Here is a 144179-nt window from a genome sequence, read left to right on the forward strand (position 1 = left end):
ATATTAAGGCATGTGATATTAACTTGCCACAAACTGGAATAAGTTGCAGTTGGTTTTTAAATTCTAAGCAAATAAAAAGTAAATGAAAAATTGGGAAAAGTATTTGCAAAACACATTACATGTTAACCTGTGACATACATATATAGTTACTATCGATGTCTACTGCCATACCACCCTGAACACTCCCAATCTTGTCTGATCTCAGAAGCTAAGCAGAGTAACATACAGGAAATTCTTACACTTTGAAAAGAAAAAGACCCATAACTCAAACAGTAAAATGAACTAAGTATATGAATAAACAATTCATAGAACAATATCCAAAAGGGGAAATGGAAAAGGAGCAGCTTCACTAGTAGACAGAGAAATAAAAATTTAAGGAACAAGAAATTATCACTATCCACTTAGCAGAATGGCTAAAAAGAAGCAAAGTAAATTGTTACAGCCTTTTAGAAGGCAATCTATTAACATTTTGAATAGACCAATCTCATACCTGGAAATCAGTCCCTAAGAAATTAAATTACCAGGGCATTTGGATATACATAAAGGATGTTTATTGAAACCCTGGTGCTAGTGGCAATTTTTTTTTTTAAAGAATTTGAATGTGATAAATAGGGAAACGAGTTAATTTTGGTACATCCATACTGTGGAACATTATGCAGCCTCTAAAATAAAATGAATCAGTGCTATACCAGTTAAACTGGAAGATTTTTATGACATTGTTTAATGAGGAAAGCAAGAAGCAGAGAAAGGTTTACACTATGATTCCTCACTTTGTAAAATACACATATATATGGTTATATTAGCATGCTTAACTTTTTTAAATAGTTGAGAGAGGGTATAGCGAGGGAAGAGTCAGGTAAGAAAAGAGAAGACTAAAAAAGGGGGTATCCTAAACATAACATACATGAGATGATTCCATTTGTAGATAAATGATGGATGAACATGTGCATAAATATATACATGAAAATATGATCATCAAAACATTAACAGTGGTTATTTCAGTGTGTTGGGGGTTTATTTCCTTCCTTATACTTTTATGTATTTGAATTTTTACAATAAGCAAAGTTTATATACAACCAAAGAATGGTTATTTTAAAACGCATGTTGCCAATTGCCATGGGATTGAAGTTGAGTCAGAAACATCTTCTGCCTTGCAGGCTATGACAGTGGGGAGCCAAGAGGACACAGCCAGCTGTAACATACAGACCAACTTAGTAAGTGTTGTAACAGAAGCACAGAGTGTTGGGAAAGAAGTTAATTGATCTCTCAGATCTGACTGGGAATTTCTGGAAGAACACTGTTAAAGGAGACGGCATCTCAATTGGCTCTTGAAGGTTTGGGAACAATTCAATAGGTAAAGATGGGGATGAAGAGAAATCCAGAATAAGAGAACAGAGTGAACAAATCACACAGGGGCATTGAACACCCGGGATATATTCAAAGAACGGCCATTAGCCCAACACAGTATAACTGGAACACAGGTGTTGAGCAGACAGAAGGTTAGAATGGTAAGCTGGTTTCCAACTGTGAAAGTAGTTTAGACTGTATTCCACTTGCAGAGGGGGCTTACTGTTGGGCGGGGGGTGAGGCGGGCCGCGGAGGTTTGTTTATTTTTTCAAGAAAGCAACATTCTCAGTTCTGTTTTGGGAGTGGGGAGAGGCAGGAGACAAGAACACCAGTTAGGAACTTAAAATGATTCGGGCCAAGGTAATCAAGTTTAACAAGAGCAGCAATATGGGAATGAAGAGAAAGGAGAAAGATTCCACAAACATTTTTGAGGTAAATAGGGCAGGCCTTGGTAGAAGATGTTAAACCTTCTGTGCCTGGCAGCTGAGGGCTTGGGGATACACCAATTTGAGAAAGAGAACACTGGAACTGAAAGTGGGAACCACGCTGGGAGAAAAATTCCACTATTTTGCAGAATATACAGGGGCTGTATATAAAAGAAAGGAGAAATTCTGAGGTAAAATAAAATTATCAAATTGATCCCTCTCACTTTCTGTATGTTCCACAGGAAAGGGTCTGGTTGTAGAGAATGAGAGATCCGGGGAAAGTCCCGGGTAAAATCTCGGACGTAATTCCCGCTCTTGGGAACTGGAGCCCGAGCGTCTCTCTTCCCGCTCCGCCGCCGAGACCCCAGGGGCAGCCCGGTTCGGGAGAAGGAGGCGCGGGGTTCCGGTCCGCACGGCCAGGAGCCTTTCACACCCTACCCGCCCTCCGGGCCGAGCGCGGGGTCCGGCGCAGCGCGCGGGGCGGTGCCAGGGGAGGGGCGGGAGGCGCGGCCCCGCCAGAGCCAGGCCGGGTGGCCCCTGAGGCACCCGACGTCCCGCGCCCACAGCAGAGCCGGGCGCCGCCGTACCGCCGCCTCCGCGCCCGCCTCCCGGCTCCCAGCGCGGTGATGGGCGCGGCGCCCTGCGGTACTGCTCCCGCCCCTCCCCGTCCCTTCCGGCCCCGCGAACCCGCGAGAGGCCGGGGCACTGCCTTTCTGCCGCCAGCCGCGGGCCTGGCGCTCCTCGGCGGTCCGGGACCTGGTGAGGTGAGCAGCGCGCCCTGGAGGATCCCATAGTCGGGAGTTTGTAGGAGCGCTCTGTGGGCAAGATATGTCCACAGAACGTCAAACACTTAAATTCTGAAGTAAAAAGTGGAAAGGGGGGAAGGGCGTTCTCTCCTTTGCAGAATCTGGGTCGCTTCTTTGGAAACGGTGAAGAAACTATCTTAGAAACTGGAGGCGAGCCCGGGGTCACTGACCAGGGATGCCGGTGGCAGTTTCCTGAGGAGAGAAGCGTACTGGTATTTGTCGGGAAGAGGGGCTGCGGCTGTTCTGTTTTGTTAAACAGGCGATAGCCTCCTGAAACGGAGGGATCCGGGAACAGCATTGTAGACCCCCCAGAGGCTCCTTACGGAGCTTGTCCCCAAACCTGCCCGTGGAGGGGGGGGGGGCACATGCACCCTAAGGGTGCCAGGTGGCGGGTAGGGTGGACTCCCTTACGAGGGTTGTGAAGTCCCGAATACAGAACGTTTTATTGCTCTGCTTTCTGTCGAACTGCCTTGTTCTGGGCAGAGTCGCCCGGGAGCTGCAGCATCCTTGTAACTCTATCTGAAACTAGAGGCCACTTGTTTGGTATTTGAATGGTGAATATCTTGGTGTACTTGCGGCGCTGCGGAATATGAACTTTGAAGTTTTTCTTTAAAATTGAGTTTTGTTGTTTTCATTTTAGAATAGGAATCTGTGGGGAGAGACGTCATGACATGCTCTAACTCTTCCCTTTGTTGGTTTCCTAGGTACGTGCGTGCATGAATAATAGACAAATTAGGTCCTAGCCTATAATGAAACATCTTTCCTAGTGTAGTCCTTTAACCAGGATATGGAGGGTAATATCAAATTATTCCATCCCTACATGAAGTGTGGATTAAAAGCTGGAAAATTTGTGATGTAATTGTATGAGGCAGCGAGGCCTGCAAAGGAAAACTTATTTTTCTCTACCAATGGCTAAATGCAGCATAGAAGGCCTCCCTGCAGGCTGGGTAGCAGCCAGGCTTGCAGAACAGTAAGTAGCTTCTTCCTTTGCTGCAGCTGGAGCGAATGGATATGGAGATAAATGGCTGAGGATGTGGTAGTATACAGTGCAAGGCAGTTTGTGTCTGGAGAATAAAATGCCTTGGCAGGCTTTGCTTGAGTTAGAGATCTCTTAGGAAGCAAGTGGTTCTCTGGTCCCAAATTTGCCAACCTAATTCCTCTTCAGGGCCATCACTGTCTCTAGAGTGCTCCCTGTATTTCCTCTTCTCTCACTCCAGCTTTTAGCTTCTCCCTGTTCCCCAGTAAAGTCTAGGGTTGAGCCTGGCAGACATAGAGTTATGGTGGCCTCGGGATAGAGAATTTCCAAGTCTAGTGAAAGCAGAATTGTGGCCCAGGGGAGACTTGGGATGGGTAGGGTGAAGCAACTTCCAGCCTAGACGTCCAGCCTTAAAGACTCTCAAAAGAGTGGCAGAGTGATAAAGATGGAAGGGAAGAGATTTTCTCAGGTGGACAGTAGGTACTTAACAGTTTGTTTCCTGCTCAGAGTTTTAATATTTCCTTTTTTGTTGTTTGACCAAAAAGGTATTTCCAGATGGGGTTGGGGGAGTATAGAACTTCTCTGAAAAGTCCCTCCTTCTTCCAAATTTGCATTTCTTTCTACTCCCTTGTAGGTTTTTAGAGAGTAAGTGGGGGCAGGGGGATATAGAAGAAAGAAGCAGTGAGGCTCTGCCTTCCCACAGAGACAATGGACCATGGACTGACTTGGGCCCAGAAGTTGGATTTGAAAGTTGAAAAGAATGTTCCACGTTTCGTTAAAAATCAGAGCCTTTATTTTGCAGAAAGCCATTGAGAACCATAACATTCTCATTTACTGATGAGTTCTGCTTGATAAGGGATTCAAGTCTCTACTTCTCTTTTTTTTTTTCCCCTTCCAACATTTTATTGTGAAAAACTTCAGACATACAGAACTTAAATTAAAAAGTGGTCAAGAAACAGATGTGTGAAGGATATTAACATTTTGAGTGAGGGAGGAAAGGATCTTATTCTTCTGACTTTTCCCTAAGAATTCTAGGCATATCTCTTCATTGCTTCCTTTTTCCCATTCTTAAAACATGTGTGTGCTTAGATGCTCAGTTGTGCCTGACTCTTTGCAACCCCATGGATTGTAGCCTGCCGGGCTCCTCTGTCCATGGGATTCTCCAGGCAAGAATACTGGAGTGGGTTGCCATGCCCTCCTCCAGGGGATCTTCCCGACCCAGGGATTGAACCCAGGTCTCGCTTATTGCAGGCAGATTTTTTACCATCTGAGCCACCAGGGAAGCATAAGTTGGATGATATCACTCCCCTGCTTAACACTCTCCAGTGAAATAAGATCCCTCACGCTTGGAATAAAATCCAGCTCTCTACCGGTACTTATCAAAGCTCTATGTGATCTGGCCTCTTTGACCTCATATCTTTCCCCTCAATTTACTGTCTTCCTTGCTCTTTTCTGCTTGAACACTCTTCCCTTAAATACTTAAACTGCTTCTTTCCTCACTTCATTCAGGGCTCTTTTCAAATGTGACCTCCTCCATCAGGTCTTCCTTGACCACCTAATCCAAAAGCATGCTTTGTCCCTCCCTGTCCTCTGGCCCTACTTTAGTTTTCTTCACTGCATTTACCACTACCTGGCATTGAATACTATATCTCTTTCTTTATTAATCATCTCTATATTCCACCCCTCAAATGTAAGCTTCATAAGGACAAGAAATTTTTTGTCTTATTCACAGCGTATTGTAAGCAATTAATAAATAATTGCTGAATTAATTAGATAGTTAAATGACACAGATAAGACATTGCCTCCCATAAGGGTGGCATAGCCCTTGGTAAAATACTAGAAGTCCTTGTAAGTAATTCAGGTTAATCAATATTTTATAGGTAAATGATGATCCTGGAGATCAGTAGCCACTCTTATCCCCACAGTACTTTGAAGTTGAATCCTATGTTAGAAGCTGGGCTAGTTTTAAAAAACCCTCATCCCAAACAAGATATAAAAAATTTCAATCCTAGAAATTTCCCTCATGCCCCTTTCTTGTTACCCGCCGCCCACCCCCAGAAGCAACCTTTGTTATGATTTCTTTTATCATAGTTTTGCTGGTTCCTGGACATCATATAAATGCATTCACACAGTATGTACTTTTATGTCTGCCTTTTTTCTCAGCACAGTGTCTTGAGATTCATCCTTGTGGTTGTATATTAATTGTTCATTTCTTTTTAATTCCAAGATGGTATTCAACTGTATGAATATCTACTTTTTATTTACCCATTCTCTTATTCATGGATACTTGGGTTGTTTCCAGGTTGGGGCTATTTTGAACAAAGCTGCCACGAACATTTTATAGAGTCTACCTCATTTTAAGTCCTGTGTACTTTATGTGAAAATCTTCATGCCACCAGTGCTGAGAGAAATATGGCAAGATTATGGTGGCTATGACCAACATGGCAGCCTGCCTATACCCCAGCAAGTGCCTTCTCCAGACAGCCCCACTGGGTGCTGATCTCTTTCTCACTGCAGAGGGAGAACACTTGAAAAATGAGTGTCCAGGGGAGCCCTCAAGCATACTTTCAGTGTTTCTCAGTCCCTAAAAGAGACTGTAGAATGCTGCCGCCCATTGCTGTTGTATTCCTCTCCTCCTCTCAGCTCCCCATCCCAGTACAAATTGACTCTAATCAGCCACCGAGCATTCTGCTCTCAAGAGGTTTAAATATTTAAGAGTAATAAGAGTCTTGTTCAGAGCCTGATAAAATATTTATGTGTTTCCATAGGGCATTGGTTTTCATCTAGGCTTCTCAAGGTGTTTTTCGGAGACACTTGTCATAATCATGAGCTACTCAGACAGAGATAGATGATACAGCCAGAGAAATAATACTGAACCCACCTTGCAGAGTTCCTTGCTTTCTAGGGATGGGGGAGAATGAGCATACAGAAGAATGGGCATTAATAGTATCTGGATCAGGAGAAAGGCTGACAACTGTGACTTGGAAAAAGCAGAGTCTGTTAATGGAGTACCCCTGAGGGTGTGAGTCCAGAGGGGATGGTGGAAAAGAGCTTGTCAGCATGAGGAGGGATTATTTAAGATGGAATGCATTCATCCCAATAGAAGAATAAAGGAAAAAGCCTTTAAAGGACACAGTTCCTTTGACACTGATGTAGAAAGGCCTGTATAAGATAGCTATGCCGAGTGCTATAATTAAGTTATCACTGCTATGAAAATATGGGAGGAATGGAGGCTAGCCAGTGTTTCCAGATTGGGGGAGAGAACTAGCTATCTCAGGAAAATTGTTATTTTCTTCTCCAAGGAAAAAGTGCTTTTTGAATCGAGTTCTGAAGGAGTTATGGCTCTCTGACTGGCAGTTGTGGTGTGGAAGGGCATTTCCAGACAGAGTAACTTGAGCAGACATTCGAGTCAGGGCTATAGTGCTGGTGTGGCCTGAGTAAGGTGAAGAGGGGGTGTCAGGGAGGATTAGGGCAGGTTTGCAGTAAGAGATAAAGCAGGAGAGCTAAAGGCCAACTTGTAAAGGACACAGGAGCATGGACTTTAATCTGTTTGTTGTAGGGAATCATGTAACTTTTGATTAGGTCAGATTTTGAGCAATTCTTGGGTGGTGCCTCTAGCCCAAGCAAGGCCTTGAGGTCTGCTTATGTCCAAGACACTTCCAGAATATTCTGCTGTGGCCAATCCAGTCTAGAGCCTTTGTACAATCTACTCTAAAGGATGTAAACAGGAGGAGGTCAGATTCATTCAGTATACTCCTGGGACTAACTAGAAACAGGTCTCATCCATCATACAAATTCTCTAAGTCAAACTGAATTCATAGGCTGTATGCTGCATCTTCTGATGGCAGCATACATCCTCTTTCGTGGCCACTTTGCCTCAGTGGGTGGTAGTTGGGAGGGTCTAAGTACCCCTTTATCACCTGAACCTAAATCTGAGTCAGTATACTTCAGGCTGGGTTGCCAGGCAACCAAGTGATGAGACAGGCAGACCATCGCTACAGAATTCAGACTTGCTTTGACCCAGCTACCGGGCAGTGACTGGAGAGGCAACTGGCAATAGAGGATTGACGCCATACAGATTGACAACCCATAGATAGGACTGCTCGGCCACCTTCCACATGTGTTTTCCCTTCAGATTCCTATTCAAAAGTGCCTCAGGATGTTTATTTTAATGCATAATAAAAATAGGGAGGGAGGAAGGGGTGTGAAATCTCTCCATCATCTCCACTTTATGATGTTTGTGATAAGGAAGAGATAAGTAGAAGTGATGGTCCTGGGGAAGTCAGTCCTCAGTGCAGCAGTGAGGAACTTTGCATATGTGTAGATTAGCTGGAGAGCTCTGGAATTCTGATGGGGCAAAGTGGTTTCTTGGTGTGAGGACAGAAAAAGGCATGGAGGACCCCATAGAGAAACTTTGTGATTCTGCCCAGGGCCTTGCTATTTGGAACTTTTCTCTTGTAGTGGTGGGTACATGTTCCAGAGTGACATTGGAAACACCCAGAAGAGAATGCACTGGGCCTTCCCATTGCCATCTGCCTAGGCTGGAATGTCAGCCTCTCAATCAGCACTGTCAGCTCCCATCCTGATTTTCCAGGGGTAACTGGGAAGACCCTGAGAGAGGAGGCAGAAGTGAAAGTCTTAACTAGGGACTAACAGTGTCCTTCAGTATTTAAGACAGTCTTAGTTTTCTGCATGAAGTGAAATCTCCCAAGGGCCATGCTTGCTGTATATTTCCTCCTAACAGGTGAAGAGGGTTCATGCTTAATTGAGTGCCTTTTCATAATGGACATTTCGGTGACTGTATGTTGTTCCCTGGCCTGCTTTTGGATGTTGTTTGGTGACTGGAGTAAAGAGGGAACAGGAAAGATGATGGCAGGAGACAGGAAAGGGAGGAGAGTAGTGACTGGCTGGGGTCCTAGGTACCCAATTGTCTGCAAGTGAAAGACTGGGATGAAAGAAGATCAAATAACCACCCACGGGAATCTTTATGTGCAAATGTTGCCGACAGCCAAAGTCAGTTGTGAAGAAAATAGAAGGGCTGAGACATGAGGCTGCTGTCAGCCAGTCAGAGGAATATTAATACAGGGTTGACACGCCGGAACACATAGCCATACCACAACCATGCAGATCCCAGCAGTAATATACTGTCCAAAACCCCTTCACACTTCCATCATATTCTCTCATATTCATTTATAATATTAGTTATGTATGTGAGATATTTGTAAAGATATACAAATGCAGACCTACTTTAAAAAGTAAGTATAAAGAAGAAAGCATTCTAAAATATTACGAGCAGTGGGATTATGAGTGATTATTTTTCTCTTTTTCTAACTTATCCGTATTTCCCATGATTGCTGTTATAAGCATGGATTTCTATGATACTCAGCAAAACATTAAGTAAAATAATCTTTCAAGGGGCTCAGTAGGGAGAAAGAAGAAGAGGCATACGTGGAGGACAGTGGGATTTTACCAGAATAGAAAAAAAGATGTTGGAAGATGAATGAAAATCACAGAAGTGATTTTGTCAGGAAGACGGAAGGGAGAGTAGGTGGAGATTAGTAATGTTTTCTCTATTTACTGTTATTTACTTGACTTGTTATAATGTGTATTACTTTTATAATTTAAAAATGCAGTAAATTTAAAATATAAAAAGAATTTATTTAGACTATTATTTACAAGTAATGCCAGTGGAGTGTATAGTCACTTTCAGGCTGCTAACTTCTGCATATTTTTTGTTCATTGTTGAATATCAACAGTTGCTGCCCCACCCCCACCCCCGCCAAGCATCTGGAAGCTTTTATCATCATGAAGCCAAATTGCCAACACTAAGCCAACTGTCACACCTCCAAGACCTTAATGCCATTTTCTGGGCAACAACTGGAAGTCCCATAATTGGCTTCCAGTGGTCCACCAAGGTGCTAACACAGAGCACTTCGAAACTGGACAGCAGCTTCTTTCCCAGAGTTTAATATTTATTCCTGAAGCTGCCAGGCCATCCTTATACATCACATCTCTGAAATATGGAACTGGGGCCAACAAAAGCTGTCAGTAGCTGGAGTAGTGGGATTTTTCCAGACAAAACACTGTTCTACTCTCATTGAGCTAACTGACTCGACCAGCCTCTTGGGAACCTCTGTGGCTGAGCTTCTGGAGAGGTAGATGTAGTTTTCATTTCACAACCACTGGCCTTTTCCAGAGGCACTGTCGAGTCTGTGCTTTAGTTGGCTCCTTCTGAGGAACACGTGGTGAGGCCTCTCTCCTGGAACAGAAGTTACTGTCTACCTCTGTGTACCAGGATCAATTTAAAGCAAATGCTGGAGAACTATACAATCCACTAGCATTGCTTGTAAATGATAGTCTCAATAAATTATTTTTATATTTTAAATTTACTGTATTTTTAAATTATAAAAGTAATACTCATTATAACAAGTCTAGTAAATAGAGAAAACGTTACTAATCTCCACCTACTCTCCCCTCCGTCTTCCTGACAAAATCATTTCTTCTGTCCTTTTCTGCATTCAAACTTAAGTAGAGTTATTTTCTATTTCATATGTAAATGGAGTCATATAATACCAGTTACTCTATGTTTCATTTTATTTATTATATTAAGTACATTACTATAGGTACATGCATATAATTGATCCAGTTTTTAATAACTACATATATTCCTTTGCAGACATAATTTTCCCATTATTTTTGTATTGATAGATATTCTAGGTTATCCTCCAGTGTTGTTTCTTTTAAACAAAACAAATTATGCTACAATAAATATTCTACATTTATCCTTACACTGGTTTTTATTTCCATAGGAAAATTCCCCAGATTGGCATTTCTGGGTCAAAGGGAACACACACAATTTTCCTGCTCACTGTGGGTCTCCCCTCCAGCAGCCGTTTCCCTCCCTCCTTTTGTCTTGCTCTCCACCCTCCCACCGCCTTTCTTCAGGGGAGCCTGTGTATGTAGGCAGGAGAGCCCTGCAGTGAGAACTCATCCTTGCCAAGTGTGGATTATATCAGCTCGGTGGGGAGCAGGGTCTGCTGTGTCTTGGTTGCATTGTGTGTCTATTGCTTTTGGTTGGCCAGACTGTTTACAGTTCCCCTTGTTCATTTATTCCATGCTGAGGAATTATCCATGGTCTTCATCTGTGGCAGGAGCAGCCCAATCAGTGGGGAGGGAGGCGCTTTCAGAGAGGAAAGGCCGTTACAATGCTTTCTCACAATGCCAAATCTGCTATGTTTTTATGTCCTTTCCTTAATAGTTGGATTGAGAAAAGTTCTTTGATTCCATTCCGGTCTTCTCCCTCTATTTTCAGGGATTTGGGGATTTTTATGAGTATATAGTCAATCAACTACAGCTGATTACTTGACATGAGGATAATTAGTTGAGAAGGTAGGGGTCTTAGAGCTTAAGGATCAGTGCCACTCAACAGATGTAAACATTTTTAAACAAGTGATTTTACTTAGCCTGGTATGAGTAGTGAGCTTCCCAGGACTACGTGGTTTTCATTTGTAGTCTTGCTCTTGTTTGCATGTAAAAATTCAGTCTGTCTCTCAAGACTGGAGAGGAGCAGGATTCCTCAGCACACCAGGGCTAGAGAAAATATCAGAGAAGCATTAAGGGAAGCCGGTGACTATGAACAAGAGAAATGTAAGCAATGAACTGCCAAAGTAGCAAGAAGTATATGGGGTTTTTTAATCCTCAGCTGCAGGCTGCTGTGTGGGCCTGTGAGCTCTTGGACATGCTATGGAGATCTGTGATCCTCTAATTTGTATTAGAAACCCAACTGTGATTCTGTGTTCAGAATGCAAACATTAGCGAAGTCATCCTAGATGACTTCAAAATTATGAAGTCCTGTGACAGATATTTTGCTGTTGGCTTCTATAATACATGCTGCAATTTTTGCTTGGTAGCTTTGAAATGGATTTTTATGTCCTAGATTGAAAACTAAAGAAAGAAAACCAGAATAGAAGTTATTGTGATTAATTTCTAAGAAGAAATTTTAACTTTCATTTGGACATGTATAAACCTGAAGAATAAGCATTATTCTTTGTATTAATACATATTTTTTCAGCAACTTTTAATTTTCAGATATGTACTGATGGAGTAAAAATGATAGTTAATAATTGACTAGTTATAGTCAGTCACTATAATAGGTTTGTCTCATAACTTAGGAATTCTATAATGTATCTTAATTGGTCTCATAGTTAATAGTAGGATAGTTATATTTTATACTGTTTTCACTGTGATTTGAGTCTATAAAGATTATCTTTAAACAGTTTTGTCTCCTCAGTAAAAAACCAACAAACAAAAAAACTTAAGGTGAAACATATTATAAGATGTTAAACACCTGCTTCTAGCCATAATGAACCATCTGGTAGTAGACTGTTGCTCCCAGAGGGGACACCTAGAAAATCTGGATTTCCATAATCTGTTTAAAGGCATAAAAGACCTACTAATGCCACTGCTTGAGATCTAAAACCTCAGAAAGAAGAGAAATTCATTGAGTGCCCCACATTCTGGGTTGCATTTTTCCTTGAGACATTTGCCATTTGTTAAGTATCATGTGAGGAAAAGCTAAGAACCCAAGCAAAAAGAAGCTACTGAGGGTTAAAGAAGCTGAGCAGAATATTCTGCAGCCTGATAGAGCTGGGGAGGGAAAAAAGGGGGAATTCAAGGATACTAAATGAGCTGGGACATAGAGGTCATGATCATAGAAAGAAAAGAGACTCAGAGGAATTAATGCAATAAATTTGAGCCATTTTCCTTACAAGTCGTTCACCAATGTATAAGTAGCACAGTTGTTATTGTTTAGTCTCTAAGTCATGACCGACTTTTTTTTTTTAATCCCGTGGACTGTAGCTTGCCAGTCTCCTCTGTCCGCGGGATTGTCCAGGCAAGAATACTGAAGTGGGTCGCCATTTCCTTCTCCAGGGGGCCTTCCCAACCCAGGGATTGAACCCACATTTCCTGCATTGGCAGGCCAATTCTTTACCTCTGAGCCACCAGAGGAGCCCAAGTAACACAGACCAAGGATTAAAAAAAGCCAAACAGAAAGCAGTGCTAAAAAGCTAAACTCATCAGAGCTAGTGCAGTCTTACTGTGCTGGGGAGATTAAAATGGGAGTGTTGGGTCCACCAAAGTGGAAGGGGCTGAAAAACACTGATGGTTAATTTTATGTGTCTACTTGTATCACCCATTATTTTGGAGGTATATCTGTGAGAGTGTTTCTGGAAGAGATTAGCAGTTGAATTAGTGAACTGAATAAAGCAGTTGGCCCACATCAATGTGTGACAAAACCTTATTGAGAGAAATTTAAGAAGACCTAAATAGACGGAGAGATATATCTTGTTCACAGGTGCTATGGATTGAATGTTTGTGTCCTCCCCAAAATTTATAGTTGAAATCTGGTCCCCAGTGTGATGTATTTGGAGACAGGGCCTTTGGGAGATGATTAGGTCAGAAGGGTGGGGAAACCTTCATGAATATGATTAGTGCCCTTATAAGAAGAGGCCCGAGAGCTGAATAGCTCTCTTTCCATCATGTTAGGATATAACAAGAAGTCAGCTATCTGCAGACTGGAAGGGGGTTCCTACCAGAACACAGTCATGCTGGCACCATGATCTTGAACTTCCAGTTTCCAGAACTGTGAGAAATAAATTTCTGTTGTTTATAAACCACTTAATCTATGGCATTTTTTAAATAACAAGTGAACTGAAAGATAATGGATTAGAACATTCATTATTATTAAGATGTTAATTCTCTTCTAATTGATCTATAGATTCAATATAATCCCAATCAGAATCCCAGATGACCATCTTGAAGAAATGATAATCTCATTTTAAAATTCACTGGAAAATGTGCAGTGTCTAAAATAGCCAAAACAACTTTCAAAAAAGGAACAAAGTTGAAGGATTATCACTCCTTGTTTATTCTTTTGAATGTAAGAGTGTTTTCACAGGTGTATGGATGTGTAAAAATTTATCAAATTGACACTTTAAATATTTGCAGTTTAATGTAATTTATACCTCAGTAGTGGAGAAGGAAATGGCAGCCCACTCCAGTGTTCTTGCCTGGGAAATCTCATGGACAGAAGAGCCTGGCAGGCTACAGTCGATGGGGCTGCAAAAGAGTCAGACAAGACTTAGTGACTAAACAACAACAATAGTACCTCAAGAGAGCTGTTTAAAAGCTAACAGGAAAATGGTATAAAATACAATTGCAAAATATTTTAAAATACCAAAAAAAAGAACATAGGACAGATTGGGAAAATAAAACAAATAGTGACATAATAGATTTTAACTCATTTATGTCAGTAATTATCAAAGAGTAAATAGAATACTCCAACTAAAAGACAGATTATTGTACTAGATAAAGAGTAGACATATTAAAAAGGATTATTAAAATGTTTTAATTGGTGACAGAGTTTTTCATAGCCTTCATCCTTTTAATGCATCATGCTTTACTTGTGGGTAGCCACAAGTATTTGATTTATGAGAACAATATAAATAGAAACCTTAATTAAAAAAAGTTTTATCCCTAGCTTCACCTGAGTTGTGGTTTGAAATGAGCCTCCTTACTGGGCATGAATGGGGTTTGTAGGAGAGGTTGATATGGGCTATGATTTCCCCTTCTGATTTTATATGTAAAATATTATATATTTGTACATGTTTTTCAGAAGAGGGTCAATAGTTTTCTTCAGTATTTCATGTCCAAAGAACTACATAAGAATTATGGTTTGGGGAATGAATAAATTGAGTACTATTCTAGGTGTCTAATTTCTTAGTAGTATGTCTCTGAGATTAATTTTTAGTGAATAATTCAAATTCAAGTAGACTCAGGTTCTCATGGTATGAATGCCAAATCAACAGGTGCAGCATCACCTGGGAACTCACTAGAAATGCAGATTCTCAGGCCCTACTGAATCAGAAACTCTGGTGGTAAGGGCCTGCAATCAGTGTTTTTAAAGGCATTTTCTAGGTGATTCTGATGTGTGCTAAGGTTTGATAAACACTGGGTTAAACTGTCCTTAGAAAAGTCTATTCTGTACCCCATGCTTCTAAGCCAAATTTAGGACATTTTGATAAGGAAGTGGCTGCAGAATGAACAGTCTACTGTTAATAGCTTGTATTTTCCATCTTTTTATCCTCAAAGAGCCTGTATCACTCTCACATAGTGTCTTGGGTTGCACAGCAACACAACAACATTTCAGAGTAATCCAGTGTCCAGATGAAAGTGGAATTTGGAGACATAGCATGTAAAGTGAAAAGTGAAAGTGTTAGTTGCTTAGTCTTGTCAGACTCTTTGACCCCTTTGCCTGCCTGACTCCTCTGTCCATGGAATTCTCCAGATAAGAATACTGGAGTGGGTGGCCTTTCCCTTTTCTAGGGGATCTTCCCTACCCAGGGATTGAACCCACGTCTCCTACATTGCAGACAGACTTTTTTTACCAGCTAAGCCACCCGGGAAGCCCACAGCATGTAAGTTCACTCAGAAATTCTAACAAAAAGGCTTTTCAGGGATGAGTTCCATTAATTCCAAGAGCCTTGGATCTCTGCTTCTTTTGAGGAGTTGGACATTGCTTTCTCAATAGACTGAACCTCACTTTTTTCACAGCTGTGTGGCACCTTCACAAACTTCTTTTGAAGGAGTGCTCAGTATTATCATGGCTCTATTTGAAAGGTAGATTAATGAATTCACACAGCTTATGTTATGGATACCCAAAAGGGCTGAGGTTTCAGCTATAGCAGCATAAAACTTGAGCCATCCAAAACCAGCCTCTGAAAGCTTCAAATGATCATTCTGTCTGGTCCTTCTGTTGCCTGAAGCTTGATTTGTATGACACCTTACTGTTTCGCTGATGAGAAATAGCACAGAGCACTTCACAGCACTTCTCATTAAAGGAGGGCAGCCAAGTGGAATTCATTCTTGGCTCTTAGTAGTTTTCAAATGAGAATTTTATTGCATATTAATGAGCACTAATTGACATTTGTGACTGGTTTTTATGGAAATCATGCATGTATAATTTGCATAATAGTACCTAAGTGCTTCTAGGTAACAGTGCAACTCTGGGAAGTTGGTGAGGATTTTAGTATGTTGCTTTTTTTTTTTTTTTAATTCCCAACTCCAGTCCCTGGCAATAGTGTGGAATATTAACAGGTCTCTAAGATCCATCTGTAAAATAGTAATGACTCACAGCCCAGTTCATGTGGTTGTGCCAGTTTATACCCAAGAGTTCAAAAAGAGTCAGCAAACCACATCAGGGCAGGTCTCTGAAAGCAGGAGATGCTCCCACAGTAGTCAGGGGGATTTTCCAGCCCTTCTGTATGAATAGTTATAGTAGTATCTAGATGTCCTGAGGGTTGTTCCCAGGAGTATAGTACTCCTATAGAGTTTAGATTTTTCTAAACATCTCTGGGTTCACATCAATGCATATGTACTGATCACCTGCTAAGTATTAGGCACTGTGTTAGGTGCTAGAGCAAAACCTCGTTGTCTTGTTCCCTGTTGCATTCCTAGCTCTTAGCATAGTGACCAGGACACAACAGTTGATCAGTCAATATTTATTGAATTATTGAACATAATAATGTTCAGTACTGTTCAGTAATGTTCAGAATGTTCAGTAATGTTCAGTACATCATAATAATGTCTCTACTATCAGGGATCTATAATTTCATCTTACAAAATCTGATTTTACATAAAATACAAAGATCGTTAGTCTTCCCATTAGAAGAAACAATGATTAAGAACTCGAGATTCTGTTAGAAACTTTATAACAAGAAAGATCAATAACCTTGATTCTGTGACCCAAGTCTTCTGTATGGCCCTTTCTCTATTGTGGAAATGAAAGAAGCCAGTACTTATTGACAATCTAGTATATTAGTTACGTTTACAAACATCTTGGACATCATATGACTTAATCATCAACAAAACCTATGAGGTATAGATAGTATTACCTCATTTCACCGAGGAGGCAGCTGAAGAATTAAAGTTAAGTGACTAACTTAAGGCACCATAGATAGAAAATGATGGAGCTGAGATTTAAATTCAGCCTTGGCTGAATTTAATGAGTGATACTTCAGTATCACTCATTATACCAAGTAGTCCAAAGATGTGTGAAATGAAGCCAAACTCCATGTACTGAGATGGAGGCTCAGTTGGCCCAGGGACGCTGGGGTGTGCCCTGCATTCAGTTGACCTACTGTTTACAGCAAACCTGGTACTTACCGCAGTGTTTTTCAGATCCTATGGGGGACCTACTCCAATAGCCAGTCTGATTCATTTTAATTCTACCAAGAAGCCAGAAATGTTTAAACACTGTAAGCAAAGGGAAAAATCAGGTTTACTAGAAGAAAATTTACAAGTTAATATCAAATTTAAAAGTTGAGTATGTTCTTCTGTAATCTTGAGCAAAAATGTTCTCCAGATTGTGGAAAAATCACTGACTATGAGCTGGGAAGCCCTGGAGAGGAGAAGCTTTAGAACACAGGGATTAGGAAAGAGTGGTGGTGTAGTCCAAGAATTCATACAGAGCCCCATGATCCAAAAGCTTTGTTTCCTCTAAGTTTCACATTACAGTGGTGAATCAAGTCCACTCTTCTTCCTCCCATCCTGTCTACCTCCCACCTCTGCCAAGGACATCCAGTGATTCCCTTCTGCTTCTAAAGCCCCCTAAGAGGGATGTATTTGAAGCAGCCATCTCTTCTCCCTTTGTTCTTCCCTCTGGTGAATCAAGATTCCCTGCACGGCCCTGCTTCAGGGTCCTAGGGATGATTACTCAGAAACCATGCAAGTATGTGGAAAACTTAGTTGGAGGCACTTCAAAGGCTTCACAAGGGAACTTTTATCATTTCACCCTCTTTTATAAGGCAAATCTGTGAAGCAGATTAATTCAGTTGTTCTACATTTGGGGGGAGAAAATGTGCACGTTCCCAAACTTATACTGTCCCAGGAGAATAGTCTTTCCTCTTCCACATTGTTCCTTTTCTCTCTCAGACTTCCTCCACAAATGTCTACAGTCCTAGAGCTGTTATCCCTGTGGCCCAGCCTCTCCAATTGCCTACACTGGTCCTGCACACATTCTGTGTATTCAGATCAAACTTGCCTTCCTTCTGGTCACCATTCCCATCTGGCACTCCCCATATACACACACACTCTCCATCTTCCTTTCCCCAAGTCCAGGCCTTTGCTCAGATGTTCCATATACATGAAAGGCTAACCGTAGCTTCCTTTAAAGTCCTTTAGCTCAGTTGGTAAAGACTCCGCCTACAATGCAGGAGACCCTGGTTCGATTCCTAGGTCGGGAAGGTCCATTGGAAAAGGGATGGGTTACCCACCCCAGTATTCTTGGGCTTCTCTTGTGGCTCAGTTGGTAAAGAATCTGCCTGCGGTTGGGAAGATCCCCTGGAGAAGGGAAAGGCTACCCACTCCAGTATTCTGGTCTAGAGAATTCCATGGGCTGTATAGTCCATGGGGTCGCAGAGAGTCAGACATGACTGAGCAACTTTCACTTTCACTTTCACAGTAATATAGAAAAAGTGCTGAAGTTGGGTGACCAGAGCTCTGTTCCTACACTCACAAGGTGATCCTGAACCTCCCAACCTCTGTGAAGCACTTTTCTGGCCCATAAAATGAAGAGATTGGACTTTATTATGTCTAAGATTGCTTTCAGCTCCAGCCTTCTTTCCCTGACTGAACCATCTGTTCACATACATGGAATATTTTCCCACGCTGATCTCATGTTCATGCTCTCTTAGAATTTACAACTGTGAGCCATCTTCCATGTTGTAGATCTGTGTGGCGTGTGATCTTTAGGAGAGCTTTAATCACTTCTGCCCTGCTTGTACCTGCCTGTTGTCCTCATGAAGAGCAGTGTATGTTCAGGAAATAGAAATGAATTTTACTGTTTAATGTAAGTGACCTGTATTCAACATGTTTGTAAATCTGCTAGAAGAATGCAATACAGTGCAATAAAAAACAGTTAAAATGCATTTTGCATTTATAGTTATCCATGTATCTGCTGCCTACATTAACATAGTTAATGGGGAGGTACTTCAGACAATATTAGCGTCAGAAGGTTAGCATCAGAAGGAACGTTAGTAAATATCTAGTACAATACTACTGGGGCTTCTTTGGAGGCTCAGTGGTAAAGGATCCATCTGCCAGTGCATGTTCACGGGTGTGATTCCTGGTTCAGGAAGATCCCCTGGAGTAGGAAATGGCAACCCACCCCAGTATTCTTGCCTGGGAAATCCCATGGACAGAGGAGCCCGGCGGGGCTATATAGTCCATGGAGTTGCAAAAGAGTAGGTCACTACTTAGGGAGTAAACCACATATTGACTAAACAACAACAGTGCTCTTGGTGGTGATTTGAATAGATACATTTTTTATTAATTTGCATGTGGTTCTGACTTACTTCTTCTTAGTGGGTAATCTGAGGCTGAGATACTTCAAACAATATATCTATTGTTCACATTGGGTGGAAACATCATTACTTCAATTGTCCCTTCTCCTGTTTTTAATATAAAGCGTGTAATGGGTTGAAAATGAAGAGGTAATGAAATCTGGACAAAAGGAAATTAGTCATAGGATAATAAAAATGAGCCAGAAATGCCTAACATTGCACAGTTGCTGTAAGTGAACCACATATTTGATTCCAAGCATCCCGGCAGCCAAAAGAGAAAGGAACATACTATTCATGACATTAAAATGTTCCAGAAAAAGATAACTTTTCCTGGTATTTGAAAGAAAGAGAAATTTAAACCATCTGTCCTCATGGAGGAGCCACCAAGTCAATGTCATCGACCACACCTTTAATAATATTTTACTAATACCTATAATGCTAAATTTGTTTATGCAATAATCATTTATTGTGTGCCTTCTATATGCCATATATGTTTTACTGTATTACAGTTATTTTTTTGTTACTGTTGAGTCGCTGAGTCATGTCTGGCTCTTTGCAACCCCGTGGACTGCAGCATGCCAGGCTCCCCTGTCCTTCACCATCTCCAGGAGCTTGCTCAAATTCATGTCCATTGAGTCAGTGATACCATCCAACCATCTCGTCCTCTGTCATCACCTTCTCCTGCCTTCAATCTTTCCCGGCATCAGGGTCTTTTCAAATGAGTCGGCTCTTTGCATCAGGTGGCCAACGTATTAGAGCTGCAGCATCAGTCCTTCCAATGAATATTCAGGGATGATTTCCTTTAGGATTGACTGGTTGATCTCCTTGCAGACCAAGGGACTCTCAAGAGTCTTCTCCAACACAACAGTTTGAAAGCATCAATTCTTTGGCTCTCAGCCTTCTTTATGGTCCAACTCTGACACTGGACAAACCATAGCTTTGACTAGATGGACCTTTGTTAGCAAAGTAATGTCTGTGCTTTTTTATACACTGTCTAGGTTTGTCATAGCTTTTTTTCCCCAAAGAGCAAGGGTCTTTTAATTTCATGGCTGCTGTCACCATCTGCAGTGATTTTGGAGCCCAAGAAAATAGTCTGTCATGGTTTCCATTGTTTCCCCATCTATATGTCATGAAGTGATGGGACCAGATACCATGATCTTACTTTTTTGAATGTTGAGTTTTAAACCAGCTTTTTCTCTCTTCTCTTTCACCTTCATCAAGAGGCTCTTTAGTTCCTCTTTGCTTTCTGCCATAAGGGTGATGTCGTTTGCATATCTGAGGTTATTGGTGATTCTTCTGGCAATCTTGATTCCAGCTTGTGATTTATCCAGCCCTGCATTTCACATGATGTACTCTGCATATAAATTAAATAAACAGGGTGACAACATGCAGCCTTGACGTACTCCTTTCCCAATTTGGAACCAGTTTGTTGTTCCATGTTCGATTCTAACTTGCTTCTTGACCTGCAGACAGATTTCTCAGGAGGCAGGTAAGGTGATCTGGTATTCCCATCTCTTTAAGAATTTTCCACAGTTTGTTGTGATTCACACAGTCAAAGGCTTTAGTGTAGTCAACGAAGCAGAAGTAAATGTTTTTCTGGAATTCTTTTTTCCAAAGACACAATGGATTTTTCTTTTTGATACTTAAATTATCTTCTCATTAACAGGAAGCCTGTTGACTCCTGCATCCATTTGACATGATTCTGTAGTCTCTGTAGTCTGATAATTTTTTATTTTCTAGCATGACAAAATATCCCAGTTTCATCTTGGGTATTTCCAATTCTGTATTTTAAACTAGCAATTTCACTAAAGAAAACCGATTCCTTTTTACTGAAAGTGTTTTGAGAGACTGCAGTCTGGGCACTTGGAGGGCTTATTGTTACAGATTGTACTTATTTCTGAACTTTGGTTGACAAACTGGGAAATATGAATGTTTTAGGAAAAGAACAATTTGATTCCACAGTGATATTTCCCATTTAAATAATAGATGGAAAGATTTTACTTTTTTTATATGCTTATCTTTTTTCTCTTACTTTGAAAATCTTAGTTTCCAGTGACATGAACATAATTACTTATTTGCTTTATCTAGTAGATAGATGTGTCTGTATGTATATGTATGTATATCCATCTCTATAAAATAGGAACAATATCCAATACCCACTTCATGTTGCTTAAGATTTCTTTGTGGTTATTTTTTGTCCTTTGATATATAATCAAAATACTCTTCTTTAAGTTAATTCTGGGCTCCCCTGGTGGCTCAGATGGTAAAGAATCTGCCTACAGGAGACCTATGTTCAATAGCTGGGTTGGGAAGATCTCCTGCAGAAGGAAATGTCTACCCACTACAGTATTCTTGCCTGAAGAATTCCACGGACAGAGGAGCATGGCAGCTACAGTCCATGATGTCACAACGAGTTAAGACATGACTGAGCAACTTAACACTTCCAAATTAACTCTTCTTTATGTGGTTATATCATCAACTTGTTGATAGGTTAATTTGTTTCAGTTTGTTTCCTAAGTTTAGACATCGATTTTCTTTTTTTAATTTTGTTTTTAAATGAAGTAAACTATTTATATGGTTTCAGAGTCAAAGCTATAAATATTGGGAGATCTATTTTGCCTCTCTGTCTCCTCCTTCTTGTTCTTTTCCTTCTCTTATAGGTAATGCTGGTAATGCTTTTATTTTTTCCGTTGTTTCTTTTTGAAAATGAGCCAATGACCTAAATGAGTTTCATCTCCTTTCTTACATAAAAAGCAGTATCCTATAAACATTTTGTTGCATCTTCCTTTTTTAAAACAATGTGGTTTGGAAATCATAGTATATAGAAATTTACTCATTCTTTTTATAAAGAATTGAGCTATTATTGATTTTTATAAACCAAGTATTATTTGTAGAAAAGCAGTAGGATGATTTTCTCAGGCGAGGGGGTACTAGAATGAGACAGGTAGATTGGAATGAATATGCCAAGGTATTAATGCATAATTTTGGATGCTTGTTATTTTCTTCCATGTACTTTTCTGAATTTCAAAACTGTCAATTAAAGAATAATTTTAAATACAACTTCACACCAGAGCAACAAAGGAAAATACTCCGGAATCAATGAGCTATAAACATTTAACGGAATTAGATCAAAGAGGGAAGGTTTAGGTGAGCATGTACATGGGAAGCTTCTATAGGTGGTAGTTGTTTTTGTTGAGTCGCTAAGTCATGTCTGAGTCTTTGCTTCTCTGTCCTTTACTATTTCCCAGAGTTTGCTCAAAAACTCCTGTCCGCTGAGTTGGTGATGCCGTCCAACGATCTCATTCACTGTTGTCCCCTTTTCCTCCTGCCCTCAATCTTTCCCAGCATTAGGGTCTTTTCCAATGAGTCATCTCTTTGCAGCAGGTTGCCAAAGTACTGGAGTTTCAAGTCTGCATCAGTCCTTCCAATGAACATTTAGAGTTAAATTCTTTTAGAATTGACTGCTTTGATCTCCTTGTAGTCCAAGGGACTCTGAAGAGTCTTCTCCAACACCACAATTCAAAAGCATTGATTGTTTAGTGCTCAGCCTTCTATATGGTCCAACTCTCACATCTGTACACAACTACTTGAAAAGCCATAGTTTTGACTAGATGGACCTTTGTTAGCAAAGTGATGTCTCTGCTTTTTAATCCACTGTCTAGGTTTATCATAGCTTTCCTTTCAAGGAATCACAGGCTGGAATCAAGATTATGGAAAGAAATATCAACAACCCCCGTTATGTAGATGATACCACTCTAATGGCAGAAAGAGGAGAGCGAAAAAGCTGGCTTAAAATTCAACGTTCAAAAAAATAGATGATAGAAATGGGCCTAAACAGAGAACTCTCAGTACTCTATGACAGTTACCTAAAGTATGAGAAATTGCAGAAGAGAATGGAAGATGCATAGCCTCCCCAAATTTAGTTTGCCTAACTGATCATTATTGATGACTCTGCATAGAGCCATTCTTTTATCATCAAAACCACTCCTCCATGAGACAAGTGCTCGAGCCTGGTGCACTGGGAAGACCCAGAGGAATCAGGTGGAGAGGGAGGTGGGAGGGGGGATCGGGATGGGGAATACGTGTAAATCTATTGCTGATTCATGTCAATGTATGACAAAACCCACTGAAAAAAAAAAAAAAAAATTAAAAAAAAAAAAAAACCACTCCTCCCCTGCAATAACAAGAGGGAGGTTAACGTGGAAAACTCTCATAATTTTCACAATAGAATTAGACTTTAATTTTTTTAGGTTTATGTAGCCAAACCTGACATTCTCATTTAAAATTGCTTAACTCCTCCTCTGGCATTCCCAAACTCTTGCCCTGATCTGCCTTTTCCTCCATTGTCTTTAATATCTTCTAAATTCTATGTATATATGTATCATGTCCACTGATTACTGTTTGATTCCTCTGTTGTAGTATAAATTCTTTAAAGATAGGAATCCTTTTTTTTTTTTTTTTGTTCACCAGTGTATTCAGGAGCCTAGAATGGTACCAGTCATGTTCTTAGTACTCTTAAAAGATTTATTAAGTGAATGGATATTGGAAGCAGTGGAGTTTTGGAGAAAAAGGGAATGTGTAACCATGAAGTTCAGCATTTATGTATTCATCATCCCCTTATACATTAATATGGCACTGGACACCTTTATAGTTCAGCTTCATTGTTGGTAGTGCAGATATCAACTGAACTGTCAATGAGAATATGAACCAAGGTGGTTGTTTTTGAAAAATGAAAGGATATAGGTGATTGATATAAATGTAAAGAATTCAGTATGTGTGTGTTTTTCTAACAGGCACATTCTTATTAGCATAACTTAAAAAATTAAGAAACGCAATTCTTTTTCATTTGCCCACACACTCACCATTTCCAGCACCCTTTATTCCAGATTTGCATGTGGTATCATTTTCCTTCAGCCTTAAGGACTTCCTCTAACACTTCTTGTAGTGCATGTCACTCAGATTTTCTTTTTCTGAAATTATCTTTATTTTACCTTCTTTTCCTGAAGACATTTTCACTGAGTATTATATTCTGGATTGACTTTTAAGATGTCATTCCATTCTCTTCTGGTTTACATAATTTCAAATTAGAAATCTGTTGTAAGCATTACTATTGTTCCTCTATACAAAATCTGTCTGCATCAAAGATTTTTATCTTTATCATTGGTTTTCAGTAATTTCATTGTAATGTGTCTTGGTGTATGTGTGTTTGGGTGTTTCATTGTTTCTTCTGACTGAGGTTGGTTGAGCTTCTTGAATCTGTAGGTTTACTCTTTTCATTAAATGTTTAAAAAGTGTGGTAATTATTACTTTCAAATATTTCCCCTCTTTTTTTCCCAGAGCTCCAATTATATGTATGTTAGACCACTTGCTGTTGTTCACTATGTCACTGAGGCTATATCCATATTTATCAATTATATACTTCATTTTGGATAATTTCTTTTGTTTTTAAGCTAACCAGTATTTTATTTTTGCAGTGTTTAATCTACTGTATTTTCAATTTGACAACTGTGTTTTAATCTCTAGAATCCTATTTGGTTATTTTTAATATTCTCCATTTCTCTTTTCATTTTGTATATGTTTTGTGTCTTTGAGCATATTTATAATAGTTTCTTTAAGGTCCTTGTGTGCCAATTATATCATTTCTATTATTCCTGTATGTTTTTATTAAACTTTTTAAAATGTATTGTTATAGTGTCTTTTTTTTTTTTTTTTTTGCTTTTTGCATGCCTGGTAATTTTTTACTGATGCTGGACATTTTGAATTCTATGCTATTGAGTGCTGGATCTTGTTGTAGTCCTTTAATGAGCATTGGGTTTTGTTCTAGATTGCAGTTAAGTTTTTTGCAGATAAATTTGATTCTTTTTAATACTTTTAAACATTATGAGGGAAGGTCTAGAGTAGTTTCTAGTCTAGGGTTTATTCACTCCATTTTTTTCTGGGAATTGTATCTAATATCCTGTATATCATGAGATCTGTCCACTCTGGTTGGTGGGAACACAAAGTATTTTCAGCCATGTGTGAACTCCAGGAATTGTTCAGCTACTGTCTATCAGTGGTTCTTTCTTTCACTTCAAATAGTTTCCTCTCACTTTTGCCTAGATCAATACTCAGAAAAGACTGAGAGGGTCCCCAGCAGATTTCCAAAGCACTCTCTTTCTTGGTATCTCCCTCTTCTTTATTACTCTGCCTCATAAATTTGTTTGCCTTGATGTCCCTAACTCCAGTCTATTCTCCTTACCTTAGCAAGACTTCTAGGCGCTCTTTGAGTTTCCCTTCTTGTGCCATGGCCTGGAAACTTCCTCCAGACAGTAACTTGGGGTCAGTTATAATCATTGGGATAATGTTTATTTATATTTCATTTTCTGTCAGTCAGTTGTAGGTTCACCTCATTTGTTTTCCAAAGTCCTGTGAAATCTGTTATCTAATATCTGAAAAGAGCTTTTTGGATATTTTGTCTGGTTTTTGAGTTGGTTGTAGCAGGAAGGCAATTCCAATAGCAGTTACTTCTTCATGAACAGAAGCAGAAGTTCTACCAATTGCAAAACAACTTTTTAAAGGACAGTAATTGTAGGACTAGTTTTTTAATAGCCAGAAATAATGTGTAAAAGGATAGGGCAGATTTTTGTGGAAAGATATGGGGGCTGTTGTAGAGAAGGAAATGCCAACCCACTTCAGTATTCCTGCCTGGAGAATCCCATGGACAGAGGAACCTGGTGGGCTACACTCCATGGGGTCTCAAAGAGTTGGGCACAACTGAGTGACTAATATACACACACATGTGGGGGCTGTTGAGAGTTGTAAACCTATAAAGGTCTGTCTTGCTCTTGGGAGCAGCATAGCTGATGCAGTGCCTATTTTCCTAATGACTGGGCAGGATTCCACATTCTGTCAAATAAATTGAAAGTCCTGCCATGGTCTTATATCTGCTACCATCTGTGAACGAGACAGTTTACCTCTATAGACCTAGTGGGAGAGGCAGGAGAGGGGGTTGTTCTTGGAGGAGCCTGGCACACATTTCTCTTTGTGCCTTGGATTCTTTATCTGTTTTGTAGTCAGATGCCTTACTGTTATCACCTCTGACACACTACTTCCCACCCACTTTCCCAATCACTCAATACGTTTTTGAAATCATTCAACTCTCTTCTTTCAGTGACTAGGCCATTCACTGTTTCACCAGCTCCTCATGTGTGAATCTTTGTGAATATGTGCTAATGTTGAAATTGAAAGCCTGCCTGATGGTGGAGCCTAGTGTCATGGTTTATAAAGCTCCTACACTGGATAGCCATTGACTGTAGGGGGGCCTAGCACTCAAATTTCCATGCCATTGTGTTAGTCTGTCCGCTTTTAGAATGTACTCAGAAATCTGTTCATTTGAACAGACAGTTCCATCATGTTCACAAAGTCTCCCAAGGATGATTTGGGCTTAAGGTTGTTATTCCTCCTGAGATCCAGTGTTGACCATGGTTTCTCTATCTTAGCATTATTGACATTTGGGAGTAGATAAGTCTTTGTTATTTGGACCATTCTGTGAATTGTAGGATGTTTAGCAGCATCCTTGGCTTCTACCTACTAGATGTCACTAGCACCCTCCTGTTTTGACAACCACATCTGTCAGATGTCCTCTGGAGGTGCAAAATTGCCCTAGTTGAGAGTCACTGGTATACACATGCTATCGTGCGCCACACTCCAGAGAACCCATAGATATGAAACTCTAGGAACTAAACATGAAGAAACTTAATAGGACATTGGTGTCCTCTTGGGTGAGCTCAGTCCAGGGTGTCTGCCCCATCCAGGGTGTATACCAGGAGGACACTGACCTTGCAATGTAAACACCAGGATTTGAGTCCTATCTCTGCAGATTTGGAGCAAGTTTCTCTACTTTTCTGCTCTTAAGTTTCCTTTTGTGAAAATGAGGAAAGGTCTTGTTTACTTCACATGACACAGTTGTGAGAGCAAAATGAGGTTTTATGTATAAACACACATCTATATGATATAAGGATACACAAACAAGGACTTAATAATGGTTCAAATATAAGTGTACTTATTTGCAAGTATGATTAAAAGGGTGATATAGGAGAAATGTCTCTTTCAATCCATCATGCAGTATAGTCTTTCCTGTGGCTTCTAATATTGTTCTATGCTAGAAGACATAGTAGGGGATGTCTAGCTTTTTTTTTTTTTTAAAAAATATGGAACGCTTCACGAATTTGCGTGTCATCCTTGCGCAGGGGCCATGCTAATCTTCTCTGTATCGTTCCAATTTTAGTATATGTGCTGCCGAAGCGAGCACGGGATGTCTAGCTTTTAAGAAAAAGAAGAAAATTGTCTTTTCAGTGGTTAAAATTTCAATTAAAATATATTTTAATATATTTAAATTTAAAATAAATTGAAATAATATTTAAGTTTAAAATATAAATTAACATGCAAATAGTCATGTTTTTATATATACTTCTTAATTTTCCATTCAGTAATCTGACCAGTCTGCACAAGAATTTAAATGTCTTGACAGAAGGTAGTGGTTTTTAGTTCTCTTGGGATTTCATTGTAATGAGCCTGGTGAATAATTCAGGAATATATGAGAGGCCAATATATGGGCAGCACCTGGTGCTATATTGTTCATGTCTAAGTATGCAGAATCCAAAGATGGCATTCTACACCTGTCACTATTATTCTGTCTTAAACACAAGTCCTTTATTCAGTGGCTATTGAAATAATTGATTTTTTCCTCTTCCAATTTTCCTCCATAGTAAAAGAAAAATGTGCTAAGCTGTCCCAGAAACACAAACCAGAAGTGGCATCCTCTTTAAAATTTCCACTGGTAAAATTTCAAATCTGTTTTTCTTAAGAGATAGGTGCTTTAAAGAATTGGGGACATGTCTGCCTTTTCTGCTGGGATTAATTTGAGCCTCTCTGCATTTCTACTTTTGTTCTGCAAAGTAGAGCTTGTTTTTAGATCACAGTGTTCATATTGTAGTCATCTTCTGAGAAAAGATGGTTACTCGCTCACTCTGTGGGAATTTTTAGAACCCTCAGTTTCTCTGCCTACTACCCGAGTAGCCTTTCTAGTAGTCTGACAGTTTTAAAAACAAATGAGTAAAAAACTCTTAATAAAGTGTTTGCATATCCTTCTGAGATTTCATCTGACTAGACATAGAATGTTCCTCCATTTGCTGAGCGAATAGGAGATCACAGGACCAACCAACAGACAATGTGTGCAGACACTATGGGGCACCTGAGCCCACTGTCAGCCAGGACCAGACAGAGCTTAATCCCTGAGGTGCATAGAAAGATCTTGGAAGGCCAGGGGGCGTTCCTGGTAAGGAAAAAAAGGAAGATGTGCTCACATATGTAAACTAAAATTTTTGTAGTGCTGGGCCATGAAAAGATCTGAAGAGGGGCTGTAGAGCTTTATATCTATAAATTGTTAGATGTGCTTTATCTTTGTTTTTAAAGTATTGTTTATTAAAGAGGTTTTGAAATATATTCATTTAAATATATATTGTATTTTAAACTTTCATTATATATAAGAATGTATTGTGTATAATTATGTACAATAAAAATATGCTTCCCTGGTGGCTCAGATGGTAAAGAATCTGCCTGCAATGCAGGAGACCCAGGTTCAATCCCTGGATAAGGAAGATTCCCTGGAGAAGGGGATGGCCACCCACTCCAGTATTCTTGCCTGGGAAATTCCATGGACAGAGGAGCCTGGTAGGCTACAGTCCATGCAGTTGCAGAGTCGGACACAGCTGAGCGACTTTCACTCGCTCACTGGCCTAAACCTTTGTTATATATAAGAATGTATTATGTATAACTATATCTAATAAAAATATAGCTATTATAGTTAAATGTATAATATACTTTAAAACCTCTGTAATAATCCATTTACATATATGTGTGTTTTTGTGTTTGAGTAAATTATATGTATATAAATAAAACATTTATTTATTAACAGGTTTAATTGCTTTCCTTTCCTTCAGGACCTGTGTGAGAGTACTTGGAGCAGTGACTGCCATCTGGTGGCAAGCTAGAATCATCGCTTTGTGTGACCTAATGGTTACTAAGATGTCCACTCTTGACTCACGTGGTCTGCACTGGCAGCAGGGGACCAGGAGAGCCTGGAAGGTGTCTGATAGGAGCCTAGTGAAATAACTCTCCGCTTCCACCTGAATGGATTGTTCATCCCAGATTCTGAGCCAGGATCCAGCTCCAAAATGGCGCCTCTGAAGAAAAGATCTGAGTTGCTGTTGTGTTTTAGTCAAAGATCTGCTGGTTACCTACCAGTGGGTAACCGAGACTGTGAATAGGCACATACCAAGAGGGGTGTATGATGACATGGAGCCTGAAATAAACTGCTCTGAATTGTGTGATGGTTTTCCTGGTCAGGAGCTGGAACGTAGACCCCTTCATGATCTCTGCAGAACTATAATTGTAAGTGAGCAGCCATGGGGTGTCAGGGCTGCTGCTTAGATATACATGTTGTTGTTGTTATTGTTGTTAATGATAATGGTGGTGGAGGGGGGAGGGGTAAATGTTTATGCAGGACACCTGTGTCTCGACTCTGGCGGTGATGGGGGCAGTTCATGTTTGATCTATAGAAGAGCTTCATTTCTAACAGCTTCTCTTCATTCTGTTCTCAGACCTCTTCCCACCACAGCAGTAAGACCATTTCTTCATTATCTCCTGCCCTCTTGGGTATTGTTTGGACTTTCCTAAGCTGTGGACTTCTCCTCATAGCCTTCTTTCTTGGCTTCACAATTCGCTGCAGGAAGAACAGGTAAGCAGCCTATGCCTAGTTTCTCATCTCTCATCACCTGAAACATAAAACCCAGAGTGTTGGTGTCATTTTGGCACCATGAACTGCTGGCTGGTGTCAGAAAATCTTCTGTCCTACTGCGGCATTAAGCTATGTGAGACGCTCCCCCTGACGGAGGCCTGGCCTTGCAGTACAGATCCATCTTGAGAAGGTGAAAGATCTTCCCAGTATTGTGCTAACTACAACGACATCCAAAAAAGCTAATGAAGGGTTTCTCTTCATGAAGGAAGGTGAGATCCTTCTGAGAAGATGTATTTGTGTTAAAAACAGAGATCATGTAAAGAAATATTCCAAAGCAACATTAAAGTTTATGGCAGCAGAATTGGAACCAGTCTGGGTAAGCTAAGATTCTGCAAAAATAGTGAAGCCCTACTCCTGGCTATTCTGCTAGACAATTGTGACTAGTTGGGAAGTCACTGGTTCCTCCAGGTAAGTGTGTATGGCACCCAGGACTGACAAAAGGGACTTAAAGAGTCTTTCCTTCACTGCCATCCAGTCGTTCCCTCACGACCCACCCCATCTCTCCCTTTCTGTACTGTCATTCTGCTCCAGCTGTCCCAGGCTGCCTCCTGAGAAGCCTTGCTCCAGCCCTGTCTCCCTGGCCCACAGGCCATTTCTGGTTGGATCCTGTTGTCAGATTTCAGCAACTCCCTCAGAGATGCCAAACTCATCTGGCTCCATACCAGCCTGACATTTTGTGGTAATCAGTGTGTTTTGCTCCATTGCCTGAGCTTGGCACTCAGATGAGGGTCATTTAGTCGGATTTGTCTGTAGGCATTTGGGGTGCCTCTGGCTATCTGAGGCATGGAGGATGTGAAACTGTTAGGCAGCAGTGGCTTGATCTGCTGGGTCAACCTCAGCATGGCCATGAGTCATGGCACTCAGCCCTGGGGATACCCCTGAAGTTTCCCCAGCCACTTTTCACTCTATTCCTTAGATACACTAAGCCTGCTCTCATCTTAAGGCCTTTGACTTACTGTCCCTTTACTGTTCCCACTGCCCAAGAGTCTTCTCCAGATCTTCCCATGACTAGTTCCTTCTCATCTGATAGGTCTTGGCTCAAACATCATCTCTTCATAGAAGACTTCCCTGATCATCATATCTGAGATTACCTCTTTACAGAGGTAAAGAGAGCTGGCCACCCAGCCTCTACACCTCATGCCATATCCTATCACTAATTTATTTTCTTCACAGCGAGTCTCACTCTCTGACATTACCATGTTTGTCGATTTACCTGTTTATTGTCTGTATCACCCACCAGAATGTAAAATCCATGAAAACAGGAACCTTCTCTGTCATGTTCACCACTGTCTCCAGTACTTAGAACAGACACGAACATAAGAAATGCTCAGTATATATGCTTTTGCTTCCCTGATGGCTCAGTGGTTAAGAATCTGTCTGCCAGTAAAGGAGACATGGGTTCAATCCTTGGGTCAAGAAGATCACCTAAAGAAGGAAATGGCAACCCACTCCAGTTTTCTTGCCTGGGCTATTCCATGGACAGAGGAAACTAGCAGCATATAATTCATGGGGTTGCAAAAGAGTCAGACACAACTGAGAGATTAAACAACAACAAAATATGCTTTCAGTCATCCTGGAAGGAAGGAGATTTAAATCCCAGCAGTGTCTGCTGCCAAGAAAATGACTAGGAAAATCACACATTTCAAGGTTAGAAAACTATGGAGTATTTTGTTTTCAGCTGCAACATATTTCTGTAATGCAAATTAATGCCTAGTTGGCAAATAAGAAAATAACATCATTGGTTCATATGTAATTTTTCCCCCAGAAAATCAATAGTTTAAAGCATTGAGGGCCAATTTTTCTTAAGTTAAAGAAGGAAACCTTAAGTTAAGAATACTGTGGCAGTGCAAGAAGTAGATGGTTTAATGACTTCAAGAAGTGGTATTCTACCTTACAATGTGACCCTATCTGATGAAGTCGTGGGAGCAGATAAGACATGGAAAAGACATTTCTCTTGTTTTTAAAAACAATGTGCTGTTGAAGAGAATATAGATTAAAAATCAATTTTTATGACAATGTTATCTATTGGAGGTAAATGCCCTTAAAAACCTATCTCTTGCAGATTTAAGGCTATAAAAATCAACTGTGATCCTGGGTACAAGTGGTAGTGGACATCTACTGAGTACTAACATTTTAATTGAGATAATTATTATTTTTTTAGTATTCTGGTTACAAAGCTAAATGTGTTTCAGATGTTATGGTCCCATATTATTTTTCCCATAACCCATTATTTTTATACACAGTTTTGTGGAATGCAAGGTTTTTTTTAGAAGCATTTATATGTCCTGTTAAAATAGGAACACTTATAAACAGTGTTATGCTAGAAGCACCTATATTTCTTTCATTCTGTTGAAGGTTTTGTTGCCTGTCTTGCTTGCAGTGGGAGCATGACTTGGCATAAAGAATAAAATATTAAGAGACACTGTGAATAAAAACACATTTCGCAATTAAGTAGCTTACAAGGTCAGACAGGGAAAGATAAAATAACCCAGTTTCAAAAGCACTTTCTTAAATAGCAAAATTTGTTCAGAGGTGCAGCATCACAGTTAAATGTCTCATTTCATTCCATTTCTGTGGTCTCTAAATTTCTGCCTGTGATTCTGTGTGTGCCAGATTAAGAAAAACATTTTAATAAAATAAAAATAATTTAGTAATGTTCAAATTCTGTCACTGATATTGCATTTTTATAACATTTTAAAATGTAGTCTACAAGAGAAAATCAGTAAAGATATAGAAGACTTGAACAATCCCATTAACCAACTGGACCTAATTGACATTTGTATAATCCTACATCCAACAGCAGCAGAATACACATTCTTTTCAAGTACGCATGGAACATTTACCAAGATAAATCATCTTCTGGGCCATAGAAAAGGTCTTATTAAATTTAAAAAGATTCAAATCACAAAGAGTGTGTTCTCTGACCCACAATGGAATTAAACTAGAAATCCATAACAGAGAAACCTCTGGAATATTCTGAAATATTTGGAAACTAAATGTTGTTGTTTAAACGCCAAGTCATGTCCAGCTCTTTTGTTAGCACTTTAAAATAACCCATGATCAATAAATAAATAAATAAAATAAAATAACCCATGATCAAAGACAAAATCAGAAAGGAAACTAGAAAGTATTTTCAACTGAATGAAGGTGAAAACACAACATGTCAAAATTTGTCAGATGCCATTAAAGTAATACTTTAGGGGAAATTAGAGCAGTAAATTCCATGTTATAAGAAGAAAGATCCACCTTACAGAACAGAAAAAAAAGGGCAAATGAGTCCCAAAATAAGCAGAGGAAAGGAATAATAAAGATCAGAGTGGAAATTGATCAAAGAAAAAAACAGTGAAACCAAAAGCTCTTTATGAGGATCAATAAGATTGACCAACTTCTAGATCAGGAAGAAAAGATGAATTACCTAAGTAAGGAAGAGAGAGCTATCATCACTAAAGATTCTATACATATTAGAAGGATAATAAGTTACTGTCATGAACAACTATGGTAGGCAGACTCTAAAACGTTCTCTGATATGACCTACCTCCTAGTTGTCATACTCTTGTGAAATCCCTTCTCCTTGTGTGTGGACTGGACTTGTTGATTTGCTTATTAATCACTTGGAATAAGGTTACAAAAAGGGTATGGGATCCCTTTCAGTCTTTCTCTTACACACTCTGAGGAAATACACCTTCCATTTTGTAAGCTGTCCTGTGGAGAGGCCCACATGGCCAGGAACTAATGTTTCTAGTCTGTAGTCAGCAAGGACTTGAGGATTACTAACAGGCATGTCAGTGAGCTTGAAAATAGATCATCTGAGGTCTGCTAAGGACAATGTGAATAAGCTTGGAAGCAGATTTTCCCCTTGGAGGACTACAGCCATGGCTCACCAAGAGGTACTTGTGAGAGACTCTGAGCCAGAGGCACCCCGCTAAACTGTGCCTGTATTGCAAAAATATTACCAGTTCTACAAAATTCTTCTAAGAAACTGAAAATAAAGGAGCATTTCCTAATTCATTCTAATGAAGAAAGCATTACCCTGGTATCAAAATCTAACAGACATTAGAAGAGAAAATATCATAGGCTTATGAACACAGATCCAAAATTCTAAACACAATTTTAACAAACTGAGTACAGTTCAGTTCAATTCAGTCGCTCAGTCCTGTCCGACTCTTTGTGACCCCATGGACTGCAGCACGCCAGACTTCCCTGTCCATCACCAATTTGCAGAGCTTTCTCAGACTCATGTCCATTGAATCCATGATGCCATCCAACCATCTCATCCTCTGTCATCCTCTCTTCCTCCTGCCTTCACTCTTTCCCAGCATCAGGGTCTTTTCCATTGAGTCAGTTCTTCGCACCAGGTGGCCGAAGTATTGGAGCTTCAGCTTCAGCATCAGTCCTTCCAATGAATATTCAGGACTGATTTCCTTTAGGATTGACTGGTTGGATCTCCTTGCAGTCCAAGGGACTCTCAAGAGTCTTCTCCAACACCGCAGTCAAAAGCATCAATTCTTCAGCTCAGCCTTCTATACAGTCCAGTTGTCACATCCATACGTGACTACAGGAAAAACCATAGCTTTAACTAGGTGGACCTTTGTTGGTAATGTCATGTCTCTGCTTTTTAATATGCTCTCTAGATTTGTCATAGCTTTACTTCCAAGGAGCAAGGGTCTTTTAATTTCATGGCTGCAGTCACCATCTGCAGTGATTTTAGAGCCCAAAAAAGTAAAGTCTGTCACTGTTTCCACTGTTTCCTCATCTATTTGCCATGAAGTGATAGGACCAGATACCATGATCTTAGTTTTCTGAATGTTGAGTTTTCAGCCAATTTTTTCACTCTCCTCTTTCACTTTCATCAAGAGGCTCTTTAGTTCCTCTTTGCTTTCTGCCATAACGGTGGTGTCATCTGCATATATGAGGTTATTGATATTTCTCCTTGCAATCTTGATTCCAGCTTGTGCTTCATCCAGCCTGGCATTTTGCATGACGTACTCTGCATATAAGTTAAATAAACAGGGTGACAATATACAGCCTTGACGTACTCCTTCCCAATTTGGAAGCTATCTGTTGTTCCATGTCTAGTTCTAACTGTTGCTTCTTGACCTGCCTATAGATTTGTCAGGAGGCAGGTAAGGTGATCTGGTATTCCCATCTCCTGAAGAATTTTCCACAGTTTATTGTGATTCACACAGTCAGAGGCTTTGGTGTAATCAATAAAACAGAAGTGGATATTTTTCTGAAACTCTTGCTTTTTTGATGATCCAGTGGATGTTGGCAATTTGATCTCTGGTTCCTCTGCCTTTTCTAAATTCAGCTAGAGATCTCTTCAAGAAAATTAGAGATACCAAGGGAACATTTTATGCAAAGGTGGGCACAATAAAGGACAGAAATGGTATGGACCTAAGAGAAGAAGGTATTAAGAAGAGGTGACAAGAATACACAGAAGAACTGTACAAAAAAGATCTTCATGACCCAGATAACCACAATGGTGTGATCACTCACCTAGAGCCAGACCTCCTGGAATGTGAAGTCATGTGGGCCTTAGGAAGCATCACTACTAACAAAGCTAGTGGAGGTGATGGAATTCCAGTTGAAAGTGAAAGTTGCTCCATCATGTCTGACTCTTTACAACCCCATGGACTATACATATACAGTCCATGGAATTCTCCAGGCCAAAATACTGGAGTGGGTAGCTGTTCCCTTCTCCAGAGGCTCTACCCCACATTGCAGGCAGATTCTTTACCAGCTGAGCCACCAGGTAAGTCAATTCCAGGTGCACTATTTCAAATCCTAAAGGATGATGCTGTGAAAGTGCTGCACTCAATATGCCAGCAAATTTGGAAAACTCAGCAGTGGCCACAGGACTGGAAAAGGTCACATTTCATTCCAATCCCAAAGAAAGGAATGCCAAAGAATGTTCAGACTACCACACAGTTGCACTCATCTCACACGCTAGCAAAATAATGCTCAAAATTCTCCAAGCATGGCTTCAACAGTACCTGAACCGAGAACTTCAGATATTCAAGTTGGATTTAGAAAAGGCAATTTGATCTCTCTTTCCTCTGCCTAAATTGAGTACAACCAATATCAAAAGAATAATTCATGATGACAAAGTGAATGCAAAGTTGTTTTAATATCCAAAGAACAACTAATATAATACGCCATATTTACCCACTGAAAAAGAAAACCATATGATCATCTCAATAGACATAGAAAGATTATTTGACAAGATTCAACATACATTCCTGATAAAGTCTCAACAATCTAAAATAGAAAAGGATGCCCTCAACCTAATTAATGAATCTATGAAAAACCAATAGCTAAAACCATTTTTATTTTTTTTTTCATTTATTTTTATTAGTTGGAGGCTAATTACTTTACAATATTGTAGTGGTTTTTGCCATACATTGACTTGAATTAGCCATGGATTTACATGTATTCCCCAGCCCGATCCCCCCTCCCACCTCCCTCTCTACCCGATCCCTCTGGGTCTTCCCAGTGCACTAGGCCCGAGCACTTGTCTCATGCATCCAACCTGGGCTGGTGATCTGTTTAACCCTAGATAATATACATATTTCTATGCTGTTCTCTTGAAACATCCCACCCTCCCTCGCCTTCTCCCACAGAGTCCAAAAGTCTGTTCTGTACATCTGTGTCTCTTTTTCTGTTTTGCATATAGAGTTATTGTTACCATCTTTCTAAATTCCATATATATGTGTTAGTATGCTGTAATGTTCTTTATCTTTCTGGCTTACTTCACTCTGTATAATGGGCTCCAGTTTCATCCATCTCATTAGAACTGATTCAAATGAATTCTTTTTAATGGCTGAGTAATATTCCATGGTGTATATGTACCACAGCTTCCTTATCCATTCATCTGCTGATGGGCATCTAGGTTTCTTCCATGTCCTGGCCATTATAAACAGTGCTGCAATGAACATTGGGGTGCATGTGTCTCTTTCAGATCTGGTTTCCTCAGTGTGTATGCCCAGAAGTGGGATTGCTGGGTCATATGGCAGTTCTATTTCCAGTTTTTTAAGAAATCTCCACACTGTTTTCCATAGTGGCTGTACTAGTTTGCATTCCCACCAACAGTGTAAGAGGGTTCCCTTTTCTCCACACCCTCTCCAGCATTTATTGCTTGTAGACTTTTGGATAGCAGCCATCCTGACTGGCGTGTAATGGTACCTCATTGAGGTTTTGATTTGCATTTCTCTGATAATGAGTGATGTTGAGCATCTTTTCATGTGTTTGTTAGCCATCTGTATGTCTTCTTTGGAGAAATGTCTGTTTAGTTCTTTGGCCCATTTTTTGATTGGGTCATTTATTTTTCTGGAGTTGAGCTGCAGGAGTTGCTTGTATATTTTTGAGATGAATCCTTTGTCTGTTGCTTCATTTGCTGTTATTTTCTCCCAATTGAGGGCTGTCTTTTCACCTTGCTTATAGTTTCCTTTGTTGTGCAAAAGCTTTTAAGTTTCATTAGGTCCCATTTGTTTATTTTTGCTTTTGTTTCTAATATTCTGGGAGGTGGGTCATAGAGGATCCTGCTGTGATTTATGTCAGAGAGTGTTTTGCCTATGTTCTCCTCTAGGAGTTTTATAGTTTCTGGTCTTACATTTAGATCTTTAATCCATTTTGAGCTTATTTTTGTGTATGGTGTTAGAAAGTGTTATAGTTTCATTCTTTTACAAGTGGTTGACCAATTTTCCCAGCACCACTTGTTAAAGAGTGTATATCCTTGCCTCCTTTGTATATCCTTGCCTCCTTTGTCAAAGATAAGGTGTCCATAGGTTTGTGGATTCATCTCTGGGCTTTCTATTCTGTTCCATCGATCTATATTTCTGTCTTTGTGCCAGTACCATACTGTCTTGATGACTGTGGCTTTGTAGTATAGTCTGAAGTCAGGCAGGTTGATTCCTCCAGTTCCATTCTTCTTTCTCAAGATTACTTTGGCTATTCAAGGTTTTTTGTATTTCCATACAAATTGTGAAATTATTTGTTCTAGTTCTGTGAAAAATACTTTTGGTAGCTTGATAGGGATTGCATTGAATCTATAGATTGCTTTGGGTAGAATAGCCATTTTGACAGTATTGATTCTTCCAATCCATGAACACGGTATATTTCTCCATCTGTTTGGCTGACACCATTTTTAATGGTAAAAGACTGAATGCTTTTTCATTGTGACCAGAAACAAAATGTCTGCTCTCATCACTTCTCTTCTATGGTGGAGTGCAAAAAGAAATAAAAGCCACCTAATTTAAAAAGGAGGGCTTCTCTGGTGGTTCAGTGGTGAAGAATCCACCTGCCAATGAAGGAGACATGATTTGATCCCTGGGCTCAGAAGATCCCCTGGAGAAGGAAATGGCAACTCACTCCAGTATTCTGCCCTGGGAAATCCCATGACAGAGGAGCCTGGTGGGTCCAAGGGATTGCAAAGAGTCATACAACACTGACCATGCACGCATGCATTCAGTAAGTTACTGAATCACTGTTACAGAAAGATAGATATATACATCAATAGAGCAGATAGAATCCAGAAGTAAACCTATTCATATATGGGAAACTGCTTTTCAACAAAGGTGTAAAGACAATTCAGTGGAAAAGGGACAGTCAATCTTTTCAACAAATGGTGCTGGAACAATTGGATACCCATATGCAGAAATGAACTTTGATCTCCATCTTGCACCTATTCAGAAATTAACTCAAAATTGATCATAAACCTACCTATAAAATCTAAAACTGTAAAACTTCTCAAAGAAAGCATAAGAAAATAATTTTGTGACCTTGGAATAATCAAAGATTTATTAGATACAACAATAAAAGTAAAATCCATAAAAGAAAACATTGATGAATTGGACTTCACCAAAATTAGAAGCATCTTCTCTTCTAAAGAGAATCTTAAGAAAATTAAAAAGAATGCCACATACTGGAAGAAGATATCTGCAAGTCACGTATCTGATAAAGAACTTGTATCCATAATATATAAATAATGCCAGAAATTTATAATAAAAGAAATAATACAACAACAACAACAACAAATGAGTGAAAGATTTGAATAGACACTTCACTGAAGAAGATATATGGATGGCAAATAAACATGTGAAGAGAGAGTCATAAGGGAAATGCAAATTAAAACCAAATGAAATACTGTCACACACCTATTTGAATGGTTAAAATTTTAAAAGACTAATTAAATTAGGCAAGGATCTCATTCAGAATTGATGATGAAATAAAAAGCTTTTCAGACAAGCATAAGTTAAGAGAATTCAGTACCACCAAACCAGCTTTACAACAAATGTTAAAGGGACTTATATAGTCAAGAAATACAAGAGAAGAAAAAAGATCTACAAAATCAACCCCAAACACTTAAGAAAATGGCAATAGGAACATATATATCAATAATTACTTTAAATGTAAGTGGATTAAATGCCCCAACCAAAAGCCACAGACTGGCTGAATGGATGCAAAAACAAGATCCATATATATGTTGTATACAAGAAACCCACTTCAGACCTAAAGACACGTATAGACTGAAAGTGAAAGGATGGAAAGATATATTCCATGCAAATGGGAAGCAAAAGAAAGCTGGAGTAGCAATCCTCATATCAGACAAAATAGACCTTAAAATAAAGAAGATTACAAGAGATAAGGAAGGACACTACATAATGGTCAAGGGATCAATCCAAGAGGAAGACATAGCAATTGTAAATATCTATGCACCCAACACAGGAGCGCCTCAGTACATAAGACAAACACTAACAGACATAAAAGGAGAAATTGACAGTAGCACAATAATAGTAGAAGACTTTAACACCCCACTCACACCAATGGACAGATCATCCAATGGACAGAAAATTAATAGGGAAACACAAGTCTTAAATGATACATTAGATGAGATGGATCTCATTGATATCTTCAGGACATTCCATCTAAATGCAGAAGAATACACCTTCTTAAGTGCTCATGGAACATTCTCCAGGATAGACCACATCTTGGGTCACAAATCAAACATCAGTAAATTTAAGAAAATTGAAATTGTAAAAGCATCTTGTCCAACCACAACACTATGAGACTAGATGTAAATTACAAGAAAAAACTATAAGAAACACAACACATGGAGATTAGGCAACACATTTCTAAATAACCAGTGGGTTACTGAAGAAATCAAAAGGGAAATAAAAAAATTTCTAGAAACAAGTGACAATGAGAACATGACAACTCAAAACCTATGGGATGCAGCAAAAGCAGTTCTAAGAGGGAAGTTTGTACCAATACAATCATACTTCAAGAAACAAGAAAAGCATCGGATAGACAAGCTAACTTTACACCTAAAACAACTGGAAAAATATTAACAAAACCCCCCCAAAATTAGTAGAAGGAAAGAAATCATAAAGATCCAAGCAGAAATAAATGAAAAAGAAAACAAAGAAACAATAGTAAAGATTAATAAAACTAAAAGCTGTTTCTTTGAGAAGATAAACAAAATTGACAAGCCTTTAGCCAGACTCATCAAGAAAAAAAGAGAGAAAAATCAAATCAACAAAATTAGAAATGAAAAAGGAGAGGTTACAACAGACAGTGCAGAAATACAAAGGATTATAAGAAACTATTATGAACAACTATATGGCAATAAAATGGATTACCTGGAAGAAATGGACAGATTCTTAGAAAAGCTCAATCTTCCAAGACTGAACCAGGAAGAATTAGAAATTATGAACAACCCAATTACAAGCACTGAAATTGAAGCTGTGATCAAAAATCTCCCAAAAAACAAAACCCCAGGACCAGATGGCTTCACAGGAGAATTCTATCAAATATTTAGAGAAGAGCTAATGCCTGTCCTTCTAAAACTCTTTCAAAAAATTGCAGAGGAAGGAATACTTCTAAATTCACTCTATGAGGCCACCATCACCCTGATACCAAAACCAGACAAAGACAACACAAAAAAAGAAAACTACAGACCAATATCACTGATCAACATAGATGCAAAAAATCCTCAACAAAATTTTAGCAAAGAGAATTCAGCATCACATCAAAAAGCTCATACACCATGATCAAGTTGGGTTTATTCCAGGAATGTAAGGATTCTTCAATATATACAAATCAATCAATGTGATATACCATATTAACAAATTGAAAGATAAAAACCATATGATGATCTCAACAGATGCAGAAAAAGCCTTTGACAAAATTCAGCACCCATTTATGATTAAAACTTCAAAAAAATGGGCCTAGAAGGAACCTACCTCAACATAGTAAAGGCCATATATGATAAGCTTATAGCAAGCATTATTCTCAATGGTGAAAAACTGAAAGAATTTACCCTAAGATCAGGAACAAGACAAGGGTGTTCACTTTCACCACTATTATACAACATAGTTCTGGAAGTCCTAGCTACAGCAATTAGAGAAGAAAAAGAAATAAATCCAGATCAGAAAAGAAGAAGTGAAGCTCTCACTATTTGCAGATGACATGATACTGTACATAGAAAACCCTAAAGATAGTATCAGAAAATTACTAAAGCTTATCAGTGAATTTAGCAAAGTTGCAGGATACAAAATCAATACAGAGAAATCACTTGCATTTCTGTATACTAACAATGAAAAGTCAGAAAGAGAAATTAAGGAATCAGTCCCATTCACCATTGCAAAAAAAGAATTAAATATCTAGGAATAAACTTACCTAAGGAGACAAAAGAACTGTACACAGAAAATTATGACACTAATGAAAGAAATCAAATACAACATAAACAGATGGAGAGAGATTTCATGTTCCTGGGTAGGAAGAATCAATATTGTGAAAATGGCTATACTACCAAACACAATCTACAGATTGAACTGGATCCCTATCAAATTACCAATGGCATTTTTCACAGAACTAGAACAAAAACTTTCACAGTTCATATGGAAACACAAAAGGCCCCAAATAGCCAAAGCAGTCTTGACAAAGAAGAATGGAGCTGGAGGAATTCAGATTATACTACAAAGCTACAGTCGTCAAGACAGTATGGTACTGGCACAAAAACAGAAATATAGACCGATGGAACAAGATAGAAAGCCCAGAAATAAACCCATGCACTTATGGGTACCTTATTTTTGAAAAAGGAGCAAGAATATACAATGGGGCAAAGACAGCCTCTTCAATAAATGGTGCTGGGAGAACTGGACAGCTACATGTAAAAGAATGAAATTAGAACACTTCCTAACACCATACACAAAGATAAACTCAAAATGGATTAAAAATATAAATGTAAGACCAGAAACTATAAAACTCTTAGTGGAAACTATAGGCAGAACACTAGATGACATAAATCAAAACAAGATCTTCTGTGACCCACCTCCTAGAGTAATGGAAATAAAAACAAGAGTAAACAAGTGGGACCTGATTAAACTTAGAAGCTTTTGCACAGCAAAGGAAACTATAAGCAAGGTGAGAAGAAAAACTAGGAATAAAACCACTATATGACCCAGCAATTCCACTCCTAGGCATATACCCTGAGGAAACCAAAATTGAAAGAGACACATTATCCCATTGTTCACTGCAGCACTATTTACAATAGCTAGAACATGGAAACAACCTAGATGTCCATCGACAGATGAATGGATAGTGAAGTTGTGGTACATATACACAATGGAATATTAGCCATAAAAAGGAATGCATTTGAATCAGTTCTGATGAGGTGGATGAACTTAGAACCTATTTTACAGAGTGAAGTGAGTCAGAATGAGTAAGATAAATATTGTATTCTAACATATCTGGAATCTAGAAAAGTGGTACTGAAGAACTTATTTACAGGGCAGCAGTGGAGAAACAGACATAGAGAATAGACTTATGGACATGGGGAGAAGGGAAGAGAGGGTGAGATGTATGGAAAGAGTAACATGGAAACTTACATTACCATATGTAAAATAGATAGCCAATGGGAATTTGCTGTATGCTCAGGAAACTCAAACAGGTGCTCTGTATCAACCTAGAGGGGTGGGATGGGATGGGAGATGGGAGGGAGGTTCAAAAGGGAGGGATATATGTATACCTATGGCTGATTCTGCTTTATTGACTACGCCAAAGCCTTCGACTGTGTGAATCACAATAAACTGTGGAAAATTCTGAAGGAGATGGGAATACCAGATCACCTGACCTGCCTCTTGAGAAACCTATATGCAGGTCAGGAAGCAACAGCTAGAACTGGACATGGAACAACAGACTGGTTCCAAATAGGAAAAGGAGTACGTCAAGGCTGTATACTGTCACCCTGCTTATTTAACTGATATGCAGAGTACATCATGAGAAACACTGGGCTGGAAGAAGCACAAGTGGGAATCAAGATTGCCAGGAGAAATATCAATGACTTCAGATATGCAGATGACACCACCCTTATGGCAGAAAGTGAAGAGGAACTAAAAAGCCTCTTGATGAAAGTGAAAGAGGAGAGTGAAAAAGTTGGCTTAAAGCTTAACATTCAGAAAACTAAGATCATGGCATCTGGTCCCATCACTTCATGGGAAATAGATGGGGAGACCGTGGAAACAGTGTCAGACTTTATTTTTTGGGCTCAAAATCACTGCAGATGGTGATTGCAGCCATAAAATTAAAAGACGCTTACTCCTTGGAAGGAAAGTTATGACCAACCTAGATAGCATATTAAAAAGCAGAGACATTACTTTGCCAACAAAGGTCCGTCTGGTCAAGGCCATGGTTTTCCCAGTGGTCATGTATGGATGTGAGAGTTGGACTGTGAAGAAAGCTGAGCACCAAAGAATTGATGCTTTTGAACTGTGGTGTTGGAGAAGACTCTTGAGAGTCCCTTGGACTGCAAGGAGCTCCAGCCAGTCCATCCTGAAGGAGTTCAGTCCTGGGTGTTCACTGGAAGGACTGATGCTAAAGCTGAAACTCCAATACTTTGGCCACCTCATGTGAAGAGTTGACTCATTGGGAAAGACCCTGATGCTGGGAGGGATTGGGGGGCAGGAGGAGAAGGGGACGACAGAGGATGAGATGGCTGGATGGCGTCACCGACTCGATGGGTGGGAGTTTGTGATGGATAGGGAGGCCTGGCATGCTGTGATTCATGAGGTCTCAAAGAGTCGGTCACGACTGAGTGACTGAACTGAATTGCTGATTCATGTTGAAGTTTGACAAGAAACAACAAAATTCTATAAAGCAATTATCCTTCAATAAAAAAATAAAAAAAAGACTAGCTAAATTAAATATTGGAAATACTGCTGATGGGGTTGTAGTATGGTAAAATCACTCTGGAAAATAGTCTGGAAGTTTCTTTAAAAGTTCATCATGTGGCTACTGTATGATCCAGTCATTCTGCTCTTGGGTTTTTATCCAGAGAAATGAAACTATATGTCTGTATAATGACTTGTGTACCATGTTCACAACAACTTTATTTGTAATAGCCCCAAACTGGAAGTAATGCAAATTAATGCAAACATCCATCAACAAGTGAATGGATAAACGAAGTGTGTATATCCATACAGTGAAATAGTACTCAACCTTAAAATAATTATTAATACTTGGAACTGCATGGATGAGTATCAGAATAATTATGCTGGGTGAAAGAAGGCAAAAAAGTTTACATACTATGTAAAGTCAGTTATACAAAATTCTAGAAAGCTAATCTCTTGTTACCTAATCTGTAGTGATAGAAATCAGGTGAATGGTTGCCTTGCAGGTTGGGAGTAACACAGAAGAGTAGGAAGGATGACCAGTGGACATGTGGAAACTTTTGGGGTGATGTTTCATACTTTGATTGTGGTGAATGTTTCACAGGCATATATCAAAACTTAACAAGTCATGTACTTTAAAAAAAAATCATAGTTTATTGTATGTCAGTTACACTCAATAAAGCTATTTCAGTTCAGTTCAGTCGCTCAGTCGTATCCGACTCTTTGCGACCCCATGGACTACAGCATGCCAGGCCTCCCTGTCCATCACCAACTCCTGGAGTTTACTCAAACTCATGTCCATTAAGTCAGTGATACCATTCAGCCATCTCATCCTCTGTCATTCCCTTCTCCTCCCACCTTCAATCTTTCCCAGCATCAGGGTCTTTTCCATTGAGTCAGTTCTTTGCATCAGGTGGCCAAAGTATTGGAATTTCAGCTTCAACATCAGTCCTTCCAATGAATATTCAGGACTGATTTCCTTTAGGATTGACTGGTTGGATCTCCTTGCAGTCCAAGGGACTCTAAAGAGTCTTCTCCAACACTACAGTTCTAAATCAATTTTTCAGTGCTCAGCTTTCTTTATAGTCCAACTCTCACATTCATACATGACTACTGGAAAAACCATAGCTTTGACTAGACAGACCTTTGTTGGCAAAGTAATGTCTCTGCTTTTTAATAAGCTGTCTAGGCTGGTCATAACTTTGCTTCTAAGGAGCAACCATCTTTTAATTTCATGTCTGCATTCACCATCTGCAGTGATTTTGCAGCCCAAAAAAATAAAGTCTGTCACTATTTCCACTGTGTCCCCATCTATTTGCCATGAAGTGATGGGACCATACGCCATGATCTTAGTTTTCTGAATGTTGAGTTTTCAGCCAACTTTTTCACTCTCCTCTTTCACTTTCATCAAGAGACTCTTTAGTTCTTCTTTGCTTTCTGCCATAAGGGTGGTGTCATGTGCATATCTGAGGATATTGTTAATTCTCCCTGCAATCTTGATTTCAGCTTGTACTTTATCCAGCCCAGCATTTTGCATTATCTACTCGGCATATAAGTTAAATAAGCAGGATGACAATATAAAACCTTGACATACTCCTTTCTCAGTTTCGAACCAGTCCATTGTTCCATGTCTGGTTTTAACTGTTGCTTCTTGACCTGCCTACAGATTTCTCAGGAGGCAGGTAAGTGGTCTGGTATTCCCATCTCTTGAAGAATTTTCCACAATTTGTTTTGATCAATAAAGCTATTAAAAACTCTTATTTAGAAGCATTCTTATTTATCTGGGAAGGTTCTCATGAGTGAGAAAAGTATACCATATTTGGTGTCCTTTTCCAAAGGGCCCTGGCCCTGCTAGGTAACCTAAAACCCAGCTGATAACTGTGCTAGATATTAATGACTGATATGGAAGAATTCACTCTTTTTTTTCTAGATTCTTCATGTAGTTTAATAAGGGTCAAATTAACTCTTGGAGCAAAACAGATCTTTCAGTTCCAAAGGAAGGCTCTCCTGGTGCCTCTTCTGAAATGCACAATATAAGGGCAATGTCATAAATTCTGCATGAAGCTAAACTTGTTCAATTACAAGTCTATCTTTTATTCTAAAACATCACCTCACTGTCATTTGTGATAATGATTGTTGATGGTAGTTATTTATATATTATTACTCCTCTGAATCAAAAGTAACATTCCTATAATAATCCCTAGTGTCTGGAGTTTGACTTCCTGAGATATCAAGAAGTTTGAGAATTGAGTATGAGGTTTTGAGTATGAGTATGGGTGTGAGATTTTGCTGTACTTATAAATTAACAACTTAACCTGTTACTGTTTTATGTTAAAAGACACAAGACTCTTGGGTCAGAAACAAAGTAGTTCATTACTCAGGGTAAAAAGCAGTTGGGAGAGCCTCATGTTGACTTCGTGCTGGTTCCCATGCCCCTGGTCCCATGGGGATGATTCAGGGCCCATGATGGATGAGGCTTGCACACTCAGGGGGCTGCCATGAAAGGAAAGCAACCTAAGCCTGGGGAATTCATCACTTTTATAGTGAGTCATAACAAGCCTTTTCTTTGGAAGGGAGGGTATATTAACTCATCCCTCAAGGTTGCTCACTGCAGACACAGCCCTGCAAAATCGTCTGGGTAAAGAGCAGTCAGGGCCTTTCCTGTGGGCATACCCAGCAAGAATGTGTGGAGCTATTCATGCACATGGCAGATTGCCTGTCCCAACACTGGGAACCCTGCATGGAGGCATCTGCTACTTCTGCCTGTACCCCGGGCTGGAGTGGCAGCCAGAGACCCAGATGCTGGTAAATGACTGAAATATGTTCATCCTTGTGGCCTGCTTACTCTACCATATCTCCGTCCTGAGTACAGGTCCTCTGGCAGAATCTGGCAGAGTTAAATTACATTCAACATTCAATGAATTCAGGCAGTTCATTCATGAGTTACTTCATGTACCCTGCTCTATTTTTTCTCTTTGCCTTCAGAAAGTCTAGTATACCGTATGAATCATGGTTCTCAAGCATGTTATTGCTGAACCTTTCTATGAATCTCTCTGACTCCCCAGGTTTCACATTATTTTTCATTATCATGAAAAGGCCTCAGTATCCCCACACTTTGAGAAGGATTAGACTCATCCTCAACTTTTCTTTATCCTTTGCATCCCTGAGCTCTCTGTATTATCACCTTAGTGAGTTTTATCTATCAACATCAATAGTAAATGTTTACTGAACACCTACTCTGCTCAAGATACTGTGTAAAATGTGATTAAGGATTCCTGGGAACATCAAAGGGATCACCTGGGTGGCAAAACACAAGCAAGTCCAAAAAGTACATTCTGTTTTTTAAAAATAGCTTTTCAAAAAGTAATGCTTTGTGGCAGAGATGGGAGCTGTGCTCCTCTCATAGCAATTGTTTCAGGTCTGTTTTCTGAGTGGTTTGAATAATTAGAGATGAAGGGGAAGTGACTGGCAAGAAAAGAAGCCTGTACTGATCTTGTGGGCTTCAACAAAGTTTGCTTTCATACTATGCCATACAGGGATTTCTGGAGTTTTCTCTATAATACTCAATTTGATGGTTATTGGCCAAGAAGGAAGGAGAGCCAGGCAGGCCTAGAATAAATACCATCCATATAGCTTATTTGGGGGATAGTGTGGCAGGGCCATGAATGAATGAGGCAGAGTGACCAGGGACAGATCCTACGAAGCCTTACCAAAAAGAGAGTTAAAGTTTGTAGCTGGGAAATATTATGTCAGTCATCACATCCAAAGGATTGAGCATAGAATCAAAAGTAGGTGGTGTATCATGTCAGAAGCTGCTGGATTGCAGGAATAGTGCTGGAAAAGAGGTGCAAAGCTGAGATGAGGTGAAAAAATCTAGGGTTGTGATCAGAGATGATATCTTCTTTGGGTACCAGCTATGGGCGAGTCAGCAGAAGATAATGAGGAAAAATCCAGATTAATGCATAGGAGCAGTTTCTATAAAGTCCTTTCATGCTGTTTATCTTCCTTGCAGTCAGACCTAAAATATCATCTCCAGATGAAGTAGACACACCCTCCTTCGTGTACCCATAATTATAGATAGGTACACAGTTACCCCATCACAACTTACTGGTTTGGGATGAAGGAGGGGGCTTTGTCTCTCCTACCAGATAATGAACTCCTTGGCTTTAGGACCATATCTTATTGATCTTTGTATCTTCATTGTGCCTGGATTATACTCCATGTTTCTTAATGAACAAATTAAATGGCCTAGAATATAGACTATGGTGATAAAGCTAACTTCTTAGAAGACAGACATCGTCATTCTTTAACTTCAGTACAGTATCTATATTAAATTGTGCCATAGATAAGCAAGTGATTTCCATTGTTCTTTCTCTCTCCTGGTGGTTGATCCCTCCAGGAGCCCAGGGAGTAACATCCAAAATCTCAGATTTCCAGTTCTCCTGGTCATGGCCCTTCATTCTGAACTATTCTTTCTGTCTTGGCATACCACTAAAATCTGTCTGCTTTTGATGCCCTGTTGGCCACAGAGTTCTGAACTTTTAGAAGCCATCTCATAATTATTTTGTGGTTGAGTCGCCAAGTCATGTCTGACTCTTTAGAGACTCCATGGACTGTAGCCTGCCAGGCTCTTCTGTCCATGGAAATTTCCAGGCAAGAATTCTGGAGTGGGTTGCCATTTCCTCCTCCAGGGGATCTTCCTGACCCAGAGATTGAACCCATGTCTCTTGACTCTCCTGCAATGGCAGGCAGATTCTTTATCACTGTACCACCTGGGAAGCCCTTTAAATATGGACTGGAAGACATAGAAAACAAGTTATAAGGTAAAGACTTTTCCAAGAAAAAGGAACAGAATATGCAAGGGCCCTGAGATAGGAACATACCCAGTGTTCAAGGAAAGCAAGGAGGCCAGTGTGACTCTAGCAGAGTAAATGAGAAGTCAGAGAGGTTGTAGAGGCCAGATCCTGTAGGGTCTTGTAGGTCAAATGACTTTGGCATTTACTTCAAGTGTTATGGAGAGTCATTGTAGGGTTTGGAACTGAGGAGTGACATGACCTGACTTACATTTAACAAGAAAACTAGCAGCCCTATTGAGAATAGACCTTTAACATTTAAAAGTACCCATAGCATCCTCTTATCAACAACCTCAGATATGCAGATGATACCTCTCTAGTGGCAGAAAGCGAAGAGGAACTAAAGAACCTCTTGATGAGGGTCAAGGAGGAGAGTGAAGAAGCCAGCTTAAAACTAAATATTAAAGAACTAAGATCATGGCATCTGGCCGCATCACTTCATGGCAAATAGAAGGGAAAAAGGTGGAAGCAGTGACAGATTTCTTCTTCTTGGTTTCTAACATCACTGTGGATAGTGACTGCAGCCATGAAATTAGAAGACAATTGCTTCTCGACAGGAAAGCTTTGACAAACCTAGACAGTGTGTTAAAAATCAAAGACATCACTTTGCTGACAAAGATCTGTATAGTCAAGGTCATGGTCTTTCCAGTAGTCACATATGGTTGTGAGAGTTGGACCATAAAGAAGGCAAAGTGCCAATCCGGGTGCCCCCTCCAAAAAAAAAAAAAGAAGGCAAAGTGCCAAAGAATTGATACTTTTGAACTGTAGTGCTGGAGAAGACTCCTGAGAGTCCCTTGGACAGCAAGGCGATCAAACCAGTCAATCTTAAAGGAAATCGATCCTGAATACTCATTGGAAAGACTGATGCTGAAGCTGACGCTCCAGTACTTTGGCCATCTGATGGCAAACAACCGACTTATTGGAAAAGACCCTGATGCTGGGAAAGATTGAAGGCAGAAGGAGAAGAGGGCAACAGAGGATGAGATGGTTGGATGGCATCACTGATGCAGTAGAGTGAACTTGTGCAAACTCTGGGAGATGGTGAGGGACCAGGGAGGCCTGGTGTGCTGCAGTCCATGGGATCTCAAAGAGTCTGACATGACGGCGACTGAACAACAATAGCACTCCCATAAATAAAAGCATGCTCCTTGGGATACCTTGATTTAAGAACAGAAGTGGCTAAAAATGGAGTCTAAGCTGAATCAGCCCCCAAAATTGCATAAACCAACTGTCTGACAAATCCATATATCACTTACTAGTTTTGTTTCTCTGAACCCTGACTGATACACTAGGGAAAGATATGGAGTATCTCTACATGAAAAATCATAAAATATTTTGAGAGAACTTAAGTTCTAAATAAGTAAAGGATATATTATCTTTGATATAAAAAGGTCCAATACTGTCAAGATATAATTGCCTCCAGATTAGTTCATGGTTTCAATGTAATTGCAATAAAAATTCTGAACTTTTTTTCTTTTCTGGTGAAACTCAACATATCAACTCAAATTTATATGGAAATTCAAAAGGCCAAAAACAGCATGGAAATAATGAACAAGAAAAACTTGAGAAAACTTCTTTTGGATGTTAAGGGTTATTATAAAGCTAGCAATTAATAACAGGCTCAGTCTGCTTTGGGGGCAGGGGTAGACAGATAGACCAGTGGGACGGAACAGGGAGAACTCAGAAACAGAGCCAAGCATGTATGGACACTTTTTAATAAATGATGCTAAGTCAGTTGGCTATCCACATGGGGAAAATATGCAACTTGAATCCTACTTCAACAAAATCATCTTCAGGCGGGCTATAGATCTAAATATAAAACAAGCTTCAGGAAGATGATGTAGGAGAATATTTTCATGAACTTGGGTCAGGAAAACATGTCTTAAATAGAACACAAAATGTACTGCTCATAAAAGAAAGACTATTAAATTGGTTCATATAAGTATCAAAAATATTTTCTATTCACTAAGAGACACCCCTGAGAAGTAAACAAGGAAGCCATAGAATGAGAATATATTCATAATGTGTATATCATCAAAAGATTTTTATCCAGAATAAAAAACTATGATCAATAAGAAAGACACAGAGAAAACAACTTTTAAATGAGCAAAGATATAAATAGCCACTTCAAAATAGCTTATATCAAGGCAGCCAATGTACAAATGAAAAAGTGCTCTACCTCCTTAGTCATTAGGGAAATGCAAAGTAAAGGCACAATGAGATAACACTGTATACTCACTTGAATGTCTACAGTTTTAAAAAGACTGAAAACCCAAGTGTTGGGAAGGGTGGAGAGCAGCTGGAAGTCTCATGCATTGTTGTAAGAATTTACACATTGTTATAATGACTTTAGAAAGCTCTTCAGAATCTACCAAACATGAACATAATCATGTCCTATGTCACATCAATTCCAGCAAAAATTACATATGTTTTCACCAAAATGCTAAAAGATGTTGCTGTTAAAGTACTGCACTCAATATGCCAACAAATTTGGAGAACTCAGCAGTGGCCACAGGACTGGAAAAGGTCAGTTTTCATTCCAATCCCAAAGAAAGGCAATGCCAAAGAATATTCAAACTACTGCATAACTGCACTTATCTCACATGCTAGCAAAGTAATGCTCAAAATTCTCCAAACTAGGCTTCAACAGTATGTGAACCGAGAAGTTCCAGATGTTCAATCTGGATTTAGAAAAGGCAGAGGAACCAGAGATCAAATTGCCAACATCTGTTGGATCATAGATGAAGCAAGAATATTCCAGAAAAACATCTGCTTCATTGACTACACTAAAGCCTTTAACTGTGTGGAAAATTCTTCAAGAGATGGGAATACCAGACCACCTTATCTGCCTCCTGAGAAATCTGTATGCAGGTTGAGAAGCAACAGTTAGAACCCAGACATGCAACAATGGACTGGTTTCAAACGGGGAAAGGAGTACATCAAGGCTGTATATTGTCACCCTATTTATTTAACTTATATGCAGAGTACATCATGCAAAATGCTGGGCTGAATGAAGTATGAACTGGAATCAAGATTGCAGGGAGAAATATCAATATCCTCAGATATGCAGATGACACCACCCTTATGGCAGAAAGTGAAGAAGACTAAAGATCCTCTTGATGAAAGTGAAAGAGGAGAGTGAAAAAGCTGGCTTAAAATTCAACATTCAGAAAACTAAGATCATGGTATCTGGTCCCATCACTTCATGGCAGATAGATGGGGAAACAATGGAAACAATGACAGACTTTACTTTTTTGGGCTCCAAAATCACTTCAGATGGTGAATGCAGACATGAAATTAAAAGATGCTTGCTCCTTGGAAGCAAAGTTATGAACCTAGACAGCATATTAAAAAGCAGAGACATTACTTTGCCGACAAAGGTCCATCTAGTCAAAGCTATGGTTTTTCCAGTAGTCATGTATGGATGTGAGAGTTGGACCATAAAGAGAGCTGGGCACCAATGGATTGATGCTTTTGAAGTGTGGTGTAGGAGAAGACTCTTGAGAGTCCCTTGGACTGCAAGGAGATCCAACCAGTCCTTCCGAAAGGAGATCAGTCCTGAATATTCATTGGAAGGACTGATGTTGAAGCTGAAACTCCAATACTTTGGCCACCTGATACAAAGAACTGACTCATTTGAAAAGACCCTGATGCTGGGAAAGATTGAAGGCAGGAGGAGAAGTGGATGACAGAGGATGAGATGGTTAAATGGCATCACAGACTCGATGGACATGAGTTTGAGCAAGCTCCATGAGTTGGTGACGGACAGGGAAGCCTGGCGTGCTGCAATCTTTGCAGTCGCAAAGAGTCAGACACAAATGAGTGACTGAACTGAACTAAACTGACTCACCAAAATATGTATGCTAGAATGTTCTTATCAGCACTATTTCTAATAGGCCCAAACTGGAAACTACTGGGCTGTTCATCAACAGTTGTCTAAATGCATCATGGTATATTCACTGCTTGACTATAAGCAACCATGAGAATCAATAATCTATAGCTACATGCAACAATATGCATGACTCTTACAAAAATAATGTTGAGCAGAAGTAGCCAAGCACTCAGATTATACCCTATATGATTCCACTTAATGTGAAATATGAAACCAGGCAAAACCAATCTCTGGACCTATATGAGAAAAAAATCTCAAAAAGAGTAGATATATGTCTAAGTGATATACTTTGCTTTACAGCAGAAAGTAACACAACATTGTAAATGAAATATACTCCAATAAAATTTTTTTTGCCTTCTGCCTCCCTCCCCTCCAATAAAAAAAATTTTAAGGGTTAAACCATTTTGTAAATAGATAGTAGAAGTAGTTGCATAACATTGTGAATGTAATTAGCACAATTAAAAATGGCTAAATACAAAAAAAAATCTCTTAGTTATAGAATATAAATATTACTTTTTTATTTAAAAAAAAAACAACCTTATGATGTTAGAAATCAGGATAGTGATAGCTCTGGAGGTTGAAGGGAGAGTTAGGGGAGCATAGTCACAGGAAGGGAGCAAGAGGACTTCTAGCACACTAGTTGTGTTCATTTCTTGACTTGGATACTGTTCACACAAGTGTGTCAAGTTTCCACAAATTCTCTCAGTTGTATACTTACATGCACTTTTCTTTTACAATATTAGTTTCAGGTGTACAAAATAGTGATTCAAAATTTTTATGGATTTCACTACATTTAAAAGTATTATAAATCCCATTTGATCATGTATGTTTGTTTTAATGTACTATTGAATTTGGTGCTAGTATTTTGTTGGGGCTTCCCTGGTGGCTCAGATGGTAAAGAATCCACCTGCAGTGCCAGAGACCTGGGTTCCATCCCTGGGTTGGGAAGATCCCCTGGAAGAGGGCTTGGCAACCCACTCCAATATTCTTGTCTGGCAGGCTACAGTCTGTGGGGTCACAAAGAGTTGGACACGACTGAACAACTAAGCACAGTATTTTGTTGAGAATTTTTATATCTATGTTCATCATTAATATTGCCCTATAATTTTCTTTTCTTGTGGTATCTGTCTGGTTTTTGGTATCAGACTGATGCTGGCCTCATAGGATGAGTTCAGACATGTTTCTTCCTTTGCAATTTTGGGGAATAATTTCAGAAGGATGGGTGTCAACTCTTCTCAGAATGCGAAGAATTCACCTATGAAGCCATCTGGTCCTGGACTTTTGCTTGTTGGGAGTTTTAAAATTACTGATTCAGTTTTATTACTGGTAACTGGTAATTGTTGTGTTCCTATTTTCTATTTCTTCCTGGTTCAGTGTTGGGAGAGTATACATTTCTAAGAATTTTTCCATTTCTTCTAGGTTGTCCGTTTATTGGCATAAAAATAATTTCCTATAATAGTCACTTATCCTTTGTATTTCTGTGGTGTCAGTTGAATTTCTCATTTTTCATTTCTCATATTATTGATTTGGGCTCTCTCTCCTTTTTTCTTGATAAGTCTGGCTGAAGGTTTATCAATTTTATCTTTTCAAATAATGAGGTGTTAGTTTCATTGATCTATTGTTTTTCAGTCTCTATTCCATTTATTTCTTCTCTGATCTTTTATGATTCTTTCCTTCTACTAACATGGATTTTATTTCTTCTTCATTTTCCTAGTTCTTTTAGGTATAATGTTACATTGTTTGTTGAAGATTTTTTTGTTTCCTCAAGTAGCTTGCATTGCCATAAATTTCCCTCTTAGAAATGCTTTTTCTGCAACCCATAGTTTTTTTTATTGTTGTGTTTTCATTTTCTTTTGCTTTCAGGTTTTTAAAAATTTCTTCTTTGATTTCTTCAGTGATACATTGGTTGTTTAGCAGTATATTGTGTAGAGTCTACATGTTTGTGTATTTTTCAGTTATTTTCTTATAATTGATTCCTATTCTTATAGTATTATGGTCAGAAAAGATGCTTGATATGACTTCAGTTTTCTTATCAAATAAATTTACTGAGACTTGTTTTGTGGCTTAGCAAGTGATCTATCCTCGAGATATTCCATGTGCACTTGAAAAGATTGTGTATTGTGCTGATTTGAAATGGAATGTCTTATTATATATATATATATGTCTTATAATATCTTATTGTATATATATTTTATATATATATATATATAAAATCTTTTTTATGTGTTCCTATGTTGGGCACATATATATTTATAATTGTTATACTTTCTTCTTAGATAAATCCCTTGAATATATAATGACCTCCTTTGTCTCTTGCTACAGGTTTTGTTTTAAAGTCTGTTGTTTTTTTTGTTTTTGTTTTTTTATATAAGTATTCCTGTCCCAACTTTTGTTTGATTTATATTTGCATGGGATACCTTTTCTCCACCCCTATTTTCAGTTGTGTGTGTCTTTAGATCTAAAGTGAGTCTCTTACAGACAGTACATATACAGGTGTTGTTTCTGTATCCATTCAGCCAGTCTGTCTTTTGATTGGATCATCTGTCCATTTTCATTTAAAGTAATTATTGATAGGTATGCACTTATTGCCATTTTGTTAACTGTTTTGGGGGGTTTTTAGTTCAGTTTGTTCCTTTTTTCTTTTGTTCACTTCCCTTTTGATTTGAAGACTCTCTTTAATGTTATGTTTGGATTTCTTTCTCTTCTTGAGAAAAGGAACATATATTTTATGATTCCATTATATAAAATGTTTAGAACAGACAAATCTATAGAGACAGAAAGTATATTAGTGGTTGCCTGTGGCTGGAGAAAAGAAAATTAAAATTGAGATACACATCAAATGCCTTAAATTTTTAAAGATAATGTTAAGATAAAGATGTGAAGCTATGAAATTCTTATCTGATCATGATGAGAATGCAAACTGGTACAACTGCTTTGGAAAGTAGTTTGGCATGTCTTCTTTTTTTTTTCCTATGAAAAGTTTTTTTCTTCCAGTTTTATTGAGATATATTTGACATGCAGCACTGTATAAGTTGTATAGCACTATGATTTGTGTTATGTATATCGTGAAATGATCATCACAATAAGTTTAGTGACTTTCCATCATCTCATACAGATATAAAATTAAAGAAATAGAAAAAGACTTTTTCCTTGTGATGAGAACTCCTGGGAGTCACTCTGTTAACAACTTTCATATGTAACATAGCAGTGTTAATTATATTTATCATGTTGTACATTATATCTCTACAACTTTTCTTACATGGCGTATCTTCTAAAATTAGCAATTCATATACCTTGTGAACCAGAAAATCCAGTCTAGAGTATTCCCATGAGAAATGTATGCACATTTATGCAAAAGGTTGTGTAAAGAAATTCACAGTAGCATTATTTATAGTCACCCTAACCGTCCTTTAGTATTAAAAGAAATAAATAAGTTATGGTATTTTCTTGCAGTGAAATACTATTCAGCAATCAAAATGAATAATACCCAGAAACATAGCCAAATCTCACAAACAAAGCCATCCACAAAAGAACATGTATTCCTTTATGATTCCCCTTAAATAAAGTTTAAAAGCAGGCATATATAGTACTAAAAGTCTATAGTATTAAGTCTATAGTATTTAAGAAGTCTATAAAAAGTCTATAGTATTTAAAACTATAGTATTAAAAGTCAAGCTAGTGAAGAAAAAAGGCAGGATAGTGGTTTACTTTTAGGGAGAAACAAAAGAGTAATAATTATGAATGAAGGTTTTGAGGTATTAAAATGTTCTTCTTGACTTGGATGATAGTTACATAGATGTTGTCTTTTGTGATAATTCACTAAGCTAAACATTTATAACATGTGCACTTAAAAAATACCTTTCCTAGCCCAAGATTATTTTTTTAAAAAAATCAACCTGTCAGGGATCTACAAGTCTAGGAGTCACGAATAAGAAGTAGCAGTGTCTTCAGGGGAATGTTGAACATGAGGACAATGAGTCAGCTTCTTTCCATAAGGCCAGATGTCCACATGTGTTCAACTGTTTCACCATAATAGCCTTTCTTACTTTGATCAAATTACTGCATCAGGATTTGTTCTTAAACTTCCTGTGCCCTTTGCTTTCATAAATGTAGCTGATCATCAGATTTTCACTTAATTTGAATGTTAATAAGATTAGACAGTAATCTGACGTTAATCAGTTGCTGATCCTATTCTATTCCACTCTATCCTACTAAAGAGCTTGCCTTCTGAGGGGAGGGAGGTTTTCAGATAGTAAGCATTTTTTAGGAATTTTGAATTTTGCCATGATCAATGAAAAAAGATGCCACTCTACAGCGCGCATGTGTGTGGGCACGTGTTGGGAGGAGGTGGTGATCAGGATGCTAATCTATGCACAGTGACCTTTGTTTCTATCTGGCTGAGCAGATGTAGGAATTAATCATTGTCACTCCTGGATGCTGCGGGTGCAGCTGTCCCCCACTGCTTCTCTGCCCCTGATAGATTTATTAATGTATTTTGTTTGCTGGAAAACATGCCTCAGCAGAGAAGAACTGGCAAATTTAAAAAGCTTATCTCTGAATATCGTTTTATAGAAATGTGTATTTTTCTGTACATCTTACTTATATTCACTAAACTCTTTAAAAGAAGACAGAGAGAAAAGAAAAGCAAACTAATAATATTGTTTATGTAACATCTGACCAATTATGTCTCATCCTGAGAAATTTCACAGTGGACCAGTAACGTGACCGTAGAGCTCATAGGATTGCAAAGAACTGATTGTCTTCTAACTTCTATACCCTTCTTTTTGTAACTGTCCCACTGCCCTTTACTTTCAATTTGTTCCTACCCCTGGAATCTAGGCAATCTTTGGATCTAGGCACAAGAAAATAAGTGGTCTAGATTAATACCAAATTCATGTTATAGCAGCTTTCACTAATAGCTTTCAGATTATAACTAATGATATCTGAACTCCAAGCAACCCCAGTGTGTAGATATCCCTAAAGCCTCACCAAATCCAACCCAATATTTGCACTAGCCTAAATTGAAATCAAAGTAGCCACACCATTTTGGATGTTGGAAGTCAGTTCCAGAATTTCCTGGGTCTGGCGTATCTATTTTCATTTTTCCCATCTCTCTATCAAATCAGCATTCCCTAGGGCAGAGGCTAAGGGGGAGCAGCCTGTTCCTGTTCATAATCTGTTCATTCCTCTCTGGTGGCGCACTGCTAGCCAGAATCTCAGACCTCTCCCTTAGATACCTGCACTAGCCTGCAGTATACCTTCCCTTTCTGGTATCACCCTTCACTCACTGGGTCCTCTCCTAATTTTCTGAACTTCCTGACTTGGCTTGACTGACTTTGAGTCTCACATCAGCTCACTGTTTTGTTGACTTTTTCTGTATTTATCTTCCTCAAAATGTTCTTCTGATTTTAGACATTCTTGCATGTTCAATCCCTAAGTTATCATTGCTTGTTTTTCCTTTCATGTTCCCAGTATCTGGTTTATGTGTCTTAAGCTTACAAGTCTGCCTAGATTCCTGAATTCAAATTCTTCTGGTCTTACTTTTGGCCACCATTTGAGCCCCAGTTCTGACCATCTTTCTGTCTCTGATAGTGATACTAAGCACCTTATTAGAAGACAGGTTAATCCTCTGGATATCAACTTTAGTGTTTGGCTCCATCTTCCACCCCGAACTCCTCACCCAAAAAAACAAGCCATCCAAGTGTCCATTGACAGATGAATTGATAAACAAAACATGAGATATACATGCAAATCGAATATTAGTCAGCTTAAAAAGGAAGTAAATTGACCTGATTTACAACACAGATGTATGTTGAGGACATTAAGTGAAACAAGCCACTCAAAAAAGACACATGCTATGTGCATCTACTCATACGAGAGATTGGGGGTAATCAAACTCATAGAAATAGAAAATAGAATGATTGTTGCTAGGGGCTGAGTGGAGGGAGGGAGAAATGGGAAATTATTGTTTGATGGATATAGAGTTTCAGTTTTGCAAGATGAAAAAGTTCTGGAGATTTTTATACAACAATGTCAATACTTAAACATGGTTAAGATGGTAACTTTTATGTTGTTTTATTGTGTGTAATTTTATTTCCATTTTAACATAATTAAAATCTTTCTAAATTTTAAGCCAAAAAGTAAAAGCTCCTATTAGTAGTGACTTATTGTGATAAAATAAGCTACTATGGGACTGTTTCTTTAAAACTATATTTTATTGCCTAGAGTATCTCTCAGGGGAATAATGAGAAGTATCTTCCATAGATCACTACCTGTTTTGTGAAGTTGTCACTTTATTTTCATGTCCTAATTTTGCACGTCGGAACCTTTAAATGGTACTGTCTTTCAAGTATTCCAGGATTTCTCTCCACCTTACACAAAATCTCTTTGTGATTAAATAGGTTTCAGTCACATCCCCATTGGTCTTCCCCTTTCCAGACTGCAGAATGGCCTGTCCTCATTCTGTAGAGACTCTGCCATTTGCTTTCCTTCCCCAGATTTTATTTTTCTCATATCCTTCTTTAGTAATGGTGACCAATGCCAGATGTTTTGTTCTGGCAACCTGTGAGACTTTGCCTTGGCTTTTGATTCTCACCAGAAAGGAAGGTGTGAGATATACAACAAACAATAGTAATATGGAAATGTTATTGGCAAGGAGAGGCTTCCTCAAATCTCCATGGGTAAGAATTCCTCAAACACATAGCAATAAGACTGTACTTATTCTTTTGAGATATAATTCACATACCATGAAATTCATCTTTTTAAAATGTACAGTTCAGTAGTTTTTAATTCATTCACAGGTTGAGTAATCATCACTATCTAATTCCAGAATAATTTCATTACCCTGAGAAGAAGCCTCATGCCTATTAGCAGTTCTTCCTTATTTCTTCCCTCCTCTAGCCTCTAGCAACTATTAGTCTGCCTTCTATCTCTATGAATTTTGCCTGATCTGGACAATACATGTACATGAAGTCATACAACATGACTTCATGACAACATACAACATGAAGCCAGACTTTGTATCTGGCTTCTTTCACTTAGCATAATCTTAGCATAATGATTACAAGGTTCATCCATATTGTAGTATGAAGCAGCACGTCATTCCTTTCTATGGCTGAATAATGTTCTGTTGTATGTCTATTCCACATTTTGTTTATCCATTCATCAGTTGATAGATATTTGGTTATTTCCCTTTTTGGCTATTATGAATAACATGCTGCTATGAACGTTCATGGATAAGTTTTTGTGTGGAAATTATGTTTTCCTTTATCTTAGGTGTATATCTAGGAGTAGAATTTCTGGGCCATATGGTGGCTCCATGTTTACATTAAGTGCTAAGCTGTTTTCCAAAGTAGCTTATTACAGTCTCACTAGCAATTTTTGAGGGTTCCAGTTCCCTCCACATCATTGCTGACACTTGTTATTATCTGTCTTCTTTACCACTAGTCATCCAAGTGTATAAATAGTGGTTTTGATTTGCATTTCTCTGATGGCTAATAATGTTGAGCATCCTTTCAGGTATTTATTGATCATCTGTGCGTCTTCTTTGGGGGGGGGGTCTATTCAAATCCTTTCACTATTTTTAAAATTAGATTATTTGTCTTAGGAATGTACTTAAACCAGTGATATGTCAAACTTGGATTATATTAGAATCTCCTAGGGAGCTTTTAAAAATCCTGGTACCCAGGCTTCACCCTAGACCAGTTAAATGAGAATGTCTGGGGGGTAGGACAGGAACAGCAGTTTTTTCCAACTTTCCAGATGATTTCAGTGTTTGAAAACCAGTGCCTAGGACTAGGTAACCAAGCCGTTGATACCAATACAGAAACGGTAAAGATTTAGAAACTTAGAAATTATGCCAGGTATTAAAAACTGAACTAAATATGAATTATAAAAACCTAACCAGGTCAAGAGAGCTTTTTAACAAAGATTTTTGCTGGAATGAACTTTACTATAACAGAAGATTTCAAACCACCTACAGTTAGAAGAATGTCCTGGCTCTGGTTCTTGTCTTGTGACTAGGTGTTGGTTTTAGGAAGTAATCATGTATGAGCCAATTATTATGAGTTATCATGACACATTCAATCTATAAGCCAAAAAAAGATCTCAATTATTCAGGGTTCAAAGGGAAACTGACAAAATTTAAGGTATTAGCTAGGAGAAAATTGAAAAGTAGGCTTTTGAAAAGTCGTAAGAAGATTGGAAATTATTTTAAGAGATTTTATTAGAAGTGTAGGAAAAGAGTAACTGAGAATTAAAAGAAGAAAATATCTAAGCACTTAAAAAATGCGACAGTCATAATGGCTATTGTGGAGGGAAAAAGACATCTCTCAAAGAATGTAAAAAGCTACCCAGAGGAGATCAGGGAGCCCACAGAGTGTCTGGCTAGGTACAAAATAGAAAAAAAGACTTTGAGAAGCACCTTTGAAGAGAATCCAAAACACATAAAGGGATTATTTAAATCTATTAAAGGGAAAGAGCTTGAATAACAGTCAGATCTTTTGCTGTTATTAATGGGGCACAGAGAGTGCTCAGAGACCAAAAGACAATAAGCCTAAACTAATTACGTGCCTCTGAATTTATTGAAAAAGATACCAGAGTTATTACTACACTCAAATTGCCTCCTGTAAATGGACCAGTAGTAGTTGATCAAATAGTTTTTTGTATTTTGTGTATTTCAAGTCAGACAAATAAATATTGATTAGCCACAGGGAACTGACAACTCTTGAGAATTTTAAAGGCCTCCAGAAGAAATTTTCCTCTTGGTCATGCCTTTCTCTGAAGCTATTGCCCCAGCCCTCTCCCTCCTATTTCCACCAAGCTTCTTAAAAGAGTGGTCTTCAGTAGGTGCTTCCAGATCCTCATCTCCAGTTCTTTCTTCAACCCATGTCCTAATTCCACCGAAATGACCCTTGACAATTTCGTTATATCAACTTGTCTCTTTTTAGACGCCATCCTGTTTAGCCTCAAGCCACATAACACTTAACTGTCTCCTCTGTTCCTCTGAAACTTTCTCTATTCTTAAGTTTACCATACCTAATTGTTCTGGTTTTACCTCTCTGCTTCTTACCAGGTGCTATCACTGGCTCCTGTATTCTACCTACCTATTCACTATTGATATCATCTTGGGTGTGTGTGCCTGCGCTCATTCATGTCCAACTCTTTGCGATCCCATGGACTGTAGCCTGCCAGGTTCCTCTGTCCATGAAATTTCCCAGGCAAGAATCCTGGAATGGGTTGCCAATTCCTATTCCAGGGGATCTTCCCAACCCAGGGATCAAACCCACATCTCTTGCATTGGCGGGCAGTTTATTTACCACTGCGCCACCTGGGAAGCCCATCATCCTATGTGTCAGTCTTCTTATGCTCTACTCCTCACTTGGCCTTAATCCCTCTTATGACATATCCCTAGCCCTTGCCTTTTTCAAACCCCACATTCTAACTTCATAGCTGATATTGTCAGATGGATGTTCCTCAGTCAATTCAGATTCGGTGACCAAAAACCAAATTCACACCTTACCATTAATCTTTCTCTACCTCCATGTCTGTCTTATCTCAAGTAATGGCACTACTATCCATCCATTCCTCATTCTGGATTTCCTTGTCTCCCTACACATCCAGTTAGTCTCCAGGTCTTAGACGTTTAATCTCTGAAATGTCTTCTCAAACTGACCTCCTATTATCCATCTCCATTGCTCACATGTAGTCCTGATCTACTTTTTATCTAAATTCTTGCAGTAGCCCTCTAACTGGTCTTGTCCATTTCCAATTCAACTTCTGCTCTCTTGCCAGCATTTTTTTCAAACATAGACTCTATTGCCTACTTAACTCCTAAGGTAAGCATTTTTTTCGTAATCCAGCTTTAATCTACAATTTCTGTTTATTCCTTTTAAATAAGGTTGCATTTTCATCACCTGGCCTTTGCTCATGCTCTTCCTTATTTCATGACTCTTCTCATTTTTCACATAATAAACTTCTTTTTATTCTTTAAGACAAACTCTAGTCCACCAAAATGTGGGCCTGGACCAGCATTATCAGTAGCATCTGGGAACTTGTTAGAAATATAAATTCTTGGGGCCCTACCATAGACCCTACTAAATCTGACACTCAGGAGGATGATGACCGGTACTGTACTTTAAACAAACTCTTTTAAGTGATTCTTATCAATTCTAAAATTTCCAGAACCACTGTTCTAAGGCACAAGTCCTTTATCAGTGCCTGCAGCACTTTGCCTATACTCTTAGTACTTAACTACATTGTTTCATGATCTTATTTACTTATTCATTTATCTGTACCCTCTGCTTCATACTGAGTTCTCAAATTCAAATACAAAATTTTTGTTTATTTCCTAGAACTTGCCACAGTGTCTGGCATACAGAAGATGGCTTGATAAGAATTCAGAACCTAAAATATATTCTACTCCCCTCCAGGATTCAGCCCAGTTAAGAGTGCCTACAGACACACAGCACTGATATTCAGAAGATGTCCAAAGTTTCTACTCTAAAGGCTGACATGTGCCACACTACCCAGAAGCACACATACTGACAAGACCGAGAGTCAGCAAGGATGCAAAGACACTGGATGTCTCATACATTGCTAGTGGGTAAAATGGCACTACTATTTAATCTAACATACACTAACTATGTAATTCGGCAATCATACTCCTGGGTATTTACCAGAGAAATGAAAACTGATCTTCACACAAAAACCTGTACACAGATGTTTATAGCACCTTTATTTGTAATAATCAAAACCTAGAAACAACCCAGACATCCTTCAACAGGTGAATGGATAAACAAACTGTGGTACACCCATATACTAGATCACTATCCAACAATAAAAGGGAACAAGCTGTTAACACATGCAACAACTGTGTTGATGGACCCCAAGGGCATTATGCTAAGAGAAAAAAAGCCAGTCTCAAGATGTTACATACTGTAAGAATCTATTTATATTGTATTCTCAAGAGATGAATTTATAGTAGTGAAGAACAGATTAGAAGTTGCCATGGGTTCTGGTTGGAGGAAGGATGTGACTCTAAACAGGGTAGTTAGAAGGAGGTTTGGTTTTGTTTGCATAATGGAACAATTTAGTATCCTAATTATGGTGGTAATTACATTAATCTATATATGTTATCAATTTCATAGATACAAACACACACACAAAGAGTGCATGTAAACACTAGTGAAATTCAAATAAGGTCTATAGTTTAGTTGATAGTATTGCACTGGTGTCAATCTCCTGATTTTTATAATATACTCTAGTAATATAATGCTGTGAAAGTGCTGCACTCAATATGCCAGCAAATTTGGAAAACTCAGCAGTGGCCACAGGACTGGAAAAGGTCAGTTTTCATTCCAATCCCAAAGAATACTCAAACTACCACACAATTGCACTCATCTCACACGCTAGTAAAGTAATGCTCAAAATTCTCCAAGCCAGGCTTCATCAATATGTGAACCATGAACTTCCAGATGTTCAAGATGGTTTTAGGAAAGGCAGAGGAACCAGAGATCAAATTGCCAACATCTGCTGGATCATCGAAAAAGCAAGAGAGTTACAGAAAAACAGTCTATTTCTGCTTTATTGACTATGCCAAAGCCTTTGGCTGTGTGGATCACAAAACTGGAAAATTCTGAAAGAGATGGGCATACCAGACCACCTGACCTGCCTCTTGAGAAACCTGTGTGCAGATCAGGAAGCAGCAGTTAGAACTGGACATGGAACAACAGACTGGTTCCAAGTAGGAAAAAGAGTACGTCAAGGCTGTATATTGTCACCCTGCTTATTTAACTTATATGCAGAGTACATCATGAGAAACGCTGGGCTGGAAGAAGCACAAGCTGGAATCAAGATTGCCAGGAGAAATATCAATAACCTCAGATATGCAGATGACACCACCCTTATGGCAGAAAGTGAAGAGGAACTAAAAAGCCTCTTAATGAAAGTGAAAGAGAGTGAAAAAGTTGGCTTAAAGCTTAACATTCAGAAAGCTAAGATCATGGCATCTGGTCCCATCACTTCATGGGAAATAGATAGGGAAACAGTGGAAACAGTGTCAGACTTTCTTTTTTTGGGCTCCAAAATCGCTGCAGATGGTGATTGCAGCCATGAAATTAAAAGACACTTACTCCTTGGAAGGAAAGTTATGACCAACCTAGAGAGCATATTAAAAAGCAGAGACATTACTTTGCCAACAAAGGTCCGTCTAGTCAAGGCTATGGTTTTTCCAGCGGTCATGTATGGATGTGACAGTTGGACTGTGAAGAAAGCTGAGCGCCGAAAAATTGATGCTTTTGAACTGTGGTGTTGGAGAAGACTCTTGAGAGTCCCTTGGACTGCAAGGAGATCCAACCAGTCCATCCTAAAGGAGATCAGTCCTGGGTGTTCATTGGAAGGACTGATGCTGAAGCTAAAACTCCAATACTTTGGCCACTTCATGTGAAGAGTTGACTCATTTGGAAAGACCCGGATGCTGGGAGGGATTGGGGGGCAGGAGGAGAAGGGGACGACAGAGGATGAGATGGCTGGATGGCATCACCGACTCGATGGACATGAGTTGTGTAAACTCCAGGAGTTGGTGATGGACAGGGAGGCCTGGTGTTTTGCGATTCATGGGGTCGCAAAGAGTCGGACACTGAACTGAACTGAATATAGTATGTTATCTTTGGAGAAGGCTGGGTGAAGAGTACACAGAAATTCTGTTCTGTTTTGCAATTCCCTGTGAGTCAAATAATTTCATGAGAAAAAGTCTTTTGAGAAAAAGAAATTCGGGGATTTCTCATGAAAGCTAAATGAGAAAGCACTGCTTGACACAACACTAAAGTGTGACCCAGGGAGGGAGGAAAGTTCACTGCCCAGTAGAGATGGGAAAGGAGGGATGTGGAGTGGAAATTGCCTTCCAGACCATTTAATAGAACATGGCCTGGGCCTGTTCGCTTCTCTACAGCCTGACTATGGACTCCTGCGTGCTCGGGGAAGAGTGAGTACTGGGGTGGAGAGGGAGGTGAAAGCTTATTCCTCAGCAGTTTCCGACCCAAGGAGGGTGGGAGGAAAACCTTTCCTCAATAGGCCTAGGTGGGGAAATGGAGAGTGGGATTAGGGAATGTTGACCTCTAGAACTTCCCTGGTGGTCCAGTGGTTAAGATTATGCACTTCCATTGTAGGGGGTGAAGGTTTGATTCCTGGTCAGGGAACTAAGATCCCTCATGTTGGGTGACATGGACAAAAAATGAAAGTGGGTTTTTAAAAATATTTTAAATAGGGTAATGATACTATGTATCTCAGAATGCTGTGAAGATTGCATTAGGTAGCATAGAGCACAGCCTGCTGCTGCTGCTGCTGCTAAGTCACTTCAGTTGTGTCTGACTCTGTATGACCCCATAGACAGCAGCCCACCAGGCTCTGCCGTCCCTGGGATTCTCCAGGCAAGAACACTGGAGTGGGTTGCCATTTCTTTCTCCAATGCATGAAAGTGAAAAGTGAAAGTGAAGTCGCTCAGTCGTGTCCGACTCTTAGCGACCATGTCCGACTCATGGCGACCATGTCTGACTCATGGACTGCAGACCACCAGGCTTCTCTGTCCATGGGATTTTCCAGGCAAGAATACAGGAGTGGGGTGCCATTGCCTTCTCTGATAGAGCACAGCCTAGCACATACTAAATATATAATTGATATTGCCTACTCTTTTTAATATTATCCTGTATAATTATCAATGTTCTAAGAAGTAGAGAAAATAAGTATTCAGATGATTCTGACCATAATGTAATTTTTGATGATTCAGAGGTGCTTCATGATCCTTTAGTACTTCAAACATCATGAAATCAGCATTTAGTCAGATAATTTAACATAAAAATAATACGTTTTACTTTCTATCACTGGTTTCTTATCTGCTTTTTACTTTAGATACATTATCTCTAACCCTTATAGCACTCAGAAGGATAAACATTATTTTCCCCAGATGACATGAAGAAGCCACCCCACCTTGGTTAACAGATCACCCATCACACATAACTAGTCCATCTAGTCAGTCTGATTTCCAAGCCTTTTCCACAACATTATGTTACCTTGGTATTAACCTCAGTGTTAATCCATGAAAGCTGCTTAAACACACACACAGCCTACCTAACAGTCGTTCCTTTCACATCAGATTACAGGACAGAAAATGCAACTCCTGTCACAGTCTAGGGCAAACACTTCCAGGCTATTGCTGGGGCCAAGACTTGGAGACACTAGACAATGATGGAAACCAAGAGCCCAAAGCCAGCTTTCACAAGAATTCAGTCTGGGTTTCCAGCCAATAGGTCGAGCCAGGAGTCATAAGGGAACCCTGCCAAGGTTCAAGGTCCAGGCCAGCAATCAGAATTGGAAGATGCAGGCAGTGCCCCAGCAGAAGGCACTCCAGGGGGCCAGAGCTCCTGCATGACCTTAGAAATCAGAGTCAAGAAGGCCCTAGGAGAAGTTTGTTGATCAGTAGGAGGGACTCAGGGCCCAGGTGGCTGGGGTAGACTGAGGGTAAGTGAAAGATCACTGAAAGGAACCAAGAATCAGGACTTCTGGATTAGCCGTCCCTGTGTGGTCCCTATCTGGCTGTAAAATTGCATAGAGATACCTTCATCTTAAAATGAAGGAGTTGGGTTCACTCACTAATTTAAGCCATGTTCCTTAGAACCCTAAGACTCAAAACCTGTTCTAGGCAATTTGGGGTGGGGGTAGTGGTGGGGAGCAGTAAGTCTTGCTCTAGAAGTCTCCTTTTTTTCTTTTTGGAGTACCCTTACAAGACTCATGATTTATCCAGGGTACAGACATTTAGTAGGTTTCTACTAGGTTCAGAGCTCTATAGACAGTGCTAGAGGCAAAGCTGAGGAAAACCCCAGCCCAGCATCAGGAGTTTCCAGATTTTGGCCCAGCAGGGTTGATTCCAGCAGTTGTAGTGGGGATTTTGCTCAGACTGACTAAGGCCCAAAGTTCTCATACCACAAACCTGAGGATTAGAAAGAAGGGGAGGAGGGAAGAGAAACCTCCCTAGCACTGCAGGCGAGTGCCTCAGAGAGATCAATTTACATGTCACCTGGTAAATGATAATACTCTGGTTGACAGCAGACGCCCTGTGATTGGTGTTTCCTGTGGCCAACTGTGCTTGTGCTTTTTGCTCTACTTAAAATCAGGGCATCTGCTCTGTCCTTTGGGAAGTGCTACAAGTCTCCTGCTAGGAATTGCTCAAGGCCTTTCCCACAGCTAAGGGGAGATAGGAAACTGAAATCCCTGCTTCATAAATTATAACACATGCCTACCCTCTCAGGTCTGAGGTATTTGACAGAAGATAATTTTTTGTGTTTCTAGTGTTCCCTGCCTCCATGGCATTTAAAAATACATTTAAAATATAACTACATGAGACATGGAAACTAATTTTTTTTAAACCTACGTGGATGTGGCCATAATACTTCTGATTAAAGACACTCAAGCTCCCTTCTAGTAAGGATACTTTTTGGTACCCTTTTTTCCTCTCATCACCAACTTATCTTGAATTTATCAGTATGCATTTTCACCACTGTCCTAAACTTGAGCTGGTATAATGAAGTACTTAACAGACATTGACTCTTATATCTAATATCCACATTTCAGCTTTAAAAATGTTTGTAAGGTTGCATTTTAAAATTAATCTTTAGGCCTGTTTATAGTCCCAGAGAGCTATGCATTCTGAAATTTGTATTCTAGAAATTTATATTCGTAGTACATAAAAATATCCATAACAAGCATGTATTCATATACATAGGTTTTGTAAATGTCCCAGTCTATACTGAGAAAATAACTGGTACTGTTAAGTTCTTATTCTATCTTAAAAGATGACAGAATAAGAAAATTATCTTTGCAATGAAGGCATTAGAAACCAGAGAGGTGGAGTCCTAATGAGCCTGAGGACAGAAATTACATCTCATTTGCTTTCTTGTCTCCAGTTCTTCTTCATACCTTGACAAGTAGATATTTAAGAATTGTTGAATTAGTGTCTGATGCAGAAAGTTCATTAAGAAGATAATAATGAATAAAACATGGAGACACTAAGGTCATCTGTTAAAGGGAAATTTGGGGGCAGGATATTTACCGTTTTCTTTTGCACTTAATAGCTAAATATTTTGATTGATTGATTGATTGAGATGTAAATTCTAATGCATCTTTGGTAACTAGGTCAACCTATTGTTCCTATTTAAGGTAGAGAAGCAGAAATGCAAAGTATGACTGGATATATTAATAAGCCAGAAGCAGGGAAAAGAAATTTGCTTCTGGAATAAATTGAGAAGGAAGAGCTGGACAGGGCCTTAGATTTCATCAAGTCGAAGCACTGCTAACCATTTAGCTCTTCTGCAGGCAGGATGTCCTTATTTATCCAGTTCCTCTCTAGCTTCAGTGCTGAATACAGGCCTGAATTGACAGACTCGTAGGAAGGGAGTTTGCTCTCTGTGTGAAACAAGGCTTGGAAACACTTAACAGGAAAGCAGGCAGATTTAGGGAAGCCAGGCTTACTCAGGACAAGCAGCAGGGCTGAGTGTTTCAGTTCTTGACAAAACACCCTTGACTGCCTGCGAGGATGTAAAGAGAAGGCATGCATTGCAGCCTAGCTAGAAGCAGCAGCAAATCAAGATCAGCAGATTTTCTGAAGCCAGAATGGGATGCGTGTTGTTAACCTCTGAGCAGATGTCAGCTGAGATCCTGTAGTCTGTGTGGTCATGAAGATGAGGTCTTATCCATCAGTTGCTCGACAAGGGCTGTCATTATATCACTGGGCCTACATGGCTCTCAACACATGAGGTAAGAGATATAGCGGACAAAAGCATTTCCTGGGGGAATTCAGCCAATGGAAAGGAATCTCTCAGGTGGCCTGATTTCAGTGGAGACAAGTGAACACACATGTGTGTGCCTGTGTGAGTATACACACCTCAAAGATGCTGCACTTTCCTAGAAACAAAGAATGGGAGAGCAAGCACCCCGTTAGGATCCTTTCTCTCATTTATTTTTAGACTCCCTCAGCATCATACTGAGAGGCAAAGCTGAGGAGGGACTTACCCAGATGACAAGGCTTTTCAGTGAAGGTTTGGTATCTGGAATTTGCCAAGTGGTTAAAATCCTGTGTCTGTGGAAGTCCATAGCACCTAAAATATCTTGTCCCTTTTGTGTTCAGTAATGCCAGAGAGTTTTCAGCCATTCTAGGAGGGACTAAGGGGATCCTCCTAAAACTCCTACCTTTACCCAGAATGTACTCCTCTTAGCATACAAACATTGAACCAGCTCTAGACTCTCCCTCAGACTATCAGGGATCTCTGCTGCTTTATGGCCATTTGACTAACTTTCAGACAGATGAGAGCCTCATCCATCCACCTAACAGAGGAGAGAAATGCCAGGGAAAAATGAGATGAAGGAAGAGGACAATGGGCTTTCCATGTCCATCAGTGAATTCATTCATTTGTCTAACAAATGGTTATGGAATACTTGCTGTTTTCCAAAACCTGTACTAGGGACTGAGATACAGACAAATAAGAAACAGCCTGGCTTTTGAGGAGTAGAAATTGTCTAGTGGAACAAACGAAAAGGTTGTAATATAACATGACAGTTGTATTGGTGTACATATAGCCTGGGGTAATATAAGGACAGAGAGGAGGGGACCAAGCCTAGACGGAGGGCATCATCCAGACAGGCACATGCTCTTATTTCTTTGAGTCCAGTGAAGTGAGTCACTCACAAAGGAAATATGAAGAAATACCTCATAGAACAAATAAAAGGATTGACTGGTAGTACAATAAGCTTGGCTGATTGATTTTGTTGCCAACAGTCTACAAGGCTATACAATATTCTCCTCCAGCAGTCAGCTGCCTAGATATAAAACAATGGATTATAATTTTTTAATGTAACTATAGTTGATTTACAATTTGTGTTAGTTTCCAGCATACAGCTTCAGTTTCTTCTGCATTATAAGACATTGAATACAGTTCCTTATGCTATACAGTAAATCCTTGTTGAATCCTTGTTAAATCCTGTTTTGTATATAGTGGTGTGTATCTGTTAATCCCATACTCCTAATTTATCCCTCCCCCACTTTCCCCTTTAGTAACCATGTATTTGTTTTCTATGTCTGTGAGTCTGTTTCTGTTTCACTGATAGGTTCATTTGTGTCATATTTTAGATTCCACGTATACACGATATATGGTATTTGTCTTTCTCTGTATGACTTACTTCACTTAGTATGATAATCTCTTGGTCAACTCATGTTGCTGCAAATGGCAGTATTTCATTCTTTTTATGGCTGAGTAACATCAGTGGATTGTACTCTTGATGCGAGTTGTGTTGAGCAGGTTGCACCAAAAGGTCCTATTTGGAAAGAGAATTGAGTGTTGTTGAGTCAGTTCAGATAGCTAACCAGAGGTCTGAAATTGAGTAGAGAAAGGAAGAGAGACTGTGAGGAAGCTAAGGAACCAAGGAATTGGCAACCCAGAGGCTTCAGTGGGCAAATGTATTAGATGTAAGCTTATGAGAGTAGAATGCTGGGGACAAGAGACTCATTCATTCATTCGTCAAGTATTTATTGAGTAATTTCAATATGTGAGGTCGTGTTACAGTGCTGGGAGTACATCACGAGCTGTTCTAATTGGCAAGTGGTAGTGTTAGTCGCTCAGTCGTGTCTCTTTCTTACCCCATGAACTGTAGCCCTCCAGACTCCTCTGTCCATAGAATTCTCCAGTCAAGAATACTGGAGTGGATTGCCATTCCCTTCTCCAGAGGATCTTCCCAACCCAGAGATCGAACCCGAGTCTCCTGCATTGCAGACGGATTCTTTACCGTTTGAGCTACAGGGAAGACCTAATTGGCAAGAGAAGACGTTAAATAAGAAGAGTTATAATATGTATATTACATAACATGTTAGAAGGTGATAAGGACTATGGTGGGATGGGGTTGGAGAGAATGGAGTAGGACAAGAAGGATTTGGAGTCTAGTGGAAGAGTGTGATTTTAAGTGGGATTAACATCATAGCCCAGGTTGAGAGGGTGACATTTAAACGAAGACATGGAAGGAGAATGGGAATGAACTACACACATACATTAATTAAAATATTCCAGGCAGGGAGAACAATCATTTTGAAGCCTTAAAGTGTGAGAATGCCTGGTATTTTCATAGAATATCAAGGAGGTGTGTGGCATTGGATGGGAAGGGGGAAGAAGTAGAAAATTAGGTAGAGAGAGATCAGGGACCAAATGTGAAGGCATTGTAGACACTGGAAAAGAGTTTGGCTTTTTCTCTGAGTGAGATAGAAAGCCATTGCAGGGTTTTGAGCAGAGAAGTGACATGATCAGTATAGCTGCTGTGTTGAAAATAGACTTTGGGAGGATCCAGAGTAGAAGCAGTGGGAGTCCAGTTAGGAGGTTGGTGCAGTAATCCAAATTGCAAAATCAGAGTTTGATCAGGGTGATGGCAACAGAGGTGGTGAGAAGTAGTTGGATTCTGATATGTTTTAGAGATATAGCCAATAGGATTTCATGACAGATTGGATGTGGGAGGTGAGCTAGAGTTAAGTATGACTCCAGAATTTTTAGTCTAAGCAGATATAAAGAAGAAGTTGCCATTATCTGAATGGGATGGGGAAGAATGTAAGAACAGGTTGAGAGGAAAACTAGGAGTTAAATTTTGGACTCATTGAGATCAGAGAGTGGAGTATTGGTGTTTAAATTTTTTGAAATGGAACCATTTTGAATGATCATAAGACTCAGGGTGTGACCCTTGGGGATGGGTATCTGAAAGTAGAATAAATTGCAGTTGTTATAATTAAAGAATTTAAATTCTTAAAATTGAAAGGTTAATGAAATCTCTTAGGATGGTCTCCTAGGATGGTGGCCCAGGCAGGAGAGAAAGAAGAAGAGCCAGGCTGCTCTCACCCTTATGAGACAAAGTTTGACTATAAATAGCTACAAGTCACACAAATATTAGTTTGACATGTCCAGAATTGGGTTCAGAGTTTAAGCCTAATACATTAGAGATAAACAATCACATTTGCTGAAACACAACAGATAAAATTATGATAAAGTCACTTGGAACATACCCAGATGAGTTAGATTTATAATCCCATTGTAGCATGGATCAAAAACAGTGGATTAAAAAAAATTCAGTAAATTTCACAATTTAATCTTAATTGTTTTGTTAAAAAGCTTTTTGGAAATATACTCATATTTAGTTTTAGATATATTTAAAGCTCAATACCACTTATGTAAATTCATGCAGCATTTTAGAAAGCATGGCCCTGTGACATTATAGGAAGGTTTTCTGATTGTCACAGCAAGCTCAGAAGTAACCTTAGCTCCTTTCACAGGCCATGTTTCCAAACTCTGTCCTTAGCATCAGTAAGAAGAAACCTCAGGATGACCAATCAGTCTCCATAAATTCAAGTATAATGAAACTCCAAGGTCAGACACTGATATTTGATTAAGATTTTTAAAACATCATACTCTGAGCTGGTGGATGCTATTTATACATCTAAATTCATTAAAGATTATTGAAATGGTAACCCAGGTTTATACAGGTTCTACAGATATAGATGGATATTTACCTCTATGTACTGAGACCTTACTTGAGAACTGAGAAAACTCTTGCCTTGTACTGCCAACTAATAAATGAAAAAAAGATAATGAGATAGTTACAAAATAAAAATTCCCACATTGTTTCTGTCAGTAACCCCATCTGGGCTTTTTATCTCTTTAAAAAGATGAAAGACTTTAGAGGTAGATATTATTTAAATCTTCTTGCCATGTAGAAATTAATGTTTGTGGTTGATTAAAATATTCAGCATATGCAGGCTTCATCTTTTAGTTCAATAGAAAAATATAAATGACATTATTGGTTGAATTCCTATTAAAGTATCAAAGACATTCTCCAGACTTACATAATTCACCTGCTGAATTGGAGATGATTCACCTTTCAGTGACTTCACAGGTGTTAACTTGGCCAGACAAAACAGATAAATTGTCTTCCATTCATTTTTTTTTTCTGAGGTAAGTTTTCAGTAAAAATATTTGGAAAATTATCAAAACATAAATATACAAGTCATAGCATGTCCATTTGGAAATCAGTTTGCATCAACTTTTGAGATGTGAAGACCAAATAATGTATATTTTGTTGTTTTTTTTTTTTTAAAAAAAAAACAACACTACTAAAATGAGTTCCTTCTAACTAAATCAAGAGGGGGAGGAATTCTAAATCAGGATTCTTGCAGTACTGAACTACACAAAAGAGACCTGATTGTACAGTGGTGTTCACATAAAATGGTCCAGAGGGGAGTTAAGAAAGAAACCTACCAATCAGTGATCTAGAAAACACAGCATGGCTGTGAAAGCTGGATACTTTGCTTGGTGAAAATCTCCTCATCAGATATTCATGGCTGATGCCTAGGAGCTTGTGAGAGGTTATGGAGAGCAGCCTCATTTCTTGGTCTTTCAGAAGACCACCCACTGGTTGTACCACTGCCCAAGCTACTGGCTGCACTGAGTGGCCAGTCCTAGCCAACAGTGCCCTGTTTTCTAAGTCAGTGTCAGAACTAGTCTCTCTGATATATTACTTTTCTTAACAAATGCTTTGTGAAGCTGCTGAAAATCACTGTTACTTTGGTAGTCAGTATTCATCACATGGGCTTCCTGGGTGGCGCTGGTGGTAAAGAACCCAGCTGCCAATGCAGGAAACATAAGAGACATGGGTTCAGTCCCTGGGTGGACTGCTGGAGGAGACTATGGCAACCCACTCCAGTATTCTAGCCTAGAGAATCCCATGGCCAGAGGAGCCTGAAGGGCTACAGTTCATTGGGTCGCAAAGAGTCGGACACAACTAAAGCAACTTTAGCACACATGCACATTCACTACATATTCCCCCTTCTTTTGGGAAAAGACAAAGAAACTAGGGACAATTACTGTCTTTTAGCCCACAGTTTAAAGACATGACGACTGAGGATGTAGACCTATTAGTACAAGGATAGGTAGAATAAGGCTAAATCTTAAATGGGGATACGGGAGACTTAAGGTGAACAATAGAAAATTGTTCTTTATACATGTAGCTCTCTTGCTAAGTGATGAAGGTGATATTTTAAGAAGGTAAATGTGAAAATAATGTACAAGATATATTAGGACAGGGAAAAACTGGTGTTACAGAGAGCTGAAGCTTATACCAAAAAACCTAAAAATTAATGTTTTTGCATTGCCTTAGAGTATTCAAGGAGTTTTAGCACAAACCTCATTTGATCCTCACAATATGCTGTAGGTACATAAGAAAGAAGATATTATCTTCATTTCACAAATGAGGAAACAGGAACCTAGACTAGTTAAATGACTCAATGAAAGTCACACAGCTGTGACTGGCTGAGCCAGGATTCCCATCTCACACCTGACTCAAGTTCCATTTCTCCTAACATGACTGTAACCTGGATAAATGTGACAGCAGTAGGAATAGAATGTGAGGGACGGCTCAGAGAGATTTTGTAATAACAATTGAAAGAAACGCCATGATTGAGTAGAGGTGATAAAGAAAGAACTGGAGAAGGAAAAGGAAGAAGCAAAAGGTGATCCCCAGGTTTCTAAAGCCTGGAAGATGATGAGATTAATAACATCATCAGCTGTATTTGTAACATGCTTGCTACTTGCTGGGGCCTATGCATGCTACCACACACTTGGCTGTATTGCCTCATTGAATCCTCAGCCCTCACAACTCTTTGGTTTGGGAGGAGGAGAGTGTATATTATTATTATCCCCTATTTACAAGGGGAATACATGAAGGTTGTTTTCACTTTTAGAGGAAGAAAAAAAAAAGGTTTTTACTCTAAGACTAGGTAAAGCTCAACTAGAGTCATTGGCCTATGGTGACTATGCTTGGGGCTTGAGTCACAGGCAGAGGTTTGGTATTCTTGTGTGTGTGTACGTAATTATGTTGCTGACTATGAAATAATCAAGCTGGGCTGGTGGTAGTTGTGATGGTTTTAAGTCCTGCACTGCCAAACTGTTTGTTTAATGCCTCCCAGATAAATACTTTGCCTGTCTTTAAAATAGTATGTAGCTGGTTTTGCCTTGGCTCTGGCCTTCAAGGTGGTCAGTCAGGGAACCCAGGTACATAAAGAAGAATGCTTTCCCCCTCAGTAATTATTTTAAAATAAAGGTATAAGTACTCAGACAGTAAAGAATCTGCCTGCGATGCAGGAGACCCAGGTTCAATCCCTTTGTTGGGAAGATCCCCTGAAGAAGGGAATGGCTACCCCCTCCAGTATTCTTGCCTGGAGAATTCTATGGATAGAAGAGCCTGGCAGGCTACAGTCCATGGGGTCCCAAAGAATTGGACACAACTGAACATAATAAGTGTAATTACCAAATGACTAGTAGTATAAATATTGTGTTTATGGAGAATATACTATGAAAAGCTATGACAAACATAGACACCATTTTTAAAAAACAGAGACATTACTTTGCCAACAAAGGTCCATATAGTCAAAGCTATGGTTTTCCCAGTAGTCATGTATGGGTGTGAGAGTTGGGCCATAAAGAAGGTTGAGCACTGAAGAATTGATGCTTCCAGACTATAATGTTGGAGAAGACTCTTGAGAGTCCCTTTGGATTGCAAGGAGATTCAACCAGTCAGTCCTAAAGGAAATCAACCCTCAATATTCACTGGAAGGATTGATGCTGAAGCTGAAGCTCCAGTACTTTGGCCACTTGATGTGAAGAGCTGACTCATTGGAAAAGACCTTGATGCTGGAAAAGATTGAAGGCACAAGTAGAAGGAATCGGCAGAGGATGAGATGGTTGATGGCATCACCAACGCAATGGAATGAGTTTGAGCAAACTCCGGAAGATGGTCAAGGACAGGAAGCTTGGCGTGCTGCAGTCCATGAAGTCACAAAGAGTCAGACACAACTGAATGACTGAACAATGGAATACACTATTCAGACTAAAACCCTTAAGTATTACATTACTTCTTAATTTGTTACTAGTTATTTTTATTTCGTAATTGTTATCAATCACAGTCCAGTTTAAGTCTGGTTTTTCCCTTAGGTTAACCAGTTCACTCATTTGTACCTTGTCTACAACCTCTATTGGTGCTGAGAGTATGTCTCAGACTCTGTCTACCTTTCCCTATAATCTTCAAAATGCTCTGAAACCTCAAATATCTCTAAAGGGTCTTCCCTAGTGGCTCAGTGGTAAAGAATACACCTGCCAATACAGGAGACAATGGTTCAATCCCTGATCTGGGAAGATCCCACGTACCATGGGGCAACTAAGCCCATGTGCCACTATTTTTGAGCCTGTGCTCTAGAACCTGGGAGCCCTAACTGCTGAGCTTACATGCTGCAACTCCTAAAGCCTGAGCAGCCTAGCACCCCTACACCATGACAAGAGAAGTCACCACAGTGAGAAGCCTGCACATTGCAATGAAGAGAAACCCCCACTCCACAACTAGAGAAAGCCCTGCAGTAACTAAGACCCAACACAGCCAAAAATAAATAAATAAATAAGATTATTTTTTTAAAAATCACTTGAGAAGTAGTCCTTCCCAAATTTCCTGCTTTCAGCCCCTGCTTTCTTTCTCTTTTCTTTCTCTTCTTGGTCAGACAGAGAGAAGAAAACAGTTTACGTGTCAAATAAAGTAAATAGTGCATGAAAAACTCTCCAGACTTTTTTCAAATAATATTTTACTGTAAAGCTCATTTTATTTTTAACTTAATTTTTTATTGAAGTATAGTTGATTGGGCTTCCTTGGTGACTCAGATGGTAAAGAATCCACCTGCAAGGCCGGAGACCTGGGGTTTGATATCTGGGTCAGGAAGATGCCCTGGAGAAGGGAACAGCTACCCACTTCGGTATTCAGGCCTGGAGAATTCCATGGAGAGAGGAGCCTGGCAGGCAATTGTCCATGGGCTTGCAAAGAGTCAGACACAACTGAGCAACTTTCACTTTCACTTCACTTTCATAATTGATTTACAGTGTTGTGTTAGTTTCAGGTGTACAGCAAAGTAATTCAGTTATACGTACATGTAAACATATATGTGGACAACAGACTGGTTCCAAACAGGAAAAGGAGTACGTCAAGGCTGTATATTGTCACCCTGCTTGTTTAACTTATATGCAGAGTACATCATGAGAAACGCTGGGCTGGATGAAGCCCAAGCTGGAATCAAGATTGCCGGGAGAAATATCAATAACCTCAGATATGCAGATGCAGATATGCACCACCCTTATGGCAGAAAGGGAAGAAGAACTAAAGAGCCTCTTGATGAGAGTGAAAAAGTTGGCTTAAAGCTTAACATTCAGAAAACTAAGATCCTGGCATCTGGTCCCATCACTTCATGGCAAATAGATGGGGAAACAGTGGAAACAGTGGCTGGCTTTATTTTGGAGGGTTCTAAAATCACTGCAGATGGTGATTGCAGCCATGAAATTAAAAGACGCTTACTCCTTGGAAGGAAAGTTATGACCAACCTAGACAGCATATTAAAAAGCAGAGACGTTAATCCTTTGTCTGTTTCTTCGTTTGCTATTATTTTCTCCCATTCTGAGGGCTGTCTTTTCACCTGGCTTATAGTTTCCTCTGTTGTGCAAAAGCTTTTAAGTTTAATTAGGTCCCATTTGTTTAAATATACAAGCAACTCCTGCAGCTCAATTCCAGAAAAGTAAATGACCCAATCAAAAAATGGGCCAAAGAGCTAAACAGACATTTCTCCAAAGAAGACATACAGATGGCTAACAAACACATGAAAAGATGCTCAACATCACTCATTATCAGAGAAATGCAAATCAAAACCTCAATGAGGTACCATTACACGCCAGTCAGGATGGCTGCTATCCAAAAGTCTACAAGCAATACATGCTGGAGAGGGTGTGGAGAAAAGGGGACCCTCTTACACTGTTGGTGGGAATGCAAACTAGTACAGCCGCTATGGAGAACAGTGTGGAGATTCCTTAAAAAACTGGAAATAGAACTGCCATATGACCTAGCAATCCCACTCCTGGGCATACACACTGAGGAAACCAGATCTGAAAGAGACACGTGCACCCCAATGTTCATCACAGCACTGTTTATAATAGCTAGGACGTGGAAGCAACCTAGATGCCCATAAGCAGACGAATGGATAAGGAAGCTGTGGTACATATACACTATGGAATATTACTCAGCCATTAAAAAGAATTCATTTGAATCAGTTCTAATGAGGTGGATGAAACTGGAGCCCATTATACAGAGTGAAGTAAGCCAGAAAGATAAAGACCAATACAGTATACTAATGCATATATATGGAATTTTAAAAGATGGTAATGGGGAGGAGCCAAGATGGCGGAGGAGTAGGACGGGGAGACCACTTTCTCTCCTACAAATTCATCAAAAGAATAACTGAACGCAGAGCAAACTTCGCAAAACAACTTCGGATCGCTAGCTGAGGTCATCGGGCGCCCAGAGAAGCAGCCCATTGTCTTCGAAAGGAGGAAACGCTGACTACACCGGAGGGGCCTGTAGATATCGAGAAGCGTAAGCTGGAACGAGGAGCTATCTGAAACTGAGCCGAACCCACACTGACCGCAACAGCTCCAGAGAAACTCCTAGATATAATTTTACTTTTTTCTCTTTTTTTTTTTTTTTAAATTTTTTTTTATTTTTTTTCTTTTTTTGTTTTTTTTTCTTTTTTCTTTCTTCTCTTTTATTTTCCTTTAAAATCCCCTATTACTCCCCCATTACTCCTTAACTTTCATTTCCACAGACTTTTACGATTTTTTAATTAGGGGGGAAAAAAAATTTTTTTTTTTTTCTTTCCTTTTTTTTTTTTCTTTTTTTTTTCTTTTTCTTTCTTTCTTTTTTTTTCTTTTTTTTTCTTTCCTTTTTCTCTTCTATTTTCTATTTTTCTTTTTCTCTTATTTCTTTTAAAGTCCTCTAGTACTCCTCTACTACTCCTTAATTTTCATTTTCAATACACTATAACCTTACAAAAAAAAAAAAAAGAAGAGAAGCCCTATTTTTAAACCGAAGATTATTCTCTCCCAATCTTGACTCTCTGTTTTCTACCTCAGAACACCTCTATTTCCTCCTTTCCCCTTCTCTTCCCAATCCAATTCTGTGAATCCTTGTAGGTGACTGGGCTACGGAGAACACTCTGGGAACAGACAGCTGCGTAGATCTGTCTCTCTCCTCTTGAGTCCCCCTTTTTCTCCTCCTGTTCATCTCTATCTCCCTCCTCCCTCTCCTCTTCTTCATGTAACTCTGTGAACCTCTCTGGGTGTCCCTAACGGGGGAGAATTTTTTAGCCATTAACCTAGAAGTTTTCTTATCAGGGCTGTATAGTTGGAGAAGTCCTGAGACTACAGGAAGAAGAAAACTGAAATCCAGAGGCAGGAGACTTAAGCCCAAAACCTGAGAACACCAGAAAACTCCTGACTACATGGAACTTTAAGTAATAAGTGACCGTCCAAAAGCCTCCATACCTACACTGAAACCAACCACCACCCAAGAGCCAATAAGTTTTAGAGCAAGACATACCACGCAAATTCTCCAGCAACGCAGGAACATAGCCCTGACCATCAACATACAGGCTGCCCAAGGACACACCTAACACATAGACCCATCTCAAAACTCATTACTGGGCACTCCATTGCTCTCCAAAGAGAAGAAATCAAGTTCCACGCACCAGAACACTGACGCAAGCTCCCCTAACCAGGAAATCTTGACAAGCCAATTGTCTAACCCCACCCACTGGGTTAATCCTCCACAATAAAAAGGAACCACAGACCTCCAGAATACAGAAAGCCCACTCCAGATACAGCAATCTAAACAAGATGAAAAGGCAAAGAAATACCCAACAGGTAAAGGAACATGAAAAATGCCCACCAAGTCAAACAAAAGAGGAGGAGATAGGGAATCTACCTGAAAAAGAATTTAGAATAATGATAATAAAAATGATCCAAAATCTTGAAAACAAAATGGAGTTACAGATAAATAGCCTGGAAACAAAGATTGAAAAGATTCAAGAAATGTTTAATAAAGACCTAGAAGAAATAAAAAAGAGTCAATTAAAAATGAATAATGCAATGAATGAGATCAAAAACACTTTGGAGGGAACCAAGAGTAGAATAACGGAGGCAGAAGATAGGATAAGTGAGGTAGAAGATAAAATGGTGGAAATAAATGAAGCAGAGAGGAAAAAAGAAAAAAGGATCAAAAGAAATGAGGACAACCTCAGGGACCTCTGGGACACTGTGAAACGCCCCAACATTCGAATCATAGGAGTTCCAGAAGAAGAAGACAAAAAGAAAGGCCATGAGAAAATACTCGAGGAGATAATAGCTGAAAACTTCCCTAAAATGGGGAAGGAAATAGCCACCCAAATCCAAGAAACCCAGAGAGTCCCAAACAGGATAAACCCAAGGCGAAACACCCCAAGACACATATTAATCAAATTAACAAAGATCAAACACAAAGAACAAATATTAAAAGCAGCAAGGGAAAAACAACAAATAACACACAAAGGGATTCCCATAAGGATAACAGCTGATCTATCAATAGAAACCCTCCAGGCCAGAAGGGAATGGCAGGACGTCCTGAAAGTAATGAAAGAGAATAACCTACAACCTAGATTACTGTATCCAGCAAGGATCTCATTCAGATATGAAGGAGAATTCAAAAGCTTTACAGATAAGCAAAAGCTGAGAGAATTCAGCACCACCAAACCAGCTCTTCAACAAATGCTAAAGGATCTTCTCTAGACAGGAAATACAGAAAGGTTGTATAAACGTGAACCCAAAACAACAAAGTAAATGGCAACGGGACCACACCTATCAATAATTACCCTAAATGTAAATGGGTTGAATGCCCCAACCAAAAGACAAAGATTGGCTGAATGGATACAAAAACAAGACCCCTATATATGCTGTCTACAAGAGACCCACCTCAAAACAAGAGACACATACAGACTAAAAGTGAAGGGCTGGAAAAAAATATTTCATGCAAACGGAGACCAAAAGAAAGCAGGAGTCGCAATACTCATATCAGATAAAATAGACTTTCAAATAAAGGATGTGAAAAGAGACAAAGAAGGACACTACATAATGATCAAAGGATCAATCAAAGAAGAAGATATAACAATTATAAATATATATGCACCCAACATAGGAGCACCACAATATGTACGGCAAACGCTAACGAGTATGAAAGAGGAAATTAATAGTAACACAATAATAGTGGGAGACTTTAATACCCCACTCACAACTATGGATAGATCAACTAAACAGAAAATTAACAAGGAAACACAAACCTTAAATGACACAATGGACCAGCTAGACCTAATTGATATCTATAGGACATTTCACCCCAAAACAATCAACTTCACCTTTTTCTCAAGTGCACACGGAACATTCTCCAGAATAGATCACATCCTGGGCCATAAATCTGGTCTTGGAAAATTCAAAAAAATTGAAATCATTCCAGTCATCTTTTCTGACCACAGTGCAGTAAGATTAGATCTCAATTACAGGAAAAAAATTGTTAAAACTTCAAACATATGGAGGCTAAATAATACGCTTCTGAATAACCAACAAATCATAGAAGAAATCAAAAAAGAAATCAAAATATGTATAGAAATGAATGAAAATGAACACACAACAACCCAAAACCTATGGGACACTGTAAAAGCAGTGCTAAGGGGAAGGTTCATAGCATTACAGGCTTACATCAAGAAACAAGAAAAAAACCAAATAAATAACCTAACTCTACACCTAAAGCAATTAGAGAAGGAAGAAATGAAGAACCCCAGAGTTAGCAGAAGGAAAGAAATCTTAGAAATAAATGCAAAAGAAACTAAAGAGACCATAGCAAAAATCAACAAAGCTAAAAGCTGGTTTTTTGAAAAAATAAACAAAATTGACAAACCATTAGCAAGACTCATTAAGAAACAAAGAGAGAAAAACCAAATTAAAATTAGAAATGAAAATGGAGAGATCACAACAGACAACACTGAAATACAAAGGATCATAAGAGACTACTACCAGCAGCTCTATGCCAATAAAATGGACAACTTGGATGAAATGGACAAATTCTTAGAAAAGTATAACTTTCCAAAACTGAACCAGGAAGAAATAGAAGATCTTAACAGACCCATCACAAGCAAGGAAATCGAAACTGTCATCAAAAATCTTCCAGCAAACAAAAGCCCAGGTCCAGATGGCTTCACAGCTGAATTCTACCAAAAATTTAGAGAAGAGCTAACACCTATATTACTCAAACTCTTCCAGAAAATTGCAGATGAAGGTAAGCTTCCAAACTCATTCTATGAGGCCACCATCACCCTAATTCCAAAACCAGACAAAGATGCCACAAAAAAAGAAAACTACAGGCCAATATCACTGATGAACATAGATGCAAAAATCCTTAACAAAATTCTAGCAAACAGAATCCAACAACATATTAAAAAAATCATACACCATGACCAAGTGGGCTTTATCCCAGGAATGCAAGGATTCTTTAATATCCGCAAATCAATCAATGTAATACACCACATTAACAAATTGAAAGATAAAAACCATATGATTATCTCAATAGATGCAGAGAAAGCCTTTGACAAAATTCAACACTCATTTATGATTAAAACTCTCCAAAAAGCAGGAATAGAAGGAACATACCTCAACATAATAAAAGCTATATATGACAAACCCACAGCAAGCATCACCCTCAATGGTGAAAAATTGAAGGCATTTCCCCTGAAATCAGGAACAAGACAAGGGTGCCCACTCTCACCACTACTATTCAACATAGTGTTGGAAGTTCTGGCCACAGCAATCAGAGCAGACAAAGAAGTAAAAGGAATCCAGATAGGAAAAGAAGAAGTAAAACTCTCACTGTTTGCAGATGACATGATCCTCTATATAGAAGACCCTAAAGACTCTACCAGAAAATTACTAGAGCTAATCAATGAATATAGTAAAGTTGCAGGATATAAAATTAACACACAGAAATCCCTTGCATTCCTATATACTAACAATGAAAAAACAGAAAGAGAAATTAAGGAAACAATACCATTCACCATTGCAACAAAAAGAATAAAATACTTAGGAGTATATCTACCTAAAGAAACAAAGGACCTATACATAGAAAACTATAAAACACTGATGAAAGAAATCAAAGAGGACACAAACAGATGGAGAAACATACCGTGTTCCTGGATTGGAAGAATCAATATTGTCAAAATGGCTATTCTACCCAAAGCAGTCTATAGATTCAATGCAATCCCTATCAAGCTACCAACGGTATTTTTCACAGAACTAGACCAAAGAATTTCACAATTTGTATGGAAATACAAAAAACCTCAAATAGCCAAAATAATCTTGAGAAAGAAGAATGGAACGGGAGGAATCAACCTGCCTGACTTCAGACTCTACTACAAAGCCACAGTCATCAAGACAGTATGGTACTGGCACAAAGACAGAAATATAGATCAATGGAACAGAATAGAAAGCCCAGAGATAAATCCATGAACCTATGGACACCTTATCTTTGACAAAGGAGGCAAGGATATACAATGGAAAAAAGACAACCTCTTTAACAAGTGGTGCTGGGAAAACTGGTCAACCACTTGTAAAAGAATGAAACTAGAACACTTTCTAACACCATACACAAAAATAAACTCAAAATGGATTAAAGATCTAAATGTAAGACCAGAAACTATAAAACTCCTAGAGGAGAACATAGGCAAAACACTCTCCGACATAAATCACAGCAAGATCCTCTATGACCCACCTCCCAGAATATTGGAAATAAAAGCAAAACTAAACAAACGGGACCTAATGAAACTTAAAAGCTTTTGCACAACAAAGGAAACTATAAGCAAGGTGAAAAGACAGCCCTCAGATTGGGAGAAAATAATAGCAAATGAAGAAACAGACAAAGGATTAATCTCAAAAATATACAAGCAACTCCTGCAGCTCAATTCCAGAAAAATAAATGACCCAATCAAAAAATGGGCCAAAGAACTAAACAGACATTTCTCCAAAGAAGACATACAGATGGCTAACAAACACATGAAAAGATGCTCAACATCACTCATTATCAGAGAAATGCAAATCAAAACCACAATGAGGTACCATTACACGCCAGTCAGGATGGCTGCTATCCAAAAGTCTACAAGCAATAAATGCTGGAGAGGGTGTGGAGAAAAGGGAACCCTCTTACACTGTTGGTGGGAATGCAAACTAGTACAGCCGCTATGGAAAACAGTGTGGAGATTCCTTAAAAAACTGGAAATAGAACTGCCATATGACCCAGCAATCCCACTTCTGGGCATACACACTGAGGAAACCAGATCTGAAAGAGACATGTGCACCCCAATGTTCATCGCAGCACTGTTTATAATAGCCAGGACATGGAAACAACCTAGATGCCCATCAGCAGATGAATGGATAAGGAAGCTGTGGTACATATACACCATGGAATATTACTCAGCCATTAAAAAGAATTCATTTGAACCAGTCCTAATGAGATGGATGAAGCTGGAGCCCATTATACAGAGTGAAGTAAGCCAGAAAGATAAAGAACATTACAGCATACTAACACATATATATGGAATTTAGAAAGGTGATAACGATAACCCTATATGCAAAACAGAAAAAGAGACACAGAAATACAGAACAGACTTTTGAACTTTGTGGGAGAATGTGAGGGTGGGATATTTCAAAAGAACAGCATGTATACTATCTATGGTGAAACAGATCACCAGCCCAGGTGGGATGCATGAGACAAGTGCTCCGGCCTGGTGCACTGGGAAGACCCAGAGGAATCGGGTGGAGAGGGAGGTGGGAGGGGGGATCGGGATTGGGAATAAAGACCTGCCCTCTGTAGTTGAAATAAAAAAAAAAAAGAATGGAGAAAAAAAATAAATAAATAAAAGATGGTAATGATAACCCTATATGCAAAACAGAAAAAGAGACACAGATGTACAGAACAGACTTTTGGACTCTGTGGGAGAAGGTGAGGGTGGGATGTTCTGAGAGAACAGCATTGAAACAAGTATACTATCAAGGGTGAAACAGATCACCAGCCCAGGTTGGATGCATGAGACAATGCTCAGGGCTGGTGCACTGGGAAGACCCAGAGGGATGGGATGGAGAGGGAGGCGGGAGGGGGGATCGGGATGGGGAACACATGTAAATCCATGGCTGATTCATGTCAATGTATGGCAAAAACCACTACAATATTGTAAAGTAATTAGCTTTCAACTAATAAAAATAAATGAAAAAACAAATAAATAAAAAGCAGAGACATTACTTTGTCCACAAAGGTCCATCTAGCCAAGGCTATGGCTTTTCCAGTGGTCATGTATGGATGTGAGAGTTGGACTACAAAGAAATCTGAGCACCAAAGAATTGATGCTTTTGAACTGTGGTATTAGAGAAGACTCTTGAGAGTCCCTTGGACTGCAAGGAGATCCAACCAGTCCATCCCAAAGGAGATCAGTCCTGGGTGTTCATTGAGAAGACTGATGTTGAAGCTGAAACTCCAATACTTCGGCCACCTGATGCAAAGAGCTGACTCATTTGAAAAGACCCTGATTCTGGGAAAGATTGAGAGCAGGAGGAGAAGGGGACAACAGAGGATGAGATGGTTGGATGGCATCACTGACTCAATGGACATGGGTTTGGGTAAACTCCGGCAGTTGGTGATGGACAGGGAGGCCTGGCATACTGCAGTTCATGGGGTCGCAAAGAGTCGGACATGACTGAGTGAACTGAACTGAACTGAAATATATATATATATACATACACACACACACACACACACACACATATACACATATGTATGTATTACACATATTTATTCTCAAATTCTTTTCCCTTATAGGTTATTGTAAAATATTGAGTGTAGTTCTCTATGCTATACAGTAGGTCCTTGTTGGTTATTTATTTTATATATCCGTGCGTGTGTGCTCAAATCGCTTCAGTCCTGTCCAGCTCTTTGCAATCCTATGGACTGTAGCCTGCTAGGCTCCTCTCTTCATGGGATTCTCCAGACAAAAATGCTGGAGTGGGTTTCCATGCCCTCCTCCAGGGGATCTTCCCAATCCAGGGATTGATCCCACGTCTCCTGCGTCTCCTTTATTGCAGGCGAATTCTTTACCACTGAGCCACCTGGGAAGCCCATTTTATATATAATGGTGTATATATATTAATCTCAAACTCCTAATTTATCCCTCCCTCCTTTCCCTTTTGGTAACCATAAGATTGTTTTATATCTCTATGGATCTATTTCTGTTTTATATCTAAGTGCATTTGCATCATTTTTAATTAGATTCCACATATAAGTGATATCTTCTGATATTTGTCTTTCTCTGTCTGGTTTATTTGACTTAGTGAGATAATCTAGGTCCAGCCATGTTGCTGCAAATGGCATTATTTCATTTTTTATGACTGATTAATATTCCATTGTATATACATACCACATCTTCTTTATCCATTCAGCTCTCAATGGACATTTAGGTTGTTTCCATGTCTTGGCTATTATAAACAGTGCTGCACTGAGCATTAGGATATATGTATCCTTTAAAATTATGGTTTTCTCCAGGTATATGCCCAGGAGTTGGATTGCTGACTCATATGGCAATTCTATTTTTTTGTTCCTTAAGGAACTTCCATACTATTCTCCATATTTCTGCATCAGTTTACATTCCCACCAACAGTGTAGGAGGGTTCCTTTTTCTCCATTTCCTGTCCAGAATTTACTATTTGTAGACTTTTTGATGATGGACACTCTGACTAGTGTGAGGTGATAATTCATTGTAGTTTTGATTTGCATCTCTCTAGTAATTAGCAGTGTTGAGCATCTTTTCATGTGCCTTTTGATCATCCCTATGTCTTCTCTGGAAAAAATGTCTATTTAGGTCTTCTGCCCATTTTCTGAGTGGGTGTTTTTTTTTTTGTTATTGAGCTTTATGAACTGTTACATATTTTGGAGATTAATCTCTTGTCAGTTATATCATTTGCAAATATTTTCTCCCATTCTGTAGATTGTCTTTTTTGTTTTGTTTATGGTTTTCTTTGTTGTGAAAAATCTTTTTAGTTTAATTAGATCCTATTTGTTTCTTTTTCTTTTTCTTTTCATCACTCTAGAAGATGAATCCCATTAGATATTGCTACAATTTATCAGAGTATTCTGACTGTTTTCCTCTAGGAATTTTATGGTATCTGGTTTTACATTTAGGTCTTTAATTCATTTTGAGTTTAATATTGTGTATGGTGTTAGAGAATGTTCTAATTTCATCCTTTTACATGTAGCGGTCCAATTTTCCCAGTACCACACTTTGAAGAGACTGTGTTTTTTCTGTTGTATATTCTTGCTTCCTTTGAGCTTGTGCTCTGCAACAAGAGAAGCCACCATAATGAGAAGCCCAAGCAGGGCAACTAAGAGTAACCCCTGCTCACTGCAACTAGAGAAAACCCATGCAAAGCAACAAAGACCCAGCACAGACAAAAATAAATAAATACAAATTTTTAAAAAGAAACATATTAATTAATTTTGTATTAATTTTGTATCCTGTAACTTTACCAAATTCATTGATGAGCTCTAGTTTTCTGGTAGCATCTTTAGGATTTTCTGTGTAAAGTATAATGTCATGTACAAATAGTGACAGTTTTACTTCTTTTCCAGCTTGGATTTGTTTTATTTCTTTTTCTTTTCTGATTGCTGTGGCTAGGACTGCCAAAGCAATGTTGAATAAAAATAGTAAGAGTGGCCATCCTTGTCTGATCTTAGAGAAAATGCTTTCAGCTTTTCACCACTGAGTATAATGTTAGCTGAGGATTTGTCATACATACCTTTATTTTGTTGAGGTAGGTTCCCTCAATGCCCACTTTTTGGAGCGTTTTTATCATAAATGGATGTTGAATTTTGTCAAAAGCTTTTTCTGCAGCTATTAAGATGATCGTATGGTTTTTATTCTTCAGTTTGTTAATGTGTATGGATTTGCAGATATTGAAAAATCCTCGCACCCCTGGGATAAGTCCCACTTGCTCATGGTGTATGATCCTTTTATTGTTAGATTTGATTTGCTAGTATTTTGTTAAGGATTTTTGCACCTATGTTTATCAGTGATATTGGCCTGTAATTTTCTCTTTTTTGTGGTATCTTTGGCTGTTTTTTTCTAATAGTTTACCTTACAGCTCACTTTTAAAGGTTCCAAACTGTATCTCCTTAGGTATCTACCTGCTAGTTATTTATTCACTAGGCTGCATAGAGCAGTCTCTTAGCAACCATAAACTTTAGGGAAAAATTCTAACTCTTCTGTGATACCACCTGTTTGGGGGAAGTTGGCCCTCTTTTAAGACTTGGAGTTATATAAGCAAGAAATGCCAGAATGTAGTTCTTTCTGAAAATAAATTTAAATAAATCATAACAATTTTTCACAGGATTTTAAAGTAGTCTTCACTATGACCTTTTACTCTGAGACTGCATTGGAGATTTTGCTGGCAGGGAAACTTTGTCCACTCCCAGGACAAATGTCATGACTGTAGGTGTCTTTCTTCCTGGTTTCCCATAGGATTGTGAAGATGTCCAGTCCCAATCTGAACATTGTGACCTTATTGGGCAGTTGTCTGACTTACAGTAGTGCTTACCTCTTTGGGATTCACAATCAAGGTGCTTTAGTGGGAAGTTCAATGGAAACTCTCATTCAGGTAGGTGAAATCTTCAATTTTATTTTGAATATCATGCAAGTTTTGATAATTTTTGAAATAATCTGCTCCTGTGGGTGTTGGTTACCTTTATCCCTGGTGTGGGCTCTTTCAGAGGCAAACCCTGGAATCCTAAGTCAGTGAGGTCCACTTTCTGCCCCAGGTCCTCTGTGGACTGAAGCTTTGCAGATCGGAATGTATGGAGAACCACAAAGGTTTCTCTCATGCCTCTTTCTTCTGTCCCTTTCCATCTGTAGGTAAGACTCTCCATGTTGTGCATTGGAACTTCCCTGGTGTTTGGCCCCATTCTTGGGAAGAGCTGGCGACTCTACAAGGTGTTTACCCAGAGGGTTCCGGACAAGAGAGTGGTAAGTAGGTAGCAAGTACACATGCTTGATCATAGATAGTAGCTCCATTATTGATTAAAAGCTAGAGAAACTTGTGCCAAATTACTGGGTCTGGCCCTTTTATGATGATCTGAAGTTCCTGCCCCTTACTTCAAATCTTGGAGTCATGTGGCCTCATAAATTCCAAGACTGGAAAGTTGTTTGTCAGTGCTCTTGGGAGACAGGTCTTTAAATAGAAGTCCTGCTTCATATGCATCCCAGGCCCTGGTACTACTCTGGGGGATGTGTGAGCTGACCCTTATCTGGCACCAGCCTGAGGGAGAGCAAGATGCCCAGAGGGGCTGTTTCTTGGCACAGGTGTGAGCTGAAAAGTGGGCAGAGGGATAGTGATTACAGAGAAGCTATAGCAAGTAAGCAATTATTCCTCTCTTTGGAGCCCAGTTCTTTTCCATACAAGAAGGCCATGCTCTGTACAAAGAAGGATGGGCCGGAAACAGTGAGCAAGAAAGAACATATCCATTCAGACAGAATCAACCCTAGCAGCTATGCAGCAGCCAGATTACCTATGTGTCCCTGACATCAGGTGTCATCCTAACCACGTTCCCTCATTTTATCATGTTTCCTGATGGAGCTGCCCAAACCTCAAAGGCTGATCATCAAACCCCTTATTCTACATCGATCCTGTCCAGACCCAACATATTACTCAGTTGGAGTTTACTTCTCTGGACTGACAAGGTTTTCTTTTAGCAAATGTTATTAAATTGTGGTGAATGTTTATCAAAAACTCCTCTGTGAATAACCATACATATGAGAAACATTGCCTAAAGGACAGTAAGCTCATCCATGCCTCTAGAACACTAATTCCTTTTTTTTAAAAATAGCTTTGTTTTTATTCAGTCGCTAAGTCGTATCCGACTCTTTACAACATCATGGACTGTAGCATCCAGGCTTCCCTGTCCTTCACTGTCTCCTGGAGTTTGCTTAAACTCATGTCCATTGGATGGCGATATCATCCAACCATCTCATCCTCTATCACCACTTTCTCCTTCTGCCCTCAATCTTTCCCAGCATCAGGGTCTTTTCCAATGAGTCAGGTCTTCGCATCAGGTGATAAATAACTCTATTTAGAGATAATTGACATGCAATGAACCGCATTATTTAAAGTGTATGATTTGATATATTTTGACATGTGTATACACTATGAAATGTGGGTTATAATCCGCAAGTCTCCTCATACACCCTTGTCATCTTCCTCTATTGTCGAATTCTTATATCCCCTATTCCTGTACCCAGGCAACCATTGACCTGCTTTCTGTCACTGTAGATTAGTTTGAATTTTCCAGAATTTTATATAAGTGGAATTATACAGTGTGTATTTTTATCTTTCTTCTACTTGGCCTAATTATTTTGAGATTCATCTATGTTGTTACTTGCATCAGTGGTTCTTTCCTTATTATTGTTGAGTAATTTTTCAGTGTGTAGATATAACTGCAGTTGGTTTATCCATTTACCTATTGGTAGGTGTTTGGATTTGTTTCCAGTTTGGGGCTATTAAAAATAAAACTTCTGTGAACATTTGTGTATGAATCTTTGTGCACACATATCATACTTTCATTTCTCTTCGTTAAAAACCTAAGCATAATGTGGCAGCCTGGATGGGAGGGGAATTTGGTGGAGAACGGATGCACATACGTGTATGACTGAGTCCCTTTGCTGTCCACTTGAAGCTGTCACAATATTGTTAATCAACTGTACTCCAATATAAAATAAAAAGGTTTTAAAAAAACCAAGCATAGAAAAAAAAAAAAAAAACAAGCATAGAGTGATTAGATCATATGGTAAGTATATGTTTAACTTTTAAAGAAATTGCATGACTGTTTTACAAAGTGGCTGTACAATTTTACGTTCCCACCAATAGTATATGAGTCCCTTTCCTCCACTTCCTTCCCAACATTAGACTTGGTTGGTATTTGTGTCAGTCATTCTATTAAGTATGTGCAGTGGAATCTCATTGTATTTTAATTTCATTTCCCTGATGCAATGTTGAGTGTCTTTTTATATGCTTATTTGCCATCCATATATCTTCTTTGGTGAAGTATCTGTTCATATCAATCACCTGTTTTTTAATTTCGTTGATTTTTTTTCTCATTATTAAGCTTTGAGGGTTCTTTTTACATTCTGGATATAGTCTTTTATCAAATATATGATTTGCAAAGATTTGCTTCTAGTTTATGGCTTTTCATTCACTTACGAATGTCTTTTAAACAGAAGAAATTTCTAATTTTGATGAAGTTCGGTTTCTTACTTTATTCTTTCATGGATCGTGTTTTGGGTATCAGACTTAAGAAACTTGCCTAACTCAAGGCCTCAAAAGTTTTTCTTCTATGTTTACTTCTAGAAGTTTTAAGAGTTTTTTTTTTTAAATGCAGGTCTATGATTCATTTTGAGTTAATTTTGAAATATGATGTGATATATAGATTGGAGTCCATTTTTTATGTATGGATATCCAATTGTTCTGGCACCATTTGTTGAAAAGACTCCTTTCTTCACCAAATTACCTTTGCACCTTTGTTGAAAACTATTTGTCCATAGATGTGTATAACTACTACTAAACTCTATCTCATTGATGTCATTGTTTGACACCAATACCATATTATTGTAGCTTTATATTAAATCTTGAGTTAGGGAGTATTAGTTCTCCCTCAGTGTTGTTTTGGCTAATCTGGGTTCTTTGAATTTCCATATAAATTTTTGAATCACTTTGCCAATTTCTGCAAATTTCAGCAGAGATTTTGATTGAGATTGTATTGAATTTGTAGATAAAATTGTGGAGAATTGACTTCTTAACAATGTTGTATCTTTTAACCCATAAACACAGCATATTGCTTCATTTATTTAGGTCTTTTCTAATTTCTCTCAGCAATTTTTTGCAGCTTTCAGTGAAGGTCTTCCATATCTTTTATCAAATTTATGTCTAAGTATTTTATATTTTTCTGATATTATACATGTTACTGTTTTTATTTCACTTTACAATTTTTGTTGCTAATATATATATAATATTAATACAATTGATTTTTTAAGCTGATCTTACCTGCTGCAGTCTTGCTAAATTACTTATTAGTTCTAGTAGCTTTTGTGTAGATTCTATCAGATTTTCTGCATAGATGACCATATCTTCTGTAAAAGACATTTACTTTCCAATCTCTATGATGGCACTGACTAGAAACACTAGTACAGTGTTTAATAGAAGTTCCTTGAGTTGTTCTTGATCATATGGGGGAAACATTCATCTTAGTCAAAACTAATGTTAATTTTGTTTTATCATAATGTTAGCTTTATGTTAGATGTTAGCTGTAGTTTTATTGTAATGCCCTTTATCTAATTGCGGAATTTCTTCTCAATTCCTATTTTATTGAGTTTCTATAAAGAATTAATGTTAGATTTTGTCAAATGTGTTTTCTGTATCTATTAACCATATGGTTTTTTTCTTTGCTCATATGGCGAATTATATTAAATAATTTTAGGATCTCAAACCAATCTTGCATCCCTGAAACAAGCTCCACTTGGTCTTTGTGTATTATCCTCTTACATTGTTAGATTCAGTTTCATAAAATTCTGTTTATAATATTTATATTCATTTCTTAAGGTATGTTGCTCTGTAGCTTTCTTTCCTTATAAAATCTTTGCCTGGTTTTGGTAACAGAGTATTCGTAGAATAAGTTGGGAAGTATTCCCTCCAATTCAATTTCTGGAAGAGTTTGTGTATAATTATATAATTGGCATTTACTTATAGCATAAGTATTTTACAGTGGTATGCTTCCATTTCCCCATCTTCCAATCTTTGTGTTGCTTTTACATATTTTACAAGCCCCATACAATTGTTATTAATTTTTGTTTAAACAATCTGTTACATTTTAAGGATATTTAAATAGTAAATATCAGTCATATGTTTTTCTATGAAGTTAACATTTCCAGAGCTCTTGATTTCCTTGTATAGATACCTATATTCATCTGATATTTTTTCCTTTTGCTTCAAATTTATCTCACATTCTCATGCAGGTGTGCTAATGCTGAATTCTTTCAGCTTTTATCTGAAAAAGTCTTTATTTCACCTTTGTTTTTGAAAGATACTTTTTCTGAGTATAAGATTCTAGGTTGAATTTTTTTTTTCCCTTGAGTACTTTTGAAGATTTCCACTGTTTTCTCACTTGACCTTGTGTCTGAGGAGAAATCTGATGTCTTCCTTATTTTTTTTCTTCTATACTTGCTGTGTCATTTTTTGCTGGTTGATTTGAAAATTTTCTCCTTATCACTAGTTTGGAGCATTTTAATTCAGCAACTGATTCGTTTTTCTTATAAACACCATGAATCATGTAACTAGTTGTGCTTCCTTCTTTTCATTGGTTGTCAAAAGTGCAGAATTGCATTTCTGCCCCAGTTCTTGAAGACTATGTGCTCTCCTCACCAGAGCATTCATCATAATTCTCCTTATTATCTATTTTCCCTAATGTTTTTCATCCTATTGCTATATACATTTTAAAATTTTTATTTTTCTAACCACAAAAATAACACAGTCTCTTTGTATTAAATCAGATGATTCAGATATGTTTGAAGAAAATGCTAGTAGTCTCTCCTCCACCACCATCATCTCTCAGTCTGACCCTCCAGGTTAATGGTTGTTCATAGTTTTATATGAAAGTTTCCACATCTCTGTATGTGCTTGTATAAACATATTTAGAAATAATAGTGTATTTATTTTATAATATTGCTTGAATCCTTCGTGGGAAAGTCAGGATATGGAAAGGGCAAACAAATGAAAACGATGATATGAACATAGAATCACTGAGTACGTTTCGTGTCTGTATCATCTTTTTTTTTTTTTTTTTTTTTGATGACTGGCTTTGAAGTCCATTTGGAAGATTAACCCAGTAGCCTTTAGCTCAGAGTGCATAGAACACTCTAGACTCCATTTGTTGTATAGCCAGTGAGCAAAGGAAAGTTATGACCTTGACTCTTTTGCAGATAATCAAAGACCTGCAGCTTCTGGGGTTGGTGGCAGCCCTGGTGATAGCTGATGTGATCCTGCTCATGACTTGGGTGCTGACTGATCCCATCCAGTGTCTCCAGATTCTCAGTGTCAGTATGACGGTGAGAGACCCAACCCCTGGAGAATCTAGTTCCTGAGCTGGAGGGACTGGCTTCTGTGAGTACACAGAGGTCATTCTCCCAGGATCATTCACTGTGTGGACATCCTCCCAACAAGAAGACAAATGACCCCAAGAGGATAGCGAGTCAGGAGCTGTGGCTGCCCTGAACACCTGCCCCTTGTCTGTAGGGTCTGCTGCTACTCCCACTACTCCTCCCACCCCAAGTGTTCTGCGGCATCTGCTGAGATGTCAGCACACAGGAATCTGCCTCGCAGTTAACTCCACTTCCACATTATCAATAATGAGACTTACAGAGTTGCCTTACCCAATTGTTGAAAGGTAAAGGATTCTGAAGTGTTCTTTGGAGTCAGTCAACCCTGGTTCAAATCCCAGCTCTACCACTTACCAGCCATGTGACCTTGGGAAAGTTATTTAACCTCTCTAAGTCTCATAAGTAAAGAATTTACTTTTCATAAGTAAAGTAATTCATAAGAATTTGCTTACTTTCCTCATAAGTAAAATGGAGATAATAATACTAATACTACCTATTTCATAGGGCTGTGATGAAGATTAAGTGAAACAGTACAGGTAAAGAATTCAGCTGTGCTCAGAACATAGTGTTTAATTAATAGGAAGCATTATGTCTCCAGCCTCACAAAGAGGCTGAGGAATACAGTGGGATCTTGATGTGCAGATTCAATACTGAAGTTTCAACTATTAACAAATAGCAGGAGCAGGACATGAAATAATTTGTGATTTTTCTGCACTGATTTGAATCACTGTGGTAGTAAAGCACATAAGAGGAGTAAGCTCTCCTGGCCCCAAGTATCCACATGTCAGCCCAACTTGGTTGTCTTTTCCTCTAATTCAGTTACTCTCATTTAGATTCTAATGGAGTCACCTAAGTTAGTTTTTACATATTAAAGGAGCTGTAGAGGAGTTCACAATCCAGAATGTGTACAAAGATCGGCTGTGTATATGTGTTCCAGAATGTGTACAAAGATTGGCTATGTAACTGTGGGTGCCCTCAGTCCTGACCCTATGTCCCTCCTAGGTGACAGGGAGAGACGTGTCCTGCTCTCTGACCAGCACACACTTCTGTGCTTCCCGGTACTCCGACATCTGGATTGCTCTCATTTTGGGATGCAAGGTTGGTAACCTTATCTCCTTGGAATGCTATCTCTCTGTTACCAATAAATGGATATGAAGAGGAATTACAGGAGTTAATGAGGGGATTCCTGCAAAGTCTGACTCAGTCCCTTCCTAGCTGACCCTGAACCTCATTTAACCTCTTTGAGCCTCGGTTCCCTCATATGTAAAATGAAGATGATGTACCATCATCTCAGAACAGTTGTGAGTTTTGAAAGGGTTGATGCATGTTGAGTTTTCAACCACTCCTGGCCCATAGTAAGAGCTTAATAAATGAGTAGATGTTTTATTATTAGTCTTCCACTGCACCCCCCTGCCCCCGCAACCCCCAACAGTTCTGAAAGCAAAGTGCCTCTCTGGTTCTTCAAGCCCCTGTGGAAGAGCACATCCTCCCTGGCACAGAAACTCAGCACTTCCCCCATAGCAACTCCCTCTGCGACTCAACTTGATTTATTTCTCCAGTGTCTTTTATGTAATCCCATTTCCATTTTATTTTCTGCAATATATTTCTATATGACAAAGAAAGAAAGGAGAAAGAGTGCTGAGCATCAGGAAGCTGACTAAGCCAGGACCCCATGGGCTCCCTGGTCGACAAGCAGTTCCTGTGGAGGACCTCAAATCTGCACATTAAGTCCCCCAGCTCCCCACCCAAGCCTGCCAACTGCCCTCTACCCCACACTTCTCAGCAATGAGAGCGAATGTGAGTCACTCAAACATGAGTCCTGCACATATAGATGCTTTATTCATACCTCATTATTTTTTGTCAAGAATTTTAATAGAGTTAAAACATTTTAATAAAATCAGATTTGAACATTTCAAAACCATAGAGTTAATTTTACTTACCTTTGATTAAATTGCTAATGATATAACTCTGCCAAATGCCACCTGATCGTGTCAGTTATCCAGAAGTCAGGCCTTACTGGCCTGCTGACTGGTGTGTCCTCTAGTCATTGAAGATCTCAGGGTGGCCACAATTGGGCCTCCGGCCCCCTTTGGACACTGAGCATTTTGGGCATCCAGATGACATCTCTACTGAGCTGACTCCTTCACAGCAGGCAAGCAGTTTTCTTAGGGCCATCCTTACAGATGGAGGTGGTCAGGTTGTGTGATTCCAGGGTCCCTAGCAGGTAGCCTGCTGATACCTGACCTTACTTTTATTATTAGTTTTCCCTCTGAATCCCCATCATCCCCACCCACTTCCTCCCCCATGGCATCTTCACATTCTATATCATAAAACATGGATATTTGGGAACTTCCCTGACAGTCCAGTGGTTAAGACTCAGCTCCCAATGTAGGGGGCATGAATTCAATCCCTGGTCAGGGAAGTAAGATTCTGCATGCCTCATGGCATGGCCAAAAAACAAAAATAATACAATGACAAGAAAAACATGGGTATTTGTATGCTTGCCTTAAATCTCCCAACCACACTGAACTTCTCAAAAGCTAGAACCATGACTTCCACTTGGCAACACCATTTCCCTCCCTACAGCTACCCCTAGCATGGAGCTTTGCCCCTAATCAAGCAAATCTATATATTGAATCTATATATTACATATTATTGAATCTTTATGTCATTTATTATTGATTAAAGCTTTGATTTCTATTTAAATGTAGCTCCTTATAGGAGAAGCAGCACTTTCAGAAGCTGTGAGCCATTTTCTGTGTAGTACAAATGAGAAATCTGAGAGCAGGTTTACATTTATGACAAAGAAGAAAGAGTAGGGCCCTGGGCTCCTGGGGGCGGGGCAGGGAATGTCACAAAGAGGGTGAAGCGTATAGATGAGGCTGTTGCTGCCTGTGCCTGTCTCCCGGTCCTGTCCAGGTCCCAGCCAGCCTTTGTTGTCTTCTTTTTTCACTCTCCATCTCCCATAAACACCCACTGGCACAGAGCTGCTAGTAGCCTATAGAGATCCTTTGTATAAATCAGAAAACGGCATCCCTCTGGGCAGATGCAGTCTTGCAGGTGCAGGGCTTGGCAAGCAGATGGTGCCTTTGGGAAAATTAGAAAAAAGAGCCCCTTCCTTTGGTTCTGCCCCTGCCATGGCACATGCTTAACAAGTGGACCACAGGGCTAGTTCAGCCTCTGCACGCCTCTCAGCTCCATGCAGTGCAGAATCACGCAGTGGATCCAGCATGGTGTACCCACTGCCCGCCCAGTGCCTGGCAGCTGGTTCTGTGGGGCTCCTACCCACCTGTACCACCCTGTCTTATACCTCATCCTGAAAGAGTCCTGTCTGATAGTTGACTTGCTGACCTCCAATAAACTAATTCTCAGAGAAGGAGAGGAAAATGAAATTTACTAAGCACCAAGAGGTGAAAGGGGGCCACTCTAAGAGTAGTCCCTTGTGCTGTCTTAGTCAGTTCTCCTCATAGCAATGCTTTAAGGTAGTTATTATTATTTCTTTTTTTTACAGGTGAGGAAATAGGTCCCAATCCTATTGCTCTTTGGCCCCAAGCCTGGTATTTCACTTCTCTGAACCTCTGGTTCTTCTGTCCATCTCCAGGGCCTGCTGCTGCTATATGGGGCCTACCTGGCTGGCCTGACTGACCACGTCAGCTCTCCTCCTGTAAATCAGTCTTTAACCATTATGGTTGGGGTCAACCTCGTGGTACTGGCTGCTGGGCTGCTTTTTGTGGTCACCAGATACTTGTACTCCTGGCCCAACCTGGTCTTCGGACTCACGTCTGGAGGTATCTTTGTTTGCACAACTACAATCAACTGCTTCATCTTCATTCCCCAGGTATGCTTTAGAGAGAATTTGGAGGACCAATTCACCCCATCATTCCAGAGACTTCTCTGGGCATGATAGATTGTTCACTTTGTTTCCTAGTGAGAGTTTTTAGGTGCTTTTGATTAAAGAGTCAGAGGGAAGGTGGGAATCCTAGTGAGCTGGCTCCCTCTGTTCTTCCCTCCCCAGCGGGCAAGGAGGGCGGACCAGGGTAGCCAAGCAGTGGCACCATTTTCATGTGAGGGGTTGCCGCACAGACTTGCTTTTCTACCCACCCTCCAGGCCACTTCATGCAGCCCCAGTCCTCCCTTCATCTTTACCACTGAGCCAAGGTAATGACACCCTCCCTTCATCTTGATGATGTCATTTCTTATACTAGCCTGGAAATGAGGAACCTTTCCTTCTTTCCTGTTTGCAATTGCACATTCACCAAGAAAAGCACGTTTGGATCTCTATGCAATTTAAAATGCTTTTTCTTTCTTTTTATTAGAGGAAAATACAGAACATTCCTTTTCTTTTTACAGTAAGGAAAAATAAAAACTAAATTAAAAATGTGTTTCTTATTATGAGGATTAAGAAAAAAATCAAACAAGGGAGGAAGATAGAAGGAGAAATATCCAGAGGGCAAAGAGAAAGAAAAGGAGTCAGAGAGAGACAAATGAAGGAATCCATAGACTGTGAAAGGAAAGTGATGTTAAATTACTCACGTTATGCCTCAGGGTACCACTGAGCCATGGTCATCCACGTTAATGAACTTGGCATTAGGCACTTTTCCTGTGTCCCTTCTGGTTCTCTTTATCTTCCTCCAGAGGCTTCCCTCATCCCACAATTCCCTCAGGATCCCATCCTGATACCCTTTGCAGCTTCCAGTTGTCCATGAATGACTTTTCCATGAGGGAGCTAACCGGTAATGAAAGTGTTGGCTGATGCAGGGTTACAGTGTATTTATAAAAGGGAAGCATGCACTTTGAGACATGATAGTGTGAAACAGGCAGAGGCCCTTTGCTCTTCTTCCCTTTCATAAATTTTCCTTAAAATACTCAAGAGAATAAACAAATACAGAAAAATCTGTAGGCGTAGCACTAAAAATCAAGGGTGGGCATTGCTTCTGAGCAAAAAACTGGAGGAATTTTTGCTGAATCTTAATGTTATCAGAACTAGACTAAAGGAACCCATTGAGATCTGGGTCTTATTTGTCTGGGATGTAGCAGAAAAGGGCTATGAAAAGTCAGGTCTGTTCTTCCTTGGGCCATGGTAAAAGAGTGGGGAGACTTTTGGAAAGCTTATCCCTTAGGCCATCAGGTCAACATTGTTGATGGGGAACCCATCCATCCATTGCCAAACCCTTTCTTCCTAGATCACCTCTACTCAATAGGCTGAAAGAGCTAAACACTTACTTTGCCAGCCTCGCTTAAGCTAGGTGTGCTCATGTAACACAGTTTTGAACACTAAAGATTTCCTGGGAGGCTTCTGAGAAAGATTTTGCTTTCCTAAAAAATCTATGGGTGTTGTTAGCATCACCTCTCTTCTGCCTTCTCCCTACCTTGAATGTTTGTGATGCTTGGTGCTATGGCAGCCATCTGGTAATAATGAGGGAAAAGCCAAGAGAATGTATTAGTATACCAGAAAACAATAGCTTTCCCCATGTAAGACTGTAAACTCAGGGGGAAAGAATCTATGAAGAGATTCTGCAGTTCACAAAAAGAGGACCACAAATTTCTGAAGATTTAGAGAAGCTCCCTTCCTCCAAAGTAAAATAGAAAGTTTTCAGAGGGTATCTGATTAGTCTTGTCAGTAAGATTCAAAGGTTATTGCCTGTCTTTGACTAAAGCAAACCATCAGGAAAGGACATAATCTCAGATCATGAAATATTGAATAAGGATGAAAAGGATTGTGTTAAAAACCCCAGTAAAAGCACTGAATAGGCAATAGGACATGGCAAAATAATGAATTAGTGGCTTAACTTAAGGAAACAGAAAACAAGGACACAGGAAAAAAATGAGAGAGTAGATAAGAAAATATGGAAAGCAGATATGATTTGATGATATGATTATGAGATGATCTAGAAATATGATTTAGAACTAACAGGAGTCTCTGAAAGAGAACAAGATAATTTAGAGCAGAAGTAATCACCAGGGAACTATTAGAAAAAAGCCTTCCTGTTCTAAAACAAAACCTCTATCTGAAAACTGAGTGAATCAGTAACCTACGCCCTACGTAGGTTTCTCTCTCCACACTAGCCTCTGCTCCTCTTGCATCCTAAGCCTCAGACATAAGATTTCCACCTTCCTGTGTTTAAATCCTCAACCCCTAGGAACATAGTGGAATAGAGCTGCACTTCAATCTCATACACAGACATAAAAATGCGGGATGAAGTTCAGTTTGGAATCGGACTTCCAGGTTTAAACTAAGAACAAGCGTTTGATTTGTTGAAGTGGGAGTGGAAATGGAATTATTGGGGCAGGTGAACCAGAATTTGGCAGATAGACCGTGTTGGCCTTTCTCTTTCCTTCTCTATCTCAGTCCTTCTCACTGTCTTGAGCTTCCTTTCTCATACTCTATCTTTTCTACTTTCTCTCTCATGCTTTTTCCTCCTCTTGAACTGAGCATGGTCTGAAACTAAAAAGTACATTTTATAGTCTATTGTATTTTAGGTTTAGGATGTAAATTGTTTCTCAAAATGTAAAAGTAACGAGGTTTTTCAGGATTTTTGTGTGCCCCTGAATTGATCTTCCCCTCTGACTTGGTGGAAGCTTCCTTATAGCTCAGTTGGTAAAGAATCTGCCTGCAATGCAGGAGACCCCAGTTCAATTCCTAGGTTGGGAAGATCCACTGGAGAAGGGTGGCTTCCAACTCCAGTATTCTTGGGCTACCCACTCCAGTATTCTTGGGCTTCCCTGGTGGCTCAGCTGCTGAAGAATCCGCCTGCAATGAGGGAGACCTGGGTTTGACCCCTGTGTTGGGAAGATCCCCTGGAGAGGGGAAAAGCTACTCATTCCAGTATTCTGGCCTGGAGAATTGTATAGTCCATGAACTGTATAGTCCATGGGGTCACAAAGAGTCGGACACGACTGAGTGACTTTCACTTCACTTCACTTCTGACTTAGTGGCCTTTGGTTGAAGATTCTCCCTGTGAGACCTGAGACTGGATATTCCCAGGACTGTAGGACGGCTGAGCAAATTTGGAGAAGTGTTCAAGGAGAGCCACATGGGAGGCAGAGGGAGGGAGTAGGAAAGCGTCCTCCTTGCTCCTGAGCCTTGAACCTGGACTGTGATGGGAGATAAACCAGATGTAGACTGTGAACCAGGCAAATCAAAATGATTGGCCAGAGGGAACCTGGAAGAAATACCCCATAAAACTAACTCAAACTGTCATGAGGGTGCAACTCAGGGACTCTCCCTCTGAGTCTGCCTGTGTCTCTATCCACATATACTGTACTCTTTTTCTCTTAATAAATACTTTACTTACATCACTACTTTCTGTCTTTGTGGAAATTCTTTTCTGCAAAGCTGAAGGGCCAGGGCCCTTGTCATTGACCACTGATCTAGTGGCTAGGATCTGGTGCTTCACTGCTGCAGCCCAGCCTCAATCTCTGGCTGGGAGCCCAAGCTCTGTTCCAAGCCATTGCAGGCCGAGGCCACCCTAGATCAGGATTTATGAGGGCAGAGGCATAGACTCCTCAAGGGCAGATAGGTGGTGCTAGAAAGCTGGATGACGTGACTGAAGAGGCAAGTGGACCAAGTAGCATTCTCCACAGGCCCTCAGGAAATGCCTGAGTGTTTATGCCAAACACTGAGGTCATCACCAGCAGTGAGCCAGCTTCTGCTTTTGTGACTTAAATGTGACCCATCCTTCCAACTACCGCTGTCCCCTCCCTCCACCTTTTGAGAGGCAGGTGGGTCCTGAGATAGGACATTATTTTATCTTCTAGACCCACAAAGTGTTTCATCTGCTCCTCCAGGAAGTTACTTACAACTTTCTACTCTGCCTTATATTCTTCTGTAAATGTCTCAGCACCCTTAGCAGACAGATGAGCTTTTTAAAGGAGAGCTCCTTCATTTGTTCACATATCTATCCATCCATGTATTAACTGTTGGGAACATGCAGTTAAACATGGCCTCAGTCTAGGCCTAGTTGGGAGCAGATGTGAAATGATTAATAACACATGAGTTAAGTGTTTAAGGATGTTACTCAGTGCCAAGGAAGGGGTGCCCCAGCCTGTCTTGAGAACTTGGTGACACTGCCTCAGAAAATGATGTGCTTGGGCCTCGCTTGAAGGAGGAGTCAGAGTTCACAGAGCAGACTGGGGAAGGGTAGTGGGTGGCACTTCCAAGGGGGAAACCCTGTGACAGAGGCAGCAAGGTGTAAGAGAGAAGAGGCGTTTGGAACACCACAAGTCTTTGCTCTTTTCGAAGCACAAATTCAAACAAGGGTAAAGTGGCAGGAAGTGAGAGAGGCAAATGGGGTGAATGTCCAAAGGCCTGGGTGCACCCCGTTAAAGACCTGAGGCTTAATCCTACTGTTTTGGTTTCCTATTGCTGTTATAACAAACTCCTACAAACTGAGGGCCTTAAGCAATACAGATTTAATATCTGATAGTTCTGGTGGTCAGAGTTCTGACATGGGTCTTATTTGGCTGAAATCAAAGTGCTAGTGGGTCTGCTTCTAGAGGCTTTGGGAGAGAATCTGTTTCCAGGCCTTTTCCTGCGTTCTTCAACTCGCGGCTCCTCCCTCCATCTTCAGAGCCAGAGCACAGCAAATTCGGATCTCTCTGTCACATCTCCCCTCCTGCCTCCCTCTTGTAAGGACTTTTTAAATTACATTGGACCCACTTGGATGATCCGGAATCTCCCCATCTCACAATTTTAAACTCAATAACACTTGCAAAATTCCTCTTGCCGTATAAGATAACATATTCACAAGTGCCTGGGATTGGAAGGGAAACATCTTTGAGGAACCATTTTCTTCCTGCCACACCCACAGAGCCCAGATGCTGAGAAAAGAAGACTGCCTGTCCTGAAGGAAGGGCCATGGAGAAATCCTGAAATTGTGACCTAAGGGTCATTTATAGCCATACTTCAGAAATCCTCAGGTTTTAAGGACTAGGACCTTCACAAATGGGGGATTAAGTGGGATGAGATTGGAGGGGCAGGGGCCTTTAGTCAGGGGCACCCTGACTTCACCCAGCCAGCTTAGGGTGAGACATATCAAAAGTCTTGGAAGTATCCTTACACAAATGTTGAGCAGCTCCTCTAGCAGCTCTGCAGGGAAGGCTTGGGCTGGAGGTGCTGGGGGGAGAGAAAGGAAAAGCTAGGCAGATGAGGGGCCCTGAGGGACCACAGAGATACTGTGACACTGCCAGGGCCAGTGCTAGTAGAGCAGCGCTGAAGGTCAGTGCCACCCGCCCACAGCCATAGAGTGACCCTGCCGTGCTGGGCTCCAGTAACTCCTGAGCTGAGTGGTGAGATGACAGTGCCCTAGGAATGGGGCCTTCAAGAAGGGCATCTGACAGAGCAGGTTCCTGGGCTGACCCAGCACAGGTCACATAGACTCCTGATACCATGAAGGACTCATGCTGAGTTAACAGGGGACCCAAGAGGACTTAGGGAGAACATGGTATTGAAATTGATGGTGGGATTTAGAATCCTATCTGAGACTTATGAAACTTACTTACCTTCCACAGTCAGTCAGAGCTCAGTAAATGTCTGATGAGCAAGCAAAGACATCCCAGGATCCCTGGGAGGCTCCCTGCAGACCCCTCAGCATCATTTCTAGAGCTAATGTGCCAGAGTGTCCAGAGCCCATCACTGGGGCCCTTCATTATGAGAATTCCTAGAGGAAAAGGAGATGCCTCCAGCCCTGTGGGCTCCCCTGGTATCATGTCACTGGCATTCACCAGGAGTGTCTCAGAGGCTCAGAAGCATAGCCCTCTTAGCAAATGTCTTCTGTTCAGCCCCATGCCTGTTAAACTAAACCAACCTATGCATCCATAGACCAGATCTGAAAACCAGATCTGAAAAACATTCCCCAGGACCCTCACAGTTGACCATCTGTCTTCATCAGCTGCGTTGAGAATGTGCAATGTGGCACAGCAACCTGGTTACAGCCATGACTCTGCTACTAAGTGTAGTCATGTGGACCTAAACAAGTCAAACTCCTTCTGAGTCTTTCTTCATTTGTCAAGGAAAAAAGATGGTCAGATCACAGACCTAATGTTCTGTCATTTTTATTGATTTTTTGCTGACATTTGTGGTTTTCTCTTTGTCTGAGCTTTGATACTGATTTGGGTTAGAAGTCCTCAAGAGGGAACTGGGCTTTCAGTGGCAGTAAGCACAGTCACTCAACAAATAAGATAATGAAGAATAGCTACGTACAACTAAAACCAGCTTCATTTGAAACCTATGGTGTTTAGCTTGCTTAATCCTGTTATAGCTCCTGAACTTTGGCTTAAGAATGTGAATAAATGAAAAAAAAAAAAAAAAGAATGTGGCCCTAGAACTATGCCTCAGCTCTGGTTTTCTCTGACAGTCCAGCAGTGGGTCAGTTAGTTGATGGGTCCAGCAGAGATTGTTCTTTTTCATCAACCTGTCATCATCTTCCTTTGGCGTTTTTTAAACACTATAACCTTAACATTCTCTAAACCTTCTGTTATTGCTGTTTGTGAACTTGCCAGAGTAAAGTACACTCAGGAGAGAATAATTTGTCCATTTGTGTGTCCGTGACGCTGTCATTCCTTGGTGTTTTTGAGAAAGAGTGAGAGAATGTGTTTCTGGGTGTGTAATTAAATAAATAACATGTGTTCTTTTCTCTAACAGCTGAAGCAATGGAAGGCATTTGAAGAGGAAAACCAAACAATCAGACACATGGCCAAATATTTCAGCACTCCCAGCAAAAGCTTGCACACCCAGTATGGTGAGGAGCAGAATTGCCACATTAAAGGAGAGAAAAACTCCATGGAGAGACTCCTCACAGAAGTAAGCCAGACCCCTGCCTGCTGGCTTCTCTAGAAAGAACTCCAATCATGCATTGGTGGGCCCTAGTTGCCTCATTGCTAACATTCCTTGTCTTTCCATTTCTCCAATTCCTGGCCATCCTGGTCTCCCTTCAGATCAATTCAGTTGCTCAGTCATGTCTGACTCTTTGTGACCCCATGGACTGCAGCACGCCAGGCCTCCCTGTCCATCACCAAATCCCAGAGCTTACTGAAACTCATGTCGATCGAATGGGTGATGCTATCCACCATCTCATCCTCTGTTGTCCCCTTCTCCTCCCACCTCCAATCTTTCCCAGCATCAGCGTCTTTTCAGATGAGTCAGTTCTTCACATCAGGTGGCCAAAGTACTGGAGTTTCAGCTTCAGCATCAGTCCTTCCAATGAATATTCAGGACTGATTTCCTTTAGGATGGACTGGTTAGATCTCCTTATGGTCCAAAGGACTCTCAAGAGTCTTCTCCAACACTTCAATTCAAAAACATCAATTCTTCGGTGCTCAGCTTTCTTTATAGTCCAACTCTCACATCCATACATGACTACTGGAAAAACCATAGCTTTGACTAGGCCTTTGTTGGCAAAGGAATGTCTCTGCTTTTTAATATGCTGTCTAGGTTGGTCATAGCTTTTCTTCCAAGGAGCAGGCGTCTTTTAATTTCGTGGCTGCAGTCACCATCTGCAGTGATTTTGGAGCCCCCCAAAATAAAGTCTGTCACTGTTTCCATTGTTTCCCTATCTATTTGCCATGAAGTGATGGGATCAAATGCCATGATCTTAGTTTTCTGAATGTTGACTTTTCAGCCAACTTTTTCACTCTTCTCTTTCATTTTCATCAAGAGGCTCTTTAGTTCTTCTTTACTTTCTGCCATAAGGGTGATGTCATCTGAGGTTATATATCTGGCATATCTGAGGTTAATATTTCTCCTGGCAGTCTTGATTCCAGTTTGTGCTTCATCCAGCCTGGCATTTCACATGATGTACTCTGCATATAAATTAAATAATCAGGGTGACAATGTACAGCCTTGAGGTATTCCTTTCCCGATTTGGAATCATCTATTATTGTTCCATGTCTAGTTCTCACTGTTGCTTCTTGACCTGCATACAGATTTCTAAGGAGGCAGGTCAGATGGTCTGGTATTCCCATCTCTTTCAGAATTTTCCACAGTTTGTTGTGATCCACACAGTCAAAGGCTTTAACATAGTCAATAAAGCAGAAGTATATGTTTTTCTGGAATTCTCTTCCTTTTTCTATGATCCAATGGATGTTGGCAATTTGAGCTCTGGTTCCTCTGCCTTTTCTAAATCCAGCTTGAACTTTCTGGAAGTTCACGGTTTACTTACTGTTGAAGCCTGGCTTGGAGAATTTTGAGCATTACTTTGCTAGCGTGTGAGATGAGTGCAATTGCATGGTAGTTTGAACATTCTTTGGCATTGCCTTTCTTTGGGATTGGAATAAAAACTGACCTTTTCCAGTCCCGTGGTCAAACTTGCTGACATATTGAGTGCAACACTTTAACAGCATCATCTTTTAGGATTTGAAATAGCTCAACTGGAATTCCATCACCTCCACTAGCTTTGTTCATAGTGATGCTTCCTAAGGCCCACTTCCTAATGCAGTTGACATCACATTCCAGGATATCTGGCTCAAGGTGAGTGATCACACCATTGTGGTTATCTGGGTCATGAGGACCCTTTTTGTATAGTTCTTCTGTGTAGTCTTGCCACCTCTTCTTAATTTCTTCTGCTTCTGTTAGGTCCATACCGTTTCTGTCCTTTATTGAGCCCATCTTTGCATGAAATATTCCCTTGGTATCTCTGATTTTCTTGAGGAGATCTCTAGTCTTTCCAGTTCTATTATTCTCCTCTATTTCTTTGCATTGATTACTGAGGAAGGCTTTCTTATCTCTCCTTGCTGTCCTTTGGAACTCTGTATTCAAATGGGTATATCTTTCCTTTTCTACTTTGCCTTTAGCTTCTCTTCTTTTCTCAGCTATTTAAAAGTCCTCGTCAGACAACCATTTTGCCTTTTTGCATTTCTTTTTCTTGGGGATAGTCTTGATCCCTGCCTCCTGAATAATGTCACAAGCCTCTGTCCATAGTTCTTCAGGCACTCTGTCTATTAGATCTAATCCCTTGAATCTATTTGTCACTTCCACTGTATAATCATAAGAGATTTGATTTAGGTCATACCTGAATGGTCTAGTGGTTTTCCCTATTTTCTTCAATTTCAGTCTGAATTTGCCAATAAGGAGTTCATGATCTGAGCCACAGTCAGCTCCCAGTCTTGTTTTTGCTGACTGCATAGAGCTTCTCCATCTTTGGCTGCAAAGAATATAATCAATCTGATTTCGGTATTGACCATCTGGTGATGTCCACATGTAGAGTCTTCTCTTGTGTTGTTGGAAGAGGGTGTTTGCTATGACCAGTGCATTCTCTTGGCAAAACTCTGTTAGCCTTTGACCTGCTTCATTTTGTACTCAGCTGCTTCTGCATTCAAGATCCCCTGGAGAAGGAAATGGCAACCCACTCCAGTACTCTTGCCTGGAAAATCCCATGGACCAACGAACCTAGTAGGCTACGGTCCATGGGGTCGCAAAGAGCTGGACACGACTGAGCGACTTCACTTCACACTTCACTTCTTCTGCATTACTGGTTGGGGCATAGACTTGGATTACTGTGATATTGAATCATTTGCCTTGGAAACGAACAGAGATCATTCTGTCATTTTTGAGACTGCAACCAAGTACTGTATTTCAGACTCTTTTGTTGACTATGAAGGCTACTCCATTTCTTCTAAGGGATTCTTGCCTACAGTAATAGATATAATGGTCATCTCAGTTAAATTCACCAATTCCAGTCCACTTTAGTTCACTTATTCCTAAAATGTTGATGTTCACTCTTGCCATCTCTTGTTTGACCACTTCCAATTTACCTTGATTTATGGACCTAACATTCCAGGTTCCTATGCAATATTTTTCTTTACAGCATTGGATTTTACTTCTATCACCAGTCACATCCACAACTGGGTATTGTTTTTGCTTTGGCTCCATCTCTTCATTCTTTCTGGAGTTATTTCTCCACTGTTCTCCAGTAGCATATTGGGCACCTACTGACGTGGGGAGTTTATCTTTCAGTGTCCTATCTTTTTGCCTTTTTATACTCTTCATGGGGTTCTCAAGGCAAGAATAATGAAGTGGTTTGCCATTCCCTTTCCCAGTGGACCACATTTTGTCAGAACTCTTCACCATGACCCGTCCATCTCAAATGGCCCTACAAGGCATGGCTCATAGTTTCATTGAGTTAGACAAGGCTGTGGTCCATGTGGTCAGTTTGATTAGTTTTCTGTGACTGTGGTTTTCATTCTGTCTGCCCTCTGATGCATTAGGATAAGAGGCTTATGGAAGCTTCCTGATGGGAGAGACTGACTGAGGGGGAAACTGAGTCTTGTTCTGATGGGCAGGGCCATGCTCTCTAAAATTTAATCCAATTTTCTGCTGATGGTGGGGCTGTGTTCCCTCCCTGTTGTTTGACCTGAGGCCAAACTGTGGTGGAGGTAATGAAGATAATGGCGACCTCCTTCAAAAGGCCCTGTACAAGCACTGCTGCACTCAGTGCTCCAGACCCTGCAGCAGGCCACCACCACCAACCCACGCCTCTGCCAGAGACCCCTGGACACTCACGGGCAAGTCTGGGTTAGTCTCTTGTGGGGTCACTGCTCCTTTCTCCTGGGTCCTGGTGCACACAAGGTTTCCCTTCAGTTCAGTTCAATCGCTCAGTCATGTCCAACTCTTTGCGACCCCATGGACTACAGCACACCAGGCCTCCCTGTCCATCACCAACTCCTAGAATTTACTTAAATTCATGTCCATGGAGTTGGTGATGCCATCCAACCATCTCATCCTCTGTCATCCCATTCTCTGCCCTCAATCTTTCTCAGCATCAGGGTCTTTTCAAATGGGTCAGCTCTTCACATCACATGGCCAAAGTATTGGAGTTTCAGCTTCAGCATCAGTCCTTCCAATGAACATTCAGGACTGATTTCCTTTAGGATGGACTGGTTGGATCTCCTTGCAGTCCAAGGGACTCTCAAGAGTCTTCTCCAGCACAATTCAAAAGCATCAATTCTTCGGCACTCAGCTTTCTTTATAGTCCAACCCTCACATCCATACATGGCTACTGGAAAAACCATAGCCTTGACTAGATGGACCTTTGATGGCAAAGTAATGTCTCTGCTTTTTAATAAGGTTTCCCTTAGCAGCAAGCAAAACCTCAGCGTTTCCCCAGCCACTGCTCCTGTTGCTGACCCTCACCCACTTCATTCATTCATTGGACAGATGTATGCCAGGCATTGTGCTAAATGCTGAGGAACAAAACAGTCCCTACCTGCATGAAGCTCACGGTGTAGTGGAGGAAATAGAGACTGATCAAGTAGCCTTACAGTTATAAATAGTGATAAGAATTATGAAGGCAAGAAACAGAGTGAGAAGAAAGAGTAGTGAGTGGTGAGGACAGGAAAATCTAATTTAGAGTGGTCAGAAAAGACTCACTGAGCTGAGAGCTGAAGTTAACTATAGATTGGCCAGGCAAAGAGTGCAGGGGAAAGCATTCCACGTGTGGGGAACAGCACTGTAAAGTCCCTGAGTAGTAGTGGGTGCTGGCTTCTTCTGTATGATACATTCTTTCTTTACATAGCATGGTGCCCTTGTTTCCAAGATCCTCTGGGGTCCTTTACTATCTTTTCCAGGTGCCAACTAGAAATCTCTGTCATCCCACCAACCCAGAAAATTAAGAAGTATCTAAATATGGGGAAGAGAATGAATAGAGCCTTTGACTATCGTAGTAGCGCTAAGTGGGGAATAAGGCAGCCCCTAGTCCTTCTTTCTTCTGTTCTTGAGCCAAAGTTGGCACCTCTCCCAGAACTGGGCAGAGTGGTGTGGGCTTGAAGAAAGCACATGGGAAAACTTGAGGCTTCAGTGCCTCAGAGAGAGGCATGGGGCCCAGAGGAATTAGTAGTTTTTTCACACTAACTAAATTATATTCTATATAATTTTTTTAGTACAGAACATACCTGGGTAATGCTATTTGAGAAACTACACTTTTTTGTATTAGACTGACACTTGGGTATCAGTAGTCCCTGTGCAAAAGGATGGTGTGATGGGACCTACAAAATGCAACCTGTGAAAGAATTCAGCTCCCCAGATCCTTTCAGTCTTTCACACCATTCCCTCTGTTTTGGACCATTTTTATCCATCAGAGTATACTTCATGTCTTTACTATTTATGAAGCAGTCAGGACCTTTTTTCAAAGCCAGATTTCTTCCCACCTGGCAAGGAGTAGCATTGCCATTGATACTCTGAAGTCTTCAAAGAACCTTTTTTTTTCCCCCAGCTAAACAGAAGGCCAGAAACTTGGCGAGAACACCCAGCATGGTTTTCATTCACAATCAGCTCATGTTGGAACAGCCAAGTGGCCTGACTCTTTAGCCTTATGGTAATTTGTGACGTGCTTTTTGTACTCCTGCCATGCTACCCTGTTTCCCACGCAGTGACTGAATCTGCTGTATCCAGAAAGATGCCTCGAGTCTGCAGAGGAAGAGCCGTAATAGGGAGCAGATGCTTAGGCAGTAAAATGCTGGCCTCCTGCCCCCGACTCTCCACACCTGGAACATGTTTCCAGAACAGGCCTGAGAACCAGCAGCGCATCCCAGGGCCCTGTGGCAGGCCACGAGAGGCTCCAGCATCTGCATCCCCAGCTCCAGTACTGCCCAGGACATAAACACAGGAGTCTCTCTTGCCTCCTTGACTCCAGCTTCTTGGCTGCACTTCCCTCCTCTGCAGCCCCTCTGCCACCCTGGTGTCCTCCTACTTTCCCATGGTCTGAGTGGTTCATCTTCTCATTCTTCCCCCTCTTCCCTGTGGCTGGGGTCCCCAGAGGCTGTTTGGGGCAGCATCCACCCTCAGTTCCCAGGCTGTGTGGAGGCCAGCAGGTAAAACCCTCCCAGAGCCAGAGGGACTTCCCTCTACATTCTGCAGCAGAGGAAATTCACCTATTACTTTTCTTCCTTGAAGCACAGAAACAAGAGATTCCATTTCTCCCTGTGGCCTGCAGCCTATGAAACATCCCCACAGATGTTTTGCTTCCCTGGGTGTGCCAAAAGTAATTGTTAATAAGCTCATTTCAATGCAGCTGCCATGGTCTGTCAGATTTTGGTCTCACAATGGCAAACCACGCCTCTGATTAGTATGCAGCCACGGTGAAAACAAAGTTCCACTTCCTTTTCTGTAAGAAGGAAGATTTACTGATTAGTCTGACTGTTTCTAAATCTGTCACCAGCCAGCTTCAGATGTTTGGTTTGCTGGAGAAGAGTATTCCTCCCGATCAAATGTTTATACTGTTTTCTTATACTGTGACAGGCTTCCCAGGTGGCACAAGTGGTAAAGAATCGGTCTGCCAGTGCAGGAGACACAACAGACATGGGTTCGATCTCTGAGGTGGGAAGATCCTCTGGAGAAGGAAATGACAACCCACTCCAGTATTTCTTGCCTGGAAAATCCCGTGGACAGAGGAGCCTGGTGGGCTATAGTCCATGGGGTCACAAAGAGTCGGACACAACTGAGCATGCACATGCCACTCCATACACTGAGGAATTTGTAAATAAGACACAGGAAGGCAGCACAGTTTGCTTGCTGGGGCGGTGGTCACCAGCTGATGGCTTCCTCCCAACTCTGAGAGGCGGCAGAGGCCTCCTGAAACCAGCCTGAGAATGTGGGAGGTGGGCTTCACAAGTCAGGGCTGGTGAAAAGAAAGAGAATTGGGGTACCTCCAGTGCAACCAGCACAGCCACCCCCTCAGAGAGATACCTGGCACCACCCAGTTATCATGAAGAGCCTGAGTGAATGTCTTCCTATGACTCACCCACTCTTCTCCTGGCAAGTCCTTGAATCACCTATGTTTCCCCGACAACACCCAGCCCTCACTGCTCTGCGCCTGAGAAGGGTGAACAGGCAGTCAGGCGCTCTGCTACAAGTCCTTCTGCTTATTCACCAGTTGCTCACTGGTCTGGGACTCTCTCCCAAGGATAAGAGAAGCAGACTGAATCAGGATGAAACTGGGAGTACCATAGTCAGAAAAATCACCTCCTGCTTTTAAGTTACCTCCAGGCTTATAAGTCCAAGCAACCTTGGAGTTGCTGCCAGAAGACTACTGTCAGACTAGTTTACTTAATTTACTGTTCCCTCAAAGAGTCACTTCTGGGCAACTCTTCCATATCTTTCTTAATTAATTTTTTGTGGAGTACAGTTTCTATATAATGTTGTGTTAGTTTCTTCCATACAGCAAAGTGAATCTGCTCTACATATACATATATCCCTGCTTTTTTAGATTTCCTTCCCATTTAGGTCACTACAGAGCACTGAGTAGCATTCCCTGTGCTATACAGTAGTTAACTCTTCTGTATCTACTCTAGAAGAAACCACAGGTTTGTCCATAGGTGACTTGTGTCAGGAATCCTAAAGAAGGCAAACACCCTTTTATTTCTCAGTTCAGTTCAGTTTAGTTCAGTCACTCTGTCATGTCCGACTCTTTGCGACCCCATGAATCGCAGCACACCAGGCCTCCCTGTCCATCACAAACTCCTGGAGTTTACTCAGACTCATGCCCATCGAGTCGGTGATGCCATCCAGTCATCTCATCCCCTTCTCCTCCTGTCCCCAATCCCTCCCAGCATCAGGGTCTTTTCCAACGAGTCAACTCTTCACATGAGGTGGCCAAAGTATTGGAGTTTTAGCTTCAGCATCAGTCCTTCCAGTGAACACCCAGGACTTATCTCCTTCAGGATGGACTGGTTGGATCTCCTTGGAGTCCAAGGGACTCTCAAGAGTCTTCTCCAACACCACAGTTCAAGAGCATCAATTTTTAGGCGCTCAGCTTTCCTCACAGTCCAACTCTCACATCCACACATGACCACTGCAAAAACCATAGCCTTGACTAGACAGACCTTTGTTGGCAAAGTAATGTCTCTGCTTTTTAATATGCTATCTAGGTTGGTCATAACTTTCCTTCCAAGGAGTAAGTGTCTTTTAAAAATTTCATGGCTGCAATCACCATCTGCAGTGATTTTGCAGCCCAAAAAAATAAAGTCTGACACTGTTTCCACTGTCTCCCCATCTATTTCCCATGAAGTGATGGGACCAGATGCCATTATCTTAGTTTTCTGAATGTTGAGCTTTAAGCCAACTTTTTCACTCTCCTCTTTCACTTTCATCAAAGGGCATAATAAATGAATGGGCTTCCCAGGTGGCTCAGTGGGTAGAGAATCTGCTTGCAATGCAGGAGTCACAGGAATCACAGGTTCGATCCCTGGGTTGGGAAGATCCCCTGGAGAAGGGCATGGTAACCCATTCCAGTATTCTTGCATTGAGAATCCCATGGACAGAGGAGCCTGGTGGGCTACAGTCCATGGGGTCGCAAAGAGTCAGATTTGACTGAGCAACTGAGCATGCTTGCAATAGAGTGAAAGTTGCTCAGTCGTGTCCAACTCTTTGCAACCCCACGGACTATACGGTCCATGGAACTCTCCCGGCCACAATACTGGAGTGAGTAGCCATTCCCTTCTCCAGAGGATCTTCCCAACCCAGGGATTGAACCCCAGATTTCCTGCATTGCAGACAGATTCTTAACCAGCTGAGCCACCAGGGAAACCCATGCTTGCCACAAATGGACATCTAAATACTCACCCTGAACTTCTAAAGGGGATGGCAACAGAGGGCAGCATTTTGGCATTTGGATGAGCATTTCCTTATTACCTTCCCCAAACCCTCAGCCATGTCATCTGCCCCAAGACCATCAGTTCCCAGTGATGATCTCTTTTCTGCTCCACTGCCTTCAAACAGAAATTCCAGAAGGTAGACATCAGGTCTGAACTAGGCAATCAGCTGCTGTAGCACCAGAGGGTTCTCTGGGAACACACACTGCTGTTACTCCTCCTCCTACTTCGTGCCCCATGGTCCTGCAGTTAGAATGGGCATATCTCTGTAGCGGTCACCGGCCAGCATCCTAGGCACAGCCTGTTTTATCAACTAACAGCCATGCAGCAGGTAGGCAGCTCACTTCTCCAGTAATTCTGATGCCTGCACTTCTTTGGGCGATACCAACAGCTGATAGTGTCACATGATAGTGTTGGCCTCCCACCCCCATGTGTCAGCAGAGGGAGGTGATAACACCAAAGTGATATTCTCACTCCACCCTAAACCCCACCCCCACCCCTGGCTCCAGTCTTGTCACACTGGCCCAGGAATCTATCATTTCCATGTTCTCCCCATTTTCCAGGCTATTTAGCAAGAGGTAGGATGCTTGTTTCCCCAGTCCTTCATCCCCTTCACAGGCGCCTCAAAGTCATCTGTATTTTGCAAAAGTTTGATTGATATACCCAGAGATGGGCCATCCCAAACACTGTTCAGACTGCAGTTCTACAGAGCAACCTGACCCTCTCCTCAGTTTTGAGAGGATCTGCAGCAGCCAGCAGGCAGCTAGACTGTGCCCGCCACCCCCCCCCCCCCCCCACCATCACAATCTCTCTTCTTGCAGACAGTGCTACAGTTTGGGGACATATGAGGGGATTAAGATCATACAACAATAAATGATAGTTACTCTTTACTGAGCACATATGTCAGTTTATTGTGCTAAACCCTTTATATGCATCATCTCATTTCACTTCAAGAAGGTGCCTCCTCAGGGCCTAAGATCACCAGTTAGTATGTGGAGAAATGGATTTAAACTGAGATCTCTCCATCATGGGAGACACTGTGAAAACCCTCAGCAGCATCTTTTGTTGATAGTTTTGCTTTTGTTTTATAGAAAAATGCTGTGATTGAAAGCCTGCAAGAACAAGTAAACAATGCCAGAGAGAAGCTGGTGAGACTGATGTCAGCAGGGTGCTCCTCTGACCTCCCAGAGGAGGCTGTACCACCTGCCTCTTCCCACCACAAGGACATCCTAGCCGCAGCCTCTGCCCATAGCCTGGCACCTCAAGGGCCTTCAGAATGTCTCTCTGACTCTCCTAATGATACCAGTGCAGCCACCCAGAACTCCCAGAGCACCTCAGTGCTGGCCTCAAGTGTACAAGGCCTCACGGAGCCTGTGAAGGACACCAGCCCCTCCACAGGGCAGAAGCAGAAAATTTCTGACTTGAAAGACCTTTCTAATCCTTTACATTTGGGCTACAGCCAGAAGCCATGGGCTGAGCAAAGCCAGACTGCAGAAAGAAGAGGCCAGGTACCCATGGCCCTCCACCAGTGTCTCATGCAAAGTGAAGAAGGCTCTGTTCCCCAGAGACATGGGCAGGTAGAGAACTCAGAGGGGCCCCCAGAGCAAATGTCAAGAGTCAATTCAGTGATCAGGGAGAAACTTCAGGAAGTCCTCCAAGATCTGGGCCTGGGCCCTGGGGCTCCCCTCCCCTCTTCCTTGTCTTGTCCCCAGCAGCCCTGGAAGAGCAACACTGCCCACAGCCCCCAGAAGGTCCCCCTCTCCAAGGAGCCGGGCTTCAGCCCCTCCATGGTGAGGAGAAGGAGGGCGGCACAGCGGGCTCGCTCACACTTTCTAGGCACTGTACCCTCCTATGTCGGGCACCGGGTAAACAGGGCCATTTCTGGGCAAAATGTACAGGACAGGGACAGCCCCTGCCTGGACCCCCAAACTGCTGATCCCAGGGTAGCAAGACCCTCTTCTGGGAATCCTTTAGTACTCCCTGCTCCTCGAGGCAAGCCAGGCGCCCTAGAGGGCCGCACACAGCTCCAGGCAGAGCCCCGGCGAGCTGAACAGAGCATCGCATCCTTTCCCCAAAAGTCTTCCGGTTCTGGCCGGAAGCTGTGTCCCGCTGCCCCACGCCCATCCAGGGCCTCCCCCGACCTGCCTGGGCAGCAGCAGCCCCCAGGGTCCCCAGGCTGTCCCTCCCTGTCTTCTCCCAGTAGCTACCTTGACACCGAATCCAGCAGCTCAGACGAGCTCTTCTGCCGCTGCCACCGGCCCTACTGCGAGATCTGCTTCCAGAGCTCCTCTGACTCCAGTGACAGTGGCTCGTCAGATACCGACCCTGAGCCTGCGGGGGCGCTGGCTTCCTGGGAAAAGCTGTGGGCCCGCTCTAAGCCTATTGTGAACTTCAAAGATGACTTGAAACCCACACTGGTGTGAACAGCAGAGCAAGTCTGGACTTAGGGCTCTGTCGGGATAAGCCATAGCATGGTCCGCTGTGGCCTTCAGGGAACAGACCAGTGCCCTTACCGCGTTCGTGTGTTCATTTGAGCACCATGGTACCTTGAGCACTTCCTGATCTACACAAAGAGGGATATTGCCTGTTTTGTTACTACCTCACAGCATTCCTGTAAGAGACTCCAGCTGAGTGCCCATAAAACATACGCTTTAGATAAAAAGGTGCTAAATGAGCACAAAGGGTCTTCTGTTCTGGTCAGCCTGCAATGTATAAAACTCCATATATACCAGATGGATGGCTGGATGGACAGACAGATGGAGAAGTGGAAAGAAAATTTCTGCAGAACCAGAGTTGTGGACTGTGATTCATCAAATTGGCTTTTTGGTGGCCAACCTGCTAGGAAAATATCTCCTATGGATTGGGTGATCCACTGTCAGCAGGGGGTGGTTTGTTTCTGCTCAAGTTTGTGAACAACACCACCTCTCAGTTCCAGCTTCCAGTCAGACTCATCTCAGAGCCACCTGTACATCTCTGTTTTGTGTTCATGTCTTCATACCATTGTGGCACCTCACCATCATTGATGAGACAGTCAGGCAGCCTGGATCTCTCTCCTGGGCTCAGGTGGCACCTGAGGCACCCCTCTTCTTTGACCCTGCCGGTGGTGCAGTTTTGTGGTAGTGGGAAGTATGCATTGGCAATCCCTGTTGAGGTTGGAGAGGCCCTGTTGGTCAAGAGGGTGCCAGCTGGGCCAACATGACCACTGATGGCTACATTGACCTGGAAATAGAAATCAGGAAAATAGAAAGGAAGAAATGGGGGAGAAGATAAGAAAAACAAACAAACAAACAAACAAACAGATTTTGCACATTTACCTTGAGACTGGCATAGTACTTGGAAATATCAAATATCAGTAATTGCTTATGATAACCCTGTGAAGTAGGTACTGTCATCCCCATTTTACAGGTGGGGATTATGAGGCTTGAGAAGATGGAGGTGGCTTCCGTAGCATCACACTGCTGGAGAGGGGCCCATGTGGGAGTTGGCCACAGCTCACAGGATTGCAAGTGCATACACTTCCCTGGGGCACATCTCTTCACTTGTTCCTCTGGGAGTGGCAGTCAGAGTGTGGCAGGCTGGACAGCAAAGGTAGCATGGGAAACTGCAGTGTGCTCAACCTGCAGTTCAGGATGACAAAACTGGGCTCCTCACCTAAGTAAGCAGCCCGCCACTGCCTCACTGCCTTGGGAGCCCACCCACACCTCCCACAGCGCTGGGGAGCTGGTGAGAGATAAGTACCAGGGTCTTGTCAGCTGCCAGAGCCACAGAGAAAACACAGCTGGGTCCACTTCACTTGTTGCTGAGCTAGTTGTTTACAGGCTCTTCCCTGCCCCTAACCTGTGTGTGTATCTGCATGTGTATACATGCTTGTGTGCAGGAGCATGGGCCTCATTAGATACATCCAGAGGGGAGCATTTGGCTCTAAATGTCTTGCAGAAGATGTTATCATGGACTCTCGTTGACTGCTGACACCTTGTGAATCTCCAAACACTGGACCAGGAGGCCCTCCTGGCAATACAGCTTCTTCTGTTGTCCACTTTTAAATACAAATATCATAATTTATTCTGCGTGTGGGCTTGAAGTTTCTGCTTGTGCTGTTTGTATGCTGTCCAAGTGATGCCTTAATAAAAGAAATGACTCTCAAGGCAAGTCTCTTCAGAAATTGTAGTTTGGGACTGGGGAGGAGGGGTACAGGCAAGACTGAAGCACTCGAAGGAGTGGAAACAAAGGAGCATTTAGAGTTGCTGTTGGCTTACCATGGGGTCCAAGTGCATTTCCCGCCACACTTCCACTGGTAAGACTCTTCTGACATCTCCGTTTGCAGCTTCCTATCCAAGGAACACCTGTGAGTAGAGGAGCCTTGAGACCCTTGACTCTTCCCACCCACTGGGGGTCCTGTGCTTGGGCTTCACCTCCTTCAGCTTCTTTCCCCCCAGCGAGTCACCACTAGTAGCCTACTATTCAGGAGTGTGTGATATGGCAGTCCTCTCACTCGCTCCACTCCTACACCCTCAGTTCCCCCATCCCAGCCCGTCTATATCGCCATGCCTCTTCTGTCTAGAATTTCTCTTTTTTTGTGCACCTTGTGAATTACTCATCCCTCAAGACTCAGGTAGAGCATTCACTCCTCAGCCTTTCCTGAGCATCCTCAGGTAAAAACAACATCCCCCAGTTAAATGAAGAAAGGTGTTTTGGGGCCCATGTTTCAAACTTAGTTGTAAAGAAGCTTCTATCATACATTTTACCTAGACTGACTTTGTAATGCTTGCTAGACTTTGTTGAAAAGATGGAGAATCTATCCTAAAATCCTTATTTATCATTTGGCTGGAAAACTGTGTGCCAAGCACCACAACTGCCTGCCCCAAAATACTCTGCAAATCTGTTGTTTCCTCTGTGTGCCTCCTCTGCCCCCACTCCTCACCAGCTCCTCCCCTGGATCTTTTACTCAAGACCAGCTAACCCAATGAAGGTCTTAAAGGGATGTGTGTGCCATGACTTTGGGCCAACTCTTGATTGTTGCAGTCCTGAAGAAAGGGCAGAAACTTGGTGCAGAGAAATCCTGGGGAAGGAAACTTTGCCTCTGCTGCTGTCTTTGAGACTATGCCTGTCTCTATTGGTCTCAAGGTCTGGCATGGAGCCAGCCTCTTTCTTACCCAATTAAGAAAGATTGCTTTGCTGATTGAAATCTTGGGACCAGAGGTGTCCATCCCAGTCCCAAAGTCTGCCCCTTTCTCTGGCCCGGGTCAAACTCTCTTTCCTTAAAGGATCAGTGTGGCCTCCCCAGAGCTCAGGAAAATAGAGCATCAGATGTCAGTTCAGTTCAGTTCAGTCGCTCAGTCGTGTCCGACTCTTTGTTACCCCATGGACCACGGCATGCCAGGGCTCCCTGTCCATCACCAACTCCCAGAGTTTACCCAAACTCATGTCCATTGAGTCGGTGATGCCATCCAACCATCTCATCCTCTGCCATCCCCTTCTCCTGCCCTCAGTCTTTCCCAGCATCAGGGTCTTCTCAAAAGAGTCAGCTCATTGCATTGGGTGGCCAAAGTATTGCAGATGACACCACCCTTATGGCAGGAAGTGAAGAAGAACTAAAGAACCTCTTGATGAAAGAGGAGAGTGAAAAAGTTGGCTTAAAGCTCAACATTCAGAAAACTAAGATAATGGCATTTGGTCCCATCACTTCATGGCAAATAGATAGGAAAACAGTGGCATCAAATGTCAGAGGCATGTTTTTACCAAACTGTATCACTTGTAAAATGGTAAAGAGGAAAGTCAACGCAGGTTGCACAAAAATCTCTTCTATGTCTGTATTTATTATATTTAGATGTGTCTCCTTCACAGACTACAAGTTCCTAAAAGCTCTAAGTGTGTCTTCTGCATCTTTGTATCCTCTAGAGTAGCCATTAGAGAGCTTTGCACAAATTATGAACCTGATAAATGTTTGATGGATGGATTTCTGGGCAGATAAATGGATGAAACCAAGGAAAGCAAGGAAACAAAGGAAGGCAAAGAACCTGTAATGGATCTTGCAATGCAACAGAAAGGGAGGCAGGGCCATCTGGCTTCACTGCTTTTCAATGAGGTAAGAGCGAGAAACATCACTGAAAGACACAGAGGTGACTGAATTCTGAAAATGACAGTACTTTTACGTCTCTTAGGGGTAGGGGAGGCAAAGTGACAAGAGTTAATGGAAGAGAAACAAGGTTGTTGCAATAAAGGTGTTCTCTTAAAGATGCTTTCCTCCCATGCTTGTAACTAAGTTACACGCAGTATTAGCAGGAAGACAGTCTGCTCCTCTTTCTCAGCATCATCTCCCCTTTCTCAGAGCCCCAAACAAAACAGTGTCTCTGTTCTCTCTGGCTGCTGCACTCTTCCCAGGAACACCATCTGGGCTTTGTTAAGGGAAGTCTAATGCAGAGGTGGCAACTTGGGGACTGAAAGCAGGAGAGAGGTTACTCATTGCCCTCAAACTTGGCTCTTTTTCACCTTCAATACCCACTCTTCTCTTTTTCTCCCTGAATTATTTCTGATGTTAGCATCCCCTCGCCAAACTGCATTTGATTAAGGGAACATCTTGGGATGTTCAGTTCACCATGGAGGTCATGAAGAGATAAGAAATGCCAGTGTCATGATTCAAAGTAATCTGTTATGTGCTTGACAAGATCTAGGTCAATACTTTCCAACCCTTTTTATTCTTTGACTTACCTTTGGATGTCTAAATATACAAGCAAGACATGTAAGCTCGGAGAATAAGTACTTGGGAAAGGCCCTGAAAAGGTCTGCAGGTGACTAAGAGAAGAGCAGGAGGGCAGGAGGACAAGAAGTCCTGAAAACAGAGAGATGAGGGCGATACGGTGAAGAAGCGTGTGTGCTAAGTCACTTCAGTCAGGTCTGACTCTTTGTGACTGACCCCTGGCAGCCTGTGACTGCCAGGCTCTTCTATCCATGGGATTCTTCAGGCAAGAATACTGGAGTGGGTGAAGGAGGGAAGAAAGTAAAGAACAAAAGGCACCTGCTTAGATTTGTCCATAGACATTGCCTCTCTTGTAAATGAACGGGCTGCTCTGGTCTGAACTGAGCAAAAGTGGGGCCCACTTCTATGAAGAAAGCCAGGAAATCCTTGCAGAGCCCTTTCTTCAGTGGATACATAACCATGGATTCATTTATGTACTAGATTGTGAGCTACCTGCTTGCCACTTCTTATAATTATCTTGATGTCCCCAGCACCCAGCACTGTGGTGCATGCGTTGATGCTCAGCAGGCGTTTGTCAAAAGAAATCAAGACAAGAGTGGCCTCGCCAGAACCGTCTCAAGGGGGACCCCAGGAAGGCCATGCATAAGAACCGAGGTCACCTGGGAAGCAGGGCTTAGATATTTCACTTGGAGTAAACAAAAGTGCTGTTGATTCACTGTTTAAATGCTTTGTGATGATGCCTGGACCCTTTCTCAAAAGAAGTCCTTTAAATGTGCTCTCCACTAATTTTGGTACAATAAATTTCCCCATGGTCTACCCGGGGCTTAGAGTCATCTGTGGGACTGTGTGACTTTCAGCAAGTTGGGTAACTTCTTTGTGGCTCAGTTTGCCCAACTGTAAACTGGGATAATACCTGGGTAGGTATTATAAATACCTAGATAAAACCTGGGTAGGTGAGAATAAACACCTACCTCACATAAATATGAGGGTTAAATAAATTAATATTAATTATTTATCTGAACTATGCCTGGAACCTAGTAAACATTATATAAATGTTTGTCTTAGAATGTTGTTTGGGAAAATATAAAATACTTTTATATTTTAAAAGCCTCTATATGTTTTCTTGCTTTATACTAAAATCCCCATTCCTGTGTTCAGCTTGTTCCTGATGGAAGGGTTTTCTAAAAAGATCTGGTAACATAAGGATGGCCCTTTGGTTCAGCCTACTTCTAGGACAACAGAAAGTTCTCCCTGAACCCCTTCCAGGTCAGACTCACTGTGTGTGGGGAATGCATTCACCTGCAGGACTCAAATATTAGAGCAGGCCTAGGGAAAGATTCAGTTGAAAGTCAGGAAGTCTGATTTTTTTTAGGGTGGAGCCAAAAGACAGCTACTTTCGTTTACAGAACAGTATGTCCTTTATAATATAAAAAAATATGTAGGGAGCCTAGAATGTGCCAAGGAAGCTACTATGTGACAGGGAAAGCTGGTGTGCTGCAGTCTGCGGGGTCGCAAAGAGTCACGCACAACTTGGTGACTGAACAACAACAGCAAAACTTTGTGTCACTAACACTTCTCTCATTAAGACTTAAAACAGCCCTGCTGCTGCTGCTAAGTCGCTTCAGTCGTGTCTGACTCTGTGCGACCCCATATACCGCAGCCCACAGAATAGTTAATGATTTCTGTTTTACAGGTGAGAAAACTGTAACTGGGAGAGGTTAGGTAACTTACCCAAAGTAACTTAGCCGGTTAGAGATGGAGCCAAAGTTTAACTGAAATCTGATTTGATTCCAGAGCCCTTTTTGGATGCCCCAGAGCATGCGCTCCATGCATGCTACCAGAAGACAGAAGGAATTTCAACCCAGCAGGGAAGGGACCTAGGCTGAGGTTTTCTTAGGACACCAAGGTTTCCTTAGGGAAAGCAAGCTTGTCTGGTTCTGTAAGCCTATTGCAAAACCCTCCATTGCTGAGTCATTGAACAGGGTCTTGAAGGCTGGAAGGGAACTTTCTAAAGCTACCCGGCCACTTTTGCCCGCTTCAGGAAGTTCAGTGCCAAACACACGTGATACTGAAAATAAGCAAGTCCCTTGTGTAAAAAGACCAAACCCAGTCCTCCAGACTGAAAGTTTTTTCTTAAGAGTTGTGCACTCTAAGTGACACAAAAAGATGATGCTGGACAAGGATTGCAGAAAACCCCATGATGACTAGAAGGCATGAGACCACAGGGCTTCTGGGGAGACTGGGAACAGGCCACGGAATCTCTTCAACCCCAGCCTCCACTTTGCTGAAAAACTTACTTTGCTCCCACTTCCTGCAAGATGAGCTCTCACCTTGGTTTGGGATTCAAGGCCCTTCCTTATGGAGTTCTACCTTCCCCCATTCTCAACTTGCCTAAATCTCTCCTCCTGTCTCCCACCAAATGGGTTTACTATATGGTAAGCAGAGCTTGCCAGCACCCTCCTCAACACTCACTTTTGGTCATACCAGCCCCTCTCTCCCTCCTTCTACACACCCCAGCCTGAAGTGACCTCTTGTTCCCCTGACCAGTTCCAGCTGGTCTCAGAATTTATTATCTTGGGCAGTTTTATAAGTCCTTCATGTTAACTTTTCACACGTTCATTTCTTGCCTCTCCAACTAGATTATCAGACGTCAAAGCCATGTCTGATTTATCATCGCATGCCCACAACACCTTTCACAGTGCCCAATGCCTCAGAGATCTCAATCAGCATTTCTAGGTTTATTCTGAAGACTGATCAACTCCCTGTTTGTTCTCACCTTTCTGTTTGTATCAAGTGGATCTTGAGCAAACAAAAAGGAATTTGGCAGCTTTTTTTCCTCAGACTGTACTTGAAAGTTTAGCATTTCAGAAGATCTCTGCTGTCTCATTAGTTGAGAGTCCACTATATTCCAAGCATTATGATAGAGCCTTGAAGACAATGCTGGAAGAAATTAAGCTAATAGGACCCAAGTAATAAGATCCCTGAAAACTCTGGGTGCAATTTCCTCAGCATCCTCAAAACAAACAAACAAAAATCAGCAACAGCGAAAACCTCTCCTCTGGATAGTTCCCATCTATGAACACCTACAGAAAGCTGGAGAGTCCTAAAAAAAGAGGGGAGTCAGATGTTTCTATTGTTGTTGCTACTGTTACCACCATAAAATATAGTGGAGAACTGGAAACAGAATGCAGGTCTATCAACAGTCTTCTGATGTCACAAGCAGGTACTTTTACACTCAGGAAAAGAGGCCCTACCAGAGAATGCAGCCAGATGTTGTATTTCCAGCAGCTACCCCTGTCACTGTGGGACTACAGGAGTGTCCTGACTGGGTCTTGCATGCAGACACTGCTGTCAATCTACATTCTAAAAGGATTTCTTTCCTCTGAAGCCCTGCCTGTAACTTCCAGGATATCCCAGAACAAGGAAGGGTCTGACACTAGTATTTAAGTTCCCAAAGTGATTTTCTTGTGCAGCCAGAGTTGAGAGCACCTGGGCTTTGACTCTGATCTCCATACCAGAAAGAAGCTTCTGGGTCCTGCCACCATCTCTATCCTTGAAAGAAAGTGAAAGTGAAAGTCACTCAGTCGTGTCTGACTCTGTGTGATCCCATGGAGTGTACAGTCCGTGGAATTCTCCAGGCCAGAATACAGGAGTGAGTAGCCTTTCCCTTCTCCAGGGGATCTTCCCAACCCAGGAATCTAACCCAGGTCTCCCGCATTGCAGGCAGGTTCTTTACCAGCTGAGCATCGTTATGATCTGCCCAACTCCTGTCCTGGAGTAATCCGACTCCTTCATAAGTATATGGGTTAGGGAAGATAGACGGATTATAGATATTTTCTTCTCCCCTACTCTCTCCTTTTCTATCCCTTCATCTCCTGTGGGCGGGTCCCTCCTCCTCTGGGAACCTTTCCCGTACATCTCAGCCCATGGCACCTGCTCTCTGCTCCAGCAGTGATCCCACAGTCGCCCAGCTTACACTCACCCACGTGAGGAGTGCAGCCCCTCATGTGGATATTCTTCACCTCTGAAGAATCTGAAATCACAAACTCCTCAAAGACAAGAGCCATTCTCTGAATGTCTTTATGTTTTGACAGGGATGAGCATGGAATGCTGTGTACCCAGGAGATGTAAGAGGTGCTTTAGTATTAATGGAAAGAAAAAGGAAAGGGAACAAGAGAGGGCAAGTTCTTATTCAACAAATGTTTGTTGCACCTCTATCATGAAGCAGATGGAGAAACAGTAAACAAGTCAACAAAAGGTAAAATTTCTCATATAGTGGTAAATACAATAAAAAAATAAATAAACTGGGAGGTAAAGAGATAAGAAATGGATGAGTAAATAAATGAATGAATGAATTTATCAAATGTCTTTTAAATGCAATCTCTATAAACATCTAATTCACATCCACCCAGGGTTTTCCTCACCAGCTTGTACAAAAGCAGAAGGGGGCCACTGAGTATCTATATTGTTTTGCTAGGGCTGTGACAACAAAGTATCACAGATTGGATGACTTAAAAAACAGAAATTTATTGTCTCAGTTCTGGAGACTAGAAGTCTAAAATCAGGATGTCAGCAAGATTGATTCCTTCTGAGAGTTGTGATGGATCTATTCCAGGCCTCTCTCCCTGGTGTATACCCCACTGGCCTCCCTGTAACTTAATTCCCTCTGTAAAGATTCTATCTCGAGATGAGGTCACATATGAGATACTGGGGGTTTAGGACTTCAAGATATAAGTTTTGGAGTAACACAGTTCAACATATGCATGTGTGCATGCTGAGTCACTTGGGTCATGTCTGACTTTTTGTGACCCTATGAACTGCAGCCGACTAGGCTCCTCTGCCCATGGGATTCTCCAGCAAGAATACTGGAGTGGGTTGCCATGCCCTCCTCCAGGGGATCTTCCCTACCCAGGGATCAAACTCATGTCTCTTATGTCTCAGAACATAAAGACATTCAGAGAATGGCTCCTGCATTGGCAGGAGGGTTCTTTACCACTAGTGCCTCAACCCATAACAGCATCCACAGTTTTCAGCTTTCTACCAGGATCCACAGAGCATCCAGGGTTTACCACTTAAAGATTAATTTGTTCTATTGTAAATTTCTTGAGAGTAGGAACTCTGTTATTCATACCTATTTCTAAAGTCACTAGGACCACTCCTGGCACATATGAGATATTTCACAAATGTCAGATTGAATTCACTTTTGTTCAAGAAAACTCAAAATGAAGATGAGGACATTTAACCCCAAAAATCATGAAAGGTTGATAGCCTGCAGCAATTCCTGGAACTGAGTCAAAGGAAATTATGTTTCCATGACACAGAATCTGTCTGGCTTTCTTAATTAGGGGTATTTGCATGACGAGAGGAGACTTGTTTCTGAATAGTCTTTGCTTTCCTCCTCTCAAATCAATGGCCTCTGCTTCTGACATCAGAATTATCTCTACAGCAACTACATGAGTCACAGAAAGAGGGTCTGACTCTCAGTAGGAGATTGAGCAGGAGGATAGAGGGAAAGCATCTTCAGATAGAAACCCCTTACTGAGACATACAGGAGAAAGGGAGGGCCCACAGCTAAGCCTCCCAGGTACCAAATGCAATAGAAACAGCAAATTAGTGTTAACCAGTGTCTCCCCAGGCTTCCCAGGCGGCCCTAGTGGTAAAGAACACACCTGCCAATGAAGGCTACCTAAGAGATCCAAGTTTGATCCCTGGGGCAGAAAGATCCCCTGGAGGAGGACATGGCAACCCACTCCAGTATTCTTGCCTGGAGAATTCCAAGGTCAGAGGAGCCTGGTGGGCTATGGTCCATAGGGTCACAAAGAGTCAAACCCAACTGAAGTTGACTTAGCAGCAGCAGCAAGTATCTCCTCACCTTCAGGATATGCTGCTACTTCCCTTCCAGCTGCTTGGTAAAGGTCTCCAAAGCCCCACACCAACTGGGCCTCTCATCCTCAGTCCCTGGACCAACTGTGAAAAGCTCAACATCCAACAACCCAGAATGAAGATACATGGAGAGGTATGAGCTGTTACCGCCATTTTGCCTGATGCTCACTGAGGTCTATTATGGACTTCAGCTATGGCATCTCAGTCCAACCACCTCAGATTCCCTGAATGGGGCTTTTCCAGACCTGAAGACATGCTTCCCATGTCTTCTTCCACCACTGAAATTGTTGAATGAAGATCTCAGCAAGTCTTTGTCAGAATGGGCAGTGTTATTAAGATCTGTTTGTTCAGATGCTTAAGAAAGAGAAGTCAGATGGCTAAGCAGGAAAGAGTTCCCATGCTTTCTCTTCTACCCACAGCAGGTGTCTAGTCCTCCAGGTTGGACACCAAACAAACCTGAAGAAAGACTTCTGGAAGATGATCCAGAAAGTTGAGGCATATCTATCCAGATTCCAACTGATATTAAAGGAGAGAACCTTTTCCCCACGCTGCTGTGAAGAGGCTGCTGAAACGCCACAGCACTAGTGAAAATGGTTAAAAACAATGAGGGGCTTGTTAGCAGTGTCTCTGAGGGGACAACACCAAATCCTTGGACTGCAGCCTCCCCCGGGAGTTCTCGGGAGAGGACTTTTGCAGCAAATGCACAGAGCTTATGATTACAGGACTTTCGACCTTCATTCCGGGAAGTTGGACAGGATCCTGTAAAGGCTGGGAGGAATTTGTTTTCCCCTGTGGCCTGAGTCTTGGATTAGTGTTTCTCAAATGGAGAAGATATTCTCAGAGAACCACAAGATCTCTTTGAGATTTTTTTTTAATTTGGCTCTTTATTTTAGTGATAATATAAATTTTAGCTTGTTCTGAATCATCTGGATGACTTTTAGAATGCTCCATGAAATTTCAGTACCGCAGGTTGTGCTAGTGAATGTTTTCATAACAAATAAAGTCCAAATGACATCAGGGTTTATTGTATAAGTGAGGATTTTGAAATGGTTTGAATGTAAAAAAAAAAAAAAAACCACTAGAAAACTAGTGGGAGAATTGAATCATCACATGGCAGATCCCACATGCTGATCCCACATGCTCCTTCAGAATCTTGTCTCTCTCCCCTCTACAGGTGGAGTCTGTATTTCCTCCCCTTTAACCTCAGTGGGCCTTTGTGACTGCTTCAACAAATAGAATGTGGTCAAAGTGACGTTGCATGGCTTCCCAGGCTAGGTCATAAAAAAGATAGAACTTCTTCCTGGCTCTTGCTCTCTGAACACTTGCCTTTGGAACACAGTTCAGGCCCCATGGAGAGGCCACATGTTGGCATTCTGGCTGAAAGACTCAGATAAGAGTCAGAAGCCAGCGTCAAGTTCCAGGCATGTGAGTAAACAAGTTTTCAGATCAGGGATTGGCAGATTTTTGACCTGTAGGCCAAATCTGACTTACTGACTGTTTTTATGTTTTATTGAAACACAGCCACGCTCACTTATTTGTCAAAGGTTTCTTTCTATGTCTTATTTCTTTCTCTACAACAGACTTTAGTAGTTATAACAGAAATTCTATGGTCTGCAAAGGTAAAAATAATTTACTATCTGATCTTTTACAGAAAAGGTTTATCATTCTCTTCATTAGATGATTCCAACCCCTGGTCTTCGAGCCAATCTAGGTAAGTCGTAGGGTGTAGACACAAGCTCTCCCCAAGCCTCAACCCAAATCAAAGATTTCTAAGCAAAATAAATGCTGCTGTCTTAAGCCACTAATTTGAGGATGACTTATACATGTGCCCAGTCACGTCCAACTCTTTGCAACCCCATGGACTGTAGCCCACCAGGCTCCTCTGTCCATGGAATTTTTCCAGGCAAGAATACTAGAGCGGGTTACCACTCCCTTCTGCAGGGGATCTTCCCAACCCAGGGACTGAACCTGTGTCTCCTACATTTGCAGACAGATTTTTTACCACTGAGCCACCAGGGAAGCAGCTTATTTTGTAGCAATAGATGATTGAAACAGTTTTAAAAGCATACTAGATTCAAGAGGTCCTTGCCAGAGCAGATGATTTCATATTTAGATTCTACTGCTCAGAGCTTATCTTTGTATGTACCAAGTTGCAACTGTTCTTTAGCTTCAAGTATAGTAGGTAATTGCAATAAAGACTTTTTTTTGGTTCCCAACTCTAAGAGTTAGATTAGATGACTCCTTTAATTCAGATTTCAATAACATCACAATGTTAATCTTATCTTAATGGAAAGATAATTTTACATTATTATCAGAAAAACTGCATTAAAATTGGTCTTAAAGACTTGATTGCTGGCATCATTATTGTGAAGTGTGTGGTCTGATTATTCTGAACTATCAAACCAAGCTTTGATGTTACTAGTGACATTCCCTGTAACATACTTAGGTAGTTATTCTCTGTATTAAGATAAAGTCAAAATGCAGATAAAAACTAAACAGAACCAAAACCAAAATTTTTCTATTTTTAAACAACTTTGGGGTTTTGTTTTAGAAGAATATCATCTCTCATTAAATTTAATTATATAGAATTTTGTGGATTTTTAGATTTGGTTTTCTAATTGTCTAACCTGTAAATAGAGCTTACACATAAAATTCTATACCTACTTTTACACATGCATATATGTACATGTTCATGTGCATGTGTGTGTTTGAAATGTCAGAACAGGCAACAGAGTAAATCTGTAACGTATCATTTTTCCTTAAAAGAGGCCTGTACATACACAAAAGGACAAATATTTTATAATTCTACTTATGGTGGCTTAGACGGTAGACAGTAAAGAATCCATCTGTAATGCAGATTCAATTCCTGGATCAGGAAGATCCCCTGGAGAAGGGATGGCTATCCACTCCAATATTGTTGCCTGGAGAATCCCATGGTCAGAAGAACCTAGTGGACCACAGTCCATGACATCATAAAGTGTTGGACATGACTGAGAGACTAATGCTTTCATGCTTATGTGAGGTCCTAGAATAATCCAATTTATAGAGACAGAAAGTAGAATAGTGTTAGCAGGGATTGTAAGAAAAGGAATGGGGAGCTACTATTTAATGGATAGGAAATTTCAGTTTGAGGTGATGAGAAAGTTCTGAAGAGGAATGTGATGATGGTTGCACAAAAATATAAATGCATTTACTGCTACTGAATTTAAGACTTAACATGGTTAAAATGGTAGATTTTATGTTATTTCTATTTTACCAAATTAAAGAGAGTAAGAGAGTAAGGGAACATTTCATGCAAAGATGGGCACAATAAGGACAGAAACAGTGAGGACCTAACAGAGACAGAAGAGATTAAGAAGACCTGGCAAGAATACACAGAAGAACTATACAAAAAAGGTCTTAATGACCCAGATAACCATGATGGTGTGGTCACTCACTTAGAGCCAGGCATCCTAGAGGGTGAAATCAAGTAGGCCTTGGGAAGCATTCTTACAAACAAAGCTGGTAGAGGTGATGGAATTCCATCACCTGAGCTATTTCAAATCCTAGAAAATAATGCTTTTAAAGTGCTACACTCAATATGCCAGCAAATTTGGAAAAGTCAGCAGTGGCCACAGGACTGGAAAAGGTCACGTTTCATTCTAATCCCAAAAGGGCAATGCCAAAGAATATTCAAACTATCATACAGTTGCACTTATTTCACATGCTAGCAAGGTAATGGTCAAAATCCTTCAAGCTAGGCTTCAATAGTATATGAACCGAGAACTCCCAGATGTTTAAATTGGATTTAGAAAAGACAGAGGAACCAGAGATCCAATTGCCAACATCCATTGGATTACGGAAAAAGCAAAGGAGTTCCAAAAACATCTGCTTCATTGACTACGCTAAAGCCTTTGACTGTGTGGATCACAAGAAACGAAAATTCTGAAAGAGATGGGAATACCAGATCCCCTTACCCATCTCCTGAGAAATCTGCATGCAGGTCAAGAAGCAACGGTTAGAACTGGACATGGAACAGACTGGTTCAAATTTGGGAAAGAAGCACATCAAGGCTGTATATTGTCATCCTGCTTATTTAACTGCTATGCAGAGCACATCATGAGAAACGCTGGGCAGGATGAATCACAAGCTGGAATCAAGATTGCAGGGAGAAATGTCAACAACCTCAGATATACAGATGATACCACTCTAATGGCAGAAAGTGAAGATGAATAAAGAATTTCTTAATGAAGGTGAAAGAGGAGAGTGGAAAAGCTGGCTTAAAACTCAACATTCAGAAAAGTAAGATCCTGGCATCTGGTCCCATCACTTCATGGCAAATGGAGAAAAAGTGAAAACAGTGACAGATTTTATTTTCTTTGGCTCCAAAATCACTGCAGATGGTGACTGCAGACATGATTAAAAGATGCTTGCTCCTTGGAAAGAAAGCTATTGCAAACATAGATAGTGTATTAAAAAGCAGAGACATCACTTTGCCAGCATAGGTCAATATAGTCAAAGCTGTGCTTTTCCTAGTAATCATGTACAGATGTGAGAGTTAGATCATAAAGAAGGCTGAGCAGCAAAGAATTGATGCTTTCAAACTGTGGTGCTAGAGAAGACTTGAGAATCCCTTGGATTGCAAGGAGATAAAACCAGTCAATCCTAAAGGAAATCAGTCTTGAATATTCATTGGAAAGACTGATGCTGAAGCTGAAGCTCCAACACTTTGGCTACCTGATGCAAACAGCCAACTCACCGGAAAAGACCCTGATGCTGGGAAAGACTAAGGGCAGGGTGAGAAGAGGGTGACAGAGAATGAGATGCTTGGATGGAGTCACTGACTTAATGGACAGGAGTTTGAGCAAACTCTGAGAGATCCTGAAGGACAGGGAAGACTGGCGTGCTGGAGTCCATGAGGCCACAAAGTGTCAGACACATTTAGCAACTGAACAACAACAAGAAAGGGCGGGGGATGTGGGGCACTATACCTTCCTTAAATATGAGAAATTTCAGCTCAGTCTGAAAGTAGCTGAGGATCTCTCTGGTACCTTTCCCTCAAGTCAAGATGCTTAACCTGGACCTTTGAGGTTTGAACACTGAGAAGGTGAAAAGAGCTTCTTTGGAAATGGCACCAAAGAATCAGGCCCCGAGAAAGAGCATCTGGTTCTTAGCCTGAGCCACCCACCCTTTTTGGTGAGGGGCCCCTGAAAGCCCCAGAGCCTGGGAGGGAGGAAGTGATTCCGGAGAGGAGCCGAGCATTCTGAAAGGAGAAGGCCTCCACCTGGAGGCACTCAGAAGTTTCAGCTGTAACATATCTTTTTGTTTCACACCAAATGAGAACTCCTAGAAGACAGGGATCTTGGTGTAATGCTGGAGACTGAGGAACCCTTCCAACAAGAAGTGGAGACAAACAGTAAAGGAAATGGGGCGATGAGAAGGGAGATTTGAAGGTAGGCATTGAAAGGAAATGATGGAGTACACTCTAGGTGCTAGATTCTAGGCTTTACATTCTTCTCTTAAATCTTCACAATAACACTCACTGTTTTTCATCTCTGGTCTGTAGAAGAGGAAACTAAGGTCAGAGAGATGAGCTAATTTGCTCAAGTGGTCATACAGGTCACAAGAAGCCAGGATGAGAATGGGTTCTGCCTGGCTGTCAAATCCCCAGTCCTTGCCCCTTCTGCTTCCTTGTCGCAGCCTCCCTGGCCTTGCTCTCACCCGCTCTGTAATGGCTCTGTCTTGCTATAGCCCCCTTATCCTCCTTTTCCCAGGCTAAAAGGAGCCCTTGGGCTCTCTCTGAGTAATGTAAGAATTTGACAAATAGTAAGGGACCCTCGAGAAGTAGAGTCTGGGGGAAACAGCAAGTTAGACTGCCCCCAGCTGGCCCCAGAATAAGACCATGGCAGGGCCCCTCATGGTGCTAGAGGAGTCACCAAACATCATTTGGGAGCACTGATATAGGATTCTTTCTTCAGGATTTTTAATTTAACATGCTGGTGCACCTGGGAACAAAGCCCTTCTGTAGGAAGATTAGGCATGCTAAACATTCTTCATAGCCAAACAGCAGTGCAACCCTTTCTAGCCACACTGAAAATAGCTCTAAAAATAATATCACGAGCAGCTCCTGTTTGCCCCATCCCAGGAGAAGGTAAACAAGTAAAATCAAAGGCAGCTGCTGCTCCAGCAACCTCTTCCTGTATTTGTTTCTTCTCTCAGGGACGATCCACTCCCCCACCCCCACCTCTGCTTTTCCTACTCTCCACAGTTCAGCCATCAATTCCTCTCCTCCATCAAATTAGATACAGGTGTAGCATCCGTCACCAACATTTTTTCAGTGATTCTTTACACTTTACCATGAATTAATATTTGTGTATATGGCCCATTTGACATTTTCAGAGTTGGAGCAATATTCTCCAGTAACCAAACTAAGGTTCAGGCCCTGAAAGAGGATAGAGGAGGTTAGGCTAAATGACTTGTAGAGGACATGATTCCACACCTGAAGCAACTCCAGATACCTCAGTGGAGCTCCCACTTTTGGGTGTGGGCACTAGGTGACAATTACACCCCCTTCAGTGTTGCAGCTGGCCCTGGACAACTGGCCTGTCCCTTGAGCACCAAGGTCTGACTTGCGTATCTTTCTGGGGCAAAGATCTCTGAGAAGCTCATAAATACCCTTTCATTATAGCAACCGACTCTTTCTTATCTACTTTTAACTTCACTGGAAATACTTCTAAAATCACTCAGAGAAACCTTTAAATGAAAAGAGAAAACCTTCATACCTCAGTAGGCATTCTATTGGAAAGACTGATGCTGAAGCTGAAGCTCCAACACTTTGGCTACCAAATATTTCTATGATATCAAGCAAGAGCCTTCATTACATTGTGTGACTTGGAAAACCTGGGTCCTGGGGGTTCCTCTTTGGAGATGCCATCCCATGCTAGCCTTCCTTTCAAGGCGGGCTGTCAGGATAGTCTGGTTAGACTACCCTCCCATGCCTCCTCCTGCACCTGGAAAAGTCCTAGCTCCCTGGCCACTCTTCTGTGAAGCCTTTTTTGAGTCCTTTCCCAAACTTTAGCCCCACCTTCTCACCAAATATGATCAAAACAGATATTTGTCATGAGACTTCTCAAGCATTAACACATCAGTCCACTGTTATTTGCCCAAATGTGTCTTCTTCACTCGACGGCAAGTGTCTAGACAGCAAGGGATAGTCTTAATTTATTTCTGATCCCCAGCCTAGTAAGCTGCCACCCACCACCTGGAGAGCAGGTGGAGATCGAAAAGAAGTCTGTTACCTCTCTGAAAATGCCAGCTGTCAGAACTAACCATTATCCAGTCACTGAGCAATTTTACATCATCTCTTCTGCCCTGTCCTAGGGCCTAAAGAGCTGAATCACTAGGTGGGTAGGTGAGGAATGGGGTGTGTTTAGGTTGGATTTGAGGAGGTATATGTGTGGTGGTGTGGAAGTGCCTGACACATGATTGGGTTCCTTTTGGACACTAATCTGCTCCCTTATATCTGCTTGCTCACAAAGAACTATCGTCTGTCTGGGAAAAGTGGCCAACTGGATGAAGGCCATTTCCGTCTGTCTCAAAGCTGACTTCCTTTCCAGCTGCAAGAAAATTGTCCATAGAAGGACACAATTCGGAATTATGTCCTGGAATATTTTCCACCTGCTCTGCTTCCTTCAGAATCTTGCTACTCAAAGTGTGGTCCTCAGAACAACAGTATGAATATCACTTGGGAACTTGCTAGAAATGCAGAATCTCAGGCCCCATCTGGATATGCTGGATCAGAATCTACATTTCTACAAAAATCCCCAGGTGATTCATATGCACAATAAATTGTAAGAGAACTGATCTACAGTGTACCTTGAGGCCACAGTATTTCATAGTGGGTGTGGTATCTCTGTAAACTCTGGGGTGCTCTATCTCACTGCAAAAAGTCAGGGTCACAGTGGAATAAGTCAAATTCGGCACGCTTTAGGTGTTTAAGAGGGCGTGTTATTTGGCAATGTTTGGGCGTTAAACAGCCATGGCACATTTTTAGTTTATTGGGAGTTAACCACAAATCCCCAACTGGTGGCAACCTGTACTCCAGACCATAGTCTCTTGCCAGACTCTCAAAATATTCTTCAACATTAACCAGGCCATAATACCGTGGTCACCAAGGGGAAGGGTATAGACAAGGTAAAGACAAAATGAAGGTTCTCTGACAAGCATTGGAGAACCATTGCAGTCCTATGAGGTTTTCTTAGTAACTGCATCAGACAAATCTAAGAATTAGCAAGCCACTCGGGGTGGGAGTGAGGGAGTCACATGACCTGTGGAGTATTGCAGCCTGGACTTACTTCAGTGATACTCCCAAAATCTGAAGAGGCCCCTGAACTAAACTGTGGTCAACCCCAGGAATCCTCCCCAGGGCAGTAGGCCCAGCAAGGATGGCCTGGGACTGACCTCAGCCACACTCTGGTTTCTGTAATTGGAGCAGGACACTGTTCCCAGGACTTCCTGAGGTCAGATGAGTTAAGGGTCAGAGCCGAACATGTTCTCAGGAATGATAGGAATTGAGCCCACCTGGGAAAGGAGGCCGTGCCACTCACATAAGTGTGCAGATTGCCAGGGTGCATCCCTGGTAGGGAAACATCCACAGGGCAGACAGCAGGTGGCAGCCTGTGGGTGAGGCAGCCCGTGTGTATGGCTCGCTTAATGTGAGGAATCTCTTGAGGATCTGCAAAGTATTGTGCAGACTTAATAAAGCCAGAACTGGTGCTCAGGAGACAGGCAGAGACTGAACTGTTGTGCTAAGACAGTTCCAAGAAACAGAACAAACTGAGGCAAAGAAAGGAAGCATACTTTCATAGATTTTAATAAAGATTCAAAGTAGAAATGGAAAAAATGAGGTCCGAGGAGGTAAAAAGCAAGATGGAATTGAAACTGAAGGCCTATTCTGTTACAACCCAAGTTTTACCCTGAGTTGACCTTGAGTGTAGAAAGCTTGTATCATTTAGTTTCTTCTTTTTGCCTTTCTCTTGGTATGCAGGAAGTGACTCCTTGCCCCTTTGCTCCCACTCAGGTGCTAATAGAACCCTTTATTCCTCTATTTCCAACCACAATGGCTTTCCTAACAATTTGCCAACAGCCCCTGGTATGGAAGCTGTCATTGACCCATGAAGTATCTAGTCAGAAACTGTTCCCGGACCAGTGTGAACAATGTGTCTTTAACTATACATTTCATATATATATGTGTGTGTGCTGTGTGCATGCTAAGTCACTCTAGTGATGGCCAACTCTGTGCAACCCTATGAACTATAGCCCACCATGCTCCTCTCTCCATGGGATTCTCTAGGCAAGAACACTGGAATGGGTTGCCATGCCCTCCTCCAGGTGATCTTCCCGAATCAGGGATTGAACCTGTGGCTCTTATGTCTTCTGCATTGGCAGGTGGGTTCTTTACCGGCTAGCATCAAGCCTCATATATATAATATATATATTTTATATATAAAATTTTATGGTAACTTTAATAATATTTTCATTTAAAAATATTTCTTAATATTGTGGTAACAACTTAATAATAACTATATATAGTTATTAAATTTTTTATACTTCATTTAAACTTTATATTTGTTATAAAACCACAAAAATTACCCATAACCCCTTCACCTAAATAAAACCATTTTTCTCAGTCATTCCTGTGTGCCTTAGAATGACAAATAAACACAGCTGAATAGAACCCATGTTGTCTGAGGCCACACCTGTCTGAAATAAAATAGAGTCACAGTAATGGTAAAACTGGCATTTCTCTGGCTCTGCTGTCATCTTCAATTCTGGGAAATCTGACCGCTCTCAAAATCCACCAACCTATTTCTGGGAGTTCCTAACCAAGGGTGGGGTAGGGGAGGTCTCTTGTGTTTTCCCAAAGAAGGTTTTTTCAGTTACAAAGTGATCTTTACTATCATCCCTCTCTCCCTTCCTGTTCTGAACGTTTTGGTGTTACCTCCTGCATGCCTCTCAAACTGTAACTTCTTCCCTAATATCCACACCCCAAAGATAGCTGTGCCCCCCCCCCCCAGCCTTTATCTTTGTACAAGGCTCTCAATGTCTTACAAGCTTGGGGTCTCCACCATGATCCCTGAGTACTGGATGAAAAGGCAGACTGAGTGAATGATGGGATGCTGCACTTGGAATCACACAGTGAGATATACTCCTGGGCAGACCCATGACCATGCATGTGTGCTAAATTGCTTTAGTCGTGTCTGACTCTTTGTGGCTCTGGGGACTGGAGCCCGCAAGGCTCCTCTGTTCACAGGAGTTTTCAGGCAAGAATATTGGACTGGGTTGCTATTCCCTTCTCCAGTGCCTGGGTAGACCCATATTTTAGTTTTTAGTTCAGTCACTCAGTTGTGTCCAACTCTTTGCGACCCCATGAACCACAACACGCCAGGCCTCCCTGTCTATCACCAACTGCCGGAGTCCACCCAAACCCGTGTCTATTGAGTCGGTGATGCCATCCAACCATCTCATCCTCCGTCATCCCCTTCTCTTCTCTCTTCCTGCCCTCCATCTTTCCCAGCATCAGGGTCTTTTCAAATCAGCTCTCCGCATCAGGTGGCCAAAGTATAAGAGTTTTAGCTTCAACATCAGTCCTTCCAGTGAACACCCAGGACTGGTCTGCTTTAAGATGGATTGGTTGGATCTCCTTGCAGTCCAAGGGACTCTCAGGAGTCTTCTCCAACACCACAGTTCAAAAGCATCAATTCTTCGGCACTCAGCTTTCTTTATAGTCCAATTCTCACATCCATACATGACTACTGGAAAAACCATAGCTTTGACTAGATGGACCTTTGTGGACAAAGTAATGTCTCTGCTTTTTAATATGCTGTCTAGGATGGTCATAACTTTCCTTCCAAGGAGTAAGTGTCTTTTAATTTCATGGCTGCAATCACCATCTGCAGTGATTTTGGAGCCCCCCAAATAAAGTCAGCCACTGTTTCCATTCTTTTCCCATCTATTTGCCATGAAGTGATAGGACTGAATACCATGATCTTAGTTTTCTGAATGTTGAGCTTTAAGCCAACTTTTTCACTCTCCTCTTTTACTTTCATAAAAACGCTCTTTAGTTCTTCTTCACTCTCTGCCATAAGGGTGGTGTCATCTGCATATCTGAGGTTTTTGCTATTTCTCCTGGCAATCTTGATTCCAGCTTGTGCTTCCTCCAGCTCAGCATTTCTCAAGATGTACTCTGCATATAAGTTAAATAATCAGGGTGACAATATACAGCCTTGACATACTCCTTTTCCTATTTGGAACCAGTCTGTTGTTCCATGTCCAGTTCTAACTGTTGCTTCCTGACCTGTATACAGGTTTCTGTGTATGGTTGTGTGTAATCACCAGTGCTGCAGAGATGGCTCCGCATCTAGCAAGTCCATCAGAACTCAAGTGATAGAGGGTGGTGTTAAAGTAGCAAAGAACCTTAAAATTGTTTCAGTTAATTAATTGTTTCAATTAAAGTTTGCAATCTCCTGCTTTAGTTCTTAGTGGTCACAAATGGAGATACAATTCACAACCTAATGTCACCATTAAGAACTGGAAAGGGGGATGGGTTTTGCTATTGGAATTCAAAGGATTGATTCAACTAGGCTGAGAGTCAGAGAAATCCACACAGAACATGAGATATGAGCCCAGTTTCTGTTCAAACACTGCTATGTCCAACTCTTTGCGACCCCACGGACTATAGCATTCCAGGCTTCCCTGTGTTCACTATCTCCTGGAGTTTGCTCAAACTTATGTCCATGAGTCGGTGATACCATCCAACCACCTCATCCCTCTGTTGCCCACTTCTCCCCCTGCCCTCAATCTTCCCCAGCATCGGGGTCTTTTCCAGTGAGTCGGCTTTTCCCATCAGGTGGCTAAAGTATTGGAGCTTCAGCTTGAGCATCAGTCCTTGCAATGAATATTCAGGGTTGATTTCCTTTAGGATTGACTAGTTTGATCTCCTTGCAGTCCAGTTTTTAGAAATAAGTAAAATTGGTGTGGGTAGGAGGAGCTGGTGTAAGCTTACTGTGTGGAGAAGAGCGTATGAACAGAGCACAGAGGCGGAAAGCACAAGGCTAGTTCAGTGATCCATTTGGCTTTAACTATGGTGGTGAGACATGTAGCAGGAAAGATACAGGGACTGCCACACTGAAGAAAAGTCTTAATGCCAGCTCAGGAGTCTGGATTTTTCCTAAAGGCGCAGAGAGATAGTGAAAGATTTTCTGCACATGAATGACATGATGAAATTGGCGTTTTAAAGAAAATTGTTCTAGTGCTTGGATTCAGAAAACACAGGAGAGAAAATCTGAAGGAGATTGAGACAAATATATTTATTGTACTGAGGTCTTTAGATTTCTTTGAATCTTGCTTTAAATTGCTTGTTTAAGGCTTCCCTGATGGTCCAAACGTTGAGAATCTACCTGCCAATGCAAGGGACGTGGATTCAATCCCTGATCCGGGAAGATCCCACATGCTGTGTGGCAGCTAAGCCCTGGGCACAACTGCAGAACCCGTGCCCTAGAGCCTATATTCCGCAACAAGAGAAGTCACCACAATGAGAAGTCTGCACACTGCAACTAGACATTAGCCACCACTTGCCGCAATGAGTTCAGCAACAAAGATGCAGCCAAAAATAAATAAATAATGAATAGATAAAAATACTTTTTAAAAAATTGCTTGTTTAAATATGATGTGAATGATGTGAGGTCACTCAGTCATGCCCAACCCTTTGGGACCCCATGGACTGTAACCCACCAGGATCCTCCGCCCATGGGATTCTCCAGGCAAGAATACTGGAGTGGGTTGCCATTCCCTTCTCCAGGGGATCTTCCCAACCCAGGGATCAAACTCAGGTCTCCTGCATTGCAGGCAGACGCTTTAACCTCTGAGCCACTAGGGAAGCCCTGCTACTGCTGCTGCTACTACTAAGTCACTTCAGTCGTGTCTGACTCTGCGCGACCCCATAGACAGCAGCCCACCAGGCTCCCCCGTCCCTGGGATTCTCCAGGCAAGAACACTGGAGTGGGTTGCCATTTCCTTCTCCAATGCATGAAAGTGAAAAGTGAAAGTGAAGTCGTTCAGTCGTATCTGACTCTTAGTCACCCCATGGACTATAGCCCACCAGGCTCCTCCATCCATGGGATATTCCAGGCAAGAGTATTGGAGTGGGGTGCCATTGCTTTCTCTGAGGGAAGCCCTAGTTATTGCTAATTCCAGTGGCTGCTTTGGATACAAATTATTCTTCACAATTTTTGAAATGCTACTTTTTAAATTAACATATAGTTGATTTATAATATAATATTAGTTTTAGGTGGACAGCATAGTGATTCAGTATTTTTAAGATTATACTCCATTAAAAATTATTACAAGATAATGGCTACAGTTCCCTGCACTATATGATATATTCTGTTTTTTATCTATTTTATACACAGTAGTTTGTATGTCCTAATCCCATACCCTAACTTGCTTCTTCCCCTCCTCTCTCCCCTTCAGTAACCACTGGTTTGTTTTCATATCTGTGAGGCTGTTTCTGTTTTGTTATTTATGTTTGTTTATTTTTTTCTTGGTTCCATATATAAATGACTTTGTTATGATATTTATCTCTCTCTGACTTATTTCACTAAGCATAATATTCTGTAGGTCTGCCCTATGTGTTGCTGTAAATGGCAGAATTTCATTCTTTTTTATGACTGACTTTTTTTGTGTGTGTCTGTCTATATGTACCACATCTTCCTTATCTCTTCAGTCTGTTGATGGGCATTTAGGTTGCTTCCATATCTTGGCCATTTTAAGTAGTACTGCTATGAAGATGCAGTGCGTCTATCTTTTTTTTTTTTCCATTTATTTTTACTAGTTGGAGGCTAATCACTTTACAATATTGTAGTGGTTTTTGCTATACATTGACATGAATCAACCATGGATCCACATGTGTTCCCCATCCCGATCCCCCCTTCCGCCCCCCTCCCCATCCCATCCCTCCAGGTCTTCCCAGTGTACCAGCCCTGAGCACTTGTCTCATGCATCCAACCTGGGCTGGTGATCTGTTTCACCCTTGATAGTATACTTGTTTCAATGCTGTTCTCTCAGAACATCCCACCCTTGCCTTCTCACATGTATCTTTTTGAAATAGTGTTTTCATTTTTTTTTCTAGATATCTACTCAGAAGTAGAATTGCTGGATCATAAGGTAATTCTATTTTTAGTTTTTTGAAGACCCTCTATACTGTTCTCCATAATGGCTGCATCAGTGTACAATTCCCACAAACAATGTACAAGGGTTCTCTTTTCTCCACATTGTTGCTGTGTTTCACTTGCCAAGTTGTGTCCAACTTTTTATGACCCCATAAACTGCAGCACACCAGGCTTCCCTGTCCTTCACTATCTCCCGGAGTTTTCTCAAACTCATGTCCATTGAGTCGATGATGCCATCCAACCATCTCATCCTCTATTGCCCCTTTCTCCTTCTGCCCCCAATCTTTCCCAGCATCAGAGTCTTTTCCAATGAGTCAGCTCTTTGCATCAGGTGATCAAAGTATTGGGGCTTCAGCTTTAGCATCAGTCCTTCCAATGAATCCTAAAGGTTGGTTTCCTTTAGGATTGACTGGTTTGATCTCCTTGTTATCCAAGGGACTCTCAAGAGTCTTCTCCAGCACCACAATTCGAAAGCATCAATTCTTTGGCACTCAGCCTTCTTTATGGTCCAACTCTGACATCCATATGTGATTACTGGAAAAACCATAGCTTTGACTACATGGACCTTTGTCGAGAAAGTGATGTCTCTGCTTTTTAAAGTGCCGTCTAGGTTCTCCACATTCTCTCCAACACTGGTTGCTTGTAGTCTTTTTAATGATAGTCATTCTGACAGGTGTGAGGTGATATCTCATTGTGTTGAATATCATTCCTCTGATAATTAGCAATGTTGAGCATCTTTTCATGTGCATTAAACATCTGTATATCTTCCTTGAAAAAATGTCTATTTAGGTCTTCTGCCTATTTTTTTATTAAGTTGTTTGAATTTTTGGTATTAAGGTATATGAGCTATTTATGTAGTTGGATAGTAACTGCTTGGCAGCCATATCATCTACAGTTTGTTTTTATTTTTGCATTCCATAGGTTGTCTTCTCATTTTGTCAGTGGCTTCCTTTGCCATGCAAAAACTTTTAGGTTTAATTAGGTCCCATTTGTTTATTTTGTTTTTATTTCTTTTGCCTGAGAAGACAGATCCGAAAAAGTATTGCTATAATTTATGTCAAAGAGTTTTCCACCTATGTTTGTTCTAGGACTTTTGTAGTTTCAGATCTTACATTTAGGTCCTTAATCCATTTCAAGTTTATGTTTGTATATGGTTTGAGAAAATGTTTTAATTTCATTTTTATGTGTAACCATCCAGCTTTCCCAGCACCATTTGTTGAAGAGATTGTTTTCTTCATTGTATACTGTTGCCTCCTTTGTCATGGGTCCGTTGGCCACAGGCGCGTGGATTCATTTCTCTATTAGCTCTGTTGGTCCATGTGTCACCACCACTATGTTTTGATTATGTAGCTTTGTAGAATAGTCTGAAGTCAGGAAGTGTGACACTGTCAGCTTTGTTCTTTTCTCTCAAGATTGTTTTGACAATTTGGGATCTTTTGTGGTTCCATATGAATTTTGGAATTATTTTTTCTTGTTCTGTGAAAAATGTCATGGGTATTTTGAGAGGCATTGCATTAAACTTATAGATTACTTTAGGTAGTATGGACGTACAATATCAGTTCTTCCAGTTCAAGAGCAGAGGATAATCTTTCCATTTATTTATTTGTATCATCTTCCAATTTCCTTCACTGATGTTTCATATGTTTCAGATTATACTTCTTATACTGCCTTGGTTAAATTGATTTCTAGATATTTTAATCTTTTTGATGTATTTTTAGCATGATTTTTTAAAAAACCTTTCTATTTTTGTAGGGGGGAGCGGGCGTTGGCTGCATCTTGCGGCTTGTAGGGTCTTAGTTCCCCAACCAGAGACTGAACCCAGGACCTGTCAGGAAAAGCAATGAGTTCTAACCACTGGACCAACAGGGAATTCCCCTTAGCTTTCTCTTTCTGATAGTTCATTATTAGTATATAGAAATGCAACTTTTTTCTCTAAATTAATCTTGCATTCTGAAACTTTACTGAATTTGTTTATTAGTTCTAATAGTTTTGTGGTGGAGACTTTAGATTTTTCTATATAAAGTATTGGGTCATCTGTAAATAGTGACAGTTTTAGTTCTTCCCTTCCAATCTGTATGCTTTTTATTTCTTTTTCTTGTCTGACTGTTATGGCTAGGATTTTCAACACTCTGTTAAATAGAAGTGGTAAGAGTGAACATCCTTATCTTGTTTCTAAATGTAGGGGAAAGGCTTTCAGTTTTTCACCACTGAGTGTGAGTTTAGTGGTGGGTTTCTTATAAATGGCCTACATTATGTTGAGATATGGTCCCTCTATATCCACTTTGATGACAGTATTTATCATGAAATGATGTTGAATGTTGTCAAATTCTTTTTCTGCATCTATTGAGTTGATCATGTTATTTTTATCCTTCCTTTTGTTAATGTGGTGGTGCACACTGTTTGATTTGTGAATGTTGTACTATTCTTGCATCTTTGGAATAAATCTAACTTGATTCCTTTGGATCTTGCTCTAAATTGATTGTTTAAATATAGTTATTGCTAATTCTAGTGAATATTCCAAGTACATATTATTCTTTGACAATTTAAAGATTTCTATTTTTGATGGCAAAAAATTACTGAGTAGAGTAGCATTCTTTGTTATTCCCTTAGCCATGCTTATAGGAAGGTCAGCTGCTTAAAACATCAGACTATATATAATTTACCTGTTAGTACGTTAGAATAAATAGCCTTTAGTAACTATAAATTCATCAGAGAGAGTGTAAAAATGGCATGTATTTTGGGCTGAACTTCTGGTTAGCAAACCAGAAAATGTGAGATAAATGTGTTTCAAATATGAAAAGTATACACATTCAGATGACTTCATGAATTTTTTTTCCTCAAATGTGTAAAATATTGTGT

At 40.7% G+C, this 144179-nt stretch overlaps 1 protein-coding gene and 1 non-coding gene across 3 annotated transcripts; one reads left to right on the forward strand and one right to left on the reverse strand.

Moving 5' to 3' along the window:
• Positions 1–2309: 2309 nt before the first annotated feature.
• GPR156 (G protein-coupled receptor 156) lies at positions 2310–118677 on the forward strand. 2 transcript variants are annotated; one of them, XM_043874207.1, is made up of 11 exons: positions 2310–2536; positions 27703–27773; positions 28936–29386; positions 29596–29732; positions 89274–89409; positions 89664–89774; positions 94776–94901; positions 95955–96050; positions 98554–98790; positions 105595–105753; positions 115625–118677. In XM_043874207.1, the coding sequence occupies exons 3-11, from the start codon at positions 29291–29293 to the stop codon at positions 116954–116956; spliced, it is 2430 nt and encodes an 809-aa protein (XP_043730142.1). In that variant the 5' UTR covers positions 2310–2536; positions 27703–27773; positions 28936–29290; the 3' UTR covers positions 116957–118677. The 2 variants fall into 2 exon arrangements, with proteins under 2 accessions (XP_043730142.1, XP_043730141.1); XM_043874206.1 differs by lacking the exon at positions 27703–27773.
• LOC122676304 lies at positions 27139–27245 on the reverse strand. Its single transcript, XR_006335563.1, has one exon. It is a non-coding gene; the product is annotated as a U6 spliceosomal RNA (small nuclear RNA).
• Positions 118678–144179: the final 25502 nt, after the last annotated feature.

The sequence above is a fragment of the Cervus elaphus genome, chromosome 19, assembly GCF_910594005.1.
Source record: "Cervus elaphus chromosome 19, mCerEla1.1, whole genome shotgun sequence".
Classification (NCBI taxonomy): Eukaryota; Metazoa; Chordata; class Mammalia; order Artiodactyla; family Cervidae; genus Cervus; species Cervus elaphus.

What these genes read in the sequence shown, in the direction of transcription:
- GPR156 (XM_043874207.1), top strand. Translation starts at nt 29,291, where the DNA reads ATGGAGCCTGAAATAAACTGCTCTGAATTGTGTGATGGTTTTCCTGGT. An exon ending in ATCTCTGCAGAACTATAATT is followed by an intron (nt 29,387 to 29,595) that starts GTAAGTGAGCAG and finishes TTCTGTTCTCAG; the next exon opens with ACCTCTTCCCACCACAGCAG. An exon ending in GCTTCATCTTCATTCCCCAG is followed by an intron (nt 98,791 to 105,594) that starts GTATGCTTTAGA and finishes TTTCTCTAACAG; the next exon opens with CTGAAGCAATGGAAGGCATT.